Source organism: Hevea brasiliensis, chromosome 15, assembly GCF_030052815.1.
Source record: "Hevea brasiliensis isolate MT/VB/25A 57/8 chromosome 15, ASM3005281v1, whole genome shotgun sequence".
Classification (NCBI taxonomy): Eukaryota; Viridiplantae; Streptophyta; class Magnoliopsida; order Malpighiales; family Euphorbiaceae; genus Hevea; species Hevea brasiliensis.
In genome coordinates this window covers 60,557,293-60,681,214 of record NC_079507.1, presented here as the reverse complement: position 1 = coordinate 60,681,214, position 123,922 = coordinate 60,557,293, and the positions used below count along the sequence as shown (strand labels likewise).

Sequence of the window (123,922 nt, the reverse complement as noted above, 5' to 3'; positions counted from 1 at the left end):
TTAATTATTTCATTAATGCATGGTATATAACAAAATAAAACTCAAATTTATATTAAATCTTTTTGTTATTATAATTTTTGTTGATTTTATAGAGGAAAAATTACTCTAATTATATAAAAAGTAATTTTATTCTCTAGTTACAAGTATAAATTATCGAATATGTTCATATTCGATCTTATTGTCTATTTTTCTTTTTCTAGGAAACGGGGACTAATGCTGTTGTATTCTTAACGGTGTATTATTATTATTATTACTATTTTAATAAACTATTAAAAATATTAAATAAAAAAAATTAAAATCTTTATGTCAATTATCAATTTTAATTAAAATTTTAATTAATTTTATTAATTTAATTAATAAATTTCATATTGATTAAAAATATAATAAATAAATAATATATTTAATATTATTAATTTAATTTTTTTAATTTTTTCTCTCTTTTTACACATACTTTTAATTTATACTTTTTTTCTATTTTATTATAATTTTCAAAATATAAATAAATTAATTAAAATAATATTTTTATCAATTTAAAAATAACTATTAAAATTGATATAAAAAATAAAAAAATTGACTAATATTAATAATGTAACTAAATATATGAAATACTTTTATCAATTGTATAATCCAATTAAAAATAATTATTAAAATTAAAATTACTATAAAAAATTAATATTAAAAAGATTTAACTAAAATTAAAAAAATATATAAAAATTTTGATTTTTTAATCATTTAGCATTAAAAAATATACGAATACTTAAATAATTATTTACTTTATATACATTATAAACAAATATTCGATGTGCTACAATAGAACAAGAAAATGAAGAAATGACCTCTCTTCGTTCCAGTTCCCCACTTTCACTTTTAATTTTTAGTGTCTCTTGGGTATGGAATGGATAGGAACATAAGCGTATTGGTATGTCGGACGAGTTTTAAAATTTAACCAAAAAAATTGTTCTCAAAAAAAAAAAACAAAAAAATTGAAATTATAGCAAAATTACAAGTATATGAGGTTTTATTATTTTATATAACACAAGTTGATCAAAATTTACCTTGGTTAAAAAAAAATATTATCTTAAAATTTATTAATAGATTTTAAATTTTAATAATAATTTGATATATTTTAATTAATTTATTTAAACTGTTTTTAGTCACATTTAAATTTTTTTAAATTGCTTTAAACAAGTTTTTAATTTCTCAGTTATAATTTATAATTTCCAAAGGAGACTTAATATCACAATTAACTCGATATCAATCTTACCCTCCCATCCACCTATCTCTCTCCTCTATATCAAGTGCTTTCAGTTAAAAAAAATTTCTGGAATCAATATATAAATAACTATATAATATATTTAATGTATTGAAAAATAATACAATGAATACTTATGGAAGCAATTCGCTCTTATATCACACCTTTATAGGTTGAATACACATACACTATAAATATATAATAATTTATTTAATATATAGTGATTAATTAATTTATTATTAGTAAAAATAGATTTTTTATAAAAAAATGTTTTAATTGATCTCTACTAAATTCGAGAATTTAATGTCAAGTTTCTTTTAATTTCTTTTTATATTTGGTGTTCTGAAATTCATTTTCGGTTTTTAAAGAATTTCCTAACTGCAACTGCACTCAAATTTCCATAATTCATATCAAAGGTAAGCAACCATCTTGTAGATAATCTTTGGAATTATATATGTGTGTGTGTTAGTAGTATGCCCTAGAGGATATCTTGAAATTGTATCTTGTAAATATTTATTCCCTTTTAGTGGCATATATCTCTTTTACTTTTAACTTTAAATAATTTAAATTTAATAGAAAATATCCTTTAATATCTTGTTAGATATTTCATTCTTAAAGTGTTAAGAATATGAGTGACGAAACATTCTGATACAAGTACTATAAATAATGGTTTATAATTTTGGATACTTCAAAGGATAAGATTTATTCATATAGACTGTCATATTTGTTTTGTTCCCATCAATTAGTATGGGATACTAATGATATAGAATGACAAGTCTCATGCCATATAATAAACAAAATGGACACTAATAAGATAAGTAGGCCAAACCAATTACATAAAATGATATGTACATGGAGTTTACTCTTATCAATATATAATTATCTAGATCATAATAGTGTATATAATCCCTTGACCTGAAATAACACAGTTATCTTGTATATAGGTGGTTTGAATTTGATACTACTTTTATACTTGTACTATGTATGAGTATATGGGCATATATTGGCTACGACTAGTTATATATGGAGATAGATGTTTAGTCAAGATAAGATCCGTTACCCTAAATAAATAGGGATAAAATCCTATGTTCATTTAAATTGTTATTGATAAATAAAGTTTCTGGCCATGACAGATAGACTTAGTCAGAAAAGTGTTTCTTACTATTAAGTTTTATTAATCAATAATTAGAATTAAAATTGGGACATATGATTCTAAGCAACAAGAGTTTGACATAAACTGTCATGACCCAACCTATGGGCCGGATAGGCACTAGGACCTGGGCCAGTCTAAAGCCCCTGAGGCCCGTAGTAAGCTTAACTATTCCTCAACCCAATCCTAAAGCGCATTTGGGCCCAATTTCAAGAATTCAATAGGATAGAATCCGGCATAAAATGGACCATTCAACGGGGAATTTTTTAACTCGCCCGACCTGTAAACATAATACATAATAAATTGGGGAGCTAAGCTCACCCTCCACATACTCATAATTTCATAAAATCCAATGGGAGCTCAGCTCCCTCATCCAATCCAATCATACATGCAATTAATATTCTTACAAATTTAATACAATATTATATTATAGATCCAAATTAATTAAAATACTCATAACACATGCGAAGTCTAAATTTTAACTCAATTGTACAAAATACATTAGATATTACTAATTGATCTGCGAATAAGAAGAATAGATTAGTAACAACAAGTAATCCTCCTGTAGCCGAGAAAAATAGATGAACAGGAGTAAGCGTTCAACTTAGAGAGTAAAATACTAATTTTAACTACAATTTCTGTAGCGATCTAAAGCTAATGCATCCTAAGGAATGGAATGTAACATCATCATAAATTTTATACAAATCACATCATAACAGTAAAAAGGCAATTTGGAGTACTCACACACCCAATAATGTTCAAACAGTACATATATGGGAGCTGATCCCTCATACAGCTCTCTTAATCCAACCTCTGCCAGCGAATGTCTCTCAAGCCGGACTTTCGCTTAATAAACCAAATGCGGGGGCCAGCGAGTGTCTCTCAAGCCGTGCCTACCCTGACTTATCCATAAAGGACCTGGTCCTAATAGGGGTGGCCACGGTCCGGTTTTGAACCGAAATCGAACCGAAAATCAGTTCTGTCAAAACTGGACCAAAACCGATCAAAATCGGAATCAACTTCGAACCGGACCGAAACCGTCCTTCTGCGGTTTGGTTCAGGTTCATATTTTTTAAGAACCGTAAACCGACGATTCCAAACCGGATTGAACTGACGATTTCAAACCGGATTAAACCGGCGATTTAAATATAAAAAAATTCAATAAATATGTAACCTCACTCCTAATTCATTTATATATATCATTAATTCTCTACACAATTATTCTCTGCATTTTCTTCAATTCTTAATATTTTTTCAAATTTTCTCAAATTCTCTAAATAATTATTTTCTATACTCATTTTAATTTTCAATACTCTTTCAATTTTCTTATTTTATTATTTTATATACTTACTGAAATTTTCAATACTATCTCAATTACTTTATTATTACTTTAAATCCTCAATAAAATTTCCAATACTCTCTATTTTATTTTATTTTCTCTTTTATACTTTTTAATTATCAATTATTATAAAATTTTTAAAAAAAGGCAAGTAATAGAACTAGAAATTTTTATTTCTCTAAATCCTAAAGAGATGTTTAGGCAAAATTAAGTTCATACACTTTTTGCTAATTTCTTTAAAAAAAATTAATTTCATCTATAATTTTTTTATCAGGTTCAAGTCTTTATTTATTAAATTTTTCTTAAAGATAAATTATTTTATTTCGTTTTATTTTATTTTATTTTGATTGAAAAATTTCTAAGAAAAATTAAAATATTTTTACAAATATAACTTAAATTTTGAATCCATAAAATTTTTCTCTAATTTTTTTTGTCTAAGCTACCCTTAAACCATCCCTAAACAACTTCCAAACCGTCCTCCAAATTGTCTTGAACCATTCTTCTTCGAATCGCCCTTCAAACCGTCTTAAATCGGAGCTCAAACTAGAACTGGTGGTTCAGGAATCGCTTTCCAAACCGTCCCCTGGCGGTTTGGTTCAGGTTCATGATTTCATTGAACCTGCCGGTTTAGGTTCAATGAAATCATGAACTTGAACCGGCGGTTCAGGAACCGTAACCGGCAGTTTCTGAACCGTGGCCACCCCTAGGTCCCAGTGAGTGTCTCTCAAGCCGCGTCTACCCGTCCTATCCATATCAATACCACACACTACACGCATGCCAACGCACGCACACTGCTCCAAATTACCATAAACAATAACCATGGCACTGTATCAACTAAGAATGCATTATAAAATGTGCCTAGTGTTTAACTATATAGATACATATTTATAAGTGATGCATGGGTATGCTTGAACATAATAATATTGAAATTATAATTAAAATTAATATTTTACTCACAGATTTATCAAAGGTCACTGCAGCAGCTGGACGGAGGAGGAAGGCTATCCCGGCTCACATGACAAATTTCATTGTAATTTTTAATATATTTGACTCAATACAAGCTTTGAAAAGACCAAAGACACCCTAATTCTTGCCGAAAATCCGGCAGAGTCTCCCTTATACCTAGGACCTACCCAACCTGTAAAAGGGTTCAAAATGCATTTCTATATCCACAAGTCACACATCCACAACTCAATCACATCATATGGGCCCTCCTAAGCCCACCCAAACAACCAACAACCACAATTTAAAAAATTACAATTTAGTCCCTACAATTACCCCTTTTGCAAAAACTACCCATTTAAGCTCCAAAAATTCTAAAACTTCGCCCCACGGACCTTAGCAATATTATAGAGCTAACACAAAAGGAATTATACTTTTCTAACCTAACACGAATATTTTATAGATTTTTAATCGAAATCAGACACTAGATAATTAAGAAAAATGAGGGTTCGAGTTTACCTATGCCAATTTCGACCATGGAGACTCGTCCGGGACGTCTGAAAATAGTGGGGTAGCCTATTCTCTCAGCCCAGTTCTGAAGCTTTCCTGGCAGTCTATCTGCTTGGCTCGAAATTACAAACTTGAGCAACCGTCGAATTTCCATGAATTGAATGTACCTATGTGAAGATCATAACACGGGGGTTAGTATATAATTTTTACGGAATTTTCTAAACTCGTTTCATGCTTGGAAAAATACTGCGAAGTCTCATGGGACTCACCGAAAAAAGGTGTCAGAAAAATTTGAAATGGGTATTGCCGCGAAGCTCTCAAAGAGTGGAGCACTCTGGTACTCTCAAATATTTGGTAGGGTTTATGATTTTTTAGAAATCTAGCCCGAAATTCAAAATAAGCTAAAATTTCTCGGGTAAAAATTGGACAAATTGCTCGATAGATTTTTGTGTTCTTGGTGTTAATGGAAAGCTCTCGAGGTGTAGATGTATTTTGGGATAAGACTCAGTCCGATTGGTAGTCGGATCGGCCGAAATTTGGTCGGGAAGACGAAAGGAAGTGCGCGCGCGGGGAGGGGTTTAGCGCGATTTTCCGGTGCGGGGGAAGGGCGAGGGAGGTCGGCGACAGCGCGAGGAGGGGTGGGGTAGCGATGGTCGGCGTGGAGGGAGAGGGAGGAGAGAGAAACGGGGAAGAGAAAATGGCATCGGGGAGAGAAGAAAAGAGAAGAAAAAAGAGAAGAAAGGACCGGTTCGATTCAACCGGACAGATTCGGTTCGGTTCGATTCTGCCGGTTTGATTCTGGATACTCGAAATTAAATTTTTACTCTACCTTGGGACCGAAAACGAGGCCCAAAAATTTAAAAAAATTTTAGAAAATTCAAAAAAATTCGTAGAGTCTAAATATATTTTTAGTTTTGCCACATGGTCTTTAAATAAATTTTTAAAAATCATCAAAGTTTTATATTTTCGGAAAATCGAACCCGATTTCAAAAATTCAAAAAATTTCAAATAATTCCCCAAAATTTAAATAAAATAAAGTATTAATATCTATCCATAAAATAATTAATTTAAAAATTAGGGGTGTTACACTCTTTCCCCCTTACAGAAAATTCGTCCTCAAATTTTTATACAAGGCAGAAGAAAAGAATAGAATTAAACATTGAACAAATAAGGGTACTTGCTATGCATGTCCTGCTCTGACTCCCAGGTACGTTCTTCTACTGATTGGCTCCTCCACAACACCTTAACCATAGGGATCAGTTTCGACCTTAGTTGCCTCACTTGGTAGTCCACTATGGCTACTGACTGCTCCTCAAATGTCAAGTCTTCTTTTAGCTCTACTGTATCCGGTTGTAGTACATGAGAGGGATCTGGTATATATTTCCTAAGCATGGAGATGTGAAATACAGGATGAACATGAGAATGGTTGGGTGGTAATTCTAACTGATAGGCAACTGCTCCAACTCTATCAGTAACCTCATAAGGTCCAATATACCGAGACGCCAACTTGCCCTTCTTTCCAAATCTCATGACTCCCTTCATCATAGAAACCTTCTAGAATACATAATCGCCTACTGTAAACTCTACATTCCTCCATCTGGGATATGCATAACTCTTCTGCCTACTGAGAGCTGTTTTGAATCGTTCTCTGATTAAAGGAACCATCTTTGAAGTGTACTGCACTAGGTCTATATCATGCACCTTTGCTTCTCCCATTTCCGTCCAACACAGAGGAGACCTACATTTTTTGCCATATAGCGCCTCATAGGGTGCCATCCCGATGCTGGAATGATAACTGTTGTTCTAGGCAAACTCCACCAAGGGTAATTGATCGTCCCATTGACCTCCAAAATCCAAAACACACATACGAAGCATGTCTTCCAGTGTTTGAATTGTCCTTTCGGACTGCCCATCTGTCTGAGGGTGGAAAGAGGTACTAAAGTTTAATTGCATGCCAAGTGCCTCTTGTAGCTTTCTCCAAAACCTAGAAGTGAACTAGGGCCCTCTATCAAATATTATGGAAGCAGGAACTCCATGTAATCTGACTATTTCTCGAACTTAGAGCCGAGCAGACTGTGCAATAGAATATGTGGTTTTCACAGGTAAGAAATGAGCTGATTTAGTCAGATGATTTACAATTATCCATATCAAATCATATCCCCGCGTGGTACAAGGCAACCCAATTACAAAATCCATAGTGATCATTTTCCACTTCCATTCTGGGATAGAGAGTGCTTGTAACTTCCTTGATGGGCTCTGGTGTTCAAACTTCACCTTCTAACAAATCAAGCACTTGGACACAAAGTCTACTATGTCTCCCTTCATGCCATTCCACAAGTAGCTATCTTTCACATCATGGTACATCTTGGTGGAGCCTGGGTGGATATTATACACTATATAGTGTGCCTCTCGCATGATTTCATTCCTGAGATTGTCCACTTCAGGTACACATATCCTGAAACCTTGCATAAGAGCGCCATCATTGGCAAATCCAAACTCACCACCTTCATCCTACTGTACTTTTTCTATAATCTTCATCAATTGCAGGTCTCTGTGCTGGGAAACTCTGATTCTGTCTTGCAGGTCTGGTCTCACTGAAAAATGGGCCAATAATACCCCCTCATCTGAAATATCTAAGATCAGACCTTGATCCATCAACTCATGTACTTCCTGAATCAACGGTCTCTTCTCTGCTGATGTGTGCATCAAGCTGCCATAAGATTTTCTGCTCAAAGCATCTGCTACTACATTGGCATTCCCAAGGTGGTACTGGATGGTACAATCGTAGTCCTTCAGAAGCTCCATCCACCTCCTCTGTCTCAAATTTAAATCCCTCTGTTGGGAGATGTACTTCAAACTCTTGTGGTCAGTGTATATCTCGCACACTTCACCATACAGGTAGTGTCTCCAGATCTTTAGTGCAAAGACTATAGCCGTCATTTCTAAATCATTGGTGGGATAGTTCTGCTCATGTCTCTTTAACTGCCTTGAAGCATAAGCCACTACTTTTCCATGCTACATTAAAACACACCCTATGCCAACTCTGGAGGCATCACAATACACGGTATATCCTTCACCACTCATCGGTAATGTCAACACAGGGGCTGTAGTTAGACATTCCTTAAGCTTCTGGAAGCTCTCCTCATAATCATCTGTCCAAATAAACAGACCATTCTTTCGAGTTAACTTAGTTAGGGGAGCTGCTATCCTAGAGAAATTCTGCACAAAACGCTCATAGTAGCCAGCTAGGCCTAGAAAACTTCGCACCTCAGTGACTGTTGTAGGTCTAAGCCAATCAGTTACCGCTTTAATTTTCTTGGGATCCACTTGAATGCCTTCACTAGAAACCACGTGTCCCAATATTGAGATGCTTTCTAGCCAAAATTCACATTTTGAAAATTTGGCATATAGCTGGTGCTCCTTCAAAGTCTGCAACACCATCCTCAAATGCCACACATGTTCTTCCTTGGTCCAAGAGTATACCAAAATGTCATCTATGAATATGATGACAAAATGGTCTAGGAATGCCCTGAACACCCTATTCATCAAGTCCATGAAGGCCGATGGTGCATTAGTGAGTCCAAAAGACATCATCAAGAACTCATAATAACCATATCTTGTCCCAAATGCTGTCTTGGGCACATCTTCATTCCGAATTCTCAACTGATGGTAGCCTGATTGTAGGTCTATTTTAGAAAAGAATATAGCCCCTTGGAGCTGATCAAACAGATCATCGATCCGAGGAAGTGGATACTTATTCTTCACAGTCACCTTGTTCAGCTATCTATAATCAATACAAAACCTCAAGGACCCATATTTCTTTCTCATAAATAGAACAGGAGTGCCCCAAGGTGAAGTGCTCGGACGTATGAAACCCTTATCCAAAAGCTCCTGTAGTTGCTCCTTAGCTCTTTCAATTCTACTGGTGCCATCCTATAAGGCGGCATTGATATGGGGTTTCTACCTGGCACAACGTCAATGTAGAACTCTATTTTCCTTCCTGGTGGTAACCCTGGAAGCTCCTCAGGGAAGACATCCATAAATTCTCTGACAATAGGAATATTTTTAATGTTAACACCTTTTACAGTTGTATCTCTCATTAATGCCAAATACCCTTGACACCCATGCCTCAACATTTTTTCAGCACTAATTACTGGCACCAAGTTATATGGAGCCATGCTCCTATCACCATCAAAGGTAAACTCTTCCATACCAGGTATATGAAAGTACACTCTTTTGTTCCTACAGCCTAAAGTGGCATAATGAGTTGCCAACCAATCCATTCCCAAAATTATATCAAAATCCATTACTGGTAAAGGAACCAAGTCTGCTGGGAGGATCCTTCCATCCACTACCACTGGGCTACCCAGAAAAACCATATCTACATCTATGTTGTCACTAAAATGGGTAGCTACAGACAAGGGGCATTCTAAAGTTGTAGAGTTCCTACCCAGTCTCATGGCAAAAACAAGGGAGACAAATGAGTGCGTAGCACCCAGATCTATCAAAACACGAGCCTCATAGGAACAGACTAGAAGAATACCTGCCACAACTACATTGGAAGCCTGAGCATCCTGGTGGGTTAAGGTGAAAACCCGAGCTTGACCCTTACCCTGCATTGCAGAACCCTGAAATTGACTTCTAACTCCTAACTTGCCTCCAAATCCACATCCTCCTTGTCCTCGGCCTTGTTGGCCACTGAACTGACTACCTGCCATACTGGAAGCACCAGGATACAATTGACGAGGAACATTTATAATAGAACCCTGTGACCCCATCTGTGGCTCGCTGAACACTGGACATTCTCTAGCAAAGTGACCTGGCTGGCCACACCAGAAACATACTCCCGAACCCGTCATACAAGGTCCTGAATGTCTTCTTCCACAATGCGTGCAAGGTGCCAAAGAGGATCCTGAACCAGACCCAGAACTGCTGTAACCCGAACTGTGACCACTGCTAGATCCGTACCCTAGTCTGAATCCTTGAGATTTGTGTTTAAAATTACCTTTCTTGTTGTTTCTACCCCTTCCTCTATAGTAACTTTGGCCTCCGCTATCCATGGTACCCATATAGGGAACACTTGAAGAACTCTCTGCTCTATTCTTCTTTGCCCTTCCACTGTTATCTCCTGTATAGCTAATTTCAATCCGTCGGGCTCGATCAACTACCACATTAAAAGACTGATCAGACTTCATGACCAGGTTTGCATACCTCCTGTCCAGCCCCTTTAGGAACCTCTTTACCTTCATACTTTCTATAGCCACTGCTGTGGCAGCATATCTACTCAGTTCCAAAAATTTTGTAGCATATTCATCTACGGATTTGTTATTCTGCCTTAAGGCCTCAAAGGCCCATTGCTTTTGATCTCTGAAGCTTTCTGGCACAAACCTGTTGATGAACAGTTCCACAAACTGGGTCCAAGATAATCCCTCAATACGAGGTAGTACGTAGTCTGTCATCCACTGCCTTGGCACTGGCCCCTATACATGCTGCACACACTCTATAAGTCTCCTGTCAGTCAACTGCAATTCCATCCCTGCCTGTTTGTAGGAGTCCAAAAATCGGTAAACATCATCTGACACATCACAAGTACCAGGCATCAACTTATTGAAATTAATTATTTGTTTGTAAAGTTCCCTTCTTAGTGTGGTGGGTTGCTGCTGTTGTGGAGGGTGGACCATATGTTGTGCCATCATATCGATGGTTCTCTGCAATCCAGCTAGGATAGCTGCCATTGGGTCAATGGGACCCTGGGCCACAAAAGATTGTTCCTGAACTGGTAGTGACTACTCTTCTACTTGAGCAGCTCTAGGTCTCCTACCCTACCTCTTCGGGGTAAGCGCCTCATCTTGTGCCAATGCCTCATCTGGCACATCCTATTCTGGTGCAGTGGCAGCTCTTCTACTTCTATGCATTTTCCTAAAATTCAATAGCATTAGCCCACAAAAATTTAAAACAGCGTATTACATAGCTCTATAGACTCATATTTACACACAATTATATAAAGCAGAAACTAAAAGTAAAGATGACAATGCAAGGATGAATGGGGACCCTATTCTCTGCATGTGACTCCTATTAGACTCTTCCCAAAACTTTAGACATATACTCCCTATGAATCTGAAGCCTAAAATCTCTGATACCATATTTGTCATGACCCAAACTATGGGCTGGACTGGCACTAGGACCTGGGCCAGCCTAAAGCCTCCGAAGCTCGTAGTAAGCCTAACTATTCCTCAACCCAATCCTAAGGCCCATTTGGGCCCAATTTCAAGAATTCAATAGGACAGAGTTCGGCTATAAAATGGACCATTCAACGGGAAGTTTTTTGACTAGCCCGACCTATAAATATAATATATAATACATTGGGGAGCTTAGCTCACCCTCCACATACTCATAATATCATAAAATCCAATGGGAGCTCAGCTCTCTCATCCAATCCAATCATGCATGCAATTAATATTCTTACAAATTCAACACAATATTATATTACAGACCCAAATTAATTAAAATACTCTAAACACATGTGAAGTCTAAAATTTAACTCAATTGTACAAAATATATTAGATATTACTAATTGACCTGCGAAGAAGAAGAGCAGATTAGTCACAACAAGTAATCCTCCTGTAGCCGGGAAAAATAGATGAACATGGGTGAGCATTCGACTTAGAGAGAAAAATACTAATTTTAATCACAATTTTTATAGCTATCTAAAGCTAATGCATCCTAAGGAATGGAATGCAACATCATCATAAATTTCATACAAATCACATCATAATAGTAAAAAGGCAATTTGGAGCACTCACACACCCAATAATGTTCAAACAGTATATATATGGGAGCTGATTCCCTATACAGCTCTCTTAATCCAACCTCTGCTAGCGAGTGTCTCTCAAGCTGGACTTTCGCTTAATAAACCAAATGCAGGGGCCAACTAGTGTCTCTCAAGGCGTGCCTACCCTGACTTATCCATAAAGGACCGGGTCCCAGCGAGTGTCTCTCAAGCCACGTCTACCCATCCTATCCATATCCAATTCCACACACCACACGCACGCCAACGCACGCACACTGTTCCAAATTACTATAAACAATAACCATAGCACTTCATTAATTAAGAATGCATTATAAAACATGCCTAGTGTTTAACTACATAGATATATATATTTAAAAGTGATGCATGGATATGCTTGAACATAATAATATTGAAATTATAATCAAAATTAATATTTTACTCATAGACTTATTTGAGGTCACTACGACGGCTGGGCGGAGGAGGAAGGTTGTCCCGGCTCACCTGATAAATTTCATTGTAATTTTTAATGTATTTGACTTAATACAAGCTTAGAAAAGACCAAAGACACCCTAAGTCGTGCCGAAAATCTGACAGAGTCTCCCTTATATCTAGGACCTACCCAACCTGCAAAAGGGTTCAAAATGCACTTCGATATCCACAAGTCACACATCCACAACTCAATCACATTACATGGCCCCTCCTGGGCCCACCCAAACAGTCAACAACCACAATTTGAAAAATTACAATTTAGTCCCTATAATTACCCCTTTTGCAAAAACTACCCATTTGGGCTCCAAAAATTCTAAAACTTTGCCCCCATTGTCTTTAGTAATATTATAGAGCTAATGCAAAAAGAATTATATTTTTCTAACCTACCACGAATATTTTATAGATTTTTAATCGAAATCAGGCACTAGATAATTAAGAAAAATGAGGGTTCGGGTTTACCTATGCCAATTCCGACCTAGAAAACGCATCCAGGATGTCTGAAAATGGTGGGATGACCTATACTCTCGGCTCGATTTTGAAACATTCCTGGTAGTCTGTCTGCTCAGCTCGAAATTACAGACCTAAGCAACCATCGAATTTCCACTAATTGAATGTACCTAGCGAAGCCCATAACACGGGAGTTTAGTATATAATTTTTACGAATTTTCTAAACTCATTTCATGCTCGAAAAAACACTGCGAAGTCTCGCGGGACCTACCAAAAAACGGTGTTGAAAAAATTTGAAATGAGTATTGCCGCGAAACTCTCGACGAGTGGAGCATTCTAGTACTCTCAGATTTTTGGTAGGGTTTACGGTTTTCGAGAAATCTAGCCCAAAAATCAAAATAGGCTAAAACTTCCTGGGCAAAAATTGAATAAATCGCTCGATGGATTTTTATGTTCTTGGTGTCTATGAAAAGCTCTCGAGGTGTATATGTGTTTTGGGATAAGACCCGGTTCGATTGGTGGCCAGATCGACCGAAATTTGACCGGGAAAACGAAAGGATGCGCGCATGAGGGGAGGGGTTTAGCAGGATTTTTCAGTGGCCTGGAGGCCTGCCGGCAGAGGGGGAAGGGCTGGGGAGGTCGGTGATGGCGCAGGGAGGGGTGGGGGAACGGTGGCCAGTGCGGAGGGAGAGGGAGGAGAGAGAAACGAGGAAGAGAAAATTGCGTCGGGGAGAGAAGAAAAGAGAAGAAAGAAGAGAAGAAGGGACCAGTTCGATTCGATCGGTCTGATTAGATTCGGTTCAGTTCGATTCAGTCGATTCGATTCAGGATACTCGAAATTGAATTTTTACTCTATATTGAGACCGAAAATGATGCCCAAAAATTTCAAAAAAATTCTAGAAAACTCAGAAAAATTCGTAGAGTCTAAATATATTTTTAGTTTTGGCACGTAGTCTTTAAATAAATTTTTAAAAATCATTAAGTTTTATATTTTTGAAAAATCGAGCCCGATTTCAAAAATTTTAAAAATTTCAAATAATTTCCCAAAATTTAAATAAAATAAAGTATTAATATCTACCCATAAAATAATTAATTTAAAAATTAAGGGTGTTACATAAACCATGACCCTATGTATGGTATGTATGGTTAAGGTTCATGAGTTAAGGATTAATTCACATCTAATTGGGTAGTCATGAAACATTATACTAGATGTCAACCATTATTGATGAGAACTAAAAGTGAAAAGGAAATTTCACTTTAAATATGGAATAGTTCCAATGATATTAAATAGGGGAGAGTATTCGATCGGTTTGGTTCTGAACCGAACCGAATACCAAAAACCTAAAAATTGAATCGCTTAAAAATATAAACCGAACCGAACCGAACCGATCACCTAAGGAGAACCAAACCGAACCAAATCGAAAAATATCAGTTTGGTTCGGTTCGGTTCTGTTGCATTAAACTGAAAATATTAGAATTTTTATTTTTTTGGGCTGGGTTATGCATTTTGGGCTGAGTTATGCATCTTGGGCTAAAAAATTATTTGGGCCATTTTACTATTCAGTTTAATCAGTTTTAACCGATAAAAAACCGAACCAAACCGAAAAATGAATATGTTCAAAATTTCAAACCGAACCAAACCAATAAAACTAAAAAACTGAACCAATTGAATCGAAATGGCTCGGTTCGGTTTGATTTTTCGGTTCACACCGAAAACTGCACAGCCCTAATATTAAAGAGTTAATATTATTCTCATTGCCAATTAGTAATGAACCTAAGAAGTCACACACAAAAATAATAATATGATCAAAGCAAAATTAATTTGATTAATTGATTAAATAGTTTGATTAATTAATCAAATTAGTATTTTTTTTGTTTGTAATTAGATTGCAAAGTCCCTAGCATGAGTTGAAACTAAATTTATTAATAAAAGTATTCAAGTTAATATTTAAATTATTTAATTATAAACTTGATTAATTATTCATAAGGTTAAAAATTAATTTGGTTAATTTGACTTGAAAAAAGAAAAATGGGATTCTTCTTCTTCTTCTTGGCCGAAACTCTCTCTCTCCTTCCCAAGAAAAATTTCTCCATCATCTTCCTTGTGATCTTAATTCAAAAGGAATTTTAAGTTGTAACTCTTGAATTAAAGGTTGAGAAATTATTTCTTCATATTTCCATGAGCTTAATCCTAGAAAATCCTAAATACCACCTTTGTGCAAAGCTTGGCCAAATCAAGAGGAAGCATAAAAGGGAGTTTTTAAGTTGAAAGGAAGCTTTAGTCACCTTGTTTGTGTGGACAAACTAAAGGTTCAACACTTGGTGATCTACATTACCTAAATTGAGTGTTTGAATTTAATTATGCACTTTTGGGATAAATTTCTTAATCTCTATCTTGTTAATTTTAGGGCTTTAATTTTCTAATAGCAATTAGGTTTGTTAGCAATTGAAATATAATTTATTATGACCAAAACATGTGTTTTATAATAGTATAAATGGTTTGTATATTGTATAAAATACTAAGTATTAAAAATTTATAAATTGCTAATTTTGCACCTTAAGGTGTATTATTCCATCAATTAATTGTAAGTTTTATTTTTTTTTAACAATAAGAGATATTTCATTAAGAGAACAAACATGTAAGGCCCTTGAAACCATTAAATAAAGATATGCTACAAAACTTAAAACCTAGCTCAGAACCAAAGACTCATAGTCACCCACAATGAAGCCCTAGAACCAAACAGGTAAGACACAGAACCTCCACTCCAACCTCCCTAGCAGAGACAATAGATTCATCTAGAGTAAAAAATGTTGAGGTAGTGGGTGTAGAATATGTTTTGAGGTGTGATGAATCACTATCTTTAAGGTATTAATTGCCTCCACTAGATTGCTGCAAGGTTATGGCAATATACCTCCAGAATACAACAAAGCCTGAAATCTGCAGATAACAACTCTTGAAGATTTCCCTTAAGAACTCTTTATATGAACCAAATTTAAGAGATTAGAAGAAAAGAAGAAGAAGTAGAAGTAGTATATATCTGGATTAAAAAACTCATTCATATTTATAAAGAATGAAAAGTTATGGCACCTTTTCTAGATAGACACACATCTATCTATCTCCAATAGATACAACTGTTTGTGTAAAAGAAATGTCTATTTATTAACAGATACCTATATAAATAGTTGTGACTGCTTGTATAGAATAGACATGTCTATTTATTAACAGACACCTGTACAAACAGTTGTGATTCTTTGTATAGAATTGACATGTCTGTTTATTAATAAACATATCTACTTGTTAATAAACATATCTGTTCGTAATTTATTTATGAAAATTACAATAAGATAATTATTTTATTTCACACATATACATGCCAAGTATCATAATAGAATAATATATATTTATTTATATATATTTTTTTCTATACATATTCCACTCTTGCCATTCCTTCACTTTCTTATATTTTAATAATATAGGAATTCTTTCTCTCTATACTATCTAACATACAAGCTATTTATAACAATTCCCCAGTTAGCTTGTATTGTTAGATCCCATTGTTTCATGCATAATAAAAAGTATCTTTCGATTTAAACTTTTTCTTAGTGTAAGTATTTCAAAGTTCTAAAGAAATCATGGTGGCCTTAGCTTAAACCTAGATTCCTATTAAATAGAATCGAAAATATTACACACACGAATCAATTAGTTCGACTTAAAAAGTTCAATAAAATTTTAGCACGAATATGGCCTTGTACTACCTCCTGTTTTCATGAACATTTACAAAAGTTATTCTCACTTTTGTTGAAGCGACACCACTTCTTATGTTCATATAGGTGAAGTTTCCTTTGTAATAATATTCAACTTCATTAAGAGTATAAATACTCATCCTCATTCCATTAACTTAGTACACTAAGTACTTAATTACAACATTTACTAATGACTTGTTGTTACCCTTTAAACTTTATTTAGTAATAATACTCTAAGTAGGGTTCCCACCAGTAGTAAATTTAATGGAATATTCTAAATCCTAATCAGCACATGTAATTATGATCATAACTCTCGAGAGCCCTTTTATTAAAGGATTTGCTAGATTATTATAGGATTTAACATAAATATGGTAATAACACCATTGGAGACTAATTGACTTAGTCAAATCATGATGGCTAAAGCTTATAATAAAATATACAATATAAAGAAATAGATGGCACAGGTTGTGGCCACAACTTAATATCTGATAACAAGTTTCTCAGTCATTCTGCTTCTTTATCAACATTCGCCAAAGTTATAAATTCGGATTCTACCATAGAATGAGTTATACAAGTTTGTTTCTTTGATACCCAAGAAAAAGAACATCTACCTAAAGTGGATACCCAACCAAATGTTGACTTATTATCCTTAGTACTACTTATCCAATTGGCATTTGTATAACCCTAGGATCTCTACCATATTTATTTCACTAGTCAACCATATAATCACATGTTTATAACATGAACTATATAAATAATTCACAGTTAAGATATATACCTTATTTGCAGAAATAAAATACTCCATAACTTGTTTAAAATGAGAGTATCCAAAAATAAAGAACCAAGCTAAACTTGCACACACACACAAATGTATACTCATTTGTCATTTTGTCACTTCTTACAAATGACTTGTAAGGCTTTTATTTTTACTACCCAAAAAGTAACAACCTTTTGGCCAATAAATTCATCTCTTCATACATGTAACTATTCAGAAGAATAACATCTTTTAATTTGGTTATATCTTTTGGCCAAGGGACACAACTCTTTGCATAGATACAACTCTTTATATGGTTTTAACAAAATTGAAAATTTATTACAGAATAATCTATAGTTTATAATTCCTTTTTTAAATATCTAAAAACTCTTGAAATTTCTTTCCAATATTCCACACTAGGATTATTATTATATCTTAACAATTTACATATTACAAAAATAATATCAGGAGTAGTGCAATGCATAGCATACATTAAGCTACCAATAGCATTAGCACACTCAATTTGAGTAATTATTCTACCAAAATTTCCAGTCAATTTGTAATAAATATCATATGGAGTATTTGCTTCCCTCAATATAATGAAATTGACAAAGAGTAAAACCCCCACTATGTTACAGCTAGGTAGTTTTAGACAGATCCCTCAAGGATAATAACAAAAATATAAATCTAGACAGCAATTTTAAAATTCTCCCAAGAATAAATTAAAGAATAATAATGTTGATTGTAGGTAAAAATGAAGAGAAGAGATAAAAAAGAAAAGTTAATAGATTTTTGTTCCAAACTGTTATTTATAAAATATTTGCATCTCTTCGAATATATACAATAGTTCACTTTGTATCTATTAGAATAATTATATCTGTTTACTTGCACCTTTTAAAATAAATACAATCGTTCACTTTGTATCTCTTAAAATAATTACATCTGTTCACTTATACCTTTTACAACAGATACAACTGTTTACTTTGTATCTCTTAGAATAATTACAACCATTCACTTATGCCTCTTAGAACATATACAACCATTCACTTATACCTTTTAGAACATATACAACCATCCACTTATACCTCTTAGAATAGATACAACCATTCACTTATACCTCTTAGAACAGATATAACCATTCACTTTGTATCTCTTAGAATAATTATATTTGTTCATTTACACTTTTTAAAACATATATAACTATCGGTAATAAATAGTTCATTTTGATACCTTTTAATGAATAGACATAACTCTTTCAAAATGAGACAAATTTTCTTATCACTAATATTTTTAACAATATCCCCACCTAGTTAATGATAGACACAATCAATATGAATTAGGATTTATGCATATAAAAAGTGTTTTTCGACTTATGCACATAAATCTTATTACCTTTTTTAACACATTCACCATGAGCTTTAGCTGTCACGACCCAACCTATGGGCCGGACCGGCACTAGGACCTGGGCCAGCCTAAAGCCCCCGAGGCCCGTAGTAAGCCTTAACTGTTCATTTACCCAATTCTGAGGCCCATTGGGCCCAAATTCAAGAAACCAAACAGACAGAGTCCGGCCATAAAATGGACTTTCCAACGGGGAGTTTTTGACTCACCCGACCTGTAAACACAATAAATACTCAATTGGGGAGCTCAGCTCACCCTCCACATACTCATCAACATAAAATAAATGGGAGCTCAGCTCCCTCATCCAATCCATCAAACATACATAACATATTTAAGTTTACAGGTCCAACATGATAAAAGTATTACAGACCAAATTCAAATAAATACTGCTAACACATGCGGAAATTCTAGGAGTAATTAAAATTACACAAACATGGATAAACAACCTGCGAAGGATAAAAGCAGGTTAACCCAGAACAAAATATCCTCCTGTGGCCTGTAAAAATTTTTGAACAGGAGTGAGCGTTCGACTCAGAGAGTAAAATATCAATCTTAACTATAATCTCTATAACTATCTGAAACTAATGCAACCTGTAGAGTGAAATGCAACATTAACATCATATTCACATCATAGCATCAAAAGGTAATTTGGAGCACTCACACACCTGTAACATCATTCATAGTATATGGAGCCGATCCCTATCTGACTCTCTTAAATCCAATCTGGTGCCGTGAAGAACTCACTCGGACTTCCACTTAAATACCAAATCGGGGTCTGAAGAACTCAAGCCGTGTCTACCCGAAGGACCGGGTCTGAAGAACTCAAGCCGTGTCTACCCGTCCTATCCATAGTCCACACCACATCACACGCACGCCAACGCTGCTGCTCCAAATTACCACAATAACACTCATGGCACATTATGATTATCAATGCAACATAATTCGTGCCTAGAGTTTAACTACATAAATATATGCATATAAGTGATGCATGTGCTTGCTGAAAATATAATAATATCGAAATTACAGTTTAAATTAATATTTTACTCACAAACTTGACGACAAATTCTTTGTGGTGGCGAAGGAAGAAGGTCGGCTCACACGACAATTATATTACAATTATTTATCTGATCGACTCAATACAAACAAAGAAAAGATCAACGTCCTAAGTCGAAAATCCGTGAGTCTCCCTATACCTAGGACCTACCCAACTGAAAAAGGGCTAAAAACGCACTTCTATATTCACAATCCATATATCAACAGTTCAATCATATCACACGCCCCTCCCGGGCCCATCAAATCAATCATCCATCACAATACGAAAAATTTCAATTTAGTCCTTATTATTGATCATTTTTGCAAAAGCGCCCAAACAAGCTCTAAAAATTATAAAACTTTGCCCCACGGTCCTTAGCAATATTACTAAGCTATTGCAAAAAGAATCGTAATTTTCTAAGCTACCACGAATATTTTATGGATTTTTAATCCTATTTAAGCACTAGAAAATTACGAAAAAGCAAGGTTGGGTTTACCTTTGCGATTCCGACTTGAGGCAGCGCTCGGGGCGTCGACAATGGGGCTAGCCAAAACCGGTCCAATTCGGAGACTTTTCGGCGAAATTTGCGCCAATCGTCGAATTTCGCGAATCGAGGATACCTACGAAGCCCATAACACGGGTTAGTACATAAATTTTAATTTTCTAAGCTCATTTAATGCTCGAAATTACACTGCGAAGTTCCGTGGGACCCACCAAAAACGTTGTCGGAAAATTTTGAAATTAATATCCCGAAGCTCGCCGAGTGGAGCGTCTGGTAGCCTCGGTTTTCTCGTGGGATTCACGGTTTTGAGAAATCTAGCCCAAAAGTCGAAATGGGCGAAAATCTTCCCGAGCAAAATCGGACAATCCGCTCGATGGATTTCGGCGTTCTTGGTGTCTATGGAAAGCTCTCACGAGTAGATGATTTTAGACACAAGACCGGTCCAATCGGATCGGCCGGAGAAACTGAGCGACGCGCAGGAGAGGAGGAGAGAGAAAGAAAGAGGAAAGAGAGACGCGCGGAGAAGAAAAAGGAAAGGGAGCCGGTTCGATTCGACCGGTCCGATCCGGTCCGGTTCGATTCGGCCGGTTCGATTCGAAATACAAAATTTTGAATTTTTACTCTGCCTCGGGACCGAAAACGAGGTCCAAAAATTCCGAAAAAATTCCAGAAAATTCAGAAAAATACGTAGACTCCAAATATATTTTTAGTTTTGCCACGTGGTCTTTAAATTAATTTTTAAAAATCATCAAAGTTTATATTTTCGGAAAATCGAACCCGATTTTTAAAATCCGAAAAATCTCAAAAAAATTCCTAAAATTTAAATAAAATTTAAATATCAAAAATACTCATAATTAATAAAATTTTGGGGTGTTACATTAGCATTATAATATAACCTTAAATTTCTTCTAATTATAAACATGTCATTAATATAAAGATAAATTATCATATAAAAAACTTTTAATGTGTAAGTATTTCTGAATCTGTTTAAGAGAAAAGTCGTATCTGGCATACAGTAATTTCTTTCTATAATCATTCAAACTAGAAGTATGATGGTGATTTAGGAATTACCACTTTCAAATCCTTAAACTTTGAAACAAAGATATGCAACTCATGGAGAAATTTATCAAGTATAAATTTATCCATAACAATCATATTATCAAGTATTTAGAATTCAAAATATTTCATAATGAGAAATTTATCCATACCTTTTTTTTATTGTATACGAATTCTAACGAATTTCAGATTTCCTTTGGAGACTTGACAGAGGTAAACAAATCTTATAGCCTATCTGATGAGTTGTTGAGAATATGACCTCTACATGGCAATTCATGTTCTTTTTTCAATCTGCTTTCACTTTCTTAGTGAAAATAATTTGTTCCTTAAAATGATCAAGTTTCACGAACTGTTGATTCATCACGGAAACAGCCTTAGACTCCATTGCAATTAATACCTTAAAATTGTTGACGTAGTGGGTGTAGAATAGGCTTTAAGGCATGATGAATCACTATCTTTAAGGTATTAATTGCCACCACTAGATTGCTGCAAGGTTATGACAATATACCTCCAGGATACAACAAAGCCTGAAATCTGCAGACAGCAACTCCTGAAGATTTTCCTTAAGAACTCTTTATATGAACTGAATTTAGAGAGACTAGAAGAAAAGAAGAAGAAGTAGAAGTAGTATATATATGGATTAAAAAACTCATCCATATTTATAGAGAACTGTTTGTGACACATTTTCTAGATAGATACATCTATCTATCTCCAATAGATACAACTGTTTGTGTAAAAGACATGTCTATTTATTAACAGACATCTATACAAATAGTTGTGACTGCTTGTATAAAATAGACATGTCTGTTTATTAACAGACACCTATACAAACAATTATGACTCTTTATATAGATTGACATGTCTGTTTATTAATAGACATATCTACTTATTAATAAATATATCTGTTCGTAATTTATTTATAAAAATTACAATAAGATAATTATTTTATTTCACACATATACGTGCCAAGTGTCATAATAGAATAATATATATATATATATATATATATATATAAAATTCTATATACATTTCACTCTTGTCATTTCTTCACTTTCTTATATTTTAACAATATAGGAATTCTCTCTCTATACTATCTAACATACAAGCTATTTGTAACAAAAAATGTCGACTACGTAGAAAGCTACACAACTTATATGATACACATACAAAAGCTCAAAAGCAGCAAAGGGAAGTGCAACATCCCACCCCTAAAAGGCCGATCTCCTCATAGCAAAACTTTCGCCCTAGAGGCCACAGGACCAAAGAGTCATGTAGCAGCCAAATAAACTACCAGAGCTAAGAGCCAGTGCTGGAATGAACCAGGATAAGGCTTAGCGACATGAGCTTCTCAATCTCATATAGCTCAGACGGAGATGAAGTCGGCAACCAAGGAGGTCCAACACTACCGTACGCCAGCTGAAGGGAAGATACCCAGAAATGGTAACTAAAAGGTTGGACCGATTTTGTTCAAAAGCCCTCTATTGAAGCACAAAGACTAGCAAACCAGTCAACCAAACCCTAACTCAAAAATTATGCATGCCCATCAATGGGAAGAGGGCAGAACACCTTCGAAGGGATGGGGCAGGGGACGGTCTCTCCATCCCTCCAAGGGTGTCCTGCCCTCTTCCCATCGGTGGGCACTGCATAAAAATTCATAGGGCAAAGAACATCAAATAAAGCCTATGGCTAGAAATATATACCTACCCAAAACAGGCCCACCCTCAAAGCGTAAAACTCAACCCAGCAAAACTTTGCCTTTGAAACCTGAGGGACATGAAACAATGAAACTCTACACTTTTTGTCGCGCTGCCCTCATCGAGATCCATTGGAAAGGGTTGCTCTTGTCAAAATCTTGCTAGCTTGTGCAGGATCTCCCAAGGACAAGAAAGAAACCCAACACCAAAGAAAGACCCATCTCCTTCTGCAGAAGCACCAAGCTCCACCGAACTGTCAATAGAAGATAAGAGGAGGACAGAGGCTATGACATTCTAGACATGAGAAAACCAGCAAAAAACTTTCAAATGCTCGCTCTAAGCCCTCATATTTGTCTTCCTTGAACCTTTTACCTTGTTGAATGCCTATTCTTCCCACCGAAACAAAGCAAACCAGCACCCAAGGAAGAAACAACTATGTTCCCATGGTTTCTTTAGGGCCATACCGCACGACAGCACTAGATCCCTTTTCAAATCGCTCCACCCGCAAAATCAAAACCAAACACAACTATATACAGCCTCACCCAGAACATGAGGAGGGAACCCAAACCCTAGGAAGGAGAAGAACCTTCGCTTAGATCAACCGAGACTCAAGGGTCAGAAAACAACCAAGACCTTTTAGATTTATTAATTAATTCCGAACCACCTTTATTTTATTTTATTTTTTTAACGGAGGAGGTATATAAGTGTTACGAAAGATGAGTGCAAAATTGAAATTATAAAGTTTTGTCTCTCCTTATTGGTCAACTTTTGTATCATTGATTAATGATAAGAATATGAAAATTTTGATAAAAAGACTACTTAATAGAGAAATTAAAATCTTAAAAATTTTAATGTAATTATCAATATATATATATCACTACAAAAAAACAATTGTTTCAGAGACGGAATTTGCGACGGAAATAAATCCGTCAGAAAAATTTTTTTTTAGCGACAGACTTTCAACGGATTAGTGACGGGTATCAAAATGAGAGAATAGTGACGGATATTAAACTAATCAGTGACGGGTTGTGGACGAAATTTGTGATGGACAATATTTTCGTCAGAAATCCGTCATAAATTTTGAATTTTAAGACTTAAATCCCTAATGTTGAGGGCCACTTTTTATCCTCTTTCTTTCAAAACGGCCCTTCCTCTCTCCTTCTCGACAGTAAGGATTTGCTCCCTCTTTCCGTTTGTGACAATCCACCACTGTCGTTGCCGTCACAGGTCACTATTATCGATTGTGCACAAAGCCCAACTGTCGTTATCAAGTTCCTGCTCTGGTTTTAGCGCTCAACAGGTAAGTAGTTTGGTTTTAATTTTGATTTGATTTTAGTTTTAGGTTTAGAGTTGGTTCTTTGATAATCCTGTTCACTGATGATTTCGATTGCACTCTCGCTATTAAGCATTTTTTGTTGTGGAATTAAAAAAATGTGGAATCAAGAACACGATGATGTATGGAAGTTAAAAGTTATGAGCAACTGGGTATATTTTCCTTGGAGTTATTATTATTTTTTTTTAATGATTATTTTCATTTTTGAAGGAATTCTTGATGTTATTTCAGTTTTATTGAGATTTACATGCGTGGGTATTGTTTCTGATAATTTGCCGTGGATCTATCTTTCATACTCTGTTAAATGATTGAATATTGTGAATGGCTGTGAGCAAATTTGTAAGTGATTAGATGCATACGTTATCATTGAAAGAATGATGCAAGTATCAAGGTTCATGGGTTGTGTGGAGTTCTGTTTACTTCCTGAACATGAATGAAAATCTTTGAATCAAATTCATTATCATATATTTTCTATGAATTTGAATTGGTAATACTTATGAAATTTGTTAGTTATAGCAATGGCTGGCATTAATTTGGGTATGCATGCATGCAATAAGCAAGTTGATGTTGTGAAGGTGATCTCAGTTAATACAACACTGGTTTATGCAGTCTTTGCTATTGTGGAACCAAAATTGAACAATATGCAGATAATTGTTACTTATTTTGTTTTAAACAAAATCCTGTCACAATCTCACTTACATTTGACATTCTGTTCTTCTCTGTGATATGCTTTACCAAATTCTAAATCCAACACAATTGTGTTATTTTCTTTACTGTAGAGAAAGAGAGAGAGAGAGAGAGGGAGAGAGAGAGAGAGGTGATACTGTGTTGTTGTTGTATTAGCTTATGTATAGCTCATTTATTTACATGCCATGTCTATTGGAGATAATAATCCACTACAGCTTATCCACACCCTATATCTCTTTCTATAGCTAACACTATCACTTGATGATAGAATGCATGGTATCTATTTCCCCATCTGATAATAAAGGCTGTATTGGCTGTAGTGCTGCAACAAAAGCAAGGGTCACCAATGGCAGCACATAGAGAGAAGAAGGGGAGGATATGTTTAAAACCAGGTGGTTAGCGCTTCTGTGGGCTGGGAAATCTTGAATTGTGGACATGGCATTAACACAATATATTACATAAGATCTGAGAATATAGAGATTAGGTGCTGACATATAGCAGGTGACCATTAATTTCATTAATGAGTAGCAAGGCAAGTAGAGCAACTATAGCCAGGTCCTCAATCTTTTGCTTTTTGGCATCTCCTTTTGTATGCTTATCCAAGACAAACAATGGTTCTTCGTGATTCAACCAGAATCAGTTCTTCCAACATTAATTGTTTTTGTTTCAGTTTTAATGCTTTGCTCAATACATATATGTATCTGCACAAAAACCAGTGTTGTTCTTTGCATGAAAGCAAGCTATATTAGGCTATTATTTATTTATTTATTCAACCACCCCCATCCAAACTAAGAAATTAAAAATATATATACATAATCAATTAGCTTTAATTTAGTGGTATACAAATAGATTTCAAAATTGTGAGTCATTGAATTTTACTTCCAATGGAAGTCAATTATATATGTATCGCTATTTCATTAATATCTCAAAGAAGTTAGGATTTGAATTTTTTTCATTTACAAATAAATTTTATAGTATATATATATATATATATATATATATATATATATATATATATATATATATATATAATTTAATTCAAAATTATTAATTAATTTCATAAAATTAAAATATAAAATTTTAAATGAATTTTTATATATAATCAGCACATTAATTGTAAATATATATGAATTGTATATATTTATACCAAATAAGTTGTAAAATTTATGTATATAAAAAAATTTATAATGTAAATAAATTATTTTATTTCACTTTATGTTTTGACTTAAGAGCCCATTTCATTAGTTGTGGACTATGTATGAAGTATGGAATTTGTGAATTAACTAGCATAAAACTCACTCATGATAATATGTTTGTCATTGAATGAAAAATTAATTGTACAGTATTTTGTATTTTCCCCCCAACTTTCTTTCTTTTCTTTGTAAAGATAAATTAATTTATGGTGCTAAAAATATTTATGCCTTATACTTCTTTATCTTCATAATTGAAGAATTCAGGTTCTAGTTTTCTAGGGAGTTTTGATTTATAGAAGAATTCTAAGTTTCTAACAGTGTTCCTGGCAATTTTTGTTGGGTTGTGTTGTTTTGCACGACATGATATAACCTGTTACCTTCCTTGGTAGAGACCAAAAAGTTCTAAGAGGATTTTAGTGCCTCGCTTAAAAAATCTTCAGGGTTCTATTTGTAAGGAGAAATCAGAAATGTAAAGATCTTCATCCTCATTCCCCATTTTATATCATATGAGGGTTCTTGTAGAAGCTTTCGATTGTTGAAGCACTGGCTATGCAATAAAATTAAAGTTTTTGTTGAGTATCATCACAAATTTTCTTGGTATGAGTTCTTGTTTTAGTATCCTTCTGAATGTCAGTTTTTTTATTATTGAAAATATGGAATTCGTGCACTCCTTGTCTTTCCATATGGCATTCGTTAAAACGATTGTAAAATTTTGTTTTATATGATGCTCATGTGATATAGAACACTGTTAACTGCTGTGCAAGCAGTGGCATTGTGGAATGAATGATACTTATATGGAGATAAAAAGGAAGATGATCTCATGTAAATATGATAATTGCTACTCACTAACTCTGAATATGATAATTGCTAAGACCTCAATAAGCTGGTAAATTTTGGTTGAGACAGTGTGATATAACCTTAAAGCAATATAACCTTAAAGCAAAAGGTCTAGTTTTGCAAATTTTCTTCAATGTTTGGCTGTATGTTGCCTTGTCTATTTCTCATCTTAAACGATGGCTTGATAAGTAGATTTGCTTCAATTTCCTACTTCACCAAAAGTTCCTAATTCACCAAACGCACACATATGTAAATATGAATGCTCAATTTGTGTTAATCCAAATATATTATCAACCCCCTATTTCTTTTGTTGCTAAGTTATTTTTTATTTATAGTTATGCATTTTGTTGGTTGTAAAATTGTTTAGTGTGTATTTTGTTAATTACACAATATGATAATTTTTATTTTGTAGACAAAGAAGTTAGGTCGGCCACCAAATAAGATTGAAGTATTTCGAGCAACTCACACCAAAAAGGGTACTGATGGTGTATTCATTGATGGCAAATCACAACGGGTCGATGTAAGTTTCTTTGAAAATATTAATTTTACCACAATATTTTTCCAATTTAATTTCATTGTCATTAAGTTGTATTAGACTATAATGTAAGGTAATGTGTGTTGGCTATTCATTTAATAAGTTATTACTGTATTTCATTTGTTTAGGAAGATTATGCAAGTGCAATTGCAGAGAAATATGATTCTAATTCTGAATCCCCGCCAATATTTGATATGGATAAGTGGATAGAAGTATCTGGAGGCTTTAATAAAGGAAAGGTGTATGGTTTTGGGTCTTCTACAAAATCTCAAACATATGGATCATCTACCTCTCAATCATGCACATCTGCTTATCCCGGATCATCTTCTTAGCCTGCGATGACACAAGAGGAAATTCAACAACTTATAGATGAAAAAGCATCACGAATGAGGGCAGAGATGATGACTGAAATACTTGATCAGGTGCGAAAGGAGTTAAAGACCACAGGTGGTACTCAGTTTGCAACATCTTCTCATCCAACCACTTCGGACTCCATAAATCCATAGGATAATCTAGATAATTGACTATGCTATTTATGTTTCCGTTTAAAGATATTATTATGTGCGGAATATTAATAGTACTTTTTCTGAATATGATTATATTTTAACTTACATTTTATTAATATTAGCTACTTTGTATGGATTATTTTACAACTTTATGAATATGTGCATTTTAATTATGCTGATTAAGAAAATCATAACTAATATATTGTATTTATTTATGGATTTTTTATTAATTTATTCTATAGGAATAACAAAATAATTAAAAAATAATAAATTTAATAATAAATAATATTACTTTTTTGACAGATTTGTGACGAATTAGCAACGAAATTTTAAAATTATTTAAAATTTTAAAAATTATTTATGCATTATCGACAGACCATATAACTTTAACGATGGATTTAGTGACAAAATTAGACACAGATTTGTGACGGATTAGCGACGGCATTTTTCTGACGACACTAGTAACTGAAAATTAATTCGGTTTCATTTATATTAGTGACGGCATATTTCGTCGCTAATTCCGTCGCTAAATATTAGCGACGGATAGAATTTTGGTCGCAAAATTTTCTGACGAGTGTTTTAGCGACAAAAATGTATCCGTCGTAAATCAGTCATTAAAATTTTTTGCGACGAAAACTAGCTCATCTGCGACGGATTTTTTCCGTCGCAGATGGTCTGTTTTTTTGTGGTGTTATGGATGAAATAATGAATAAAGATAAATCTAGAGGTCAGAAGATAATTCACTCTAATTTTTAAAAGGTATAAAAAAAAAATGCGAGATTTCAATTTGAACTCATCATCTATTATTATGGGAATTTTTCATTTTTATATAATGAAAATTATTAAAGAAAAAACGCTCATCACCCTATTATATTATTAATGTAGTTTAAATTTGTTTATTAATCCTTAAAATGTTGTTTAATAATAAAATCACACGAGTGTACATTAATGCTAATCGGCATAGGACTTCGAAACTACGATAATATCACATGTAATTATTATAATAATCTATTACATGGTTGAAAAAGTCTACATGATAGCACCCGCAGTAGTTCATGTGATATATCTCACTTATATTCATGTGTGCTACTGCTTCATATCATGCTTAGAAAGAAAACCTATATCCTCTTTCTCTTCATAGGCACCCCATCTAATTAATCAACTATACCAAGCAAGAGGATTTTGATATTCTCCTAAGCTCTTTAATATCTTTCTTAAATAAACATGATAATTAACACCTAATAAGAGCCCACCAATTTGTGATTAGATCATGCACTCGAGTCCAAACACGTGCCGCATATTGCTCTCATTGCTATATATGATGATAGTTAAAGAAAGCACCCTTGGGAAAAAAAAAAAAAAAGGAAAGCGTTACGATCCCACTTTTCACGCTCAGTGATAAAAATGAATGCTTGTTAAAATCATGGTAATTTTAACAAGGTTTTTATTTCTATATAAGTTACAACTTTTGAGATTCCACATCGGTTGTAAACAGCGTACGTATGTGGCTTATATAGAAATAAGGACCTTATTAAAATTGTCATGATTTTAACAAGCGTTTATTTCCGTCACTGAGTCGTGTGTGTATCTATTTTTCAACAAAAAAAAAAGGTGTGACCTTGAGTGAAAACAAAAAGTGAGGTTGAGTGTCCCGGTGTGGCCCTAGTTGAGATCCGTGAGTGGGTGGTCATTCGGGATCCTACATCGGTTGTAATCCCACATTGTTGAAAAACAACTTTAGTGAGAGATTAATAAATTTTTAGGCATATTTCTCACATAATTCAATTACATGAAAAAATGTTTCACTTTCGTATCTCATCTTCATTTATTACAACAAAATCCTGAAACTTCAAAAATATTAAATGAAAATCTCTAAATTTTGAAAATATTATACTAAAATCCCTCTTGTCATTTTTTCTGATAAAAAAAAAATCTCTTATCATAATCTAATAAAATTCTAATAAAATGCTTATAAGACAGTGCCATGTATCAAAAAATAAAATAAAAAAGCGAAACTTTATGTAGAAAGTGAGTAACTAAGAGGTGTTATAAGTGGACAAGTATGAGCAAGGATAAGGAAAAGAAAGTCTTGTCTATGGAAAGAAAATGCGGCAAAGGAGTTAAGACAGTAATATTTTTATTTTATTTTTTATAATGTGACATTATTATATAAGTATATTGCCGAAAAATTAACAAAATTTTAGCATGAGAAATTTTATTTTAATGTTTTCAAGATTTTAAAATTTTATAATAATAAAATAAAAATGAGAAATGAAAGTGAAATACATCAAAATTAAGAGACTAACCGATAAAAATTACCCTCAAGAGTTATATCCCCTCTTGAAAATAAATCCTGGCGATTGTTATCACATCACATGCATCCACCCTCACTTTACACAGAAAGAATGTGAAATTTTTGGTTTTACTCTTCTTATTGTCCTAAAGAATTTAGAAAAAGGCAATTAATTTCAATAAAATTAACCCCATTAATCATATATGTAAGCCTGAATCACTATTTAATCCATTCACTTTTTCTTTTCCTTTGGTTTTAACAAGGTAAAAACATGTCTCATCATAAAGTTATATAATTACATCAAACTCTATATTTATGATTAAGCACATCCAAATCTTTAGGTGTCGATCTTTCCCTATTAGTTACTTACTATTTATCATAAAGTAAATAAATATTAACTCAACTTGAATTTAGTTCGAATATATATCAAATTATTAAAATCGACCCTATTTCTTTCGGTTTCACGATTATTGATTTATATTATTACATTCTATTTCTTTTAACAATTCAATAATAATAATGCATTGACAAAACTAATGAAGCTCCAATCACTCAAGGTTAACATATCATGGTCGATTGAACTTGTGCTACCAAAAACGTGCTTTTGGCATGCGCATCTATAGCTTGGAAAAAATGGTCATTTTCAAAACCCTAATAAGTAATAACAAGAAATGAACATCAAAGAGAACTACTCTAGAAAGTCCATTTAGGTAGGGGCCAAATATCAACGACGTATAGACTATTCTAATTATCTCTCTCTCTCTATTGATGATGTGATTGAGCAATCGATTCAAAAACATGGTCCATATTAGTTGTTTAATTATCATAATCAAGATTTTGATTGAAAATGTTAATGGGTATTTGGTGGGGAAGTGGCCCCCTTCAAATTTTATTTTTAAATCTTTTGGCAATAAATGATAATTGACTAGTTGGGTTCCAATTAGTGAAAGGGTTGAATGTTAGAAAAAATCTCCCTTTGTCTCCTAATTACCAAGACAAAGGATAAAAAAAGGACATAAGCAAACATGGAAAGTCATACTTACACACCTAGCTAGTGCTAATTTATGTTAGTTCCTAAAAAGTTGTTTAATCTTCTTTGATTATGTGACAGAGCTTAGAGGAGATTAATTTATTGAGGAACAAAAGGCATGAAATGAGGGGAAATGTTTTTTACTTGATGCTGTATCCATTGTTGATGCCTGATTCTTTACTTTTGTTTAGTGTTAATTAAAGCTTCTGCTTCCCTTTTTTTTTTTTTTTTATTCTTTAATCATTATTGCATAAAGATAATCGTATTGGTGTCTGTTTTTCTAATGAGTATAATATTATACTTATTAAAACTCATTAAATATATTTATTTATTACTATTTTGTATTAAAAATTATTAATATTACATTTATAAATATAGTCTTTTTATCTCATTTTAAGTAATGTTTTTAAATTTTTTTTTTTTGTCTCACTTTATTTATTATTTTAAAAAAATTAAAATTTTTTTTTTTATTTTTCTCTTATAATTTCTCTCTTTTTTTTTATCTTTCTATATTTCAAAAATATTATGAAGATATTTTTATTAATTTTTTTTGTCAAAACTTTAATCAGTTATTAGCAATTTTTTTTATAAAATTAAATTATTTTTTTAATTTTTATTTAAATTTAAAAAGCTTTTGAAATAGAACCCCAAATATTAGGGGTGTGTTTTAAAAAATTTAACCGAACCGATTAATTCGGTTCAATTTTTAAAATTTAATTTCGGTTTATAATTTTGACAATTTTCGGTTATTTTCATAAAAATCAAAAAATCGAACCGAACCAAATTATTAATATATATAGGAAATCAAAAAATCGAATCAAATTGAATCGAACCGAATCGAAAAATCAAAGGAAACCGAACCGAACCTAAAGATTTTTAGTTTTGATTTCTAATTTTTTTTTTTTTTTTTATTATTTAGATTTAATGTTAAAAGATGAAATTTTATAAATTTCGGTTTGATCGTTTAGAACCGAACCAAATTTATCGGTTCGGTTTTCTCTTATCAATCGGTTTTCGGTTTTTAAAATTTTTGATTTGGTTTTATCCCGACCGTTTGCACACCCCTACCAAAAATTATATTAAAAAAAAGTATAATATCACATAAAAATATAATATTTTACTTTATCAATTCACTATTAAACAAGTATAATGTTATACTTCTTAAGAAAATAATAGTATCATTACACTATTATTTTTCACAAAATTTACTAAAAATTTATTTAACTCATCTATCGCAATTGATGTGACACCCCTCACTGACTACAATGTAGCCGAGTAAGGCGTGCTACATTCGGTGCTGGAGCATCCTATCTTATCTTACTTTATTCTTTTAATAATTTGTTTTTGTTATATTTTAATATCAATTATTTTTCTAAGGAGAAACCAGTGGAGTTTCTCCTGTTTTATTACCAGTTAGCGTGTTTCACTATTCACCTGTTTGAAATTTTCAATAACATTCTACAATAAAAATCTCATAAATTATTCTCATGATCATCTCATATTTCAAATATCATCCATATATTTCAAATTTCATATTCATTTCTATGCATTTCCATTCATGCACAATTTATATATAGAAATTCTCAAGTTTCATTAATTTACATGATTTACAGACTGATTATATAAACTCATAATTTACATGATTTACAAATTAATTACAATTCCATAATCTATGTTTCAACATACAATTCATAAATTACATTACAATACTATAACTAAGCATTTTATACAAAATACAAAAGATGATCTATATAAGCCCTGTCTACATGCATTGCTGAGGAGGTGACAACCTTGAATACTTCAGACACTTCTGCAGATTAAAACTCCAAAATCTCTGTTTAATATTCACTGAACTTTACCTTCAGTACCTGCGCGAGAAAACAAATCCATCGCGCTAAGCATTACTGCTTAATGGTGCAATAATATAATAAGAAAATAATATACAAAATATAAATGGCAATAAAACATGGTTCAGATAGTTTAGATCTAATTATGCTTCAATAAAGTTTCTAAAATTTAATATCCTTTTTTTTCTTTTTCTTTTTTTTTTCCTAATTTAGTCCTCTTTGGAGGTGCGTAGTTCATAAGGTTACAGTAAGAATATACAATATACTAATATTCTAATAGCATTATTCTTAACTTAATATTATTATGAAAGGTATATTTGTAACATTTATTTAAATCATATTTCTATTATTAATCTTTCTGTATCATTTAATTCAATACCTTCTAAGTTATCTTAAATTATTTCATAATAATTAAAGTTCCCAGTGCATTCAATAATAGATAACTTTTCTCTTTTTTTTTTTTTAATCATCAGTACAGTTCATTTCAATTCTTTCTAGCATTTTATTAATCGTTTTCTTTGATGATTTTAAGCCTCATTTTATTGTAATCATTCTTATTCTTTATTTTGATATTTAATTTCCTTATTTCCTTTAATAATCAATTCAATTACATTTATACTTTTCCATGCCCAAGTAACCTATACAAATTGATCGGACTGGATAAATGGGTAAACTAGCACTAGGTACCAGGTACCTCGGGCCGTCACACCATCGGTCACAATGTGTCTCCAGGTGTACAGACAGAATGGCTAATAAGCCATAAAAGCAAGAAGCATAAAGCCAAGTATAACATCATAATCAGTATAGCCATAGACTATCATATCACAGAATGGCATAAAGCTATATGCATTACTGCTATCAGAACCCTATTGGCATGCCAACCTATCCAAAATAATCACACTAGGCCTACTAGGGTATTTAACACTTTTAATTTATTTAATTCTTTGAAATTGAACTTTTATGGCTACTATTCATTTCATTAGTCAACTAAAATGTTGACTTTTTCATAAACAATAAGTATATTGGTTCTAATATCACCAACATATCACATTTTGCATTCTAAAGTTGTTGGCATTGGTTGCCAATTCCATTTCAAAGCTTAGGGTTGGTTATTTAAAATTTTCAGATTTCAAGTACTTGGTTTACTGTTCCATTGGTGAATTTTTCAGTAAGAACTTGGCAATATTGTCTTCATGAAAATTATTCCTTTATATGTCTTCTTTAATTCCCTTTTTGAATTACTCCATTTGGAGTTTTTTAGATCAAGATATGCCACTTTCAGCAAGGCTGGCCGGATTGGTATCTATCCAGAAATTCTAGGCAGAATACCATTCTGCCAGATTTGGTAGTTCAACTTTAGCCAATAATTTCATTTGGTTAAGTTCAGAATTAGAGTTTGTGTTCAACATAAAAGTTGTTCTAAATTGTCTAAGCTTTTTATTGATATAAATTTTAGGTCAATTGGACCTTTCTACACTGAGTTATGACCAAATGAATGAACATTGTTCATTTAGTCATTTTGCCCAGGCAGAATGTATGTTACCCGGATTTGATCAATTTTTAGGGCATCCTAAGTTTAGTTTCTGGACAGGGTTCCTTCATAAAAGTTGTTCCATTATGTGTCTAATTTCATGTCCAATTAGCTTTGCACCAATTGAACCTACACAACTCAAGTTATAGCTGTCCAAACATACTGAACTCACATCTAGACCTGCAAAGCACTCAAGGCAGCACACCCAACCTAAATTCCCTTGGCACCATTCACTCAATTTCCTACTCAAACATGACCAAATGGTCACTAATTGACCATTACAACTTCTTTTCAGCAATACATAAACAAAATCCAAATTTTGGTGCCCAAACCCTAACTCTCAATTCTAGGTTCACCCAACACTTATCAAATTAAGCAAACTAATCAATTTCTAATTTATGCTTATACATCAATCACCATTTCTAAGCCTTTCAAATCCATCAAAACTATCAAACTACCATTCCCATAAAGCTGGCAAAAAAAACCCAATTCTTCATTCATGCATCATTTATATAATTTTTCATGAACTTCACCTTTATTCAACTTATTAGTTTCAACATATGAAAAAGAAAAGAAGCAAAAGTAAGGCACTAACCTCTTTGAGCAAAATTTTTCCTTAGCTAACTTCAATTTTTTCTTCACTTTTTCCTTTTCTACCCAATTTTAATTCAATTTTTAGCAATATTTATTCATATTTTACGTCATATAAATTATTTATTTAACTGGACAAGTTGGCCAAAAATCATCTCTGAAGACGAAATGATCAAAATGCCCTCCGTTTGGCTTATTGAGCCAAAATCGTCTGCACCTATCTAAAAGTTTTTCTAAACATTTTCTTGGTATTCTAATATCATCGAAACCTCAATGACTCTTCTCTGGAGTCCCAAAAATTATTTTATGAATTTTCTCCTGGGTTTAAGGCTCTTAGCTGCGAAGACCGCAACTTCCCACTGGGTTACCCATTGCTAGGGCACCGGATCATTTAACTTGGTTGTATTTTATTTCTAAAATTTTTCCTAAATTTTTCTTATTAATATTTGGTCTATTTATGACTCCTCACTCTAGTTTAATTATTTTTCCAAATGTTCTAGTTGTCTAGACAGACACTGGTCACATAAACAGTAGAATGTATGGAATTGCTACAGTGAGGGTATTACAACTCTTCTTCTCTAATTTAAATTTCATTCTCGAAATTTACCTAGTGTAAATAGTCGAGGAGCTGCTAAATCCTTATTTCTTCACCTTACCAGAAAAACAGATCTGCATTAATATCACCTCGACTCATATGAATGTAATGCAAGTTATGCACACAATCCCTTTCCATCTATCTATGTCTAGGAACGCCTAAATCGTGCTCTGATACCAATAAATGTGACACCCCTAACCCGACTACAGTATAACCGAGCAAAGCGTACTACATTTGGTACCAGAGCACCCTATCTTATCTTACTTTATTCTTTTAATAATTTATTCTCGTTATATTTTAATATTAATTATTTTTCTAACGAGAAATCAGCGGAGTTTCCCCTGTTTTATTACCAGTTGGTGTGAAAGTTGTGCCATTATGTGTCTAATTTCATTTCCAATTGGCCTTGTACCAATTGAACCTACACAACTCAAGTTATAGCTGCCCAAACATGCTGGACTCACATCCAGACCTGCAGGGCACTCAAGGCAGCACACCTAACCTAAATTCCCTTGGCACCATTCACTCAATTTCCTACTCAAACATGACCAAATAGTCACTAATTGACCATTACAACTTCTTTTCATCAATACATAAACAAAATCCAAATTTTGGTGTCTAAACCCTAACTCTCAATTCTAGGTTCACCCAACACTTATCAAATTAAGCAAACTAATCAATTTCTAATTAATATTTACATATCAATCACCATTTCTAAGCCTTTTAAATCCATCAAAACTATCAAACTACCATTCCCATAAAGCTGGCCAAAAAAATCTAATTTTTCATTCATGCATCATTTATATCATTTTTCATGAATTTCACCTTCATTCAACTTAGTTTCAACATATGAAAAAGAAAAGAAGCAAAAGTAAGGCACTAACCTCTTTGAGCAAAATTTTTCCTTAGCTAACTTCAATTTTTCCTTCACTTTTTCCTTTTTTTTCTTTTCTACCCAATTTCAATTCAATTTTTAGCAATATTTATTCATATTTTATGCCATATAAATTATTTATTTAACTGGACAAGTTGGCCAAAAATCATATCTGAAGATGAAATGACTAAAATGTCCTCCGTTTGGCTTATTGAGCTAAAATCATTTGTACCAATCTAAAAGTTTTTCTAAGCATTTTCTTGGTATTCTAATACCATCGAAACCTCAATGACTCTTCTCTGGAGTCTCAAAAATTATTTTATGAATTTTCTCCTGGGTTTAAGGCTCCTAGCTGCGAAGACCACAACTTCCCACTGGATTACCCATCGCTAGGGCACTGGCTCATTTAACTTGGTTGTATTTTATTTCTAAAATTTTTCCTAATTTTTTCTTATTAATATTTGGTCTATTTATGACTCCTCACTCTAGTTTAATTATTTTTCCAGATGTTCTAGCTGTCTAAACCGACACCGGTCACCAGAACAATAGAATGTACGGAATTGCTATAGTGAGAGTGTTACAACTCTTTCCTCTAATTTAAATTTTGTCCTTCAAATTTACTCGATGTAAATTGTCGAGGAGCTGTTAAATCCTTATTTCTTCACCTTACCAGAGAAAACAGATCTGCATTAATGTCACCTCAACTCATATGAATGAAATGCATGTTATGCACACAATCCCTTTCCATCTATCTATGTCTATGAACGCCTAAACTGTGCTCTGATACTAATAAATGTGACACCCCTCACCCGACTACAGTGTAGCCAAGCAAGGTGTGCTACATTCGGTGCCGGAGCATCCTATCTTATTTTACTTTATTCTTTTAATAATTTTTTCTCGTTATATTTTAATATCAATTATTTTTCTAAGGAGAAATCAGTGGAGTTTCCCCTATTTTATTACTAGTTGGCGTGTTTTACTATTCACCTGCTTGAAATTTTCAATAACATTCTACAATAAAAATCTCATAAATTATTCTCATGATCATCTCATATTTCAAATATCATCCATATATTTCAAATTTCATATTCATTTTCATACATATCCATTCATGCACAATTTATATATAGAAATTCTCAAGTTTCATTAATTTATATGGTTTACATGTAACACCCCCGTTGTATAGCCTGGTATATTTCACTGTTCCGGTGACCGATGTCGGTCCGGACAATTAATGGGATTAGTGCCACACTTAAGACAATTTGAGAAGCCATAAACACAAATAATTAGTAATGTTTAATTAGTTAACTATAAATAAGAAAAACAGAACATAAGAGGTTAAGAGAGTCACGGCGATGAGTGACCTCAAGTCGTTTTAAACTCAAATTTCAAAAAGTGACGCTGTGGTCCTTAGGACCCTTATGAACACAGTGGAAAAGAAAATCATGAAAAGAACAAATAATTAGGTCGGGAGCGGAAGAAATATTGGATTATTTGCAAACCGGGATGAACCGGCGAGGGGCAATTTGGTCAATTGACCCCGAGAGCTGACTCCTGACCTAACTGTCAAATAAAATCGGAGAAAAGAAAATTTCGGAATCGACAATTAAATTAAAGAACTAATAGAAAAATAAAGAAAAAAAAGAAGAGAAAATGAAAAAGTTGAAAAGTTGATGACATCATCATGATGATGTAACTATGACTTCATAATTAATTTTAATTTAATTAACTAATTGACTAAGTCAAATTAAAGACTAAAAACAAAATTGAAAAGCCAATTTTTTACTTCTTCTTCTTTCTTTTTTCTCTCTTTCCCGTAGCTCTCTCCTCTCCCTCTCTTTTTATTTTGTTTCACCATTAAAACTTAGATTTAAGCTTCTTAAACTTTAGATTTCACCCCCTAATCCTTGAAAATAATTATAGAAACCATTAAATTGACCCTCAAGAAGAAGATTTGGAGCAAGAAATTAAAAGAATTTGAAGATTTGAGGAAGATTGAAATTCAAAGTTTAAGGTTAGTGAATTTAAAATTGAAAATTATGTTTAATATTTGTGTTCTTGTTGTATGTAACTTAGATCTTAACTTAAAATAAAATGAAATTAATTGTAGGAGGACTAAACCTGGATTTTGATCAGCTAGGGTTTGATATGTAAGTGCATGAATTTGATTAGATTATAAGTGTAGGCAAGCTTATATGAAGGTAGATGTGATGTTGGTATGCTTAAATGTGATTAAATGAAACAATTTAGTGTGATTAGGGTTTCAATGCTAGGGTTAGTGAACCAAAATTTGGAGAAATGCATAAATGGCATGTTTGACCTATTATGAAGTGAAATAATGGTCAATTATGATCAAATGGATTGTGTGGGAATGGTAGGAAATTAAACCAAATTCGTAGGTTAATGGTCACATGACCAAACCCACTTTGAAGGACCAAAACTCAAATTTTACAAGTCCAATTGATATGCCACCAATTGGAGATGAAAATAGACATAAAGAGCACAATTTTCATTAAGGAACCATAGCCAAAAACTGACCAAAACTTGGTGAAACAATTGACCAAAGTGAGTTGATAGCAGCTGCCATCGCACTAAATCGACCAAATGAACAGTAACTGTTCATTTGGTCATAACTCGAGCTAGGTAGGTCAAATTGACCTGAACTTTTACAAGAAATTATAAATGATATAGACCTAAAACTTTCATGAAGAACACCAAACCAAATTAGGCCATTAACTCATTCAAATAAATGAGCAAAGTTAAATTTGAGATTCTGCAGAATTTTCATTGAGCAGCAATGTTTGGATGGCTATAACTCTATCTAGAAAACTCGGATTTAGGCGATTCTTGAACCGATGGAAACCTAAGACATAGTAAATGATTTGATATGAAGTTATTGAGACCAATTTATGAACTTAACTTGATTATATTATTAACCAAAGTTGGACCAAAACACCAAAATCTCGTGATTAAACTTATTTTGGCCATAACTTGAGCTACAAAACTCCGATTGAGGTGATCCAAAAATGAGAATATACTTAAGACAATAAGGAACATTTTCTATGAAGGAAGTTTTGTCAAATTTCAACAGTAGACCGACCAATGAAACAGTGCAACTTCGGAGAACCAAAACCGAAAATTGGCAATTTTGCCAAAATGACCAAAGCTTTAAACAAATGACTAAAACCAACAAGTTTGGTGACCAAAATGTGGTATGTGGGTGAAGTTGGAGTTCCCATACCTATTAAGCCTTAGAAAGTCAATAATTTGACTTGAATAGTGCAGTGAATAGTAACCCGAAATACAAAATTTCGAGAACGTCGCATTTAACACGTTAGAGCTAGGTAAATGTGAAGTTAAGTTTATTTTGGATTTATTTTAAGTTTTAGTACTGAAACATTGGAAAATTTCGTGTTTCAGTGAAAAAGAATACCGGGACAGAACCCAAGGAGTCGAGTCAAGGCCAACAGGCGACTCATTTGAGGTTTGTGCACAACATATACTTTTATAATCATCTTTTGCATATCGTTTTGAATAATGTGAAATATTGGATTATGGCATTCTTATGATGTTTGATCTAAATTGTTGAAATTTATTATGTATATTTGAAATGACAATGTTTAGCAAATTGTTAAGATAAGTTTTGAAACCACAGTATCATGACCATATATTTGAACACCTCACTAGCACGACTAGTGGGGGTAATTTGTTTTGAATTTTGATTCCTTCTCTGGAGAAGTGTTGAGGTGTGCCAGTAGAAGAGGATGTGAATGGATATCCATATATTTGAGCTAGCTAGCCTTGTGATATGATTTCTCTTTAGCCTCTAGCTATTGAGATTCTATTTGTTTCGAATGGCGTGATCTAACTGTGGGTTTTATGAAATGTGTTTTGATACTTTGAAATGAACTTGGTTTACATGTAAAATCTTAATATTCATTTTTGTTTTATATTTTAATGTTTAGACAATTTTTTGAATGAATGTTCTTTAAGTTTTTAATAAAGATTATTTTTGTATATTGTGCACCGAGTCCTAGTACTCGTGATAGCTTTATTCTAGAAACTAGAGGAGAGGTGTGAGAAGCTACACCTAAAGTTTTCGAGTATAATTTATACCCTAACTGTAAATACTTCTTTTGATGTATATATTGCACATAAATGTATGGACATGTAAAAATGGGTCTTGAGCAGCTTGTACACAAATTTGTATGAAGTTTGTAATAAAGTTTAGTTTGTGTTTCTTTTGATATAAATTTGTAAGGTTGTGTATAAATTATTTTGTTTTTAATGAAATATGAATGATATTGATTGACAGTATTTTGAGAAATTGATTGAGTTTGATTGTGAAACCGAAGTAGGGGTTGAGAAAAACTTTTAGAAGTGCTTTTTACAGGTATTTGAAGAACGGTTTTCTCAAAATACAGAGGAAACTCTGTCAAAATTTTTACAGAATTTGCGGAAAACTAAAATGGACCAAAAATATTAACTAGTTTTAATTTTAACTAAATGTTTTAAATACTTATTAGAAATGCTCACCACTTGTCAAAGATAAGAAAATTGTTTTAAAATCCCTTGTAGGGTACTTAATGAGTTATCGGTAGGTGAAGTTCGGTGGTTCATTAGGTATTCTACGGGATCATGTTATGCCTTACAGAGGGGTAAGGTGTGACATTACAGACTGATTACATAAACTCATAATTTACATGATCTACAAATTAATTACAATTCCATAATCTATGTTTCAACATACAATTCATAAATTACATTACAATACTATAACTAAGCATTTTATATAAAATACAAAAGATGATCTATATGAGCCCTATCTACATGCATTGCTGAGGAGGTGATAACCTTGAATACTTCAGACACTTCTGCAGATTAGAACACCAAAATCTTTATTTAATATTCACTGGGCTTTACCTTCAGTACTTGCGCGAGGAAACAAATCCATCGCGCTAAGCATTGCTGCTTAGTGGTGCAATAATATAACAAGAAAATAATATACAAAATACATATGGTAATAAAACATGGTTCAAATAGTTTAGATCTAATTATGCTTTAATAAGATTTCTAAAATTTAATATCTTTTTTTTCTTTTTTTTTTTTCTAATTTAGTCCTCTTTGGAGGTGCTTAGTTCATAAGGTTACAGTAAGAATATACAATATACTAATATTCTAATAGCATTATTCATAACTTAATATTATTATGAAAGGTACATTTTTAATATTTATTTAAATTATATTTTTATTATTAATCTTTTTGTATTATTTAATTCAATACCTTCTAGGTTATTTTAAATTATTTCATAATAATTAAAGTTCCCAGTGCATTCAATAATAGATAACTTTTCTCTTTTTTTTTTTTAATCATCAGTACAGTTCATTTCAATTTTTTCTAGCATTTTATTAATCATTTTCTTTGATGATTTTGAGCCTCATTTTATTGTAATCATTCTTATTCTTTATTTTGATATTTAATTTTCTTACTTCCTTTAATAATCAATTCAATTATATTTATACTTTTCCATGCCTAAATAACCTATACAAATTGACCGGACTGGATAAACGGGTAAACTAGTACTGGGTACCAGGTACCTCGGGCCGTCACACCATCAATCACAATGTGTCTCCCGATGTGCAGACAGAATGACTAATAAGCCATAAAAGCAATAGGACATAAAGCCAATTATAACATCATAATCAGTATAACCATAGGCTATCAGATCACAGAATGACATAAAGCCATACGCAGTACTACTATCAGAACCCTATTGGCATGCCAACCTATCCAAACCAATCACACTAGGCCTACTAGGGCATTTAGCACTTTTAATTTATGTAATTCTTTGAAATTGAACTTTTATGGCTACTATTCATTAGTCAGCTAAAATGTTGATTTTTTCATAAACAATAAGTATATTAGTTCTAATATCATCAATATATCACATTTTGCATTCTAAAGTTGTTAGCATTGGTTGCCAATTCCATTTCAAAGCTGAGGGTTGGTTCTTTAAAATTTTCAGATTTCAAGTACTTGGTTTACTGTTCCATTGGTCAATTTTTCAGTAAGAACTTGGCAATATTGTCTTCATGAAAGTTGTTCCTTTATGTATTTTCTTTAATTCCCTTTTTGAATAACTCCATTTGGAGTTTTTTAGATTAAGATACACCAATTTGAGCAAGGCTAGCCGGATTGGTATCTACCCAGAAAATTCTGGGCAGAATACCATTTTGCAAGATTTGGTAATTCAACTTTGGCCAATAATTTCATTTGGTTAAGTCTAGAATTAGAGTTTGTTTTCAACATAAAAGTTGTTCTAAATTGTCTAAGTTTTTCATTGATATAAATTTCAGGTCAATTGGACCTTTCTACACTGAGTTATGCCTAAATGAATGAACACTGTTCATCATACTGAACTCACATCCAGACCTGCAGGACACTCAAGGCAGCACACCTGCCCAAACATACTGGACTCACATCCAGACCTGTAGGGCACTCAAGGCAGCACACCCAACCTAAGTTCCCTTGGCACCATTCACTCAATTTTCTACTCAAACATGACCAAATGGTCACTAATTGACCATTACAACTTCTTTTCATCAATACATAAACAAAATCCAAATTTTGGTGCCCAAACCCTAACTCTCAATTCTAGGTTCACCCAACACTTATCAAATAAAGCAAACTAATCAATTTCTAATTTATGTTTACACATCAATTACCATTTCTAAGCCTTTCAAATCCATCAAAACTATCAAACGACCATTCCCATAAAGCTGGTCAAAAAAATCCAATTCTTCATTCATGCATCATTTATATCATTTTTCATGAATTTCACCTTCATTCAACTTAGTTTCAACATATGAAAAAGAAAAGAAGCAAAAGTAAGGCACTAACCTCTTTGAGCAAAATTTTTCCTTAGCTAACTTCAATTTTTCCTTCATTTTTTCCTTTTTTTTTTCTTTTCTACCCAATTTCAATTCAATTTTTAGCAATATTTATTCATATTTTATGTCATATAAATTATTTATTTAATTGGACAAGTTGGCAAAAAATCATCTCTGAAGACGAAATGACCAAAATGCCCTTCATTTGACTTATGGAGCCAAAATCGTCTGTACCGATCTAAAAATTTTTCTAAGCATTTTCTTGGTATTCTAATACCATCGAAACCTCAATGACTTTTTTCTAGAGTCCAAAAAATTATTTTATGAATTTTCTCTCAAGTTTAATGCTCTTAGCTGTAAAGACCGCAACTTCCCACTTACCCATCGCTAGGGCACCGGCTCATTTAACTTGGTTGTATTTTATTTCTAAAATTTTTTCTAAATTTTTCTTATTAATATTTGATCTATTTATGACTCCTTACTCTAATTTAATTATTTTTCCAGATGTTCTAACTGTCTAAACTGACACCGATCACCGAAACAGTAGAATGCGTGAAATTGCTACAGTAAGGATGTTACAATTGATTATCGATGATTATTTTAAAACTAAAAATTGATTAATAAAAATCAACTTCAAAGATGTTATATCCCATGCGTTAACTTTTATTGGTTGTATTTAGATTTTTTTTATTTAAAATTATTTATCATATTTAGAAAATTAAAAAATATTAATTATATATTTTTTAATTTTATTATTTATTTCTACTTAAATATTATAACAAATATTTATATAATTTTCTAAGTAAGAGGGTGTTTATCATAGTAAAAATAGCTCATAACCTTTTGAATTTTTTATTTATAATAAATTTTAAATTTATAAATTGAGGTTATAAGCTCCAAAAAATAATACGGAGGTTTCAACTTTTTTATTTTGATGCCATGCACTTATCAACTAATTTAATTAAATATTTTATTTTATTATTTTTATTTAATTTTTAAAATTTATTATAAATATTATTTAATATTTAAAATTTTATTATAAATATGAAATTTTATTATTAAAATTTTAATTATTTTAATAATAAATGTACTTATAAATATTTTTTTCTAAATATATTAACTGCGTCTTAGTCACTTAGAAACACTTTAATCAAATATGTCACTAAATAAAATTTTAAATACTTATAAACTTAAATTAGTACTTTTAATTTTATTTTCATAAATTAAGTGAAATATCCTTTAAGAAAAATAATAATTTAATCACTTATAATTTTATTTTATAAAAATATATTATTTAATTATTTTTTTAATTATTGTATTAAATCTAAGTAAATAAAATGAATAAAAGAAATATAATTTTAAAGATGGTTGACTAAAAGTTATATTTACTTAGCAGTTGAGGCATGCATAGAATTAAAAATGGATTTTCTTAAAAAAAGAAAAAATTAAAAATGGTTATTAGCTTTTTTTTAACAGATAAAATGGATTATTAAATATTCAGTCTTTCAATCAAAATCATATTATTTATGTCAGAATTAAATAAATTATTACAATATAAATTTAAAATTTAAATATTAATGAAAATTATACTATTGCTATTGCAACGACACGCGATTTCGTCAAAACTGATGGGCCCCATCACTGCTCCTAGTTCACGCGTGCTTCGTCATCTAACGGCCCACATCCCATCCCGCATTACACGGATGGGTTCCCAATGCCCACCAAACATCCGACGACCCAGATTCTCGGTATTTGACTCTTCTCTGCCTGAGAAAAATGCACCCATCCCCATAAAATAATTTTTTAAATAATTAAAAATTATAGAATTATTTATATTTTTGGAAATAAAAATCGACGCTCACTCATTCGCTGCTGCTCAGCACACCACTCACATTTCTACACTAAAACTCTGTCTTCATCTCTCCATAGATCTTCAGCGAATATCTAGGGGATTTTTCTTCAGATCTTCAATTTTGAGCTTTGGGTTTCTGTTTTCTTGGAGCCTTTATTAGGAAAGGATTATGAATTAGGTCTGGATTCTTGTGGGAATTTGTTATTTTTTACATGAATATATAGATTCTTGAGTTTTTGGGTTGGTTCTGTAAAGATTTGAGATTTTCTCGTTGTTTAATGGCCTAAAGACTGAATTTTTTACGTTGTTTGTGCTGTTAGGTGTGTCGAGATCATTTTTTAGTTGTTGATTGGTTAATTGTGCTATGAAGCTAGGATTTTTTTTTTTTTAATGTAATCGGTCCTGGTTTGGTTGATCTATGTGTCTACTTGGGTTTTGTTGCTTGCTGTAAGTTTCTGATTCTCATGTTATTTGTTAGCTTAAGCTTCATTTAATTTATTTTTTTCCTCTAAGATTCAAAATGATTAAAAATTCAATGATCATCATGATTTCTAGGCTTCAAGCTTTTCTGTGAATGGATTTTAGGTTCTTTTTTATTTATTTATTTATTTTGAAAAAAAGCAGCATAATGTTTTTGTTGCTGTCTCATTCATTTTGCTGACTAGTGACCCTTGTGGGCTGTGCTTGATATCGAAGAACCATAGTTCTTTGATTGGATATTTGATTGTTACGTGTTTAATAATCAGGTTTATTCATTTGTTTTTTTATTCCTAAAACTCATTTTGGTGATTTGTAATCTATTTGGCAGTAGGCTTGAAGTTCATTTACGTACTCATTTGGATTTGGAGAAGGAAAGCAACATGCCGTGGGCTTCTTCATTTGTGAATTACAGTCGGAACTGTATTCGCCTGGTGGTTTTCTTTCGTGTCATACTGTAAATAAGATCGCTTTGGTAGTCTCTCTGTCTCTCTCTCTCTCTCTCTGTGTGTGTTGTATATTTTGAATTTTCGATATTGTATGGTTTTGAAACATGTTTATATATACTTGTCAATGGAAATGAAGATTTGCTAGTGTGTCAATTTGTTGCCGCTGAACTCAGAGATTGAAGGAAATATTTTATGGTTATGCTTTGTCACTATTTTTCTTACAAAATGGAAGGCCAATTCTTTTGTTTTCTTTAATCATTCAAGGGCTTGTGCTTATTATTTCAGGTAAATCCTTTTTGATTGGTGAAGGAACTCTTATATCTAGTGCGGTTTCAATTTAAAAGCGGTTTGAGGAGTGAGAATGTACATTGCGGTAACCATAAAGAGGTATCGAGCTGTGAAAGAAGTAGGGAAGATTAAAATGATTGTTGGGATTACTGCATGTTACCAAGTGATGCAAGTTTGTCAGGTGAGTGTCATCTATGTTTGCTTAGCAATTTTTTATTGTATATTTTTGGGGTTTTACTCTTGTAGTTCTTTGGATATACGTTCCAAGGTTATTTTTGTTACTGGAAAGGGCATTCCTTGGGTTTGGATGATATTTACAGCCAATAGAGTTTTATGCTTTGCTCCCACTATTTACACATTGGTGATTTCTTGAATTGTACCTGACAATCTCTTGCAAAGTTCAATACTTTGTAAATTCTGACCATATTACTGATTTTAGACACACTTTAATGTTTATTTCAATTTGCCGTTAGTTTTATGTAGTCATTTTTTGTGATAAGAGACAGGTGAATGGAAACATAATTAGAATGTTTCCCTCGATGTATTACTACGAGATTATGTTTGAATGTGCCTGTGCTTCGATGATTTCTCTTCCCTGCTTGTGTGTAGGATAGGAAAACTGGGGAACCAAGTTTAAGTGAATTAATGATTAGAGACAAACCCCTTTTCAATTGTTTCTCTCTGAAGCAGTTGTATAGCTGTTGCCTGTTGTTGTTGGTTGAACTTCTATTTATTTCCCCTGATGTGGTGAAGTGATGACTAAAGCCCAACAAATCACAAATTTAGGAATTGTGGGATTTAGAAACTTGATAAGATGTATGCTTCGATGAATTATTGAAGTTGTGTGAGATTGAGCTAAACTTATACCCTAATCCTTGTAGAGTGTATATTGTTATGATGTTATCTATCTGCGGAAACATAGTGCTCTATTTGCTGTATATACTGTTATGTATTATCATCTCCTTTTTCTTGTTTGCTTCTCTTTAACAATAGCTTATTGGGCTTTATCGTATTGAATTTTGTCAATAACAATTTTGAATCACTATTACAGGCTGAATATTTCCGCCAGTTGCTTAAGCCTGTTACGTAGTCTAGCATTACTAAGCTCTGGGGAATTGGGTTTTGGGACGAATTGCCTCTGGTTGTGTTCATACGTAAGAAGCCGATGACAAAGATGAACTATTTGATTCTGGTAGTTGTTCATTTAGAATAGACAGCTATTTATGCAGGATGGCTATATGTGGATTTGCTATATAGTGTTTTTCTCAGTTTAGAAACCTTCTTCGAATTTGAAACCAAATAACCACCAATCCAAAGCCAAAAAAATCCATCATTTTGTTGACTTTTTCTATCCAAAGTGGGCTTCTGATGCAGAGTGACCAACGATTTCAAGCCAAAAAGGCAGTGCCCCACGTTGCAAATCAAAGGGGTAATAGTTACATGCATATTCCAGTTGCATCTTCTTTTGCTGCAGCACTACCTCCCGCTGCAAATCATTTGATGCCTGTTCATGGCATTGAATTTCAACCTTCTGAGGTTTGCCCTCAAAACTTCATTATTTTCGATCAGAATCATCATCGAAGCCAAATTATGTTCCATCCCACAGTTGCCCACAAATTCAGTGGTTCTGGCTTAAATATGCATACAAGTTACATCCAAGAGAATTTTTATAGAAAAGAGATCAATGATATTGAAAGAGAAATATCTGCTTCTCTAAAGGAGGATTCTGAAGATATTGATATGTTGTTGAGCTTAGAAGAGGAGGAACAAGATGAATATGATGAGGAAGAAGTCAGCACAGCTCGAACTTATGGAAATCATGGAAGCAACTCACCTGATTCTTGCTCAAGTTATGGTTCCAAACCCAGGAAAACTGGATCTTCTTTTCAGAAGTCCTCTGGAAGTTGTAGCAGCTGTAACAGTGAAAGGAAACAGCAGAAAATGAAGAAAATGGTGAAGGCACTAAGAGGAATTGTGCCTGGTGCTGACCAAATGAATACTGTCACTGTTCTTGATGAAGCAGTCAGGTATCTAAAGTCTCTCAAAGTTGAAGTGCAGAAGCTTGGAGTTAGGAATTTGAAGAATTAAAATTAAAATTTCTGGTATTGAACTCCATTTTCTAAGATGCAGATAATTATGCACCAATTAGGTTCCCTCTTTCTTGGTGGGTTGGTATTAGGAGAATAATGATGGCAGGTATTGGGCACCCATGTTCATGTTCCAACGATCCAATTATAGGTTGGTTGCCACAACATGAAGACATTAGTGGTTATCATCTCTTAAATTTCTCTGTAACCTCAGTTTGTATGTACTCTTTGGTGGTGTGAAGATTGGCTTGATGTTTGATTTGTGTTACTCTTCCACTAGTAGGTATTCTGTCTGGCCTGTTACTAGTTAGTACTACTTTTAATGCAATGTTGTACTGTAAACTTTTAAGTCTATTTGACTGTTCTTATTTCCTTTGCCTTGTAACAGTGCTTTATGTGCTTCTTTATGTCTTTAGCATATGCTCATAATCAATGGCCCCCTTGGTACTCTCTTGGTGCTGGATCCAGTTGTACTTGTTATTACTGAAAAATCTGCCACTGTCCGTTTCTTTTTATATATTTTTTTAATGCTTTAAACATACTTGTGGTTTCCCCTTATCCTCTGTGATATTATCTTAAATACTTAATGTGCTGGGAATTTAGAGACATGATGATTTTGATCATGCATTTATGGTGCTTTGCCACCTTTGTTGCAGTGCCTATAGGTAGTGGTGTCAGTGGAGCACCAGGGCAGTATCAGCATCTTTTTATGCAAGGTTGGATCCAAGTTGTAATTCTTTTTGAGTGAACCTAAGTGGGCAGTCCATCACTTCACGTGAGCATGACTTAGCTCAAATCTCAGGCTCACTGTCTTAGACTCTCTTTTATATATACTTTAAATATGTGCCCTTTTTATCCTCTATGTACTGGAATTCTAGGGACATGGAGATCATTGTCAGCATCTTGCATGCATGGTGCTTGCCTGGCTTTTATTTATTTTTTTATCCTTCACAATTCACATGCCCTCTACAGTGCCAATTGGTATTGATGTTAGTGGGGCACCCCCTAAAACCCTTTTTGTTGGTATATGCTCCATCCCTTGTCAAGCTTTGTGCTTCTAAACAGAACCTCATTGGAGGATCATTTAGGTCAAGCAGAGCTGAGCATCCTTCGCTATCCGTTCCCCAAAAAATTTTGACTCTTCTGCATTATAGTGGTAGTGCCTTAGTGACTTTTTTCCTTTTTCATTATCTAAGTCAATGGGGTGACTTTCTCCACAAGTTGATGTTTGTACTAACAGAAGTAATTTCATATTTGTACTGTCCAATGCAATCAAGATAAATTTGTTCTGATCTCAAGAAAAAGTATTCAGATATGTATATACTAATTTTCAGTTTGGATTTCCAACCTTTAACCCTATTTATCAACAAGTTAAAAAAAAAAAAAAAATTCATGGGGTAAATAAATTAAGAGTTGAAAAAAAAAATCATCAGTTCAATGACAATTGTTTAAATTCCCCACCATAATCATTATTTACTATTTTCAAACGCGCATTGTATAAAAGTTCTTTCATATATTCATGTCCTTATCAAAACCATTTTCTTCCACTCCATAATTCCACTCATCTTAGCAGAGATTTCACATTACTAAGAGAGCCAAACACTTTAATAGAAACTAAAGGTGACAAACTTAGACCTTTCCAAAGGTTAGGTTTGTGCTGTTATGGACTTTGGACTTACTAAAGAGTTTCATTACCTTTCTAATTATCATTAATGGTTAAAAGTTGAAAATGGGGGAAGTGTAGCAGCAATTATGAAGTACCACGCTCAGGTGCAGAATAAGATTAATTATCACTCATTTGCAACAACTAATTAATTAACAATACCAGTAACTCACATGATAATATTTTTTATTCCCATTGGAAAAAAAATGGAGCTAACTCAACTAAATCTGAAACTCAACTAAATGTGATTTGAAGGGGAAAAGAAAGTATATCATCCCCAATCACAATGGTGTGCCCTCCTGAAGGCAGAACAGAATATGCATTATAGTCTATTAGACGCAAGCTTTTGCACAGATTAAACTTAAACTTGACCAACTCGCTGCTTCCTGCTTGAATGAACACCCTCTTGAAACCAATCACCTGCTTAATAGGAGCCCCCACGATTCCTTTTGGAGGCTTGGCGTAGACCATGATAACTTCACTTCCATCCCTGGAACCTACATTTTGTACTTCAACTTCGAACGTTAAATGATCATCACAGGATAAATGTTCTGTTCGAACTGATGGGCATGAAGGCATAAAGGTGTCCTTATCGTAACTTAAATGATGGCAGTGCTGAAACCTGTTCAGTTTTATTGGAACGGACGATAATGAAGATGTTAAATTGTACATGAACTTGGTGTAGCTAAGTCCATAGCCAAATGGGTAAACAGTGGAACCATTGAAGAATTTATATGTTCGGCCTGGGTATCCTAACTTGTCATCTGGTCTCAGCTGCAAAGATGTCATGGGCAGCTGATCAACATAATCAGCTTCATGCCAGGTAAGTGGTAATTTTCCTCCTGAAAACACACAAGATTACTATTTGCAATAACTGGACATTAGTGAATACAATTAAAAGTTGCTTGATTAATTACCAGGATTGTATTTGCCGAAAACTACATCTGCAATTGCGCGGCCACCTTCCTCTCCAGGGTATCCAGCCCACAGAATGGCTTTAATATTAGTGTTGTCCTTAGCAAAAGAGATATCTATACCTCCTGCTGACATGATTACGAGAATCACCGGACCTTTGGCAACTTTGGCAACCTGGTTGATCAACTCAGTTTGGTAACCAGGAAGGAGGAGATCTTCCCTGTCCAAGCTCTCAGCCTCAACTGACAAGTCTATGCCTGCTACTATTACAGTGGCATCAGCTTCCTTTGCAGCTTTCGTAGCTGGGAATATCAAACTCTGATTCTTACAAGCCACATCACAGCCAATTTCATAACTCACATTTGCATATATTGAAAAGCCATCAATAGGAGCAACAATTCTGCACGGAACACCTGCAATTAACAAAATAAATGCAAAAGATTCATTGTTAGAGTACAATAGAGTAGGATTTAATTAGCATTTTCTTCCTTTATAATTTATTTATATTTTATAGCTACCTGCATAATTTCCAAGCATAGCCTTTGTAGCATTAGCATGAGGTCCGACTACAGCCAGGGAATTTATGTTATTAGAGCTCAAAGGCAAAGTTTCATCATCGTTCTTGAGGAGGACGATTCCCTCTCTTGCTGCTTGAGTAGCTAATTCAATGTGTTCCTTTGAACACACATCAGCCTTGCCAAGAGATTGGAATTGAGGGCTTCCATCGAAGAAGCCTAGCCTCATGAGAACCACATAAAGATATGTCAGTGACCTGTCTATGTCTTCCTCCCTTGCCTTCCCTTGTTGCACTGAGCTTTCAGTGTAATTGGTGTAGTAAATGCCACAGTCCAAATCCAAGCCTGTTAAAACATAGACCAAAAAATGAAAGAAAATGTCCAAGACTATTAATAAGATAGAACTTGGCATAAGATAATGAAGAAATCATTGCAAGAGGACGAGAACAACTAGCCTGCTTTAAGTGTCTGTGCAACTGCATCCTCTTTTGTGTCAGAAAGATATTTATGGTCATCAACCATAACCTGAATAGAATCACAGTCTGCAACTATATATCTGGTGCAAAAAAGAAATTAAAAAAGTGATGTTCAATTATTATTGACAATTTTCAATCTTGCATAGAATGATGGAAATTGGAGTTCAAACTGTACCCATGAAGATTCCAATCTCCTCTGATAGTTTGGTTAAGAAGTTTTGGATCAGCACATGTAGGTACACCATTAACGCGATTGTAAGAGCACATGATACTGCTTACATCACCATCTTTGACGCACATCTCAAAAGGTCGAAGGAAAGTCTCTACCATATCTTGTTCTGTCACCTACGTTCAGCCAAAAAAAAAATAAAATAAATAAAGATCTTAATCATTTTGAAAATAATAAATTCTGTAATCAAGGTTTTTCTCTAGGAAATTTTATTACTCTAGCATCGAAGCTGTAGCGCTCAATTCCTTGCCAATTGTCAACATCATAGGCAGCAAAATGCTTACAACAGGAGGAAACTTTGAGAGGTCTAGAGTTCAAATCTGTGTAATTCTCAGTCCCCTCAACATCCTGCAAGCCTCTCACGTAATTAGAAGCGTAACTGCCAACAATGAAAGGATCTTCTCCTGGTGTTTCAATGGTTCTTCCCCATCGAGGATCTCTTACAACATTAATAGTTGGACTCCAATATGTTAAACCAGCCCGACCTAAGTTGTACATTGCCCTTGCTTCTGTTGAAACAACCTGCAATAACCCAGCATTAAACTCCATTTATTATTTGTATAAATAATCCTTCATCGTTATTCAAGCAATCTTTTTCTTCCAGTAAAATCACCTTATTAGATTATTATTAAAAAAAAAAAAACTAGCTAGCTTGTCTCATTTACCTGACCAATGTTTTTCCACAAAGAATCGTTAAAAGATGCTGTTGTTAGTATCACTGTGGGAAAGCTAGTTGCACCAGGAACAAGATCATCAAAAAAAGTTCCTGGGCCAACATTGGACACACCATGGAGGGCCTCAGACCACCATTCGTATTCAGGTAGCCCCAACCTAGGCACCCCATAAGCACGATCTCCAAGCTGCTGCACCTTTTCATGCAGTGTCATGTGGTTCACCAAATCCTTAGCCCTTACATGATAGGAGAGGGACGAGTCACAAAAAGCAAAATTTGACATGTCCAACCCCAGGCTAGAATACCTTGAAGGGTTGCAAACAAAACTGAAATTAGACCCAGTTAGGGTGGCGTCACCATGACCTAATATAGTTGCATCTAATGTTGAGTATGAAGATTTTTTCAAAGCATTTCTAGCAGTTGCAATAGAGATCAAATAAGTAAAGAAAAGAAAACGTAGAGCTTCGGCCATGGCTTTGTTAAAGAAAATGCAGAGAATGCCTAATGAGCTTTCTTTACTGCATCAATTTATAGAGCTGGTTCAGTTCATTAAAATGTTCAAAATTTGAGTTGGTTATTTGTTGATATGATAGCATCTGTATCCACTTCTGTTAAGATTTTATATGATAATCATCTTATCTTTTAGTTTGATCCATTTATCTGATAAATCTTTTAACTCCTTTTTTTTTATTTTTTAAGATTTTTTAATTAAATAATGTCTTCTTATTTTATTGGTTTAAAAAATAAGATTAGGATAAATAAATAAGTTAATTGTACCCAATAATACACCATAAGACAAATACACCATCTAATAATTGTTTAAACATTTAAATTACTTATTTATTTCTTTTAATATTTTTTTAATTTTAAAATCTAACAGAAATAAACATTTAATTACACAGCTTAAAATTTATACCTAGCATATTTTGGATTCTGTTATTATTAATTAATTAATGCAATGCCGCTAATAAAAGACCAAATGAAAGTTGAGGTCCAATATTTAATTTTACATTAATATTATAAAATATAAAATTTTATGAAATTGAAATATTTTGTAATTTCATGATTTTAAAATTAAATATATAGTTTAAATTTCAAAAACTATCAATTTAATATCTCGTCTATTACATTAGTAGGAAATGAAAAAACATAGTTTATATGGTAAAAATTCAACAATTAAAAATAAACTGAATTTATTATTTTGAACTAAATGATTTAGGGCCTAAAAATTATTCAAGTTGATTGATTCTAAGAGTTTATCTGGTTTAGTTATTGGATGCAGCTAATCATTAATTAATAACTGTAATGTTGGCTGATAACTGATTAAGTATTTAATAAAATTATGTTTATCTATCAGTGTTGATGTATAAAATCACTAATAAGGATATATATCATATAATTTATTTTATTATTAAAGTAAATATAAAATTATAAATTTATTATATTATATTATATATTTTATTATTAAAATAAACATATAATTATTAATTTAATCTATTATATTATTTATTATATTATTAAAATAAATATATAATTACTGATTTATTATATTATATTATTATTAATTAACAAAATAATTAAATAACATTTAAAATATAGTTATAAAATAATAAAATAATTTTTTTGGTTATTAAAGAAAAAATCATATAATTTTAAATTTTAGACATAAAAATATATTTTTCCAAAAAAAATAAGTATTTTATATTTTCCCTTACTGATCGAAAAATATTCTAACAAAGTTATAATACTTTAATTAAGGTGTTAAGAATACAAATGAAAAAGATAAAAACAAAGAGTATTAATAATATTAATTTTTAAATTATATGAAAAAAGATAATGTAATTTAAATAAAAAAAAATCAAATTAATTATTAAATTATTTTTTTAAGATAAATATTTTAATTCATATATTATGATATCTATTAATTATCAACTACACTTAAAAGATGAATCAAACCTTAAGAAATTATACTAACCATGACCAGAGACAAGGTTACAATGTCCTAAAATTCTTGACTTAGCGATTATACTCCACATAGTATAATTTTAAGCTATAATTATTAATACAGAGGAAATATAAAGTTTATGTAGCCTAAATTGGAACATCTAAAATAACTTCTATTAATCAAATGGCTCCCTAATATTAAGCCCAATAGTTTTGGGCCTAAAAATTATTGACACCAATGAAATATGGAGTATTAATATTCAAACATAAAATCCATAATTAAATCTTTCATTTTCAATTGAAAGTTTTCTATTTTTATATTTATTTTATTGTTTTATAATTATTATTATACACTAAATTATATACTAATAAATAATAATATAGATAATATAAAAATAATTATAATAATAATAGATAAATATATAGATAAATATAATAAATATAAAATAATAAAAGATAAATAGAAAAATAAGAGAATTATGAACGTAATAAAAAAAGAAAAAAAGCTTCTTCTTTTTTTTCAACTTGAATCGATTCTAAGCTATAGTTACTAAAAATAAAATAAATATTCTTAAAATCTCTTGAAAGTAATTTAAATTTTATTTTTAATTATTTAAATAAAATTTTAATTGCATGCCAATTATAGCATGCGTCTTGTTCATTCGTTTGTTTGAAAAAATTTGTGGGAATATTAGAGAGTCGCATTAGGTGCCCTCCCTTCCTGCATCAATTTATAAAAGCTGGTTCATTTCATTAGAAAGTTTAATTTCAGAACTTTGAGTTGGCTATATGTTAATTTCATAGCATATTTTATGGATTTTCAGTTAAGATTTTGTATAATAATTTTTGTATGGCAAGTATTTTTGCTCATGGGTGCCTTTTTTTTTTTCTTTCGTATTTTTATATTTATTTTTTACTTTTTTAATAATCTTTAAATTTACATATTTTTTTATCAAATTTATGTTTATCTTCAATTTATTTGAGTTTTACCTCTTCTTTAAAAAAAAAAAAAAAATTATTGTCTCATCTTTTGTAGAATTTGATCCTTATTTGTGAAAATTTATTATTCCTTTCATTGTGAAGATTTTATTTTTATGCTTTTACAAATATAAATTTATAAGGCATGAGCTGATTAAGTTTTTTTTTAAATTATTTTTGTTAATAAATTTTGTGATGTTGATTGACTAATTCATTAAATTATTTAACAGAATAAAGATTAAGAATTTAAATGATTTCATATTAAAATGTAGAGATTTAATAAAAAAAATACATTAAATTTTAATTTATTAAAATAAAATCTCTCAATTTTAATTTTAATTTTATTTTAAAAAAATCTCTTAATTTTAATTTTAATTTTATTTAAAAAAAATCTCTTTTACTTGCTGTAGTCCGTTTCCTGTTGCAATCATTTTCCTCCCTTTCCCCTCTCTCACCTTGTCTCCTTTTCATCTTTCTTTCCTTCATCCACCATTTTAGGTGACATAGGCAAAATAAGCTGGTCACCTGAGAAATGGGTCCAACACCGCTGAAAAAAATAAATAAATAAAAAATTAAAATCAGCCGGAACGATGTCGAGAAATTATTGGCCTGACCTTCTCTCTCTCTTTTTTTCTGTCTCTTCTTGCGTCTTCACCAATTGCTCATTGCTGAATATAGAACCAAAAATTTACAAGGGGAGGGTCACATGGCATGAATATGGATGCTTTATGTGCCAAGATTCACTCAAAATATATTTTTTATTTTTTTTATATCTCTATATATATATATATAATATATTATATTTTAAATTAATTATTAAAACATTAACAAATCAAAATATTATTAAATAATAACTTAATAATAGAATTAAAATAAATTTCAATTTAAAACACATATAGTATAATATAATAATATATCTAAATTAAATTACTTGAATATTTATAATATTAATAAAATAATATTAAAAATAATACTAAAATTTTATAATAATTATTTTTAAAAAAATTGAGTTGTTACATGAAGCTTTCATGTGCATTTGAGGATAATGGAAGCCCTACCAATTTAATAAATATTAATTTTATTAAAAATAAAATAATCTTATTAGTAGTTAATTACTAATTAATTTAATTATAAAAAAAGAAATTGGGTAAAATAATAATTTTCTTTTTAAAAATAATAAAATAATAATTTTATTTTTGTACCTATCAACCTATTATTATAGATAAGGGAATTTAAAAAAAATTAAAATTAAAGAATTTTAATTTAAAAAATTAAAGCCTGAGATGGAAATTAAATACCCTTTAAGTTTGGACCCAATTGATGCAATTAAAAAAATATTGTTATTAAATTATAGTTTTTACCTCGTCTCAGGGTTTAATTGGTAAATTAAACAAAGCATAAAAATGACAAACCCCTCGCAAAATTTGAAGCTCAGTCTGGCAGAGAGGGTCGGAGAAATGGGCCTCAGAAATCTAAAACAATGGAAGAGCTTCGCCATAGAAGCACTGAATCAGTCATTTTTGGTCGCCAAATTCCTCTGCTTCCTTCACGTCACCAACACCTATCTCTGCACTGTTGCTCTAGTAAGTTTTTTCCCCATTAATTTTTGCATGACACTAAAATTCCAATGCAAGACTAATCTCATCCGGTAGCATTGCAGACCTATGGCCCCAGTATGCTTCCGACTCTTAACCTCACCGGTGATCTCGTCCTCGCTGAGAAGATCTCGCCCCGGATTGGCAAGGTGGGTCCTGGCGATGTCGTTCTTGTGCGGTCCCCTGTCAATCCTAGAAGGGTAGTGACCAAACGCGTGATTGGCATAGAAGGTGATAGTGTCACTTATGTTGTTGACCCCAAAAACAGCGATAGAAGCGATACTATTGTGGTATTTGTTATAAATTCCGTAAATTTTCTTACTTCTTTTTAGATATGATTTTCTTTCACGGGTTTTATCAGTTCTGCTTATTTTTTGCTGTTGCTTGTGTTTTGCTCTTTGTTATTATTTGGTTGTTTGCTTAACGGGTTTATTGATTGTGCTTTACTTTGCTAATGTTTGATGTTTGGCTTTAGTTTGTGCTTTTTTTTGTTATTTTTTCATGGATGGTAGAGATTGTGCTTCATTTAGCTTGTGTTTGATATTATCCTTTCTCTTGTTATCTTTTGACTCGTTGTTAGATATTTTACTGGATATTATGCTTATTTTGATTTGCTTTGCTTCAAAAATTTTTGCTATGGTTTTTGAAATTTGTTGATTGATATTGCTCTTTCTATTTTAGGTTCCTAAGGGGCATATTTGGATAGAGGGAGATAACATATATGATTCGAATGACTCAAGAAAGTTTGGGGCAGTTCCATATGGCCTTCTTCAGGCAAAAGTATTTTGGAGGGTAAGGCTGGTGTTTTCATGAGCTTAATTTTATAGGAAGTTCCATTTCGTTTGTCATGGAAAATTTGTTGAATATGAATAATTTGAAAATAATGAAGAATGTTGTCAAATATGATGCATGGAATGAGTATAGAATGATGGAGAGCCATCTAAGATGAGGCAGGCAGCATCTATTGTCAAGCTAAGAATAATTTTGATTATCAAGCTCATGTTGACTTCATTAGCAGTTGGGCTGCTGGTGTACATGTTTAATTAAGTTCAGACAAATTTTTATATGTTAATTGTGATCACAAATGGATCAAGTAAACTCTCTTTGGGAGCTAACAATAATGAATGCATTTATGCTCTTCTAATCTCTTAGTTATTTGGCAGAAGACTCATCTTCATACTTTAATACTATTTTTTTAATTACTTTTTTGTCTTTGCTCAATTTGTTTCCAGGTATTGCCGCCGAAAGATTTTGGACCTTTGGGACAAAGAGCGAAATAAATGAATGACTATGTAAGATAAAAATTTTAGACACATGTTGATTGTTCTATGTGCTCTATTTGATTTTCTGAAGCTATTGCTACTATTATTCTTGATGGAATATCATTGAGCTTGGCTTATTTGTCACTGGGTATTTCAGTGTATGGAATCCAATTTTGGACATGAATAAGTCCAAGTATCGACATACACTAACACTTGCATTTAAACCTTATCTAATGAATGACTTTCTCACCAATATTTCCTCGTCAAGTGCTTTGCCCAATTGAGGGAAGCAAGTCTTTGTTTGATACTTCCTAACTCCCCCCCTTCTTTTCCTGTGGGAGAGCGCAGCAGAAAATTTGCTATACATAGTTTCAAATCTGTAGATTGTATTGCTCGAGTTTAATTTCCTTTCTGAGTTGGGTTGAATGCACTTGACCAATATCGTAAACTACATGCATTCTCATGTCAATGATATGTCAATTAAATGCCTACCGTTTTTGCTTGTGTTAGGAACTAAAAGAGGAGGGAGGGGGACCCTAGGCATAAGAAGAAATAAAGTTCATAAGTTCTCTTTCTGTGTTTTGAGCAACCTATATCTAAGGCCTAGAGAAATATCTCATATTTGGTTTTGAACTTCATACATTTTTATGCTTTGGCCATCAAAATTGTAGATTGCAATGTGCCTACCACTTTATCACCATTGGAGGATTTTCTTTGTAAGCATTGATGTCACTTGTCTTCTCTCAATATTGGCTAGTGGAAGTGCAGTTACATGGTAAAATCATTATTTTTGTCTCTAAGCATTGCAAGAATTGTCATCAGGGTGAATCAATCTTTGAGATCTTTGAACCATGGTTTGGATTGAAGACATTGGGTATGAAAGATCACACTTGTTAGAAAGTTCTGCTTCTTTGCTTATATTAAAGAGAACCAAGTAGCAGGCGTATCATGGGACACATCAATGAAGGCTGGCAATAAACTTTCATTTTTCTCATGCTGTTGTATTTTAAGAGGAATCTGGTCTGTAAGCCTTTGAAATTGGCAGGGATTTTCGGTCTTTGTAAAACTACATTAATAAGCACAGGCTTAATTAGTCCAACCTTTTATTGAATTATTTGTCTCACCTCTTTTATGCTAAGCCTTGGATTAAATTCAGGCTATAAATTAGGATGGATAATATATGGCTCGGTCCAACTATAGTATTTGGGTTGAATTAGAGATTGAATTCTTTTTTTTTTTTTTTTTTTTTGGTATTTAACAGTGTTGTGCTTCTAACGGGCTGGAACATGTTGAAATTGCCTGTCTAGACCCAGCGTGTGCATGATGATATTTGAAAAACTGACCCTTTCATGCCTTGTACTTTTGCTTTTAAACTTGGCAATTTCTTTATCTAAATTTGCATAATTTTTAGAATTCTAGTTGAGCTGTAGAGATTCAAATGTGAATTTGAATGGGGTGAGTATATTTATTTGATTTCTACTCAAGTCTTATTTGGTTGGGGGTAAGTGAGCTAAGAAGTTTTAAATTCTTGAAAGTGCACTTTCGAGGAATTAGAATTTCCAGGAAGTGATTTATTTGAATCAAACGAGACTTCAGATTTCTACCCCCTAGCAGTACCTAGGACAGTTGGCCCTAAAGCACTACAGATTCAGGGTTAAACAGTAAAGTAAATGATGTGATGGAAAGCAGTGTCGTTTAAGCATTATATGATCAACTTTTCAAACCTCATTATTTCAAAAGGGTTTTTTTTTTTTTTTTTTTTTTTTTTTTCATGGAAACCAGCTTGGGAAATTCCTTTATAACTTCTGTGTTGACTATTGTTTGTAGATCAACCATGCATCCACCACAGGATCAATATAATTGTTGGTGCATCGATTTAGCTTAACCGGCTAGTTCCTTTTAGTCATTACTCAGCCTGTTATATGCTTCTAAGCACATGTCAACTTTGGAATCACTTAAAAAATTTACCGTATCGCAAAAGTGCAGCTAAAAGATAAATGAGTAGTTCGATAACAATCAAGTTAACAAATGGAAAAACCCACATGATCACTTCGTATCAGCCAAAAATTCAAAATCATGTAAGAACACCCTATGCTGAACAATGCATCAACGAAGTTTTTGTGAATGAAGAAATGAAGGGGAGATATCCCCTATTTAGCATTTGTTGGTATATACACGCCCTAAATGTCTAACATGGCGATGGCAACCTTACGGCTGTATCGCATCTTCGTGTCAGCAGCTTCTTCAAGACTCATAGTTCACGTCTTCTTTGTCAAAATTGTTAATTCCAGCAAGCTTCAGATTTAGCAGCCAGACAAGACGAAAGTCACCGGGTCATGGTTAATGCAATTATATAGGGCTGCCTCTTGATATCTGCACTTACAAAGCTGAAGTCACTATCCCTTATATCTGTCCTATACAGTCATCTGAACGACCATCCAACAAAGATAAAAAAAAAAAAAAAAAAAAAAAAAATTTAGTTAAGAAGCACGTAACTGGGTTTAGGTCAACATAGAGAAGCAGAAATCCTAGCAGACAACAAATTAAATGAGCAAGAACGAAGAAGATTAAGACATCTTTCTTGATCATTGGCAAGAATGAATACAAACACATAAAATAGCACAGAAAATTTAATATTAGAGTTAGAAGCAATACTTCAGCTACAAATCTGTATAAAACTTGTTTTTGCCACCATTTTCCAGCAAGAAAGAATATTTAAATCATTCATGTTTTTAGAATATTTTATTGTAGTTTGTTTGATGAGTAATGTGTTTCCCCAGGGAAATAGCTCTCTGATCAGTACAGTAACATAGATTAGACTAACCTAACAACTATTTTGTTTTCCAATAAAAGAAATCATTATTCGAGGGACATCAACTGCATAATGGCAAAAAACACCGCTCGCCTCTTTGTAAAGTTGGGATTCCCTACGCATAATAAGAAACAACATCAGACAACAGTGCCTGTTTGTCCACAATGGAAGTGATGCAAAACATCCAAACTTCTCTGGATGACTGGCACTGTAAATTTCATTTTGGACCAGAACTGGATAATTTATATTGAATAAGAATTTCTTCAGCAGCAAGCCATGAACAATAATCTCCTATGTATAGTTTGATTACAATAGTGTTACTTTATTTAATGAAAAATATTGCATCTATGCTGCAAATTACATGGAGACCAAATCCAGGCTATTCAAGGAACAGGTTTTGCTATGTATAGTTTGATTACAATAGTGTTACTTTATTTAATGAAAAATATTGCATCTATGCTGCAAATTACATGGAGACCAAATCCAGGCTATTCAAGGAACAGGTTTTGCATGAAGAGTTTGAAGTCCTCTCCCTCAAACTGCGCGCGCGCGCGTGTGTGTGTGTGTGTGAGAGAGAGAGAGAGAGAGAGAGAGAGAGAGAGATCAATGTTGAGGAGAAGACTACGCTAGAGGATAAATTAGTGAGTAAAACAACCATAACCATATAAATTCAAATAGACATGAACTATGAGAAAACTAAGAAATGAACCTGATTCTGCAAGCTTGTTGCAGTAGTCCAACGCTGAGGAATATGTGCAACTACAGAAGTATCAGTGATGTAAGCAATTGTTCTCGACTCTTCATGTACATCAGGCACTATAGCTGGTGGTAATTCTCTCATAATCCATAGTATAAATGCTGAGGGTACTGAGGAACCTAAAACAATGAAAGAAAATCTTAAAACAATTTCTTAACTACAGACATATAGAACTAAGAGTGAAATTTCTCCGAACAATTTAAACAAAATTCCTATAGAAAATGAGAAATAAATAACATTATGACGAAACTGAATTCTATATCCCAAGTAAGAAAGAAAAGTAACAAGCCTTGTCTCCTCCTAATTTATTATTTATTTAAGTTCCTAAAATTCAAAATGAAACATAGTATCTCAAGACATTTTTGAAATCTTAAAGGGAAAAGCTACACTCAGTACCTATAAAATAATATAAAATCAGTAGAAGAGAAGTAACAAGACCATTATAGTCAAGTTTTTGGCAGTGATAGAGGATCTGCAATCACAACCACACAGTTAAGTTCAATAATTTTGGTGCATGGAAATGCAAGCAAAAAACATATAGTTAACAGAAAAGTACATACTGGAATCTGAGTAAAAAGAGCAACAAACGCACTTGAAGTGAAACATATAACTGAGACAACTGCCAAACCTGCAACCTGCACATGCAGCATCCTTTCAGGAATCATCACAAAATTATGTTTTCTTTTTAGAGAAAAAAGGCTGTCAACTAGAATTCCACTAGATTTAGATTTCAGAGACACATAAGATTAATCTCCATTGTATACACAACAGATATAGACCAAATAGTACTCACTGATAAGACCAAAGTGGATATATCCATCTTTAATGTAAAAAGGAGCTACAGACTAAATACCTTCCACATTTCTGATGCAGCTCTCTCAGATCTAACTCTTCTCATTTTCGCGCATATTAGAAGTCCTAAACATGAAACATATCCAAAGATAAAGATCTCTATAAAAATAACATTAAAATAAAAAAAGAAGCAATAATAGTTTAACTATACATATAGTTAAGATACCAATTTTTCTTGCCGATACCAATTGGTTTTAGTAATAAAAACAAGAAGCATATCATCAATTCAATCATAAGCCCTACAATTAGCCAAATTTAGCAATGCCCTGCAAAACTGCAATATACTGTCTAGAAAGTAACTAGATGCCTCTTGGGGAGAGGTTCAACCACAAATTCTTCATAGTGGGTTCACAAATTATCTGATTCCTATTTAGCTCCCCATAAATATGAAGCAAGTCCTAAAAAATGCAACAGCCTCTTGCTGCTGTACATTTGGTTTATCCAGAAAAAGAAAAAAGTTTTACTCCACGTCTGAAAAATAATTAAATAATGCAATAGGCATATGTAGATTTCCTCTCGATGTAACAGTGGACAGGTACCCTTGATTTTTACTAGTTAGCTTTAAAAGACAGATCACTTAATTTTAAGAGATTCCAAAATTTGACAACATAATAATAATATAGTACTTTAAGTAGTTTTGTTGTATCAACCTCAATATATCATTCATGTTTCAGATTTCATGCAAATTGTTGCTCATAGCAGTGTAGTTCATTTAGCTTGCAAGAAGATAATTTCCAGATCATCCCACCTAAACATGAGTATAAAAAGATAGTTGCTTACCATAACATGCTAATGCTCCTCCCAATAATAGCAAAGCTATAGCAAAAACATCTACATATGCCTGCATGACATTACAGTCGTTACATAAATGATACAACTTCAGTTGCCATTCACTAAAAATAATACCAATAAACTGTTATTCACTACCAAGTTTTAACACTCATAACCTACTTTAAACTGCTTTTTTACAGTAACATATTTTGTATCAGCTATTATATCCTAAGAATTGGGTAACTTGTATTGCATAAAAGCAAATACTTTGTAAGAGACCAGTATGTTGCTCCACCGCAACTAATGATGACCTATTATGTGAGTTAAACCGGAAACTTACAGAATTTCATGTGAAACAAATTTGTTTACCTTTCTATCTGAAGCAAAAATCCTAATTGCCAGATATCAGAAAACTACTACACTCTATTAAAAGAAAATTTCCATTTGAGTTCGATGTCGCCTATGAAAAAAATAAAATCTTCTATTGGAACATGCAAAGTAGACCTCCAGGAATTGCTCATGACTAACATCACATGAAACCATATTGTAGAATGTTTATGGCCATGTCTGTTTACAGAAATAGCATACCAGCAATATCCAATAAAGCAAATGTCAACCAAATAAATGGAGGAATAATTTAAAAGCACTCTTCCGCAATATGAATGAGAAAAATGTCAACTTATAAATGTCCATACCGTGGCCAATGATGGTGAATCAATAAAATCATTTCCCATCCCAATCCACATTAACACAGCAAATGCTATCGTCAAAATAAATACTAGGGCAGTGACCTGGTGAAAAAGAGGAGAGTTTATGGTGTGAGTATTCATCAAAATATGTGATTAACATGAGCAGTAAACGTAAATATGCCTAAAAATACTTATGCATGAGATAAGGAAACACAGGAGAGGAAACTTTTCATCATATCCATACCCAAATTACAATTTTTTGACGGCTTCCCACACGGATTGACCGAAAAGGTAAACATATTCTTTGACTATCTGCATGTGCTGAAGTTGGATCATCTAATCTCATTTCCAACAAAGCTTCATGAAAACTAAAGTCTTCCTCTTCACAATCCTCATCATCTGCCTGATGGTGAAGGTCAACCCTATAAACATTCACCCAGAGAAACATAAAGAGCATATTTATGAAGAGAACAATTTTTAATCTATATGAAAAAAATATAGCACTTTTGATAAAAATAACATTAGTTAAAAGAAAAGTAACAAAATTGCAGAAGAATAAATCTTGAATTACGAAAACAAGCACTTTTCAGCCCCACTAAAGAGTAAAGACATTTAGACATTAGCAAGACTACGTCCATCATAGTAGTGTTCCAGTCCATTGGCTCCAGATCACAGCATCCAAATCATAAACATTGTCACTTAACTTCTATGAAATGGAAATTACTAATTTAAGACACATCTGACATGTGGCACCCATCATACACAGATCCCACCTACATGGCCATATTATACATTTACAATCTTTTGATATAATCCTGTAAGAAACCTGGGAGCTAGGAATACCAATATTTAAAAGCTAGGATATATATTCAGACAAAGGCTAAAATGCTGGTATATGTGAAGATATACAATTTCCAGCAATCCAGAAGCAAAATTGGGCCAAACAACAACCTAACAGAAGAAAAAAAGAAATAATAAACCAGATTTTTTTCTCATTATGTGACTTCAAATTCTTTCGAGTCATTATTTAGACTTCAAAAACTTGGTTCCAAGTTCCAAGTTCATTTAATTCTAGAATTCTTTGTTCAACTCATATCAAATGAAGCAGAAATCAATTCACTAACTGACACAAATTAACATTGAGATTTGACAAGAATTAGTTTTATATTCTTGAAAGCCTGATTCCATCTAAAAAATTTAAATAAACCAGAGAGAGACAGAGAAATAAATGCAGTATTTTGTTGCCAGAACCACATAAAATTGAGAAATGACAATGATGCATCCTGATTGGCTATGATCTTCAACTGAAAATGACAGGGTAGGGTCCAAAAATAAATTATTTATATTAAAAATTAAGTATTTATATTGTTCCTGTATGAATAAATAGGAAAAAAAAAAAAAGAATATTTACTCAGCATTACCAGCTCAATTCCCTCATGAACTTGATAAAAAGATAATTTCTTTACCAAAAAATATCTATTTAGGCTCAGCACTTCTAGTTCAGCTCAAACACAGATTTAATGCAAATCTCTAGCCAAGGACATAGAAAAAAAAAAGATAAACTCAGTAGATCATTCTCACTGAGATTAATAGATGCTCCTCTTCATTTTGATAAACTTTTTCGAGAAGATGCAAAGGAATCCCAAATAAAATCTTAAACCATCAGACTAGATATTGCACCTAAAGTACAAAGGAACATTTACAAACATTTTGTCCCCACTTTCTGATTATCTCAGATAGGTGAATGGAAATTAATAACAACATAGAAAACATACCAGAAGGATAAAAGTAGAAGAAATGCCGCAAAAGACAGAATTTTTGGTAAGGCTGAAAAGAACAAATTCACAAGAATTCAGATACTTTCACTAAGGTCACAAATAAGAATCCAGTTACAATTTGAAACAGAAAGCATACCCATGAAGATAAAGCCACAAGAATGTGACCAGCATTGCCATCTCTTACAGATAGTAATTATAGTAGTGAGGAAAAAGACAAAGTAACCTGCGAAACTTAGAACTAAGTAATTCATTTTGAAACAAATATACATGAAACAACATACACACTATGTACATGCGTACTTGTGTTATGCTAATTCTATAATAATGTGTAGATGATAAGGTACGAAATTTAGGTGTTCATCATAAAATACATGGAGCATATAATTGACAAAATAAGAAAATCTTCAAGCTATTAGTAAATAATGCAAAGAAAAGGAGCCCAAGCTAAATACACTTGAAGACTAAAGCAATTAAATAATAATTATGCTTAAAGCACAAGAAAAGCATTCATTCCAAGAAATTATAAAATTGTACAGATGTTCATAAACACATAAAAATAAGTAAAACAAAGTAACCACACATTAAACAGACACAGGCTCATTATAAGTAGCAAAGCTAGTGGCTATAAACATTTATCAATGCAGCATAAAAGCGATTGTGGCAATGTCATGATACAAGTTCTTACCTGTATTAGAAGAGGCAATCAATAGATGAAACACCTGTAATTTGACATAATTTGTCAAGACCATGCCATCATAACAAAACTGAATACTGAATAGTACAAGGAAAAATATTTCTCTCAAATGCAAGCATCACAAATTACTTGGGTAACTCAATCTAAATAATGAATCCAAATAAGAGACATTACAATATTGATGCTCAACCACCACCACCCCCTCTCTCTCACTCACTCTCATTCTCTAGCATGAAATGCCATGGTTGCTAAATTGTCAACACTCTACCTCTTTTGTGATTTAGCCACCACTGCATCAATTGAAATGGCATTTTTATCATTCCGATAGGAACCAGTTTGTATTGAAACCAAAAGAAGTAGCAACCATAATATTCTTTTCTTTAATTTTATCACTAGAAAAATATTAATATAGAAATAACAAAGTTCCATGAAAGTTGATTTGTCTCACTTTCATAATTGGGAAACAGAAGACATGAAAATAAACTTAGAATGGTCCAATATAGAGTATTCAATCTGTGTGTAAGACATATACATAATAACCATACATATAATACACACACACGCACACACACAGAGGCACCTCCTGAAGACTAACTAAGGGCAAGATGTTTGAAAATAAAAAATTACTTGTCTATATTTTGACTTTCACAAAAGTTTGCAGCATTGGTTGATTAAGAGAAGTTTTACAATCAATGCAGATAGATTCACTTGGTATCTGCTTTAAGTTGTCATAAAACTCACTTAGACTGGATCATGGCACAAGTTCACAATTGAACCAGGTAGTCTGACAACAGTGGGTTAATCTAACTGGCCAAACAATTAGTTTAAGCTCACATGGAGAATATGTTTAGATTGGATAGAAGCTAAGTGATGATTAACTTACTTTTTGTCGAGTCCAACCAAGTTGTGAATTCCTTGAATGGATCCTTATTAGCTGGAAAAAATGGGTAGCAACCATTAATAGTCATTTCAATTAAAAAAAAAAAAAAACTACAAATAGGAACTTTTAAAGGCAAGTTATAATCTTCATCTGCCTCCCCCCCAATACACACACTTTCTCTGTGTGTATGTTTCCCTCTCTCCCACATTTAAATATATTCAAGGATAAATGTGGTATTTTGATAAAGAGAGATGATATTAAGGCCTTAAAGTACAAAATCAGTTAATTGTAGAAAGCATAACTAACACATAACCATAAGCAATGTTAAATCTTTAAGACATTTAACTCATGCACATAAATAACAGCTTCATGCATCGCAGGACATGACAGTTATGTCAAAATCACATCTTAAATCGTTGAATGTGAGTAAAGTAGGAAATTTGGTCTAAACTTTTTCCACTTGATCAAGTTCCTCTTGTGATGTAAACAATGAAATGAACTCATGCTTGGCTCAGAAAGCTCAAAAAAAAAAATTACCGAGAGTAGAAATAAATTTAATCCTTTCAACCAACATAAGTAGTGAGAAAGCTTGATAAACATAAGTTCAACCTTTCTTATCAATCATCCACTTGTGGTATAATGACCAAGTCGTACATAGCTTAGGATGGCTTGATAAACTAAGCTACAGGTAGTAGTATTTTTTTTTCCAGTTTCAGTTTTAATAGCTAACTCTTAAATTGCCATAATGAAATTCTCTTTCAGTTTCTGAAAATTGATTTTCAGAGTTTGTAAATTCCAAAAATTGTTGCCTTTTATACCTAGTTTTTAGTAAAAAATTACTAGTGCAGAAATAGAAGAATCATCCCATTATATTCAGCCCAAAGTACTTTCTTGCACTTCCCATCTATGCTTCTCATTTCCTTTGCATGGTATGAAATGTGAAAAAAAAAAAAAAAAAGCTGTCTAAAGCTCTCAGTGATCACATACATAACAATGTTGATTGATGTATAGTTAGCAAACACCATAAAAACCCAATTTGACAATTATAGAAACGGCTGGTGTAGCATATTGCATATATATTTCCTATAAGCCAATATGCATTTTAGTTATCCTTTGAACATCTCCATCACGCTTGGAAGGTAAATATAGCATTCTCTGATGGAAGCAATAAAATTTTAAACAGCACATGACATAATTGTTTTCATTCAACATTAGAACTGAATTACCAATCCATCAAGGTAGCAAATTCCCCTTCCTCATAATCATGAAAAAGAAAACGAAACTCATTTCAAAATTTTTAATCTATCAAAGCAAAACAAAAAAACAAAAGGCCATAATACACACTCCGACTCGCAAATTATATTCTTAAGATACACCTAAATACCTACATTTACTTTTTTTTTTTTTTAAAAAAGTTCAACCATAACCCATGATCCCAGACGATCAATAAAGTTAACAGAAATTCAAAGGCTAAGCAAAACAAGAAGAAAACAAAGCCATTGGCATTTGGCAACAAAATAAACAGACACTTTTGAGGCCCAAAACTAAGAAAAAAGCCAAAGAGAAATCAAACCTGAGAGAAAGCAAGAATCGCAATAATGCCATCAACACAAGCAAGACCCACATTCACACCGAGTACCTCTCGTGGAAAACAACAATACCTTTCTCTTACTTCCAACATCTCTCTCCCTCTCCCTCTCCCTCTCGTGGACTTTCTCTCTCTAGAAACAGGTCATAGACTGATAAAATAGGCTGAGCTAAAACAATATTTTTGTGTTCTTTTGAAGAGTATGGACTGAAAACGCAATCTTTTTGAAGGTATCTTTCATGGAAGATCTGTTTATTGCTGATTCTATGCGTTTCCCGTCTTAGTATTCTCCTTTCAATGCTTTCCCATATATAGAGAGAGAAGGGATATGTTCAGGTTCTCTTATTTATTAATTTTTAATTTTGTTATAAAGGGTAATTTTTTACATATATTACTAAATTTTTGCGGGTGTAGTAATGGCAATGAAATTAAAATTATTATAAATTAAGAGGGCAAAAGGGTAATTATGAAAGGATATAATTGTGGAAAATAAAAAACAGATACGGGTGTTACTGTCTGATAGCTCAGTCACAGGCAGGTGTCCATCGCCACATATTCCATGTGATACTTTTTGACATTTCTTGCCTTTTTTTTTTCTTTTTTTTTTTTCCATTCTTTCACGAAAAAATGATACACCCACACTTAAATTAAGAATATAAATAAATTATATTTCTAAATTATGAAATTTTAAGGAGATATTTATTTTTATATAATTAAAATATATTTTATATAATTTAAACACACGCGTATTCTATATCTTATATGAAATCTCGAAGTATCAATCTATGAACATGCACCACATGAGACCTTAACTAAGGCCTTAACCATACCGATCACTCTATAACAACAACAATGCCTTTTTTTTTATGAGATAAAGATATATGCACACTTAGATCATGATCAGAAATAAACTATGCCTCAAAATTAGCAGGACAATCTTAAAAATATCTTTATTTTTATATAATTTAAATGCACGCACACTCCACAATCGATGTGAGATTTTATATGATCACATTTTTGGCTTCTTGACAATTTTAATTACCTTAATAAAACCTTATTTTATTCAAGGCTTTGTTTGTTTATTCCTAATTTTGTCACATGATCATTGAAGTTTTTGGCAATTCAATTAGGCTATTGTATTCTTGTTGATCGTTTACTTGACCCTTTTTAATAACTTTTGTTGTTTTTGTGTTTTCATAAAAAGAAAATGTGAAATTATGTATTTAATATTTAAATATGAAGTGTATATATGTGTGAGTTATATAAAAATAAGAACATTATTAAAATTATTATAATTTTAATAATGATTTATTTCTGTCACTAATTTGTATGTGTGTGTGTTTTATTTATTAATAAAAAGAATTTATGAGAAATTATATATTTTAATTTTATTATTTTTGTGGATTTGTTTCTTTCTTGTCAAATTCAGATTCCTTTTCATGTGATTAAAAAGATGAAAAATACATAATCAACAAATTTCATGAACATGTGATCAACAAATTGCAGAGATTCAACACTACTCGTGAGATGTCACGACCCAACCTATGGGTCGGACCGGCACTAGGACCTGGGCCAGCCTAAAGCCCCCGAGGCCCATAGTAAGCCTAACTGTTCATTAACCCAACTCTAAGGCCCATTTGGGCCCAATTTCAAGAAACCAACCGGACAGAGTCCGGCCATAAAGTGAACCTTTCAACGGAGAGTTTTTGACTCACCCGACATGTAAACAAAATATATCATCAATTGGGGAGCTCAGCTCACCCTCCACATACTCATATCGGCATAAAAATAAATGGGAGCTCAGCTCCCTCATCCAATCCATCAAACATGCATATAATTTTACAGGTCCACATGACAATTTATATTACAGACCCGAATCATTTAAATATTTCTAACACATGCGGAAATTCTAGGAGTAAATAAAATTACAAAACTATTGATAAACAACCTGCGAAGGAGAAAAGCAGGTTAACCACAATAAAATCCTCCGTAGCTTTGAGAAAAATATTGAGCAGAGTGAGCGTCGACTCGGAGAGTAAAATATCAATTTTAACCATAATCTCTATAACTATCTAGAACTAATGCAACTGTGGAGTGAAATGCAACAGAACCATATTTTCACATCATAACAATAAAAGGTAATTTGAAGCACTCACGCACTCGTAACATCAATCATAATATATGGGAGCCGATCCCTATACTCTCTTAAATTCAACTCGGTGCGTGAAGAACTCATTTCGGACTTCCACTTAATAACCAAATCGGGGTCCCAGCGAAGAACTCAAGCCGTGTCTACCCCGAAGGACAGGGTCCCAGCAAAGATCTCAAGCCGTGTCTACCCGTCCTATCCATAGTCCACACCACGTCACACGCACGCCAACGCACGCACACTGCTCCAAATTACCACAACAACATCCATGACACGCTAATGATTATGAATGCAACATAAATCGTGCCTAGAGTTTAACTACATAAATATTTGCATATAAGTGATGCATGGGCATGCTTGAACATATAATAATATCGAAATTACAATTAAAATTAATATTTTACTCACAGACTTGACGGCAATCACTGTGGCGGAGGAGAAGAAGGTCATCGGCTCACCGACAATTATATTACAATTATTTAATACAAATGACCCAATACAAATCAAGAAAAGACCCAATATGTTCTAAGTCGTGCGAAAATCCGCAGAGTCTCCCTATACCTAGGACCTACCCAACTGCAAAGGGCTCAAAACACACTTCTATATCCACAATCCATATATCCACAAACTCAATCACATCACACAGCCCCTCCTGGGCCCATCAAATCAATCATTCATCACAATATGTAAAATTTCAATTTAGTCCTTATAATTGATCATTTTTGCAAAAACTGCTCAAATAAGCTCTAAAAATTATAAAACTACGCTGGTCCTTAGAAATATTACTAAGCTATTGCAAAAGAATCGTAATTTTCTAAGCTACCACGAATATTTTATGGATTTTTAATCCTATTTAAGCACTAGAAAATTACAAAAACAAGGTTCGGTTTACCTTTGCCGATTCCGACTTGAACGCTCTCGGAAGCCCGACAATGGTGGGGTAGCCAAAACCTCGATCCAATTCGGAGACTTTTCCAGAGTGGCGGAAATTCACATATCCGGACAACTGTCGAATTTGCGCTAATTGAGGAGAACTACTCGAAGCCCTCTAATAATAGATAAAAATTAGGGGTGTTACATTCTTCCTTACAGAAAAATTCGCCTCGAATTTTACACAAGGCGAGAATAAAGTACATGATTACACATTGAGCAGATAAGGGTACTTGCTACGCATGTCCCGCTCGACTCCAGTGCACTCTTCCACTTGGCTCCTCCACAAAACCTTAACCATAGGGATCTGCTTTTGATCTTAGCTGTCTCACTTGGTAGTCCACTATGGCTACGGTTGCTCCTCAAATGTCAAGTTCTCCTTTAGTTCTATTACATCATTGTAGTACATGAGAAGGATCGGGAATGTATTTCCTGAGCATAGAGATGTGAAACACGGGATGAAAGTGAGAAAGGTTGGGTGGTAGCTCCAACCGGTAGGCAACTGCTCCAACTCTATCAGTAACCTCAAAAGGTCCAATATACCGAGGTGCCAACTTGCCCTTCTTTCCAAATCTCATGACTCCCTTCATTGGAGAAATCTTCAGGAATACATAGTCGCCAACTGCAAACTCCACATCCCTCCGTCTGGGGTCTGCATAACTCTTCTGCCTACTGAAAGCTGTTTTCAGTCGTTCCCTGATTAAAGGAACTATCTCTGAAGTGTACTGCACTAGGTCTACATAATGCACCTTCGCTTCCCCCATTTCCGTCCAACACAGAGGAGACCTATACTTTCTTCCATATAGTGCCTCATAGGGTGGCATCCCTATACTGGAGTGATAACTGTTGTTGTAGGCAAACTCCACCAAAGCTAGCTGCTCATCCCATTGATCTCCAAAATCCAAAACACTCATGCGAAGCATGTCTTCCAGTGTTTGGATTGTCCTTCAATTTGTCCGTCATGCGAGGGTGGAAAGCCGTACTGAAGTTCAACTTTGTGCCAAGTGCCTCTTGCAACTTTCTCCAAAACCGAGAAGTGAACTGGGGCCCTCTGTCAGATATTATGGGCGGAACTCCATGCAATCGACTATTTCTCGAATGTAGAGCGGGCGTCTTGTGCCACAGAATATGTAGTCTTCACAGGCAAGAAGTGAGCTGATTTGGTTAGGCGGTCTACAATTACCCATATCGAATCATATCCTCGCGTGGTACGAGGCAACCCAGTCACAAAATTCATAGATATCATTTCCCACTTCCATTCTGGGATAGGGAGCTCTTGCAACTTTCCTGACGGTCTCTGGTGTTCAAACTTCACCTTCTGACAAGTCAAGCACTTGGACACAAAGTCTGCTATGCCTCTCTTCATGCCATTCCACCAATAGCTATCTCTCACATCATGGTACATCTTGGTGGAACCTGGGTGGACACTGTACAGTGTATAGTGTGCCTCTCGCATGATTTCATTCCTGAGGTTGTCCACATTGGGCACACATATCCTAGAACCTTGCACTAGGGCGCCATCATTGGCAAATCCAAACTCACCACCTTCACCCTGCTGTACTCTTTCTATGATCTTCATTAATTGTTGGTCTCTGTGTTGGGAAACTCTAACTCTATCTCGTAAGTCTGGCCTCACTGAAAAATGAGTCAACAAGACCCCCTCATCTGAAAGATCTAGGATTAAACCTTGATCCATCAACTCATGTACTTTCTGAATCAACGGTCTCTTCTTTGCTGAAATGTGCGCCAAACTGCCAGAAGATTTTCTGCTTAAAGCATCTGCTACTACATTGGCCTTCCCAGGGTGGTACTGGATGGTGCAATCATAGTCTTCCAGAAGCTCCATCCATCTCCTCTGTCTCAAGTTTAAATCCCTCTGTTGGAAGATGTACTTCAAACTCTTATAGTCGGTGTATATCTCGCACACTTCACCATATAGGTAGTGTCTCCAGATTTTTAGTGCAAAGACTACAGCCGCCATTTCCAAATCATGGGTGGGATAGTTCTGCTCATGCCTCTTCAGCTGCCTTGAAGCATAAGCCACTACTTTTCCATTCCGCATCAAAACACACCCTAGGCCAACTCAGGCGTCCACGACACGGTGTATCCTTCACCGCTCATAGGTAGTGTTAAAACAGGGGCAGTGGTTAGACACTCCTTATCCTCATCATTATAACTGACTCTATCGAGCTCTCTTCCTGTCCTTTGGATCTTATCCACTTCCCTTTTCCTATTTTTGGTATTATTGGTATCTTTTCAACCTGCTGTACTTATTCCTTAATTTTAGTCCTATCTCATCCTTACACCTTTTCCTTCAAAGATGTCTATCCCATCATCAACTTTAACTTTCTTTTTATTTCTTAGTCTTATCTTGATTACTAGTTTCATTACTTCGAGAATTCTAACCCTATGATTTACTCCTACCAGCACATTCTTCACCTTATGTAACACTTATAATTACCCATAGAGAATTTTTTTTTTTTACCCCCTTTTTTCCAACTTAACTATCAGAACATTATCATTCCCTACCAGCCTTAGTAGGAAATTGCTTATCCTGGATGAATATGAGCCCCATAAACTATAAGTTCCATCTGAACTAACACGGCTGTAGGAAATATGTGTCATGCCTTAATTCCAAACAAGATACTTCACGTGTTCATTCTCCTTAATATAATCATATATACTGCCCATAGCTTTCTAAACTTCAACCTCAAATTACCCATCAGCAACAATTTCATCTATTGAAACTCATCCATAAATAGTACTTCATCTAGCTCATAGTTTAAAGCGATGCAAGCCTTAGTAGCTAACTCAATTTAACTCATGTCATTACTCGATCGTCCTTTCATACTTAACACTAGGTATGCACTTCTTGTCATTCTCATATCGGAAATTGTATATGAATTGGTGCCTATCAAAATCTCAAATAACTAGGTCTCCTTGCCTCTGCTCCTTATATAACGCTCGGAATCAAAAACACGAGCTAACTTGAAAAGAAAGAAAAATATCCTCTATATTCAACTACGCGATTGTCCATATAATAATGTTTAACCTATGTTTCTTAGATTTTCTCTTCAAATTTAATCATCTACTAGCACAATTGTGCTCTACCTATATGGTATCTTCTGCATGAACCCTTTCCGAGACCCTCGTCCTGCGTGACTTAATTTTTTATAATTTATTAACTTTACTTATACTCGACCTATGATTCATATCTATCATCGTTTATATTGTGCCCTTAACCCTTGTTGAATCTGAAAGATTTCTCTCGCTAATAGATTCTTCAAACACTAATTCCACCCTTATCTATGGTCATTAATTTGATCCTTAAACTTTCTAGTGATTTATTACCATCCATACTTGTCACTTTTTATTCTACCCCTATCGTTGCTCTGTCGTTATTCACCGCAAAGTGATTCATTGATCACACTAAAAATGTTTGGACATTCATAACTAACCTCTAACTACCTTCTCACTATCTCAAAAGTCTAACCTAAAACCTATGTGTCATTATCTATCATTCTTTTCCTCTCATCATACCTATTTGATCCCTTAGTGACTTTTATTCAACTTATCGCTTACTAACTTCTCTTTCTCTACCTATTTAGGTAGTCCGCAATACCATCGCACACCTTCTAACATTTACTCATTATTATTGTATTCCATACCTCTATCACTTTTCTCACTAATGTGGTCCCATTTTGGGTTTTCCATCCTTGTCATTCTCCTTGCCAAGAATAACACTTAGCCTATCCTATATCTTAACTTTGTTCCTTTTATTATGCGCTCTTTAGGTTGTCCTTTCATTTATTTCCTTTGTCTTACCCAAAATAGAACTTGACTATTCTATCCTGGTTCCATTCTTCTTCCTAACATAATATTGTACTTGCTAACTATATCTTGAGTCTCTATCGCGTTATCATATGTCTGTGCTACTCAGATTTGGTCCTTTGACCACTCTAGCTAGTACTTCCACTAGCATTTAGATTATATTGCATCTGCAATCAATTGTCCAAACTTTTATTCTGCACTTTCTTTATCCATTGGCCTTCTGTGATTTATTTTCGCTAATTTATTACTCTTAACACTATTATAATTAGATTATACTATTGTTTTGAATAATTTGAAATTAGAAAGGAACTCACAAATTACTGATCATACTTTTATTGTATGATCTCTATTCTTATCCTTTAGCTTACATAATACCCTTACCACCTCGAGAACCGATTACGTAGTAATTTTATTTATTTGTTATTATTATTATTATTATCCATGTTTACTCAATTAGCCAAAACTTAAGGTTAGCACCCAAACTGTCATCAATTCAAAGGATTTACATCCATCGTGATCGATTATATATGATTCCTATAATAGAACTTGCATCCTCCGCAGATACCCGAGCCAACTTCTCTCTACCACACTCTACAGTCCCATACTATTTTGTTGGTCACTATTATTAGTAATAACTTTGATCCCTTACGAAAAGATAGGACTATACCCTAACTTGCTGCAACAAAGATACTACATTTACCACCTTGCCCAAAACTATGTCAAATTAATGACTCTCCTATCATATTATAGCTCTGTGAATCATCAATTCATAGTTTCGACTTTCCCTAGGTAGTAGGGTTGTACTTTATTTCATACTGATACACACAAGGTATACTATTCTCACTAAGTTCTAACCAAATGTTTGTCATCTTGCAAAACCATCCAAAATTCCATCTTGAATGCTAGATAATCTCACTCTATAGGTGTCACCTTTACTTTGCAACTAATCCAAACCTGCAGTCCGATGGCAATTCTTATTGTAACTCTAGCTCATGCTAGGGTAATCGAGTCACCGACTCTAGTTATCACTTGCTGTGACCTCTCAATATTCTAACTCTAGACCCCTAACTAGGAGTTCCCAACTCTTCTGCAGATATAGAACTCTATTATGGTATTACTGTACCAAAACAGAGACTGCCTGCAAACATCCTCATCATAAGCACTACAGGGAAGTACGCAGCTCTACACAATAATCTCATGTCGGTACTATAATCTGCAGCTTACAAAGCAGACATCGAGAACATTGTATAGTTACTACGATACGTGAGACTATGTCTCCTAATTTCTTATCTCTCCTGAATCTTCTATTATCACAAACTTATTATGACTGGGTCATCTACTGATGACTGCCAGTAGTGGTATCCTCATCCTTATCTAAGGCAACTGTACTTTTAAGACTCACTTTTATGTACTCGTGCCTTACACGAAATGGGCACACCATTTAAACCCATACTGATAAAAATATAACATTTCTTGGAGTACGTATCCTCATGATAGACTTCACATGTCTACTAACTCTATTTCACATTTCTGTGTACTCCATGAAAATCAAGACACTAACTGAGGTAATCTTATATTTCCTGAGGTATAACGTAGAATCTAGAAACAAAGAATTACAGGAAAAGACGAAACAGAATCCTATACTCCGCATGTGACTCCTAGTAGACTCTTCCCAACACTTAGATAATTTTTCCCTATGAATGGAGCCTAAGCTCGATACCACATTTGTCACGACCCAACCTATGGGTCGGACCACTAGGACACAGGCCAGCCTAAAGCCCCCGAGGCCCGTAGTAAGCCTAACTATTCATTAACCCAACTCTAAGGCCCATTTGGGCCCAATTTCAAGAAACCAACCAGACAGAGTCCGGCCATAAAGTGAACCTTTCAACGGGGAGTTTTTGACTCACCCGACCTGTAAACAAAATATATCATCAATTGGGGAGCTCAGCTCACCCTCCACATACTCATATCGGCATAAAAATAAATGGGAGCTCAGCTCCCTCATCCAATCCATCAAACATGCATATAATTTCTGAGTCCACATGACAATTTATATTACAGACCCGAATCATTTAAATATTTCTAACACATGTGAAAATTCTAGGAGTAAATAAAATTACAAAACTATTGATAAACAACCTGCGAAGGAGAAAAGCAGATTAACCACAATAAAATCCTCCTGTAGCCTGAGAAAAAATATTGAACAGGAGTGAGCGTTCGACTCAGAGAGTAAAATATCAATTTTAACCATAATCTCTATAACTATCTAGAACTAATGCAACTTGTGGAGTGAAATGCAACAAAGAACCATATTTTCACATCATAACAACAAAAGGTAATTTGAAGCACTCACGCACCTGTAACATCAATCATAATATATGGGAGCCGATCCCTATACGACTCTCTTAAATCCAACACAGTGCCGTGAAGAACTCAGCTCGGACTTCCACTTAATAACCAAATCGGGGTCCCAGCGAAGAACTCAAGCCGTGTCTACCCCGAAGGACCGAGTCCCAGCGAAGATCTCAAGCCGTGTCTACCCGTCCTATCCATAGTCCACACCACATCACACGCACGCCAACGCACGCACACTGCTCCAAATTACCACAACAACATCCATGGCACGCTATGATTATGAATGCAACATAAATCGTGCCTAGAGTTTAACTACATAAATATTTGCATATAAGTGATGCATGGGCATGCTTGAACATATAATAATATCGAAATTACAATTAAAATTAATATTTTACTCACAGACTTGACAGCAATCACTGTGGCGGCTGGGCGGAGGAAGAAGGCTGTCCCGGCTCACCTGACAATTATATTACAATTATTTAATATAAATGACCCAATACAAATCAAGAAAATACCCAATACGTCCTAAGTCGTGCCGAAAATCCGGCAGAGTCTCCCCTATACCTAGGACCTACCCAACCTGCAAAAGGGCTCAAAACACACTTCTATATCCACAATCCATATATCCACAACTCAATCACATCACACAGCCCCTCTTGGGCCCATCAAATCAATCATTCATCACAATATGTAAAATTTCAATTTAGTCCTTATAATTGATCATTTTTGCAAAAACTGCTCAAATAAGCTCTAAAAATTATAAAACTCTGCCCCGCGGTCCTTAGAAATATTACTAAGCTATTACAAAAAGAATTGTAATTTTCTAAGCTACCACGAATATTTTATGGATTTTTAATCCTATTTAAGCACTAGAAAATTACGAAAAAACAAGGTTCGGGTTTACCTTTGCCGATTCCGACTTCGGGAACGCGCTCGGGATGCCTGACAATGGTGGGGTAGCCAAAACCTCGATTCAATTCGGAGACTTTTCCGGTAGCTGGTCTGTCTGGCCGGAAATTCACATATCCGGACAACTGTCGAATTTCCGCAAATTGATGATACCTACACGAAGCCCAATAATAATATATAAAAAATCAGGGGTGTTACATGAGATGAGTTGAAATTGATGAAACGAGGATATTAATTTATAGGAGTCTAAAGCTTTTCAGAAACTTTAGACCTTGATTCAACGGTTAATTAGGAATCTCAACCTAAAATTAATGGCTCATATTAACTCAATGTAAATGTGAGAAGCCTAATAATTTCTTATTAAAAAGCTTAATACAGAAACAAGACCAAACTTTTCACACATTTAAGCCTCAAATAGATTATAATTTTTTTTTTCATGGTGTCATATTAATTAACATGCATTTTCAACTTATATATACAAAATGATTAAATAAAAATAGTTTTTTATTTCAAACATTTAAATTTTAAATTAATTAAATTTCATAGTATAATTAGAATATTTCAAACAATTACAGAATATAAATAATTATAGAGTTTAAGTATAATTTAAATATTGAGATATATGGATTTTAGCAAAGACCTCCAAAAAGGTCAATTAGAACTCCAAATTTAATCTAAATAGATAAATGTTTAAAGGTAGGCTTTTGGAGCTTATATAGTATTAAAAAAGAAAAATAGATGTATAGATACTAATTACATGTAGAGTAGGGATAATTGTGTCTTTTATAACCATACACATTCGAAAGTATTCCCACAGCACCTATATGTGTTGGAGTCAAAGCTTAAGTTTAGTTGCATATCCAAAAAAAATCATTTTTTTATGGGTCAACTTGTATAAAATATAATAAATAGAGAGTAATATCATTAATTTATTATTTTTATTAGAATTATGATTCAAAATTATGGTGAAATTTGAAGAGATATTTTTTCTTTATTTGAGGGAAATAAATATTTATTAATAAGTGGAATATTATTTTTTATATTATGTAAAACTCTTATTTTAATATTATTTATAAATTAAGTAATATTCCTAGTTAAATTAAAACCGAAAGAATTAATATTATAAATAAGAGAATTGTAGAAAGATTTTTTTTTTTTTTATCCATGGATAAAGGCTTTTGCTCATTGCAGGAAAGGGCTTTATCCAGTAGGGAGAAATTACTTTCACCTATTGTGAGAAAAAGGGTTTTGCCCATTAAGGAGAGTGGCACTTGTCTATTGTAGTCACATGGAAAGAGAGAGGTTTCAGCCCAAGGTTTATAATTTCATAGAGGGAGAGAGGTTTCAGTTTAAGGTGAAGAATAACATAGTCCAAAAGGAATGAACTATTATCCATATAGTTGAAGACACTATTTATGTTGTATAAAGCAATTAAAATAGTAAATATATTGAGTTATGTCTAAAGGATAATAAGAGAAACTAATTAGCATATTTATTATAAGCCAATTTGTAGTGAGTTATCTTTTAGGTATAATTGAGATGATTCGTTGTATAATTTGAAATTTGTAATTGATAACTTTATTTGATTATAATAAAAGATGATATATTTATGGATGTAAACCTATTTGGAGTGAACTATATAAATATTGGTGTTTTATATATTTATTTTATTGCTTTGTAGTTACACACTTTCAAGATGTATAACAAATTTTTTTATTATGTAATTGGTCATATTACAGAGTGATGGAATTGGAATCCATTCACTTCTCCCATTAAATTGCCTTGTGAGATTAGAAATAAAAAAATATTATTATATGTCTAATTTTAATTTTATTAAAAAAATATAATAAATAAATTTATTAAGAGTCGATTTAAATAATTATATATAATAAATTTTTTAATAAAAATATGAATCAATGAATCTCTCATTATAAAAATACATTATTGAAAAACAGTAGAATTCAATATTTAAATTTAAGAGCGTCTGATAAATATATATATATATATATATGGGAGAAATTTCAAAATATATGAGAGGTCAATTAGCCTCTCCTGTTTATGAATACATCATGCCTAAAATACTTAGATATAGATATACCACGACACTAAAATCTTTCAGACTGAATGAATCTCTTTTATCACTTTACCCAATCAGGGCTATTTCTTTTTCTTTTTCTTACATAAATTCTTGTTTTCACATTTTGTCTCTCCCCCTCAATCTCTTGTCAAAATTAAATTGCTGTTACATGAACCTTTGTCATCTCAGTATGACACAGAAGAATACAAGTTTTAGCTATAGTTGACATAATAAGAAGCTCTGCTATTTTTTTGGATGAATTGGTGAACTGAAATTGAAGGTGCCAACGTAATGAATTTATTGTTTTTTTAGGATATATAAACGTAAAGCATTTGTTTGTTATAAATTAATAGTGTATAATATGGAAAGAGGACAACCTAAAATGATTGCTTCATGACCTTGCACTTGCACCATTTAATTTACTTGAGCTTCTCTTCCTATATATGCAAACCTCAATCCAAGCCATAGAAAGCATCAATAAATGTTTAGTTTCTTCCTTTGTTATGTGCTTGAGCTTTTGTCAATGGCAGCTGATCATCAAGGCAAGAAAACAAAAGGCAGGCAAAAAATAGAGATGAAGAAAATTGAAAACGAAGACGATAGGCTTATCACTTTCTCCAAGCGTAGGTCAGGGATCTACAAGAAAGCTAGTGAACTCATCACTCTTACAGGTGCAGAACTGGCTTTTGTGGTGTTTTCGCCTGCTGGTAAGCCATTTTCTTTTGCTCATCCTTCTGTGGACGCTGTTGCTGATAAGTTTCTTGGCAAGGAACCTGAGGCAAACGCAGAGAGCACCACCCATCCCCTTGTGGAAGCCCACAGGCAGATAAGGATCGAGGAACTAAACCAACAGCACAATGAACTTATCCGTCAATTGGATGCAGTGAAGGAGAAAGGAAAACAGCTGAAGCAGAGATTGAGAGGGATAGAGAGAAAAGGGTGGTGGGATACTCCAATTGAAGAGCTGAACGTGCAAGAAATGATACAAATGGAAGCTGCTTGCGAGGATATTCAAATGAACTTGATCAACAAGCTCAAGGACAAGACTTCTAGTGGAGCTTCTTCTTCTGCTGCTGCTGCTGCTGCTGCTCATCATCAGGCCCAAATGATCAATCCTTTTGCTCCCATGAATCCTAATGAGGCCAAACCGCCAGTGTTTCCTCCTGGTTATGATTAGTTCTAAGCAACCCGACCATGTTTGGAACCAATATTCAACAACGATAATAAAATGGCTTTGCCCTATACTAGCTAGATTATGGGAATTTGGAATCGAGTCCTTGGAGGTTTAATAATTTAATAAATGCAGCACTAAACTTGACTGCTATACTGCCGAATGTTTCGTTCGTTCATAGGAAGCGAATTGTTTGGCAAACCATTTGGCAAAATGGGGCTCTAGGAGGCAAGATGATTTCATTGCTGTCATTTTAACTAAGGGTTTTCATTGTTCTATTTTAAACTGTTTTTGCATCGTTTCTCTCTCTGTGATTTCATCAGCAGGGATTGGTAGTTCTATAGATGGGTGTACATGGGTGAGTCTATTGGCTTGGGTTCCCTTCCCTGCTGGTTTTCCCCTCTCTCTTCCTATGTTTTATTTCTTCTCTGTTCCATTATAAATATTATGCTTATTAGCATTGAATTTGAATTGCATACAAAGAAATTATTCTCGTTCTTCTCTGTTCCATTATAAACATTATGCTTATTAGGACTCGAATTATTTATTATTATTTATTTTAATAATACAAATTAATAAATATTTTTATATTTTTATAATTATATTATAAAATTATGTTAATGAATAAATTTTAATTAATTATAATTTTATTTTAGATAATAATAAATAAATAAGTTAATTAATAGAATATTTTTTAAATTAATTAACATATACCAATAAAATGATAAAAAAAAATACATATATGCAACACTATGAATATCATTATTAAAATTTTTATACTTTAAATATAAAAATTGTTTTAAAAAATAAATTTTTAAATTTTATAAATAGTTGTTTATATATATAATTTTTATAAAATAATTCAACATTTTTTAGTCTAATAAAAAAATTATTTAAAAAAAATAGAGATAATATAATGAGCTGAGTTTTATAATATCTAAAATTAAAAACTTAGAAATTTTAAAATTTTTTAAAGAAATTGTAACAAATAAAATTTTAGATAATTATTATTTTTACATCTGATATAAGAATTTGAAATTCAAATTTATAAATATTTAAATGAAAAATAATATTTAATATGATAAATTATTTTTAAAATTTTTTTATTAAATGAGGTGACACGCTCTTATAAAATCATTTTTAAGACTTAATTATATATATATATATATATATATATATATATATATATATATATATATATATATTAATTTCTGCTTGTAGTTCAGAACATCAATGGAGTAGTTAATTAATTAGCCGGATTTCCATCAATTTTGCAATTCGTTTTAACTTAGAGTTCAAGTATTAAATTTTCATTAACATTTCTCTAAATCTAAATCTCATAAAGATAATAGTCTAATATTAAATTTGAATTATATGCAAATTCATGAGCCAAAATGAAATTTGATAAATTTTTTTTTTAACAAAGAAAGGTGGAATTCATTAAATAAACACTGGCAATACGAGGCCCACGGCCATTACATTCATAATTTCTAGTGCAACTTTAACTATCAAACCCCAAATAATAAAGCCCATAGCCCACTCTAATTAAAACCTAATATCAATTGTTTAGAATATCACATGCTCGGTCCAACTGAAAGAATGACGGCAGCATTGCCACCGTACCAGAAACCAGCAACCACCAAACCCAAAGAGAGCAGCTCACAGCACTGGGAAGCACCAACAAGAAAACTCTGCCAGACTGCCACCACAAAGGACAAGCGCAGATCAAACACCACACCACCCCAAAGAAGTAGAGCTCCCCAGGGAATTTGTCACCCTCAAAAAAACAAGCAAACCCAGAAAATAGGCTACTGCAACACGAGAGAAGAAACTAGGAACAATGGAGATGCCGGTGAAATTGACGAAGGAATGACAAAGCTTGGGCCTCTCATTCCCATATAGTTTACAAGGAAACCGGTGGCTAAAGACTAATCACCAATGCCCTTTGAGATGCCTTCCAAGAGGGAAGCCCTTTAAACCACTGAAAAACACTTACAAACCAAGCAGATCTTAGGGTTCAGAATACCTACAAGTAGAGCAGCCAAAAAAAGTCCCATCCAAATAAAACGGCTAAAATCAATGTATGCACGTTCGTTTCACTAAATAAAAATTCTATTCAAAGAGGAGTACTAAAACTTCAAAGTTGAAGATAAATAAGTAAGGCAACAAAAGAAATAGCTAAATAAACTAAAAAGATAAAATAATTTGACTTAAGAGTATATATTATTCAATTATAATTGAATAATTTTACTAAACTAATCAAATTTGATTATTTTATTTAAAATAAGTTTGATTCGATTCAGTTCAATTTTCAGCTAATGATTATAAATTTTTTTTGATTTTTTATTATTATTTCGATTACTTTTAATTTAGTAATACAATTGACGAAATAAGTAAATTTATATTAATTATATTTTTATTAATCATATATTATTTATAATTATTATTTTTATAATCTTATTAATCATATTTACTTTGTAATCATTCTTTTATTACTAATAAATTATATTTATTATTTTTATAAATAAAAATAAATATTATATTCTTTTAATTAATTCAATTATAATCGATAATTAATGATGCTCGTATATATCTTAATTTCTAAAAAAATAAGTGTTTGTTATATGCACACATGCACATACTTACATTTATGCTAGTAACACCTCGTTTGGTGCATTAATTACGGACTCTAATGGATCCTTTTTGTTGGGCATGTCTTTTCTTTTTTTTTTTTTAACGAAGATATTATGGGTTGGGTATAATTGATGGGCCATATAATATTGCTGTGATTCTCTAGGTCTTGAAAGATGGATGTTAAGTTCATAAATTGCCTAAAATTAAAGAATAAGGTGAGACTCAGTAGCTATTGGATAGCCATTCCAATGCTCATATCAGTAATCAAGTTTTTTATGATACAAAATGAGTTAATAGCATTTTTTACTTAATGAAAAGATGTTCTTGGGCAAATCCTTGAAACCTATTTATGTAGAGATAAGAAAAAATAACTATAAATTACAACTAAATCTTTTATATTTTCTTAATTTTTATATAGCGGCATGTACTTTAATTAGAGTGCTTGATTACAGCCATGACCCTCAAAACAACAATATATATGGTTATTCCGATCTCATATCAAGCACGGACGATCTCCTAAGTTATTGTTTTCTCACATTCAGACTTGTTAGAGATCGAAGATAAACTGCTTGTTAAGGATGGCCTCCTACCTAACTGATGTTGCTTGGCTTCGATCCATGGAAGCTCGGAAACGAGTTTGGTCGACATGACCCATGGAGTTCAATTTTTTTGGGCTAGACTATATCACTATATAACGAAAAGTAGTCATCTTCCTAAAGTTGAATAATCTTTAAATAGGTAGATAGAGAGACTTAAACCCTAAATCTTCCTACTTTAGTACTTTAAAAGTAAAGAAAGATCAATCAAGTTATCTCTGATTGCTTGCATGTCTTATTTTTTTGATAAAATATTCCTTGGAAGATAATATTTTTGAATTTCGCCAGATTGCATATGATTGTAGGCACCTTTTATTATATGGGTTTGATTAGACTTTGGTTTAAATTCAGCGACAAACTAATATGGCGGCTTATACTTTTATTAGGGGAACCACGTATATGCTAGTCCTAAATTTTGGTCTGAACTCTCTATATAATATATTATTTTCTTATGTTGTTTCGTTTCTTTTCACCTAAAATTTTAGATCTAGATTAGGTATATTGAGATAGCTTATTGGCCTTGGACCTGATTTATTAATAAAAATATAATTTAAAAAAGGGAAATTTAGGAAATATATCAACAATAAAATTGTAATACCAAATTAATTGAAAACTATACTTATAGCCAGCATGTGTGCGTGTCTAATATATAAGAGTGTTATTTCAATTAGCTGCGCCAATTTTCTTTTTATATTATTTATTAAGTTATGAATGCTAGAATCAGATGAGATTGTTAATTAGGTTATATAATTTTTTTTGTAAAAATTATATTTGTGTGAAAATTTTTTATTTTAATTGAAATAGTGAAATGAAATTAATATAATGAGTCAATGTTGATTCAGCATAATTAATTAGGTTAAGTTCTCATTTCCTTAATCCCATTTAATATATAGTGAGAGCACAATTTTCAGAAAAAAAAATATCTGAAATATTTAACAGTGATTTAAGATGCCAACCAAAAAAAATCAGAGGAAAAATGAGAAAACATACGAGGCAAACCGAGAATTTTTAATTGCCAACTAAAATATTCATCCTCCACAGATTGCAAGCTGCAAACTATGGAAAGAAGCCAACTTTGATAGGTATTTTCCATGACATATCACCATTTAATCATTTGTCAATTTTCATATATATATACACATTTCATCAAACACCAACATAAACCCAAGTATATTTTTCTTCTACAGAAGCTCAATTTTTGTGATTCATGGCAGCCAAGCAAACCAAAGGCAGGCAAAAGATCACAATGAAGAGAATAGAGAACGAAGACGGCAGGCTAATCACTTTTTCGAAACGCAGATCTGGGATTTACAAGAAGGCAAGTGAACTGGTTACACTGTGTGGTGCAGAGGTTGGTGTGCTGGTGTTTTCACCAGCAGGCAAGCCCTTCTCCTTTGGCCATCCATCCATGGAATCCATATCAAATCGTTTCCTTGGCAATAACCTAACACCCATTGACAGTACACACCCTCTGGTGGAGGCTTATCGGAAGTTGAGGATTAACGAGCTAAACCAGAATTGCAATGAACTGCTTAGCCGACTGGAAGCAGAGAAAGAGAGAGGAAACATGCTGAAGCAGATGATGAAAGGGAAAGGGAGGCGGCAGCAGCAGCAGAGTTATTGGTGGGAAGCTCCTGTCGATGAGCTTAACTTTCAAGATCTTCATCAAATGTATGCTATGTTGGAAGACCTTCACAGTAATTTATGCAGGAAAATCAATGGACCATCTTCGTCCAGGAATCCATTATTTGCCTGCACCAATCATCAGAACGATCCTGCTGGCTCCTTCCCTCATGGATTTGATTATGGGCGCAGGCATTTTTAGATAATTTTCCTTTCTTAATTTTTCTTTTTCGATTAGAGCGCTGTGATTCCAACGTAAACTTAATTATTATTAAGAGATCAGGTCGTTGTTATACCATGGTATGGGAACTATATTATCAAGAGCAAGTGATGGAAGTGAAAGTACTAATATTTTTGCATCTAATTTTTGAAGGCATGCAGTCTCAGAAATGAAATTGTTATTTTTTGAAATTAATCAGCAATTAATGACATAATTAAGGAAAGTGATGAAAGGTAGTATTTTTTTTTTCTTTGTATCACATTTTTTTAGATATTTATAAATTATTTTAACTAAGCCACAAATTTGAACATACCAACATTAAAACATGAATTATTAGCCTTAAATCAAGGACATTAAAGTATGTAGCATCCCTAATTTTCAAATAATTATTATATATATATATATATATTATTTATTTTAACCCTGGTATTGTGGACTTCGCGTATGTACTTTCATTTCATGGAAATTCGATCGTCTCCCGAATCTGCAATTTCGGACCGAGCAGGTAAGCTGCTGGAACCATTTCAAAACCGGGTCAAGATTATAGGCTACCCCATCATTTTCAGACATTCTGGACGCATTCCAGTTGTCAGATTTGGCATAGGTAAACTCGAACTCTACATTACTCTAATTTTAATTATAATTTCGATATTATTATATATTCAAGCATGCCCATGCATCATTTATAAATATGTATCATTATAGTTAAACACTAGGCACATTTTATATTGCATTCATAATTGTTGAAGTGTCATGGATGTTGTTTGTGATAATTTAGAGCAGTGTGTGTGCGTGGCGTGCGTGGCGTATGGTATTGGATATGGATAGGACAGGTAGACACGGCTTGAGAGACACTTGCTGGGACCTGGTCCTTCGGGGTAGACACGGCTTGAGAGACCTCGCTGGGACCCCGCATTTGGTTTATTAAGCGAAAGTCTGGCTTGAGAGATACTCGTTAGCAGAGGTTGGATTAAGAGGGCTGTAGAGGGGATCGGCTCCCATATATGTATTGCTTGATAGTGTTGGGTGTGTGAGCACTCTAAATTACCTTTTTACTGTTATGATATGAAAATTATGACGATGTTGCATTTCACTACACATGGTGCATTATCTTTAGATAGTTATAGAGATTATGATTAAAATTGGTATTTTACTCTCTGAGTCGAACGCTTACTCCTATTCATCTTATTTTTTCAGGCTATAGGAGGAGAACTTTTTCAGAATAACCTGTTTCTTTCCTCGTAGGTTATGAAAAAATTTCTTAACTGTATTATTATTATTATTATTATCTAAGTTTGTAATTTAGAACTCCGCATGTACTAGTAGTAGCATAAATCCTGTCAGGGACTGCATGAATTTAAGTTTTTGTATTAACAAATGAAAAATTTTTATGAGTTTTAAATAGTTTGTAAATGATGTAACAGGATTGAGTTGGGCTCCCCAAATTTTAGTTTCTGATAATTATCGGGCTAAGTTGGCCCGAAATAAAATTATAATAGTTTAATTTAAATTATTTGATATGCATATTGGGCCTAAATTGTGGGCCTGGTCATGGGTTTGAGAACAGTAAGGCTTACTACGGGCCTTGGGGGCTTTATATCGGTCCAGGTCCTAGTACCAGTCCAGCCCATAGGTTGGATCGTGACAAAGTAAGAGTAAAAAAAAAAAAAAAACACTAAAAGCACAATTTAATCCTAATTTAATTGGACAAACATTTCTAAATTAAAAAAAATCTTAATCCCGTGTTTTTAGACCTTAAACCTTCCACTAGATCATTTATTTGTTGTATTTTTAATAATTAATTTTATAATATTTCATATTTATTATTTTCTCTTTTAATTTAGATGCTATACATGTATATAAGGAAATACTTTCAATTTTAGAAACAAAGAAAAAAAATTATTTAATTTCAAGCATGCATTAAATGTGATGAAATATAACAAAAAAAAAAAAAAACATTACCTCTGTGTACTTTTATATGTCATTTTTATAAAATTTTTTGGTCTAAAATTATTTGTTACTTTGAGAAGTTTAATAGTGCATTAATTTTTTTTTAATTTTACCTTTATTTCTATTATGCACAATAATTATTTCTATAATTTTTTTTAACCTATCTTATTACCTTCTTCTCTCTTTTAATTAGATGAAATAAAGGGTAATTTAGTCAAATTATAAATAATTTTGTTATAATTTAAGTAATTTAATTATTTTCTTAATTATTGTATAAAAACTTTAAATAACAGATAAAAATGACCTAAAATAGTATTATTTTAATTTATATAAGATGAATATTAAATGCATAGTATGAAATAACTTAGACTGATTAAAACTGAAATCAATAAATATAATTTATCATTTTATGTAAAGCATTAGTGAATAAAAATAAATTTATATACTTTTTACTATTTTCAAAATTAATATATTAATAAAAATATATTTATTAATATTAATTAATATTAATAATATAAATTAAAATTTTAATCATATTAAAAATTTTATTTTAAAATTAATTTCATGTGTATGAGAAATTCTATTATAATTATTATATAATTTTAAAAAAAAAGTTATCCCACTTACATAAAAATTCTATCCCTAATTAATTATCTTTATATAAATCAAATACAATTAAAATTATAATATTATAAAATTCTTATACTTATATATCAATATAAGTTTCTAGATATGCTAACTTTTATATATTTGAAGAGAACAAAGAAATCCTTATAATTTTTTTATATTTAAAGTAATTCAAGTTAATTTTTTAAATTAATATGTATATTATAAGTAGTTTTTAATCTAATTAGGAAATTATTTAAATACTAATAAAAAGTTACATAAAATAACAAAGAGGACAGTATTTTATCAAATTTAATCCAAAATAAAATCAACCTTAAATCTATGCAAATTTAAACATTTTCCATACTCATTTAAACTAATTTTATCTTGTAAATGTGTTATTAACAGTAACTTTATACTTTATTTAAACATTAGTATTATTTTTTATTTCTATAGCAAATTAGTTTATTAATATTTTATTGAAATAATCTACCAACATAAAGATTAAGACTATAATTTAATTTTATTTTTTTTTATTTCTTTTGAAATAATATATTTGATAGGTAATAATTTCATATATTATTATTATTAGCATCCTTCGATTCATGAGAAACTCCGACAACAATAAGTGAAATTGTGACACCATTTACCCGTCTATAGTGTAGCCGAGTAAGATATGTCACACTCGGTGCCGGAGCACTCTATCTTATCTTATCTCAATTTATTACTTCTTAATTATCACATTCAATTTTTATAAATTTATGTGGAGAAACTGACAGAGTTTCCCCTCATTTCTTAATAATTTGACAATTTTTCACCTGTGTGAAACAATTATAATTATGTTTATATATATTATCAAATTCATTTTCTCATTCAGAACATCAATAAGTTTCACTCATATAAATACATAAGAAATTTAAATCATTTTCATACATACACAATTTAAATATGAAATTTGAAATTGTATTAATTTACATCATGTGCACATTTAATATACAAAAATACATAATTTACATTATATATCCAAAATTTAATTACAATGATCAAAAATAAAATACAAGTTGGTGGACACTATCAAAATATGCACTGTTGAGAAGGTGACACTCGGGTTCCAAATGCATATCAAAATTTCTAATCTCCTAGTCTATGGTCTACTGGGTTCTCTGGCCAAATTTTCAGTACCTACGCGTTGCAAAAGGGACGAGCTAAGCATAAAGCTTAGTGGTGCCAATAATATAAGAAAATATAACATGTAAATAAAAGTAAAAATTTCCTAGTTATTGTGCTTATAAGAAATAAATAATTACTAACTTATTATTTAGTCGAAGGCTAATTACATCTTATGATATTAACTCTTTCTAGCATTTTATTAATCGTTTTCTTGATGATTTTGAGCATCTTTTTATTGTAATCATTCTTGTTCTTTATCTTGATATTTAATTTCCTTACTTCCTTTAATAATCAATTCAATTACATTTATACTTTTCCATGCCCAAGTAACCTATACAAATTGACCAGACTGGATAAATAGGTAAACTAGCACTGGGTACCAGGTACCTCGGGCCATCACACCATCGGTCACAATGTGTCTCCTGGTGTGCAGACTGGCTAATAGGGCATAAAAGCAATAAGGTATAAAGCCAAGTATAACATTATAATCAGTATAGCCATAGGCTATCATATCACAGAATGGCATGAAGCCATACGCAGTACTGCTATCAGAACCCTATTGGCATACTAACCTATCCAAACCAATCACACTAGACCTACTATGGCATTTAACACTTTTAATTATGTAATTTTTTTGAAATTGAAATTTAATTATTACTATTCATTCCATTAGTCAACTAAAATGTTGACTTTTTTATAGATAATAGGTATATTGGTTCTGATATCCCCAATGTCACGACCCAACCTATAGGCCGGACCGGGACTAGGACCTAGGCCGGCATAAAGCCCCCAAGGCCCGTAGTAAGCCTTACTGTTCTCAAACCCATTACCAAGCTCACAATTTAGGCCTAATATGCATATAAAATAATTTTAATTAAACTATTATAATTTTATTTCGGGCCAACTTAACCCAGTAATTATCATAAACTAAAATTAGGGGAGCCCAGCTCAACTCTGTTACATCATTTACAAACTATTTAAAACTCATAAAAATTTTTCATTTGTTGATATAAAAACTTAAATTCATGCAGTCCCTGACAGGATTAATACTATTACTAGTACATGCGGAGTTCTAAATTATAAATTTAGATCATAATAATAATACAGTTAAGTAATTTTTTTTCATAACCTGCGAGGAAAGGAACATGTTATTCTCAAAAAGGTCTCCTCCTATAGCCTGGAAAAATATGGTGAACAAAAGTGAGTGTTTGACTCAGAGAGTAAAATACTAATTTTAAGTACAATTTCTATAGCTATCTAAAACTAATACATCATAAAGAGTGGAATGCAACACTATCAAAATTTTCATACACATCACATCATAATAGCAAAAAGGCAATTTGGAGCACTCATACGCCCAATACTATTCAAACAGTACATATGTAGGAGCTGATCCCCTATACAGCTCTCTTAATCCAACCTCTACTAGCGAGTGTCTCTCAAGCCAGACTTTCGCTTAATAAACCAAATGCTGGGTCTCTGCGAGTGTCTCTCAAGCTGTGTCTACCCCGACTTATCCATAAAGGATCGGGTCCTAGCAAGTGTCTCTCAAGCCGTGTCTACCCATCCTGTCCATATCCAATACCATATCACAAGCATGCCAATACACGCACATTGCTCCAAATTACCATAAATAACATCCATGGTGATTCATCAATTAATAATGCAATATAAAACGTGCCTAGTGTTTAACTACATAGATACATATTTATAAGTGATGCATGGGCATGCTTGAACATATAATAATATCGAAATTAAAATTAAAATTAATATTTTATTCACAATACATCGAGGACTATTGTGACTGCTGGATGCAGAAAAAAAGTTAACCTCGATCACCTAAATAATTATATTATAAATTTATTATTACTAAGTCAAAATAAAACTCTAAAGAGACAACAGACAACCTAATTCATGCCGGAAATCTGACGGAGTTTCCCCTATACCTAGGAACTACCCAATCTGCACAAAGATTCAAATAACACTTCTAAATTCTCAATTTCTACAATCACATCTCATCAACATCATATAGCCCCTCCTAGGCCCTCCAAATCAAACAATAGTCATAAACTTGAAAAATTACGTTTTAGTCCCTATAATTGACATTTCATAAAAATTCACTCTGAAAAGCTCTAAAAATTCTAAAATTTTGCCCCGCGGTCCTAAGCAATATTATAGAGCTAGCGCAAAAGGAATTACAATTTTCTAATCACCCATGAATATTTTATGAATTTTATTCTAACTCAGTACAAGGTAAAAATTGAGCAAGGTAGAGTTCCGGTGTACCTATGCCAAGTCTGACACCTGAAACATGTCCAGAATGTCTGAAAATGCTATAATTAACTATAATATCGATCACCTGAGATGGGCGGCCGACCAGCCAGATTTGGCTGAAATGCAATCCCGACGCCCGTGAGCTATCCTTGATCCGATTGCACCTAAATTAAGTCCAAATTGTATTAATAATTATCATAAAATTATTTTTAAATTTTGGGAATAAAAAAAGTGCAAAAATCTCACCAAGCGATCTAGACCGTCCGATTATCGCCTTTTCAAATGATGTCCGATCGGAGCGGGACTGGTCCTATCTGGAATATCTCATCCTCCCGAGTCCATCGGTGATCTTGGATTTCCGATCTGACTGTCGGATTGACCGAAAACTTATCGGAAAGTTCCCTGCCCAAAACTTTCTCTCTCTTTTTTCTCTCTCCTTGGAATTATGGTTGCCGGCGACGATTTGAAGCACCACCGATTGGGAAAAGTGCACCAAGTCATGAGGAGGTGAACACCGATGGGACTATAGCCATCCGGTGTAGAAAACACTGGGAATCGAGGCCCAAAGCTCCGATTGCATGCTGCTTCTCTCTCTCATCCTTCCTCACGTTTTTACGGTAGGAGCTCGCCATCGGGGCATCATCGGAGGTCATTGGTGTAGGGGGTGGTGGTTGGAAACGCTGGCCAACGATGGGTGGCGGGGACGGTGGCCGGAAGCAAAGGAGAAGGGAGGGAGAATGATGGAATCAGGGAGAGAGAAAGAAAGGTGGGGAGGGGGGGCCTATGCACTTCTAATTATACTATTAGCCCCTCAACTTCTTAGAGGTTTACAATTAGGTCTAAAATTATTTTATATATTAAAGTTTAATAAAATTCTAGTAATAATAAAATAAATATAATCTAAGAAAATTTAATTATTTTATTCTCATTTAATAAATTAACTTTAATTAAATTTTTTTATTATTTATTTATTTATTTATTATTATTATTATTATTATTATTATTATTATTATCTTCCTTTATTTTAAAATCAATTCAAATAAATCCTATAATATTAATAACATAATATTTTCTTTTTATTTTATTTATAATTTAAAAATTTTGGGTTGTTACACCTAACATACCATATTTTGCATTCTAAAATTGTTGGCATTGGTTGCCAATACCATTATAAAGCTTAGTGTTGGTTATTTTAAAATTTTCAGATTTCAAGCACTAAGTTTATTGTTCCATTGGTTATTTGTACAGTAGGAATTTGATAAAATTCTCTTCATGAAAGTTGTTCCTTTATGTGTCTTCTTTAATTTTCTTTTTGAATCACTCTATTTGGAGTTTTCTAGCTCAAGATATGGCCATTTTAACATAACTAGTCGGATGGACTTTTACCTAGAATTTCTAGGCAATTCTGGTTTTGCCAGATTTGGTAGCTCAATTTTGGTTAGCAATTTCACTTGTTTAAGTTCAGAATTGGAGTTTGTGTTCTATATGAAAGTTGTTCTAAATTGTCTAAGCTTTTCATTGATATAAAGTTTAGGTTAATTGGATTTTTCTACACTGAGTTATGACTAAATGAATGAATACTGTTCATTTAGTCATTTTGTCCAGCAGAATGTGTGTTACCCAGATTTGGTCAATTTTTAGGTCAGTCTATTGTAGTCTTCTGGGCAGGATTCTTTCATCAAAGTTATGCTATTATGTATCTAATTTCATGTCCAATTGGCCTTGCACTAATTAAACCTACACAACTCCAATTATAGCTGCCTAAACTTGCTAGACTCACATCCAGCCCTGCAGGTCACTCAAAGCAGCACATCTAACCTCAATTCTCCTGTCACAAATCACTTCATTTCCTAATCAAACATAACCAAATGGTCACTAATTGACCATTAGAACTTCATTTCACTAATACATGACCAATATCCCAAATTTGGTATCCCAAACCCTAACTCCAACAACTTTAATTCTCCATATACATGCAATCAATGAATTAAGACATCAAATTCATGTTCAATGGCAGCCATGTATAACTATATTTTAATCTAATCAATGAAACCCTAATGTACCCTAAGGCTGCCAAAATTTCATGGAATATAATCATGCATTTTTCGTTCAATTTCTATCAATTTTTTAACTTAACTTAGCCTAAATTCAAGTTTAGAAGGAATTAAGAACAAGGACTATGGCACTAACCTCTTGGCTGATTTTCTAGCATGTTCACCCCTCACTTTATTTCACTTTCTCTTCTTCTAATTGCTGCCCAAGTCTTGCTCTAGTGGTAAGGGAGATTTTTCGTGAAGAGAGGGTGAGGTTTTGAGGTGAATTAAAGTGGGATTCAAAGCTTATGGGAGCTTTAATGGTGGAGAGGGTTTGGGGACTTGGCTCAATGGGATAGAGGTAAGGGAAGACAGAAAAATTTGGTTCATTTTCTGCCCATTGGACTTCTTGAATTGGGTTTAGAATGAGGTGTCACAATGTGATTGGGTGGGGGCACACTAATGACATCATGTGATGTCATAATTTCCTATTTTCTTTCTTTTTCTTTTCTTTTCTTTTCTACTCATTTTCAATTAAATTTTTAGCAATATTTATTCACATTTTATATCACATAAATTATTTATTTAACTGGACAAGTTGGCCAAAAATCATCTCTGAAGATGAAATGACCAAAATGCCCTCCGTTTGGCTTATTGAGCCAAAATCGTCTGTACCGATCTAAAAATTTTTCTAAGCATTTTCATGGCATTTTAATGCCATCGAAATCTCAATGACTATTCTCTGAAGTCCCAAAAATTATTTCATGAATTTTCTCCCCGGTTTAGGGCTTCTAGCTGCGAAGACCGTAACTTCCCACTAGGTTACCCATCACTAGGGTACCGGCTCATTTAACTTGGTTATATTTTATTTCTAAAATTTTTTCTAAAATTTTTTTATTAGTATTTGAGTTATTTATGACTCTTTCCTCTAGTCTAAATATTTTTTTCAGACGTTCTAGCTGTCTGAACAGACACCGATCACCGGAACAGTAGAATGTACGAAATTACTACAGTGAGGGTGTTACAACTCTTGCAGCGGAAACGTGGTGGGCCCATAACCCATAAGTCCCTGGATCGAAACCAAGCTCTGATACCACTTAATGTGACACCCCTCACCCGTCTACAGTGTAGCCAAGCAAGATATGACACACTCGGTGCCAGAGCACCCTATCTTATCTTATCTTAATTTATTACTTCTTAATTATCACATTCAATTTTCATTAAATTTATGTGGAGAAATTGATGGAGTTTCCCCTTATTTCTTAATAATTTGACGATTTCCCACCTGTATGAAATAATTACAATTATCCTTATATATATTCTTAAATTCGTTTTCTCATTTAAAACATCAATAAGTTTCACTCATATAAATACATAAGAAATTCAAATCATTTTCATACATACACAATTCAAATATAAAATTTGAAACTATATTAATTTACATCATGTGCACATTTAATGTACAAAAATACATAATTTACATTACATATCCAAAATTTAATTACAATGATAAAAAATAAAATACAAGCTGATGGACACTACCAAAATATGCACTGCTGAGGAGGTGACACTCGGGACCCAAATGTAGATCAAAACTTCTAATCTCTTAGTCTATGGTCTACTGAGTTCTCTGGCCAAATCTTCAGTACCTACGCATTGCAAAAGCGATGCGCTAAGCATCAAACTTAGTGGTGCCAATAATACAAGAAAATATAATATGCAAATAAAAGTAAAAATTTCCTAGTTATTGTGCTTATAAGAAATAAATAATTATTAACTTATTGTTTAGTCGAAGGCTAATTATATCTTATGATATTAACTCTTTTTAGCATTTTATTAATCGTTTTCTTGATGATTTTAAGCCTCTTTTTATTGTAATTATTCTTATTCTTTATCTTGATATTTAATTTCCTTACTTCCTTTAATAATCAATTCAATTACATTTATACTTTTCCATGCTCAAGTAACCTATACAAATTGACCGGACTAGATAAATGGGTAAACTAGCACTGAGTACCAGGTACCTTGGGCCGTCACACCATCGGTCACAATGTGTCTCCCGGTGTGCAAACAGAATGGCTAATAAACCATAAAAGCAATAAGGCATAAAGCCAAGTATAACATCATAATCAGTATAGCCATAGGCTATCATATCATAGAATGGCATAAAGCCATACGCATTACTGCTATCAGAATCCTATTGGCATGCCAACCTATCCAAACCAATCACACTAGGCCTACTAGGGCATTTAACACTTTTAATTATGCAATTTTTTTGAAATTGAAATTTAATTGTTACTATTCATTCAATTAGTCAATTAAAATGTTGACTTTTCATAAATAATAGGTTTATTGGTTCTAATATCCCTAACATACCATATTTTGCACTCTAAAATTGTTGGCATTGGTTGCCAATACCATTATAAAGCTTAGTGTTGGTTATTTTAAAATTTTTAGATTTCTAGCACTAAGTTTACTGTTCCATTGGTCATTTTTACAGTAGGAATTTGATAAAATTCTCTTCATGAAAGTTATTCCTTTATGTGTCTTCTTTAATTTCCTTTTTGAATAACTCTATTTGGAGTTTTCTAACTCATGTTATAGCTATTTTACCATAACTGGTCGGATGGACTTTTATCCAGAATTTCTGGGCAATTCTGGTTTTGCCAAATTTGATAGCTCAATTTTGGTTAGTAATTTCATTTGGTTAAGTTCAGAATTAGAGTTTGTGTTCTATATGACAGTTGTTCTAAATTGTCCAAGATTTTCATTGATACAAACTTCAGGTCAATTGGACCTTTCTATACTGAGTTATGACCAAATGAATGAATACTATTTATTTGATCATTTTGCCTAGGCAGAATGTGTGTTACCCAGATTTGGTCAATTCCTAGGTTAGTCTATTGTGGTTTTTCGGGCAGGATTCCTTCATCAAAGTTGTGCCATTATGTATCTAATTTCATGTCCAATTGGCCTTGCACCAATTGAACCTGCACAACTCCAGTTATAGCTGCCCAAACTTGCTGGACTCACATCCAACCCTGCAGGTCACTCAAAGCAGCACATCTAACCTCAATTCCCATGTCACAAATCACTTCATTTCCTCATCAAACATAACCAAATGGTCACTAATTGACCATTAGAACTTCCTTTCACTAATACATGACCAATATCCCAAATTTGGTGTCCCAAACCCTAACTCCAACAACTTTAATTCTCCATATACATGCAATCAATGAATTAAGACATCAAATTCATGTTAAATGGCAGCCATGTACGATTATATTTTAATCTAATCAATGAAATCCTAATGTACCCTAAGGCTGCCAAAATTTCATGAGATATAATGATGCATTTTTCGTTCAATTTCTATCAATTTTTCAACTTAAATTAGCTTAAATTCAAGTTTAGAAGGAATTAAGAACAAGGACTATAGAACTAACCTCTTGGCTGATTTTTTAGCTTGTTCACCCCTCACTTTATTTCACTTTCTCTTCTTCTAATTGCTGTCCAAGTCTTGCTCTAGTGGTAAGGGAGATTTTTTGTGAAGAGAGGGTGAGGTTTTGAGGTGAATTGAAGTGGGATTCAAAGCTTATGGGAGCTTTAATGGTGGAGAGGGGTTTGGGGACTTGGTTCAACAGGATAGAGGTAAGGGAAGATAGAAAAATTTGGCTCATTTTCTGCCCATTTGACATCTTGAATTGGGTTTAGAATGAGGTGTCACAATGTGATTGGGTGGAGGCACACTAATGACATCATGTGATATCATATTTTCCTATTTTCTTTCTTTTTCTTTTCTTTTCTTTTCTACTCATTTTCAATTAAATTTTTAGCAATATTTATTCACATTTTATGTCACATAAATTATTTATTTAACTGGACAAGTTGTTTAAAAATCATCTCTGAAAATGAAATGACCAAAATGCCCTCCGTTTGGCATATTGAGCCAAAATCGTCTATACCGATCTAAAATTTTTCTAAGTATTTTCATGGCATTCTAATGCTATCGAAACCTCAATGACTCTTCTCTGGAGTCCCAAAAATTATTTCATGAATTTTCTCCCCGGTTTAGGGCTACTAGCTGCGAAGACCACAACTTCCCATTGGGCTACCCATTGCTAGGGCACCGGCTCATTTAACTTGATTGTATTTTATTTCTAAAATTTTTTCTAAATTTTTCTTATTAGTATTTGAGTTATTTATGACTCTTCCCTCTAGTCTAAATATTTTTTTCAGACATTCTATCTGTCCGAACTGACACCGGTCACTGAAACAGTAGAAGGTACAGAATTGCTATAGTGAGAGTGTTACATAAATTTAAATTGAAAATGGAGGGTATCAAGAATTGAATTTTAACCATTGAAAAAAAAAATACCAGTGGCTGTTTTTTTTTTCATAAAGTAGTTTTTGGATCAAATTAAGGTGCAGATTTTTGCTTGCTGCCCCATAGTTGAAGTCAATCATTAGCCACTGTTAAGATTTTGAACTTAAAATATTTTTCTCAGTGACATTTTCACCAAAACAAAAAGAAAAGAAAAAAAAATTAGCAATTGATTCAGTTGATCGCAATAAGTCTGGTTACAAATTGCAATCAATAATAAAATTGATTGTAAATAGCAACCGACAATCATATCGATTGCTAAATTAATTAAACTTAAAAAAAACATTTGGAAGAAAAACTATTAGTTGCTATAAGCAACCGATTTAACAACCGAAATATAATTAGTTGCAAAAAATTTGGTGTCTTTAATTTTGTAATTTTGTAACCATTTTGTAAATCGATTGCTATTTGCAACTAATTTAGTAACCGAAAAGTCGGTTGCTAATTTAAAAAAAAAATTAAAATTTCAAATAAGAGATAAAAAGTTAAAATAAATAAAATTTTCAAAATTACTAAAATAATAAACTATTAATGAAAATTAGTACTAAAATTTAATATAAAAATATTATAAAAAAATTACGAATAATAACTATTACAAAAAATATTAACAAAAAATTAAATATAAAAACATATTTATAAAACAAATTACTAAAAAAATTACCATATATATATATATATATATATATATATATATATATATATATATTATAATAAAAAATTAGTAAAAATTAATGCTACAAATAGTTTACTAACAAAAGATATATTTGTACAAAAAATTTTATTTTATATAAAAGAAAAATAATTTAAATAAAAAATATGAGAAAGAAAAATATAATGAATAAGAAAATAAATGAGAAAGAAAAAGATGAAAAAAAATAGATAAGAAAAAAAATGATGAAGAAAATAGATGAGAAAGAAAAAATATGAAGAAAATAAGAAAAGATTATGAATAAAAAAGATGAAAATAAAAAAGACGATGAAGAAAATGAGAGAAAAGAGAAGAAAGAGAGAAAAAAAAAGTAATAGGAAAAGAAAATGAGTAACAGTTTACATAAGTGAATTAACAACTAATTATCGGTAGCTAATTTATTTTAAAAATTGGGTGAATTTTACATAAGGAAAAGTTTTACAATCGATTCACAATTGGTTACAAAATCGATTACTAATAACAACAAATTTCGATTGCAGCAATCAGTTGCTGTTATCAACCAAATCAGTTGTAAATCAAAATAAAAAAAAAATGGACAAAAGTTTTTTGAAGGAAAAAATCAGTTTCAAAATCAGTTGCTAATAGTAACTGATTTTAATCAGTTATAAATTAAAAAAAAAAAAAGAAAACAAAAAATTGGCAAGAGTTGCAAATTAAAAAAAGAAAATAAAAAATTTAACAGGAATTTTTAAAGGGGACAATCGATTGCAAAATCGGTAACAAAAATCGGTTGTTGTTAACAACTAGTTCACAAATCAGTTGGAAAGTAAAAAAAAAAAAGGGTAAAAATTTTTTTGGGAAAAGAATATGTTGCTAATAGCAACCGTTTTTAAATCAATTGCAAATCAAAAAAAGAAAATAAAAAATTGAGTGGGAATTTTTGAGAGGGAAAATCGGTTGCAAAAAATCAATTAATGTTAACAACCGATTTGCAAATTGGTTGCAAAGCAAAATAAGGAAAAAAAAGGTTGGGCAAAAATTTTATAGGAGAAAAAAATTAGCAACCGATTTCCAATCGATTGCAAAAATTGGTTGTTATTAGCAACCGTCAAGGATTGATTGGAAATCGATTCTAATTTTTGTAGATGATTGCAAATTAGTTATTAACTCTGGTGCCAATTAAAATAATTTTTTAATTTAACAACCGATTCCCTAAATTTCAAATTGATAGCTAATCGTATATTAAAGTTTATCTAATATCAATTAGTAACTGATTTAGCAACCAATTATAAATCAGTTGCTATTAACAATTGATTTTAATAACCAATTATAATTCGATTGCTAATAACAACTGATTTAACAAACGATTGAAGAATCGATTGTTAAATTTTTTTAAAATTAACTATTTTACGTAGAAAAAACTAAAATCACAAATTAGTTATAAAATTGATTGCTAATAGTAATCGATTTTAGTCAGTTAAAATAATCGATTGTAAAATTGATTTTTTTATAGCGTTTAATTTTAAATATAGGGACTTAAATTCAAAATGATGATTCCAATACTAAAAAAAAAACCTACAACCTAATGCTTATAATAGGGATGGTAATTATTTTTGACTCTAATTTAAATTTTCCTAAATTCAATTAATTTTCTCTAATCCCAACCCTCATCGATAATGTTGCGGTCCACAAAAATTTCTTGTGGTATGGACTTGCAAAACCAAAAAAAAAAGGGTCAGAGGTTCATTGGGTATGAATGAACCCAGTGAGCACCCTCCAATGCTCAAGTTAGAGCGAGTATGAGAGAATAGTGTATTAGATTGATTAGGGAGAAAGAACATATCTCCACAGATGATCTGATCTCTTTATATAAGATATGGACAATGGTTGATTATGGTAAGTCAACTATGTGATTAATATGGATATTATTAGCTAACATAATTATAAGATTATATTTTCATTTATAGTGCATAATTATAGACATTGTTATATTTAGCAATCCTATCAAAATTGCTTATCTTTAATCAAGATTTTTTCCTTTTATCGAGTGGGTCTTACAGTGGTTGAACTAATTGAATGAATCTCATGGTTGAACCATTATATATCATTAGGCTTATGGGCTATCTAAAAACCCGAGTTATTGGATTAATTATATATATTTTGAGGAGCTATATCATTAGTCCCTCCCTCGAGTATGAATCTTTAGGTTCGTTTACATGTCGAAGCTTTGGTCATCACCCTAATTTTTTTTTTCGAGTGCGTACTATTGTCTTAATAAACTTGATAATAGTAGAGTTTTTACCTTAGGTAGATTTGCACCTTTGATTTGCTTAGTTTGGTAAACTATTTCTTAGGTGGACTTACACCTTTAATTTACTTACTTGATCAGCTATCATTTTAAATGGGGTAAGCACCTTTGTTTTAGCCTAATAGACTATCGTGTAGATTAGCTAAGTATCTTTGTTTTACCCTGGCAGACTATCACCTTAAATGGGTTAAGTATATTTCTTTTAACCTGGCGAACTATCACCGTGGATGTTTTTTAGCCTAGTGAAATATTATCGTGGATGGGCTAAGTACTATTTATTTTAGCCTAGTGGACTTCACCACGGATGGGTTAAGCACTCTTATTTTATTTAGCCTGGCAGACTATCGCCATGGATGGGCTAAGTATCTCTTATTTTAGTCTAAAGGATTATCACCGTGCATGGGCTAAGCATCCTTATTTTATTTAATTTGACAGACTATCGCCATGGATGGGCTAAGCACCTTTTTTTTAGCCTGATGGACTATCATTGTGCATGGGCTAAGCACCCTTAATTTATTTAGCTTGGCAAACTATCGCTGTGAATGGACTAAGCACCCTTAGTTTATTTAGCCTGGCGGATTATTGCCTTTGATGGGCTAAGCACCCTTAATTTATTTTTAGCTTGGTAGATTGTTACCTTGATAATCTTGATAATGGTGAATTATCACCTTGAAGCTATTGGCTTTTTTGAAATTATCTGCAAAAATAATGCTTGTACAAACAATTTTGTGAAGATAATCCATATAATGTATATTGTAGATTTATCCAAGATTTCTCAATAAATAATATTATAAATGGAATGTATAATGTATATTTCCAAGGGATTTACCAACTAATTTGATGAAAAATAAAAGCCTTTAGGTTTAAAGAATATTTGTGAGTGATATGTTATTCATAAATATATATTCATATATAAATGGGTATAAAATGAATTTTAATTTTAATCACATCTAAATTCTATAGTATAATAAGTAGGAGCTAAATAGAAATCAAAAGCAATGCTAGATCATGAAAATTAGATCCATAAATTTTAAAATAATTTTAGGTATCTCCAATTACCATTTATCTTAAAAACAAATTTAGACTATAATTTAATCTAATGGAGCTTAAGCTATTGCCTCAAATAATTCTAAAAATTAATCTTTAGAATCATATAATTTTTTCAAGTCCCATTAAACTAAAAAATGATCACAATTTCTATTCGTTTAAAATCAAGCAATGATTTAATTTTGATAGCAATAGAAATCTATGTCAAGAAAATTGACTAAAATTCATATAATGTTGATTAGAAGCATTATAGATAATTTTTAATAAAACAAAGCAATAGCCCACAATACAAAACTGAAGGTGCGGTGATGGATGGACTTATTAAATGTGGCTCTTTGATAGCTATTAGCATAAATCGAGATTATTTCCTTACTATAGAAATATTGACAATTTTGCAAAATAAACAAAAATTATCAAATAAGAATTTTTATATTCAAATAATTTGAAAATTTTAGAACTTCACAATGATCTCCCGTCAATTGTTAAACTATTAAAAATACGCCATAGTAATTGAAAATGTGATTTTTTTTATGTCAAATCTTTATAAAATAAATTATGAAAATATTGCCTGAAGCACATGGGTTATATATAGGTAGTAATAGTGTAGACCCTTATTTTGTGATGAGTATGTGCATTGAGGCCGTGGGAAACCCGATGATGAAAAATTATATGACTGTAAGATGTAATTGGAGGCATGGAGCTGAATTATTAATTATGTGGCATGATCTTGAAAAAATAAAAATAATAATAAAGTTTTGGGGAAATTAATTTAATTAAATTTAAATAAAATTTTATTTTGTTTAAATTTAATATGGGTAGGTCTTAAATGGATCTAATTAAGTTTAATTGGGCTCCATGGGCCTAAGAAAGTCTAGTTAGGAATTTTAAATGGAACCCATTTAATTATTTTCTGAAAATTAAAATAATAAAATATCTCTCTCCTCCTTGGCCCCACTCTCTTTCTCACTTCCTATTGGTGCCTTCCATTTTTTCCTGTCTTCCTATTGGTTGAAGCACCTCACCCATATCCCAGTCTCATCCAAATTCATCAATCCTAGTCATTTAAGTTATCTGAACTTTATCACACTAGGACTCCAAATCCTACCATACTTCTTCCTCATTCCCTATTGGTACCTTCCATTTTTTTCTGTCTTCCTATTGGCTGAAACACCTCACCCATATCCCAGTCTTATTCGAATTCTGCAATTGTAGTTGTTTAAGTCATCTAAACTTTATCATCCTAAGACTCCAAACCTTATCACACCTCTCTCCCAAAATCCTATAAATACCCTACTAGAGAAGAGAAGGAGGATGGGAGGAAAGAGGAAGAGAAAATTCAGAGCTATAAGAAATTTAGAGATATTCAAGACTCTTTGAGTTCTTCCTTATTTTTTCTTTTCTTCAAGAAGATTTTCATACAAGATTTCTAGAAGGTCAGTTTTTATTGTTTTCTTTTCAAGATCTATGCCACACAATATTTTAATTCTATGCTCTTTGTCTTCAATTTATTTTATATGTTCATATAGATCATGTAATCATGTTTAATTTGAGGGGATACACAACTCTGCACATGTTTAGTTTCTGTCTCTCGTACTTTTATTATTTTTCTTTGTTTTCTTTATTTTTTATTACAAATAAAAATTGGTAAGTAGCCCTAAGGTAAGTACCAAAGAGGGCATTTGCGCGGAGCTTATATGGAGCTAAACGGGAGTAAGCCAGGGATATCATTGCCATACTAGAAGAGAAGACCCTTTTTTAAGGATAGCTTGCCCAATGGCAACTGCATTTACTAACAAGTAAGTAACTCTAAACTTATCGAATAACCATTGGCATGAAATTGTAGTAATAATAGAACTTTTATTTGGTAAATTAAAATTAACTTTATTTTTTGTAACAACCCTTAAAAAAAAAAAAAAAAAATTGAAAGTGATTTGACTGTTGGCGTGTGACAGTGGGTTTCCCACTGTCACTGCCAACATTTATTAAAAAAAAAAAAAAAAAAAATTTTGGTTCAAAAACGGGAGGAGAAACTTCCCCCCCCATTTTCTCTTTTCCCTCCTCTTCTTCCCTCTCTTCTTCTTCTTCCTTTCTCCGGTGACCGGCCGGCGACGTCCCAAGAAGCTCCCCACCGGCCGGCGACCCTCCGGCGACCACCAGGACCACCAGAAATGGCGGCAAGAGAGGAAGAGGAGAGAGAAAACGCGCGCACAGTGGGCAGCGACTTTCCGGCGCGATTCCGGTGGCGTTGGAAAGCTTGTTCCGAGAGCTTTCTTTTGACACCAATTTTGAAGCAAATGGAGGTCGGATGAGTGAGATATGGAGGAGAGAAGTTTCGGGTTTTTCAAGCTTTTTCGTCAGATCTACGATGATCCGACCGTTGGATCGACGATCCGAGACCACATATGGACTGAGGAAGAGGAGAGGAACATGGGGGTATGATCAGATTCGGAAAATGTTGCCGGCGACAGGCGGCCGGCCACCGTCTTGTGGTGGTGCCGTGATCTGGTGAGCTATGGAGATGGTTCAACTTCCAGAGGCTTCCTCATAAATTTTTGGAATTTTTGAGACACAGATAAACTTCGGGTAAGACAATTTTTATTATTTCTCTGTCTGTGGAGCATAAATACAGTGTTTCATAAACAGGAAAAATTGGAGAAAAATTCTAAGAAAAATATATGATGAAAGTAAAATTATTTGGAGATATTCTATGGTGTTTGTTGAATTTTTGGGTGATCGTAGAATATTTTTGAGAAATATGGATGGATTTTAGTTAGATTTTTAGCATATAGGCATATAAGATTGTTTGAAATTAAGATGTTTAAATTTTATATAATTGGTTGAAGCTTGAAGATGGAGGTTTAAATATGTGAATATTAAATTGGGTTGAATTAAGAATATGTTAGCTGTTGGAAACTTATGGAATTGAGTAAAATTCTTGAATAAAATATTCATGGGTGACTAGAAAATTACAATTCATTTTGCAATAGCTTTATAATATTATTAAGCACCGCGGGGCAAAATTTTAGAATTTTTAGAGCTTGTTTAAGTGGATTTTTGAAAAATGTCAATTATAGGGACTAAAACATAATTTTTAAGATTTTGAGTATTGTCTGATTTGGAGGGCCCAGGAGGGGCCATGTGATATTGATGAGATGTGATTGTGGGAATTGAGAATTTAGAAGTGTTATTTGAGCATTTTTGCAGGTTGGGTAGGTCCCAGGTATAGGGGAGACTCTGCCGAATTTTCGGCATAAATTAGGCTGTCTATTGCCTCTTTAGAGTTTTATCTTAACTTAGTACTAATAAATTTATAATTTAATTATTAGGTGATCGAGGTCGGCTATTTTTCTGCATCCAGCAGCCACAATAGTCATCAGCGTACTGTGAGTAGAATATTAATTTTAATTGTAATTTCGATATTATTATATGTTCAAGCATGCCCATGCATCACTTATATGCATATATTTATGTAGTTAAACTCTAGGCACGATTTATGTTGCATTCATAACTGTTGATGTGCCATGGATGTTGTTGTGGTAATTTGGAGCAGTGTGCGTGCGTTGGCGTGCGTGTGATGTGGTGTGGACTATGGATAGGACGGGGTAGTCACGGCTTGAGTAATTCGCTGGGACCCTCGATTTGGTTATTAAGTGGAAGTCCGAGCTTGAGTAATTCGCTGGCACCAGGTTGGATTTAAGAGAGTCAGATAGGGATCGGCTCCATATGTTATGATTGATACTATAGGGTGTGTGAGTGCTCCAAATTACCTTTTTGATGTTATGATGTGAAAATGATGTTGATGTTGCATTTCACTCTACAGGGTGCATTAGTTTTAGATAGTTATAGAGATTATGGTTAAAATTGATATTTTACTCTCTGAGTCGAACGCTCACTCCTGTTCACCACATTTTTCAGACTCTGAGGAGGAGACATTTTTCAGAATAACCTGTCCCTTTCCTCTCAGGTTATGAAAAAGATTACTTAATTGTATTATTATTCTCTAAATTTGTAATTTAGGACTCCGCATGTGCTAGTAGTAGCATTAAGCCTATCAGAGACTATGAATTCAAGTTTTCATATTAATAAATGAAAAGAAAAATTTTTTTATGAGTTTTAAATGGTTATAAATGAGGTAATAGGGTTGGTGGGCTCACGATTTTAGTTTTCTGAAAAGTTCTGGGCTAAGTTGGCCCAAAATGAAATTATAACAGTTTAATTTAAATTATCTTATATGCATATTGGGTCTAAATTGTGGGCCTGGTTATGGACTTGAGGAATAGTTAGGCTTACTACGGGCCTCGGGGGCTTTAAGCTGGCCTAGGTCCTAGTGCCGGTCCGGCCCATAGGTTGGGTCGTGACAAAGTTGGTATCAGAGCTTAGGCTCTAGATTCATGGGAAAGAATATACTTGGGAGTGTAAAAAGAGTCTTGTTAGGATGTTACATGCGGAGTATAGGATTCTATTTTGTCTTTTTCTGTAATTCTTTGTTTCTAGATTCTGCGTTATACCTCGGGAAATATAAGAGTACCTCAGTTAGTGTCTTGATTTTCGTGGAGTGCATAGAAAGGTGAAATAGAGTTAGTAGACATGTGAGGTCCATCATGAGGATACGTACTCCAATAAATACTATATTTTTGTCAGTATGGGTTTAAATGGTGTGCCCATTTCGTGCAAGGCACGAGTACATAAAAGTGAGTCTTGAAAGTACAATTGCCCTAGATAAGGATGAGGATACCACTGCTGGCAGTCATCAGTGGATGACCCAGTTAGAATAAGTTTGTGATAATAGAATATTCAAGAGAGATAAGAGATTAGGAGACCTAGTCTATCAGGACGTATCGTAGTAACTATACAATGTTCTCAATGTCTGCTCTGTAAGCTGCAGATTACAGTACCGACATGAGATTATTGTGTAGAGCTGTGTGCATCCCCGTGGTGCTCCATAATGAGGGTGTTTGTGGATGGCTTCTATTTAGGTACAATTATGCCAGAACAGAGTTCTATATCTGCAGAGGAGTTGGGAACTCCTGGTTAAGAGTCTAGAGCTAGAATATCGAAAGGTTACAGTTGGGTGATAACTAGAGTCGATTACCCCAAACATGAGCTAGAGTTCTGAAAAGTTGCCATCAGACCAGAGGTTTCGGACTAGTTGCAAAGTAAAAGTGACACCTATAGAGTGAGACCATCTAGTCTTCGGTATGGAATTTTGGATGGTTTTTGCAGAACGATAGACGTTTTGCTTAGAACTTAGTGAGAATAGAATACCTTGTGTGTATCAGTATGGAATGAAGTACAACCCTACTACCTAGAGAAGGTCGAAACTATGAATTGATGATTTACAAAGCTATGATATGATGAGAGAGACATTAATTTGACATGGTTTGGGCAAGGTGGTAAATGTAGTACCTTTGTTGCAGCAAGTTAGGGTGTAGTCCTATCTTTTCAGAAGGGATAGAAAGTTATTACTAATAATGGTGACCAACTAAATAGTGCCCCAGATGGGACTGTAGAGTGTGGTAGAGAGTAGTTGGCTCGGGTATCCCGCAGGGGATACAAGTTTCATTATAGGAATCATATATAATCAGATCACGATGGATGTAAATCCTTTGAATTGGATAACGGGTTTGGGTGCCCGGAATCTTAAGTTTTGGCAAATTGAGTAAACATGGAAAATAATAATAATAATAATAATAATAATAATAATAATAATAATAATAATAATAATAATAATAACAAATAAATAAAATTACGGCAGAATCAGTTCTCGAGGTAGTAAGGGTATTATGTAAGCTAAAGGATAAGAATAGAAATCATACGATAAAAGTATGACTGCAATTTCCTGAGTTCCTTTCTAACTTCATATTTTTCAAAACAATAATATAATCTAATTATAATAGTATTAAGAGTAATAAATTAGCGAAGATAAATCATAGAAGGCCAATGGATAAAGAAAGTGCAGAATGAAAGTTTGGACAATTGATTGCAGATGCAATATAATTTAAATGCCAGTGGGAGTACTAGCTAGAGTGATCAAAGGACCAAATCTGAGTAGCACAGATATGTGATAACGTGGTAGAAACTCTGGAAGATATAGTTAGCAGGTACAGCTGTCATGTTAGGAAGAAGAATGGAACCAGGGATAGAATAGTCAAGTTCTATTTTGGGTAAGACAAAGGAAATAAATGAAAGGACAACCTAAAGAGCGCATAATAAAAAGGAACAAAGTTAAGATATAGGGTAGGCTAAGTGTTATTTTTGGCAAGGTGAATGACAAGGATGGAGAACCCAAAATGGGACCATATTAGCAAGAATAGTGATGGAGGTATGGAATACAATAATAATGAGTAAAAAGTAGAAGGTGTGCGATGATATTGCGGACTATCTAATTAGGCAGAGAAAGAGAAGTTAGTAAGCAGTAAGTTGAATAAAAGTCAATCTAAGGGATCAAAAAGGTATGATGAGAGGAAAAGAATGATAGATAATGACACAGACGCTTTAAGTTAGACTTTTGAGATAGTGACAAGGTAGTTAGAGGTTCATTATGAATGTCAGGCAAACATTTTTAGTGTGATCAACAGAATCACTTTGTAGTGAAGCAATAACGACATGACAACAGTAGGGGTAGAACGAGAAGTGACAAGTCTGGGTGGTTATAAATCACTAGAAAGTTCAAGGATCAAACTAATGACCATAGATAAGATTAGAATTAGTGTTGGAAGAATCTATTAGTAAGAGAAATCTTTCAGGAATCAATAAAAGTTAAGGCACAATATAAACGATGATGGATATGAATCAGAGGTCGAGTATAAGTAAAGTTAATAAATTATAAAATATTATGTCAGGAAGGACAATGGTACGGTAAAGTGTTCATGCAGATGATATCTTATAGGTAGAGCACAATTGTGCTAAGAGATGATGAAATTTGAAGAGAAAGACCAAGAAACATAGATTAAACATTATTATATGGACAATTGGCGTAGTTGAATATAAGAGAATATTTTTCTTTCTTTTCAAGTTTAGCTCGTGTTTTTGATTCTAGAGTATTATATAAGGAACAGAGACCGAGTCAAGGAGACCTAGTTATTTGAGAGTTTGGTAGGCATCAATTCATACATAATTTCCTGATATGAGAATGACAGTAAGTACGTACATAGTGTTAAGTATGAAAAGACGATCAGAATAGTGACAAGAGTCAAATGGAGTTAGCTACCAAGGTTTGCAATCGTTTTAAATTATGAGCTAGAGGAAGTACTATTTATGGATGAGTTTCAATAGATGAAATTGTTTCTAATGGGAAAAGTTGAGGCTGAAGTTTGGAAAGTTATAGGCAGTATATGTGATTATATTAAGGAGAATGAACACATGAAGTATTTTGTTTAGAATTAAGGCATGGCACACATTTCCCACAGCCGTGTTAGTTCAGATGGAACTTATAGTTTCAAGGGCTCCTATCCATCCAGGATGAGCAATTTCCTACTGAGGCTGGTGGGGAATGATAATGTTCTGATAGTTAAGTTGGAAAAAGGATATACAAAAAAAAAAAAATTTCTATGGTTAATCACAAGTGTTAAATAAGGTGAAGAATGTGCTGGTAGGGGTCAATCGTAAGATTAAAATTCTCGAAGTAATGAAACTAGTAATCAAGATAAGACTCAGAAATAAGATGAAAGTTAAAGTTGATGATGGGATGGACATCCTTGAAAGAAAAAGGTGTAAGGGTGAAATAGGATTAAGATTAAGGAATAAGTGCAGCAGGTCGAAAAGATATCAACAATAGCAGAAATAGGAAAAGGAAGTAGATAAGATCCAAAGGATAGGAAGAAAGCTCGATAGAGCTAGATATAATGATGAGGATAAGGAGGAATAGGTATGCTAGGAACACACTAAGAGATGTTTAAAACAAGTTATTATGAGATGATAGATTAAAGGAGTAGTAGAGCCTCGATCTGAGTGCCAATGTGTCAGAAGTAGGCCATATACTAAGAAGCTAAAGGAAGAAGTCTAGATATTTCCATTCCAGAGAAGGAGTGAGAATTGATAAAGTCGCATGGATTGAGTTGTCAGGGAATATAAACACTTTTGTTACCTAGAAGGAGAAACCCAGTTTACTTTCCAATGTTGATAAATGATACACTTAGCCCTTAGAGGAGACTCTACCTGACTAATTACATAAGATGGATAGAGGTTAGTCTAAGTACCTTAGTAATGACACAAAGGAGATTAAAAATTTGAAGTATCATGGGAGGAGAAGATTTATAGGTATTGACCACTGAAGTCATAGGAAGAGTAAAGATCTCGAACAAGATGCCTAGATTAGGTGCTACAGGAAAGCTACTCATAGGATATCATGGAATAAGGAACATAAGTTATGTCATTGGGGAAAACAGAAATTATTAAAACAAAGGAATGATGACTGAAGTCACCAAGAGACATGATGGGGCGTAATAAAAGTGAGGTAAGCACCAAAGTTGATTGAAGTTATGAGACATCAATGCAAGAACAGTGAGGTATAACGAATACTTGAAATGTCAGAAAAATGGTCAATGAATAGTTACAAGATAAAAGCCCTCTAGAAAGAGATGATGACAAATAGGACACTATAGTAGAATCAGAGAGCGATAAATGTCATATATAATGTACAAAGAGTTTGAAGAATAAATGTTTTACCAATCTCTGCATAGCTCTAGAAGTAATGATTGCACTTGTTCCGATAATCTTCTTTTCCATATCTCTTGTTTCTTCGAAAATTCGAGGACGAATTTTTCTTAAGGGGGGAAGAATGTAACAACCCTTAAAAAAAAAAAAAAAAAAAATTTGAAAGTGATTTGACTGTTGGCGTGTGACAGTGGGTTTCCCACTGTCACTGCCAACATTTATTTAAAAAAAAAAAAAAAAAAAATGGTTCAAAAACGGGAGGAGAAACTCCCCCCCCATTTTCTCTTTTCCCTCCTCTTCTTCCCTCTCTTCTTCTTCTTCCTTTCTCCGGTGACCGGCCGGCGACGTCCCAAGAAGCTCCCCACCGGCCGGCGACCCTCCGGCGACCACCAGGACCACCAGAAACGGCGGCAAGAGAGGAAGAGGAGAGAAAACAACGCGCCTGATGGCGGCGACTTTCCGTATGATCGGCTTCATCCGACGTCCGATCGAGGCGATTCCGGTGGCGTTGGAAAGCTTGTTCCGAGAGCTTTCTTTTGACACCAATTTTGAAGCAAATGGAGGTCGGATGAGTGAGATATGGAGGAGAGAAGTTTCGGGTTTTTCAAGCTTTTTCGTCAGATCTACGATGATCCGACCGTTGGATCGACGATCCGAGACCACATATGGACTGAGGAAGAGGAGAGGAACATGGGGGTATGATCAGATTCGGAAAATGTTGCCGGCGACAGGCGGCCGTCTTGCGGTGGTGCGTGATAGCTCCGGTGAGCTATGGAGATGGTTCAACTTCCAGAGGCTTCCTCATAAATTTTGGAATTTTGAGACACAGATAAACTTCGGGTAAGACAATTTTTATTAATTCTCTGTCTGTGGAGCATAAATACAGTGTTTCATAAACAGGAAAAATTGGAGAAAAATTCTAAGAAAAATATATGATGAAAGTAAAATTATTTGGAGATATTCTATGGTGTTTGTTGAATTTTTGGGTGATCGTAGAATATTTTTGAGAAATATGGATGGATTTTAGTTAGATTTTTAGCATATAGGCATATAAGATTGTTTGAAATTAAGATGTTTAAATTTTATATAATTGGTTGAAGCTTGAAGATGGAGGTTTAAATATGTGAATATTAAATTGGGTTGAATTAAGAATATGTTAATTTGTTGGAAACTTATGGAATTGAGTAAAATTCTTGAATAAAATATTCATGGGTGACTAGAAAATTACAATTCATTTTGCAATAGCTTTATAATATTATTAAGCACCGCGGGGCAAAATTTTAGAATTTTTAGAGCTTGTTTAAGTGGATTTTTGAAAAATGTCAATTATAGGGACTAAAACGTAATTTTTAAGATTTTGAGTATTGTCTGATTTGGAGGGCCCAGGAGGGGCCATGTGATATTGATGAGATGTGATTGTGGGAATTGAGAATTTAGAAGTGTTATTTGAGCATTTTTGCAGGTTGGGTAGGTCCCAGGTATAGGGGAGACTCTGCCGAATTTTCGGCATAAATTAGGCTGTCTATTGCCTCTTTAGAGTTTTATCTTAACTTAGTACTAATAAATTTATAATTTAATTATTAGGTGATCGAGGTCGGCTATTTTTCTGCATCCAATGACCACAATAGTCATCGCATCGTGAGTAGAATATTAATTTTAATTGTAATTTCGATATTATTATATGTTCAAGCATGCCCATGCATCACTTATATGCATATATTTATGTAGTTAAACTCTAGGCACGATTTATGTTGCATTCATAACTGTTGATGTGCCATGGATGTTGTTGTGGTAATTTGGAGCAGTGTGCGTGCGTTGGCGTGCGTGTGATGTGGTGTGGACTATGGATAGGACGGGGTAGTCACGGCTTGAGTAATTCGCTGGGACCCGATCCTTCGAGGGGTAGTCACGGCTTGAGTAATTCGCTGGGACCCTCGATTTGGTTATTAAGTGGAAGTCCGAGCTTGAGTAATTCGCTGGCACCAGGTTGGATTTAAGAGAGCTGTATAGGGGATCAGCTCCCATATGTTATGATTGATACTATAGGGTGTGTGAGTGCTCCAAATTACCTTTTTGATGTTATGATGTGAAAATGATGTTGATGTTGCATTTCACTCTACAGGGTGCATTAGTTTTAGATAGTTATAGAGATTATGGTTAAAATTGATATTTTACTCTCTGAGTCGAACGCTCACTCCTGTTCACCATATTTTTCCAGGCTACAGGAGGAGACATTTTTCAGAATAACCTGTCCCTTTCCTCTCAGGTTATGAAAAGATTACTTAATTGTATTATTATTCTCTAAATTTGTAATTTAGGACTCCGCATGTGCTAGTAGTAGCATTAAGCCTATCAGAGACTGTATGAATTCAAGTTTTCATATTAATAAATGAAAAGAAAAATTTTTTATGAGTTTTAAATGGTTATAAATGAGGTAATAGGGTTGAGCTGGGCTCCACGATTTTAGTTTTACGAAAAGTTAGGCTAAGTTGGCCCAAAATGAAATTATAACAGTTTAATTTAAATTATCTTATATGCATATTGGGTCTAAATTGTGGGCCTGGTTATGGACTTGAGGAATAGTTAGGCTTACTACGGGCCTCGGGGGCTTTAAGCTGGCCCAGGTCCTAGTGCCGGTCCGGCCCCTAGGTTGGGTCGTGACATTTTTAATTTAACTGACTTTTGCATGTAATTAATTTAAATAAATACTTTGTAAATTAAAATTAATCTTGTTTGTAAATAAAACTAACATTGGCATGTAAATAAATTTAATTTAATACTTGGTAATTGTAAAATAAATTTGCATGTTAGAAATCTTTATTAGGTTGTGATTGTTTGGGCCTTATGTGATATTAGAATAAATTACACATGTACATAATTAACTTAGTTTAATTATCCTTAGGGTAACTTGGTGAAAATTAATTAATTAGGCTAAATAGAAACGTAGGGTTATTTGAAATTGAATTTGTTTGTAAATTAAATTCTCAATAATAAATTAATTTTAGTCATCTGGTAAATATCATTTAAATAATTAGCAACCCCATTGATAGGAATTACTTGTGCATGAAAATTGTGTGTAAACAACAATCCTTTTGTGAATTACTTGCGTGTGTAGGATTAGAATTGCATATTTAGGATAAAGTTTAATAAAGGAATAATAAACAAGACTTCTAGAAACATTAGTAGAGGACTGGCACTCGAATTAACGAGGTTAGACCAGGCATAAGGGGTGCCTAACACCTTCCCCTTACGTACCCACTATCCCGAACCTAGACATTGGGCTATGGTAATGACGGTTGTGGAAACTCTGCAAGGAGTAAGTTGCCATCCATGACCCTCGGAAGAAACACTGAATATGTCCCGGTTATTACCTGGGTGGCGACTCCTATCTATCTATGCCTTCGTGGCATAAATCCTTAGTACCGTGGTAGTGTTATGGGAAGACGGTACTTACCAGTGGTTTGATTCTATTAGGATTGTATGAAGTGCATGTCTAAGAAATGCTGTCTAAGGAGGTGGTACTTAAGTGAGACCATTGTGACTCCACCATCTTTCCTGGGCATTACCTGATGCATTTTATATAATTTTAATGGATGATATTTCACCTCACGCCCCTTGCCCTACAGTTTGGCGACTCCGCTGGGGACTAAATGGATAGTTACCCCAACATGTTTCTATTAGTCTAATATTATTCCTTTGTTAAACTTTTTGCATTGCACTACACTATCACACGGATCACCCTTACCCTTTTAGCCTCGTTAGTACTAGCCAAGGAGACCATGGTTCTACTCGAGCTATGACGAATTGGTGAATGCTAGCACCCCATGCCCGTACCTTCGAGTATATAAAGAGCCACGACTCGGCCGTTGTGCTTAATGGACAAGCTCTCGCATGGGTAACCCTTTTCCTACCCGATGAAGCCCATGAGCCATAGATTTTAACCCTAGGTACCCCGTAGATTTTTGTTGTGCTAGATTTATAACTTTACTGTTCAAACCATAAGTTCTAGTGGTAGTTGAGATGAACCTAGGCCTATGCATAGGCCCAATGTGTGTATAGGCCCAAGTCCATTTCAAAACCCATGTTAAGCAAGAGGATGCTTACTTATGGTTAAACTTTAAGGATATAAATCCTTTGTTTGTGAGGGAAGGATCGTCCTGGACCACCCCCTGTTGGTGTGTCCAGTGTACCATAGCCTAGGATAGATTTTTTTTTCTTACCCTGCACGTGAGAGTTGAAGGTATAAGGGGGCGAAGGTTCAGTTCTTGAGATTTTTTTTTCGGTTTTGATTCAGTCTTTGGTCCGATTTTAGTTCAATTTATATGGTCTGGTTTTGGGTTCAGTTTTGGTTCTATTGGTATGGTTCGGTTTTGGTTTTGTAAAAGTAAAGGCAAAAAAAGAAAAAAAAAAAAAGAAAAAAAAATGGTCCATTCATGTATTGCATTCATGTACATAGCATGCTTAGGTTAACCCTTAAATCCTATTCTTTTGAGCAAACATAGCCTCAAAGCACACCAAAGAGACTTCCAATCAGGTCACTTGGGTTAGGGAAGGGAAGAGACTCGTAAGGATTTCACCTGTACTACTTAAAATGGAAGAAACTATGACCGTGCTTGATGAAATATTGAACGCCAAAATGTTTGAGCTAGAAGAGAAAATTGTGGTCAACTTTAGAAAGAGGCCCCGAGGCAGGCTAATTAAGTGGCATTAAAGTTATTGAGGTTCAAATTGTGTCTCACAACCCAAGGAGATTTTTCCAATTCAGCTAACCCTTATCTGAAGTTTTGGAGTGTCTCAAAGCTCAAGACCTCCTACAGCTCTTAGCACCCAGACCACTACCAAATCCACTCCCACCTAGCTATGATATCAACCAATGTTGCTGGTTCTACCAAGCCCACAGTCATGACACCGACTGATGCTTTCAACTTAAGCATGATATCTAAGACCTAATTGATGCCAAAAGGATAATTGACCCAGAAAATCAACCCAAAGCCTCATGCCTAACCAAAATTCCACCTACACCAGGTCTCTACATGATCTCCATCACCCCAAATAACCCTAACAGAATTATTGACTTTATCCAACCCATCCAAAAGCCCAATGAACTTATCCAACCCATCCAAAAGCCCAGTGAACCTATACAACCCATCCAAAAGCCCAATGAACCTCAGTCTATAATGGTTGTTGACATTTGTGATAATTCTAGCTATGATGAGGGTCCTTTGGAAGTCTGGACTGATTCTGATGAGGACATAGTTACATTACAACTAGATGGTTCAGTTCCACTAGTATTTGATTTTCAAGTTGTTAGGATCTATGAAAAATAGATGGATCTAAAAGTGGCTACTATGAAGAAAGGGATAAAGTATTTTCCTAGCATAGGCCTAGGAAAAAGTATAAATGGCTTGGTGACTTTTCTTGAGATGAAGGGGCAGATCACGAGTTATGGTTTAGGCTATGAGCCAAGTGAAGAGAAAGAAGAACAAAGCCTCCTAAGTCCCTGAAAGAGGGGGCAATTACTTGAACATATGATTAAGGGTTACCACATGTGAAAGAGCTAAAGCAGAAAATCAGCACCATTAATCTAAGGACTGCATGGGAAGCCAAACACCTAAAGCTACACCCCTAAGTTTGAGTCTGTCTTTTGTAATGCTCACAGTAGTGATACTAATGTTTCCAATTCTGATGTACTTGATAAAGATTTTGAGGCAAAGATCAATAACATGACCAGTCTTTTTGCTTACTTATTTGATGTTTATTCTGATGGGCGTATGCATGGCATTCATAATCATTTAGAATTTATTTCTATTAATACATCAAAATCGATCTCTATTAATTTGGGTACACCAAATAATCCTAAAGACATTAAGTTAGCTGAAGATTTAACCCAAGAAGAAAGAGATAAATTTATAACCTTGTTAACAAGGTACCAAGAAGCACATGCCTCGAGCTTAAAATTAGATGGCCAATTCCCAAGCCAAGCTAGTGTCTCCATAGGAAAAGAATGATCAAAAGTTGACTTAGCTAGTTATCCTAATGAGGAGTAAAATTTCATGCTATGAAGGATTAATAGTAGCACATGTGGACCTAGAGGGAGAAGGAAAATAATGTGAAGACATAAGGAGGTCTTTGGAAGTGAGAGAATACTCGCAATAAGCCTACAAAAAAGATAGAGCAACAATTCACAGATTAGTCACTCAACTTACTTTAGCTGGGGGGCAATTCTACAAACTCTTATGTGTGATAGAAAAATAGGCTGAGCAAATAATGAAAGAAATACATGCAAGAATGTGTGGTCCCCATATGAATGGAAAGATTCTAGTTGGGAAAAAAATGTTCAAAACATATAAGGATAGGCCTGAAAAACTCCCTTATGCTCTTTAAGGTTATCGTAGTACTGCAAGGACATCCATGGGAGCAACCTTATTCTCTTTAGTGTATGGGACTAAAGCAGTGCTATCCATTAAGCAAGAGGTCAAATCCTTAAGAGTGATGCTAGAAGCTAAGATCCTAGAAAATGAGTGGGCCTAGAAGAGATATGAGGAACTAGCTTTGATTGATGAAAAGAGGATGTGAGCCTTGTATCGTATGCAGGCTTATCAGAGGAAGATAACTAGAGCCTTTAATGAAAAGGTGAAGCCAAGAAAGATCAAAGAGGGAGACATGGTTTTGAAACAAGCTCGGCCCGTCCCTTTTGATTTAAGAGGAAAGTTTAACCCAAGCTAGGATGGTCCATACATAGTCAAAAAGATCTTGCTACTGTAAGAATATCAGACCTGGATGGGAATGAATTTCAAGAACTAGTCAATTTAGACAGGCTCAAATGGTACTTTGTGTGAGACAGGCCCGCTAGGCTGAAAACTTACAAAAGATAGTCTAGGCAAAAGTAAGGGTCAAAGAAAAAAAAAAGAAAAGAAAAAAAAAATGCTAGATTGAAAACCTGCAAAAGGCAGTCTAGGCAAAAGGAGAGATGAGAGAAGATCTGGATGGAAAACCTGAAAAGGCCATTCGGCAGGTTATAAAGCTTATTTCTAACTTTGGAAGGTTAGAAATTTGGCAAAACTAAATGTAAGAGGGAGTAATGGTGTACCTGAATAAATAAAGAAGTTTTTATTGCATTAACCAGGAATATGTTTTATTTAATTATGATTGTGAATGTTTGCGTCTTGAGGGATACATCAAAAGATTAAGTAATTAAACTACATTGTATTGATTTAACATATTGTCTTGTGAGCATGATAGAATAGGTGCTTGATATGAATATCCTGGTGATTGTCTAATTTCAAAAAGAAAAAAAAAAGAGAAAAAGAATAAGAAAAAGAAAAGAAAAAAGAAAGCTCGCTAAGTGGAAAACCCGAAAGGGCCGCTTAGGCAAAAGTTAGAGCAAGCCTGCTGAGATGAAAACTCTAAAGAGCATTTCAGGCAAAAGTTAGGGCACAAAGAATTGAGTTCATGGAAGAGAAAGGAGTCAAGGCAGAAAAAGTTTTGAAATAGCTGTAGAATAATGAAGCATGGGGGAGAGAAGAAAATGAAAAAGAAAAATCAGAAGGAAATTGTGTTGTGACCTTAAGGAAGTCATTTTTGGTAAACAGTTCTTCTCAAAAATTTTGAGGTTATAAGAAAGTTTTTGCAAAAAGAGGTCCCTCAGAGGACTAAGTTTTTTTTAGAATCTTTAGTAAAATCAGCATGCCCATGATAGGAAGTAGCATACAGGAAACATAAAAATCAGAGAGAATTTTGAGACCCAATCATTCTAAATTTTTCAAATCATGACAGACATTTTTTGGTAAGTCCTTAGACGTTGTTTAGGGCGCATGACATAGTTGTGTAAGGCATAGAAGAACATGCATCAACATGTCACCTGTAGGTGTGTAAGGCATAGAAGAACATGCATCACCACAGTTTCAAGTGTCAAACTACGAGGGGGTCTGATTCTTCCTCAGGATAGCGAGGGAGATACGTAGGTAGTTTAGGACCGCGGTCCTAAATACGAACCCATAACATTTCATGACAGATATTTTTTGGTAAGTCCTTAGACATTGTTTAGGGTGCACGACATAGTTGTGTAAGGCATAGAAGAACATGCATCAACATGTCACCTGTAGGTGTGTAAGGCGTAGAAGAACATGCATCACCACAGTTTCAAGTGTCGAACTACGAGGGGGTCTGATTCTTCCTCAGGATAGCAAGGGAGATACGTAGGTAGTTTAGGACCGCGGTCCTAAATACGAACCCATAACATTTCATGACAGATATTTTTTGGTAAGTCCTTAGACGTTGTTTGGGGCATATGGCATAATTGTGTAAGGCGTAGAAGAACACGCATCAACATGTCACCTGTAGGTGTGTAAGGCGTAGAAGAACATGTATCACCACAGTTTCAAGTGTCGAACTACGAGTGGGTCTGATTCTTCCTCAGGATAATGAGGGGGATACGTAGGTAGTTTAGGACTGCAGTCCTAAATACGAATCCATAACATTTCAAATCACACAATTGCCATTGTCATGAGACCGTAGCTAGTCTCATGACACAGAGTGTATCGACAGAACAAGATGCACTCAATTTTCACATGACACAGTTATCACTGTTATGAGACTGTAGCTAGTCTTATGATGCAGAGTGTATCGACAGAGCAAGATACACTGATTTTTCACATGACACAGTTATTACTGTTATGAGACCGTAGCTAGTCTCATAACATAGAGTATGTCGACCGAGCAAGATATACTTGATCCTCATAGCCAATGTTTCATAGTTATTAGAAATTTGAGTTTCACTTTGACGAAACTTGAGCAATGCTTTCGCATTGATCTCAACTTTCGCCAAAGTGGGGGGCAAACTGTAGACCCTTATTTTGTGATGAGTATGTGCATTGAGGCCGTGGGAAACCCAATGATGAAAAATTATATGACTGTAAGATGTAATTGGAGGCATGGAGCTGAATTATTAATTATGTGGCATGATCTTGAAAAAATAAAAATAATAATAAAGTTTTGGGAAAATTAATTTAATTAAATTTAAATAAAATTTTATTTTGTTTAAATTTAATATGGGTAGGTCTTAAATGGATCTAATTAAGTTTAATTGGGCTCCATGGGCCTAAGAAAGTCTAGTTAGGAATTTTAAATGGAACCATTTAATTATTTTTTGAAAATTAAAATAATAAAATATCTCTCTCCTCCTTGGCCCCACTCTCTTTCTCACTTCCTATTGGTGTCTTCCATTTTTTCCTGTCTTCCTATTGGTTGAAACACCTCACCCATATACTAGTCTCATCCAAATTCATCAATCCTAGTCATTTAAGTTATCTGAACTTTATCACACTAGGACTCCAAATCCTACCACACTTCTTCCTCATTCCCTATTAGTACCTTCCATTTTTTTCTGTCTTCCTATTGGCTGAAACACCTCACCCATATCCCAGTCTTATTCGAATTCTGCAATTGTAGTTGTTTAAGTCATCTAAACTTTATCATCCTAAGACTCCAAACCCTATCACACCTCTCTCCCAAAATCCTATAAATACCCTACTAGAGAAGAGAAGGAGGATGGGAGGAAAGAGGAAGAGAAAATTCAGAGCTATAAGAAATTTAGAGATATTCAAGACTCTTTGAGTTCTTCCTTATTTTTCTTTTCTTCAAGAAGATTTTCATACAAGATTTCTAGAAGGTCAGTTTTTATTATTTTCTTTTCAAGATCTATGCCACACAATATTTTAATTCTATGCTCTTTGTCTTCAATTTATTTTATATGTTCATATAGATCATGTAATCATGTTTAATTTGAGGGGATACACAACTCTGCACATGTTTAGTTTCTGTCTCTCGTACTTTTATTATTTTTCTTTGTTTTCTTTATTTTTTATTACAAATAAAAATTGGTAAGTAGCCCTAAGGTAAGTACCAAAGAGGGCATTTGCGCGGAGCTTATATGGAGCTAAACGGGAGTAAGCCAGGGATATCATTGCCATACTAGAAGAGAAGACCCTTTTTTAAGGGTAGCTTGCCCCAATGGCAACTGCATTTACTAACAAGTAAGTAACTCTAAACTTATCGAATAACCATTGGCATGAAATTGTAGTAATAATAGAACTTTTATTTGGTAAATTAAAATTAACTTTGTTTTTAATTTAACTGACTTTTGCATGTAATTAATTTAAATAAATACTTTGTAAATTAAAATTAATCTTGTTTGTAAATAAAACTAACATTGGCATGTAAATAAATTTAATTTAATACTTGGTAATTATAAAATAAATTTGCATGTTAGAAATCTTT

General features: G+C 33.1%; 7 protein-coding genes and 1 long non-coding RNA gene across 13 annotated transcripts; 6 read left to right on the top strand and 2 right to left on the bottom strand.

Annotated features, from left to right (window-relative positions):
• Window positions 1–24,954: 24,954 nt before the first annotated feature.
• Window positions 24,955–28,330, top strand: LOC110661868 (uncharacterized). Its single transcript, XM_058137133.1, has 3 exons — window positions 24,955–25,011; window positions 27,566–27,673; window positions 27,817–28,330. The coding sequence occupies exons 1-3, from the start codon at window positions 24,955–24,957 to the stop codon at window positions 28,018–28,020; spliced, it is 369 nt and encodes a 122-aa protein (XP_057993116.1). The 3' UTR covers window positions 28,021–28,330.
• A 17,371-nt stretch (window positions 28,331–45,701) lies between these two features.
• Window positions 45,702–49,449, top strand: LOC110661833 (transcription factor bHLH144). Of its 2 annotated transcripts, none has more exons than XM_021820601.2 (4): window positions 45,702–45,876; window positions 46,510–46,650; window positions 46,910–47,093; window positions 47,964–49,449. In XM_021820601.2, exon 4 carries the CDS (start codon window positions 48,281–48,283, stop codon window positions 48,998–49,000), a length of 720 nt encoding a protein of 239 aa, XP_021676293.1. In that variant the 5' UTR covers window positions 45,702–45,876; window positions 46,510–46,650; window positions 46,910–47,093; window positions 47,964–48,280; the 3' UTR covers window positions 49,001–49,449. The 2 variants fall into 2 exon arrangements, with proteins under 2 accessions (XP_021676293.1, XP_021676292.1); XM_021820600.2 differs by having other exon boundaries at window positions 45,703–45,876; window positions 46,507–46,650.
• A 1,361-nt stretch (window positions 49,450–50,810) lies between these two features.
• Window positions 50,811–53,956, bottom strand: LOC110661799 (probable beta-D-xylosidase 5). The gene is made up of 7 exons (XM_021820561.2): window positions 53,463–53,956; window positions 53,014–53,319; window positions 52,744–52,913; window positions 52,548–52,648; window positions 52,096–52,437; window positions 51,580–51,990; window positions 50,811–51,504 (listed from the first exon to the last, which is right to left on the bottom strand). Exons 1-7 carry the CDS (start codon window positions 53,940–53,942, stop codon window positions 50,897–50,899), a joined length of 2,418 nt encoding a protein of 805 aa, XP_021676253.2. The 5' UTR covers window positions 53,943–53,956; the 3' UTR covers window positions 50,811–50,896.
• Window positions 53,957–57,798: 3,842 nt separating this feature from the next.
• LOC110661832 (mitochondrial ATP-independent inner membrane protease subunit 1a) lies at window positions 57,799–60,360 on the top strand. 2 transcript variants are annotated; one of them, XM_058136188.1, is made up of 5 exons: window positions 57,799–57,975; window positions 58,053–58,277; window positions 58,669–58,779; window positions 59,220–59,279; window positions 59,760–60,360. In XM_058136188.1, exons 1-4 carry the CDS (start codon window positions 57,850–57,852, stop codon window positions 59,265–59,267), a joined length of 510 nt encoding a protein of 169 aa, XP_057992171.1. In that variant the 5' UTR covers window positions 57,799–57,849; the 3' UTR covers window positions 59,268–59,279; window positions 59,760–60,360. The 2 variants fall into 2 exon arrangements, with proteins under 2 accessions (XP_057992171.1, XP_021676291.1); XM_021820599.2 differs by having other exon boundaries at window positions 57,800–57,975; window positions 60,072–60,360.
• An 876-nt stretch (window positions 60,361–61,236) lies between these two features.
• On the bottom strand, window positions 61,237–70,406 carry LOC110661830 (tobamovirus multiplication protein 1). 4 transcript variants are annotated; one of them, XM_058136186.1, is made up of 13 exons: window positions 70,056–70,406; window positions 68,486–68,536; window positions 67,594–67,627; window positions 67,045–67,131; window positions 66,906–66,957; window positions 65,375–65,552; window positions 65,137–65,232; window positions 64,451–64,511; window positions 63,672–63,736; window positions 63,379–63,453; window positions 63,215–63,290; window positions 62,771–62,937; window positions 61,237–61,675 (listed from the first exon to the last, which is right to left on the bottom strand). In XM_058136186.1, the coding sequence occupies exons 1-13, from the start codon at window positions 70,161–70,163 to the stop codon at window positions 61,664–61,666; spliced, it is 1,062 nt and encodes a 353-aa protein (XP_057992169.1). In that variant the 5' UTR covers window positions 70,164–70,406; the 3' UTR covers window positions 61,237–61,663. The 4 variants fall into 4 exon arrangements, with proteins under 4 accessions (XP_057992169.1, XP_057992168.1, XP_057992167.1 ...); XM_058136185.1 differs by having other exon boundaries at window positions 61,237–61,622; XM_058136184.1 differs by lacking the exon at window positions 61,237–61,675 and adding an exon at window positions 61,867–62,176.
• A 12,408-nt stretch (window positions 70,407–82,814) lies between these two features.
• Window positions 82,815–83,504, top strand: LOC110661867 (agamous-like MADS-box protein AGL62). Its single transcript, XM_021820663.2, has one exon. The coding sequence runs from the start codon at window positions 82,851–82,853 to the stop codon at window positions 83,502–83,504; it is 654 nt and encodes a 217-aa protein (XP_021676355.2). The 5' UTR covers window positions 82,815–82,850.
• A 4,437-nt stretch (window positions 83,505–87,941) lies between these two features.
• On the top strand, window positions 87,942–88,553 carry LOC110661866 (agamous-like MADS-box protein AGL61). Its single transcript, XM_021820662.2, has one exon. The coding sequence runs from the start codon at window positions 87,975–87,977 to the stop codon at window positions 88,551–88,553; it is 579 nt and encodes a 192-aa protein (XP_021676354.2). The 5' UTR covers window positions 87,942–87,974.
• An 18,946-nt stretch (window positions 88,554–107,499) lies between these two features.
• LOC131173916 (uncharacterized) lies at window positions 107,500–116,064 on the top strand. Its single transcript, XR_009144233.1, has 2 exons — window positions 107,500–107,572; window positions 115,863–116,064. It is a non-coding gene; the product is annotated as an uncharacterized LOC131173916 (long non-coding RNA).
• The last annotated feature ends 7,858 nt before the right edge of the window (window positions 116,065–123,922 follow it).

Coding starts and splice junctions, on each gene's coding strand:
- LOC110661868 (XM_058137133.1), top strand. CDS start 24,955: ATGGCTGGCATTAATTTGGGTATGCATGCATGCAATAAGCAAGTTGAT. Junction 25,012..27,565: donor AGCAAGTTGATGTTGTGAAG/GTGATCTCAGTT, acceptor TTTATTTTGTAG/ACAAAGAAGTTAGGTCGGCC. Junction 27,674..27,816: donor GCAAATCACAACGGGTCGAT/GTAAGTTTCTTT, acceptor TCATTTGTTTAG/GAAGATTATGCAAGTGCAAT.
- LOC110661833 (XM_021820601.2), top strand. CDS start 48,281: ATGCAGAGTGACCAACGATTTCAAGCCAAAAAGGCAGTGCCCCACGTT.
- LOC110661799 (XM_021820561.2), bottom strand. CDS start 53,942: ATGGCCGAAGCTCTACGTTTTCTTTTCTTTACTTATTTGATCTCTATT. Junction 52,914..53,013: donor GCTACAGCTTCGATGCTAGA/GTAATAAAATTT, acceptor GGCTGAACGTAG/GTGACAGAACAAGATATGGT. Junction 51,505..51,579: donor TTTCGGCAAATACAATCCTG/GTAATTAATCAA, acceptor GTGTGTTTTCAG/GAGGAAAATTACCACTTACC.
- LOC110661832 (XM_058136188.1), top strand. CDS start 57,850: ATGGGCCTCAGAAATCTAAAACAATGGAAGAGCTTCGCCATAGAAGCA. Junction 57,976..58,052: donor ATCTCTGCACTGTTGCTCTA/GTAAGTTTTTTC, acceptor GTAGCATTGCAG/ACCTATGGCCCCAGTATGCT. Junction 58,278..58,668: donor ATAGAAGCGATACTATTGTG/GTATTTGTTATA, acceptor TTTCTATTTTAG/GTTCCTAAGGGGCATATTTG.
- LOC110661830 (XM_058136184.1), bottom strand. CDS start 70,163: ATGTTGGAAGTAAGAGAAAGGTATTGTTGTTTTCCACGAGAGGTACTC. Junction 66,958..67,044: donor TTGTGGCTTTATCTTCATGG/GTATGCTTTCTG, acceptor TGTTCTTTTCAG/CCTTACCAAAAATTCTGTCT. Junction 65,553..66,905: donor CTTCTACTTTTATCCTTCTG/GTATGTTTTCTA, acceptor GAATGTTTATAG/GGTTGACCTTCACCATCAGG.
- LOC110661867 (XM_021820663.2), top strand. CDS start 82,851: ATGGCAGCTGATCATCAAGGCAAGAAAACAAAAGGCAGGCAAAAAATA.
- LOC110661866 (XM_021820662.2), top strand. CDS start 87,975: ATGAAGAGAATAGAGAACGAAGACGGCAGGCTAATCACTTTTTCGAAA.